General features: G+C 38.6%; 6 protein-coding genes and 1 non-coding gene across 12 annotated transcripts in view; 6 read left to right on the top strand and 1 right to left on the bottom strand.

Annotated features, from left to right (window-relative positions):
* Window positions 1–4287, top strand: part of LOC103720588 (bZIP transcription factor 39-like) — a 5634-nt gene extending 1347 nt beyond the window's left edge. Inside the window, exons 1-2 of the mRNA XM_008810355.4 lie at window positions 1–290; window positions 3610–4287. The exon at window positions 1–290 is cut by the window's left edge and continues 1347 nt beyond it. Of these exons, the coding sequence (XP_008808577.2) occupies window positions 1–290; window positions 3610–4052 (733 nt within the window). The 3' untranslated portion in view covers window positions 4053–4287. The remainder of the gene's footprint in view (window positions 291–3609) is intronic.
* Window positions 4288–7978: 3691 nt separating this feature from the next.
* LOC103720589 (uncharacterized protein Cbei_0202) lies at window positions 7979–46933 on the top strand. Of its 2 annotated transcripts, XM_008810356.3 has the most exons (13): window positions 7980–8363; window positions 12590–12652; window positions 18196–18636; window positions 25094–25165; window positions 35820–35945; window positions 36058–36270; window positions 36787–36834; window positions 41235–41396; window positions 41484–41645; window positions 44889–44982; window positions 45049–45167; window positions 45269–45313; window positions 46554–46933. In XM_008810356.3, exons 1-13 carry the CDS (start codon window positions 8037–8039, stop codon window positions 46788–46790), a joined length of 2109 nt encoding a protein of 702 aa, XP_008808578.2. In that variant the 5' UTR covers window positions 7980–8036; the 3' UTR covers window positions 46791–46933. The 2 variants fall into 2 exon arrangements, with proteins under 2 accessions (XP_008808580.2, XP_008808578.2); XM_008810358.3 differs by lacking the exon at window positions 25094–25165 and having other exon boundaries at window positions 7979–8363.
* An 11109-nt stretch (window positions 46934–58042) lies between these two features.
* LOC103720590 (protein NRT1/ PTR FAMILY 3.1-like) lies at window positions 58043–61486 on the top strand. Of its 2 annotated transcripts, none has more exons than XM_008810360.4 (3): window positions 58043–58325; window positions 59206–59992; window positions 60420–61486. In XM_008810360.4, the coding sequence occupies exons 1-3, from the start codon at window positions 58253–58255 to the stop codon at window positions 61348–61350; spliced, it is 1791 nt and encodes a 596-aa protein (XP_008808582.1). In that variant the 5' UTR covers window positions 58043–58252; the 3' UTR covers window positions 61351–61486. The 2 variants fall into 2 exon arrangements, with proteins under 2 accessions (XP_008808582.1, XP_026665612.1); XM_026809811.2 differs by having other exon boundaries at window positions 58163–58325; window positions 59380–59992.
* Window positions 61487–65571: 4085 nt separating this feature from the next.
* Window positions 65572–65644, bottom strand: TRNAA-UGC. Its single transcript has one exon. It is a non-coding gene; the product is annotated as a tRNA-Ala (tRNA).
* Window positions 65645–65697: 53 nt separating this feature from the next.
* LOC103720591 (translation initiation factor eIF-2B subunit gamma) lies at window positions 65698–84979 on the top strand. The gene is made up of 13 exons (XM_008810361.4): window positions 65698–65842; window positions 65935–66030; window positions 66151–66228; window positions 67990–68070; window positions 68172–68388; window positions 68469–68527; window positions 72813–72862; window positions 72980–73067; window positions 73143–73400; window positions 73508–73600; window positions 74370–74474; window positions 74674–74790; window positions 84536–84979. The coding sequence occupies exons 1-13, from the start codon at window positions 65777–65779 to the stop codon at window positions 84599–84601; spliced, it is 1374 nt and encodes a 457-aa protein (XP_008808583.1). The 5' UTR covers window positions 65698–65776; the 3' UTR covers window positions 84602–84979.
* A 5627-nt stretch (window positions 84980–90606) lies between these two features.
* Window positions 90607–92155, top strand: LOC103720592 (probable carboxylesterase 15). Its single transcript, XM_008810362.4, has one exon. The coding sequence runs from the start codon at window positions 90798–90800 to the stop codon at window positions 91860–91862; it is 1065 nt and encodes a 354-aa protein (XP_008808584.1). The 5' UTR covers window positions 90607–90797; the 3' UTR covers window positions 91863–92155.
* Window positions 92156–97963: 5808 nt separating this feature from the next.
* Window positions 97964–122464, top strand: LOC103720593 (nodulation protein H-like). 4 transcript variants are annotated; one of them, XM_039132623.1, is made up of 8 exons: window positions 97964–98186; window positions 108178–108308; window positions 108552–108667; window positions 108765–108997; window positions 109075–109333; window positions 116955–117134; window positions 121833–121988; window positions 122074–122464. In XM_039132623.1, the coding sequence occupies exons 3-8, from the start codon at window positions 108665–108667 to the stop codon at window positions 122248–122250; spliced, it is 1008 nt and encodes a 335-aa protein (XP_038988551.1). In that variant the 5' UTR covers window positions 97964–98186; window positions 108178–108308; window positions 108552–108664; the 3' UTR covers window positions 122251–122464. The 4 variants fall into 4 exon arrangements, with proteins under 4 accessions (XP_038988551.1, XP_038988541.1, XP_038988550.1 ...); XM_039132613.1 differs by having other exon boundaries at window positions 108178–108335; XM_039132622.1 differs by having other exon boundaries at window positions 108178–108350.
* Window positions 122465–129525: the final 7061 nt, after the last annotated feature.

Genomic DNA, 129525 nt, shown 5'->3' with positions numbered 1-129525 from the left:
TGTTCTTGCTAGTGAGAAGGCCATGGCACAAACAAAATCTATAGACCAGGTGAGGCAATCATCAACTAAAGAAGGTAAAGAGACTGGTCTGGCTATCCCTAATAATGTGGCTTCGGTACTAGCCCTTCCTAAAAGTGGAAGGGAGGTGGATCGACGTTCTAACTATTATAGGGGCTCAGCTGAACATCAGAGAGCACTTGCTTCTGACTCTGAAGATGTATTTGGGGACAATTCAAAGTCAATTCCAGTTGATGGGCCCTTGCAACAATGGTTCCGTGAAGGAATGACCGGTAGGCATGGTAGCTGCTTGTTTGTGCATATGCTTGTCTGGCATTGCTGCATTTGTAAAACTTGTAATGCTTATCCAATTTTCATTTTGTCATCTTTATTTGACACCTAATGATATCTATGCTCATCTGGTCATTAGGCTCTAGAAGCTATTTAGTGAGTCTTTGCAGAAGAAGGATGAATTTTTAGAGGGGATACCTTCGAAGATATGTTTTGAGGCAATACATGGTTAGGTTGTGCTTGCATTCTTGATAATTCTTGCTATACCTTAGCCAGAGTTCTTCTATTATCTTGCCGTTCATGTACAGTCTAGAGACACCAAAATAGGATATTCGCGCATCTGGGGTCCATTTCTTTCATGCTTCTGCAATCATGTATTATGGTTCATGAGAGTTTATCTATGTACTACTCATGAGAGTTTATTTATGTACTAAAGCTGAAGTGATGGTGAACAAGGAGGAAAGGTGGGCTATGTGTAATCTTCTACATCAAGTCCCCAAGGAAGAGAGGGTTGCTTTTATTTCATACGATGAAGCAAATTGAGTCCAAAAATGGTGTTCTCTTGTTAGTTTAGGGTGATGGGAATGACATTTTTTACCCTCTCCCTTATTTATTTTTCTTTTCTTTCTTGGTGGGGTGTTTCTACGGAGGAGTGGGGGTTGGTGTGTGTGTGTGTGTGCGCATACACTTATTCAAGACACTAGAAATAAGCTTTATAGAAGAAAATGCTGAATTATAGTATCACAAAAGTTGAGGATGAGGATTTGCGCATGTGGAGCATCAGAGTTGAGAGATCATCATCCAGTTGGATGATTTTATATAATAACTGAGATATTGACATAGATGATTGAAAGTGTAATTGAATTAATTTTTTGTTGAATGATGTATAATATATGAAGATGATCAATGTAAAATATCTTCCACAGTTGAGAAGACTATCTATGAATTTAGAAGTTGGTGAGTACTTATACCTGAGAAGTGATAAGGATATTTGCTTCCAAATTATAGGTGTCCTTCATTCTTTTTTATTCTTTTGAGAAGTCCATACTCTATTCTTTATGTAAGGTTCCCTTGGTTGTAACTAATGTCTGCATCTTGTATGGAATGGATTGCCTAATGGGAAGTTCAGTTTCATTTTTGATTACACTGCCTTTAGGAGTAAATTTTTTTTATGCTTGAGGACTTACATGATGCTTTGTGATGATGAACAATCATTAGACCATATATACATTGCAATGCCCTTGGTTAACTATTTGTATTTCTGGTTTGGAACCTTTTGGTGGATGCTTCTAGCTTCTTTTGCATATGCAGCAATGATCATCGTCATTTATAATCTTCCTGAAATGAGATTGCAGATTGAGTAAATTAGTTTATGAAGTAGAAGCCATCCCTGAAGGAGGCTGCTAAACCTTAAAATGTGTTGGTAGCTGTACCTCATATGTTTCTAAACTGAATTCTACTATTAATTTTATTTTTTCAATTGGAGTTGAGTGAAGAAATGCTTCTGGGGTAACTACAAGTCTGCCACATCCTCATTTTGGTGTTAGTTTATCCTCAAAAAGAATTGTTGTAAATGTTCTTTGATTAGCCAGTATATACGGATATGGGATACATATACAACATGACATGGATACATTGATACAGCAAATCTTGAAAAAATAGAATACGGCATGCCTTGGACGCCAAATAGAGATATGTTAAAATTCATCTAAAAAGCATAATGGTTTATCATAACATAGTCCATAGTTTATACATCAATGTCCATAAGCACCTTCATTTGGTCGTCATTTAAATCTATAGACCACAATCTATGCTCTATGCAATACAATTGACATTTGACAACCCACTATTAAATGGTCAAGATTCATTGAGAGAGAGAGAGAGAGAAGGTATTTGGCAAGAATCCTACAAATATCGGTATTTGCCAAGTATTTGATGCAGCACATGGTGTGATTCGAAGTATGATTCTTCCTACATTGATATCTTCCTAGGCTATTATAAATGGAAATTTCTAAGTTCCTGGGATATGAGTTTGAGTGTTGGTGTCAACTGGCATTCTCCTAAGAATTGAAATGCAATCCAATTTGTAGGATTTATTTAATTGTATTTGATTATTTTAGACAATATAAGTATTAAAAAAGATAGGTTACAATATTAATGGTTCTTACTTGAGGAGAAGGTTTACATTATTGTTGATGTTGTTTATTCCTGGGAAAAATAGATAGGTTCTGTAAGGTCTTGCTTATAAATTATTGGACAAAGTTTTGTTACTGATTCATAAATTATGAAGTAATGTTCATATTTTCAAATTCCTTCAGGATATGAATATTAGAAGTCAATTATGTAACTGTGCTGTTGATATGCATATGCTGATATTACTTAAGAATATAATCTGTTGAAGTATTTGTTTCCTTAAACCTGTTTGGTACATAAAAGATCCCGAAAATTGGCTGATAAATTGTACTGAGACTTATGTATTATATTTTTAATTATGTGCTTATTGTCAATCTATTCATATAGTTCAAAACTTTATTCATCAATTCTGAAGCTTGATATGTAGTACATTAAAATTCATCATCGATTGAAGAAGATTGAACAAATAATCCTGAACTTGGGCATTTTCATGCTTCCAACTTATTGTGGCCACCTATCTAAATCCATGTAGAGCGTTGTGTTTAAATTATGAAATATGAGTTGCTCAAGTTGTAAATCAATCCATCTAGTTTAGTTGATGCAACATGGCCATAATTAAGCACATGATTGAGCATTGTCTCTGTCTTTGTATTTAGTGTTATCCTGACTCCTTTTTTTGCTGGAGAAATTAAGCATGATCTCACGGAGGCAAATACGTGCATGTGTATTAGTGTTATCATGGCTCCTTTTGTTGGAGGTCTTATATATGATCTCACAGAGGCAAATACATGCATGCAAACAGACATTACAGATAGATGTGTACGTGCCTATGTACAGACATACAGATGCTCGCTTGCAAACGCATGAGCATCCCCAGAGCCATGTTCCCACAACCTTGCCTGCTTCATACACATGCAGACATACATACCATTTCTGTGCCACACATGCTCATGTCCCTGCATGCATGTATGCATGTGCAGGCTTTTATTTTTTTCTGAAAAATATAGTTAATTTTGTAGACTTCATTGCTTTCCCGTGGTCTACGATGTATTTGAAAACCTTGATTGCTTCATGGGGAGATTACCCTTCTGTTGATTATTTTTTTTTAACTAGTATACTGCAGCTCATGTATATCATATTGCAGTAACTTGCCAGAGTTCTTAATGTTGTGACTGTATCTTTTGGCAGGTCCAAATCTAAGTTCCGGCATGTGCACTGAAGTATTCCAGTTTGATACTCCAGGTGGCATAATTCCTGCCACAAAAATTGTTAATACTTCTGTTGCTAATGCTACTGGGAAGCTTCCTCCATCTGCTCATCCAAGGAAGATGAAGAATAGGAGGATAATGTATCCTGAGCCAATTCCACTCACTGGAACTACTCTCAATGGCACGAAACATTTTAGGGGGCATTCTGAAAGCAGCAACTTTCATGATAAGAAATCTGTTACTTCGATGGTGGTCTCTGTGCTGGCTGATCCTAGGGAGGCTGGTGATGGGGATGGCGAAGCCAAGATGTCACCAAAGTCTCTTTCTCGATTCTTTGTTGTTGTGCTTCTGGATAGCGTCAAGTATGTTACTTATTCTTGTGTTCTCCCACTCAAAAGTAGCAGCCCCCATCTTGTGAACTAACTGTTAGGGACAAAGTTATAGCTGGATTATATGAAACTTGTGGTGAGCATCTGATGGGGTTAGTTTAGTATGGTTAATGTCTGATGGGTTGGCTTATCTCTAGAGCTAATACATGTACTTGTCTCATCTAAAACATAGATATGATGATTTTGTTTAATGAGGCAGGGAGATGAATGTATGCTAGAAGTCACCTGATTAAATCTTTTGAAAAGCTTAATTCTCTGTGGTTGAAGTTATTGAGCTGTTGGTTAATGAATATGAAAAATCTGAACAAGGAAAATTTGAATTTATTTTATTTTTTCTGTATTTATCAGTATCAACTTTATCCTATTTTTATAATAAAAAATAATATGTAATTCTATTTGGTTGGAGATTCTGAATGAACCAGAATAGCTTGGATAATTTGGAATAAACGAATAGTTGTTACCTTTTTTCGCAGTTCGAGGTGGGTTAGAGTTATCTCAAAAGCAGAATAAAGTTATTATTTGACCCTCCAAATCGAATATATTTATGTGAGTTAATGTGGTTAAGTGCCTGTTGATCAAAAAATAATTATGCTGCTTATAGGTGAACTAAAATTTGGTATTTTGCTGAATAAATCTCTTGCTTATTACTTATTTGGAATTTATTCGCGAGCCAAAAAAGGCCCTGTTTGGTACTGGCAAGCATGAAGAACGGGAATCGATTGGCTGAATAGAATTGGGAGAGCAGCGCGTAGAGCGGGGAGGGTAAAGAGGGGGCTCAATGTGATACAAACCTTCCACGTTGCAGAATAAGTGAAGGGATAAATCCCAATTCCCTCAATTACTCTTAGTCCCTCAAACACAAATTTGTGGCCAATGGAATAACTCCATTCCCTCTCTAATCTCTCCATTGTTATCACGCTAACTTATGGGATTAGCCCATTCCGGCTCCTAGCACGGATAGTTTTGTGACTTGGAATTAGCTGGAAATCTATTTCTCAGGCTTACTTGATGCTCTATACATAGCTTAGAGGAGTGTTTTTTTTTTTTTTTTTTTTGCATCGGGACAAAAAAAATCCAAATTTCAAAATTTCAAATAGAACTAGCGCGAAACCTCTAAATCTCTTTATCCTCAATTTATATAAGGTGTACTTACCATAACCAACACTCAAGCCATTAGTCAAGTTTAAGGTTGCCGAATAATCTCCATAACCTTTTTTAGAATCCAAAATATGTATGTTTAATTTAAAATGGGTTAACCCTAAATTTTCTTAGCAATCTGATTAGATAATCCAGATTAATCTTCATTCCAATAGGATTTACCCCAAATTCAATTGGTTAGAAGTCTCTAAGCCAATCATTACAAGTAGAATTAACTCCATTAACCTCCAAATCTTTTTTCACCGAGATTCTTAATATCTATCAGCAATGCTATATATGATGATTCATTTAAGTATCTCATGACTGAAGTCTCTACTCAATATGATATTTTACTAGTGGCTTCTTCAATAATGACAAAGTATCACTACTCAAGTCATAAACCTAGACTTGAGTTAATTTAACACATCTAGTTGTCTCTAATAATTAAGAGAAAGATCTAGCAACCCAATCCAAATATAAAAATTCAAATAATTAGAATTCTCTACCAATTTGCATACTCTATAGCCTTAAGAATTTAATCCACCAATAAAAATACACATATGTGCAATATCCAAATATACCGGTCCCAATTATAATCTATATACATATTTAACCTCGAAGAACATTCCTTTATAATACTATAAAAAAATTTTCTTAGCTCACTTCAATACTATGGAAGACCCATGTACAAATTTTACCATAATCATGAGCAGCAAAGCTAAAAGTGCTATCACATCTACACCCGTATCAAGTTTGAACTTCCAAGTTATTTAAACAATATATGAACAAATAAACATGGTATAGTATAATCTACTAATGCGGTATGCCATGGTTAATCATCCTACACTTACTTTAGGTTAAACCTCTCTTATCATGATTAGAGGCATAAAACATCCAAACTTTTTTTATTCATTGTATACCAAATCCAATACATATATTTTATTACAATGCCTAGTGACCTTACACTTAAGAACTAAATTTATTTTTACTATTTTTGTCATATCCTGAGGGATCATAACCTTAAGCTATCATACATTTTTGTTTGAATCTCTAGTGATTTTAAACCAATGTTCTATTTCCAATTCTGTCACGATCCCCAATAATTTTAAATTTAAGCTTTGATACTACTCTGTCACGTCCCGAATCCAACACTCAAATCGGTGATGTAACATGACCGCATACTCCCTAGGGCACAGCTCTAGAAAAATATGCAAGGCCTGAAAATTTATTACAACCTCAATATCATTGAATAATAATAATCTCAATTCATAACAATTAACAAAATCGATATAATTACAAATTTTAATCATCCAACCAATATTAGTGATGGTCTATCTACTCATTCTTTTACTCATAATCCCAACTATAGACAAGTACCAAGCGACCCGTAACTCTAAAAGAAAAAGAGAAGAGGTGATGTGAGCTTTATAGCCCAGTAAAAATCTCTACACATCTATACCAATACGGTAATATAAGTTTGAAAATATCAAAAAATTGTCACACACATCATGAAATATTATATTTATAGTATAATATAATATTTTGATTAGGGTTTCTTGTTTGTTGGAGTTCCTGCAGATTTCTTTTTTCGTGCATTATGATATAAAAGGACACTTCTTGTAATTATATGATTTTATACTGGGTATTTTGGTTTTTAAAAAAATTTTATAAATCTAAATTAGCTTTTCAATGCGTGTGAAAAGTATTTTTTCCAAATAAGCTCATTTTTGGAGCTTCTCTCAAGTAGACATTTTCAGCTTTCTGGCAAAGCTCAAACAACTTTTCAATTTTTTTACCAAACACCCATATTCTTTTCAAAAGTACTTTTAAAGGGTTAGAAAATGTTTTCTGGCCCACCAAAAGCTCTGTCAAATGAGGCCTAAGTCAGAATAGAGAGATAACAATGTGAAAGGGAGATATTTTAGCAGAGTGTGACTCTGTGAGTAATATTACATGTGTTACATCTTGTATACCTGAGGTTCGTCGGGCTACTCCTTTATATACGAAGCTCATTTTGTCATTATCTGACCTGATGTGGCATGCAATGATGAACATATACCAATCGATAGTACAGCCGTGGTGTGGGAGCCAGTCCGCGTGAGCGGCGGACAACGTTGGTAGGGCGCAAGCCATGATACTGCCACTACTGCGGCTGTAAGAGCTGTCGGTTGTTAGGACTGTCGGTTATTAGGACTATCAGTCCTTGTCGATACATGTTGATTATTCTCCTCAATTGATGTTCCTCCTCGGTCATGACCGAAGTCGCCCACCTCGGTTGGTTGGCTACTCGACTGGGATTTAAGTTGTTCACCTCGATTTACGTCCGAGATCAATGAGATTGGTTTAGCCCAAGGTCAAGGTGTCTAATATTTTTTCCATTAGATCCTATTTAAGTCCATCTGTATTTCTTTACTAACAAAATTTCATGAAGAAGGTTTTATTGTTACTTTTGAATGAAATTAATTTTTGACTGCTACAAAATTATTTGCTAACATAATAAACACTCTATGAATTAATGCTTATCTGTAACTGAAATCTACTTGGAGAAGTTAATGAGCTCAACAGCCAGCTTTTTTTTAATATAGTGAGATTAATTTAAGCATTTTTTCTCTTTAACAAAAAAATAGAAACGACGTGGATTATTTTCTTCGGGTCGGTTGGTCGAGCCTGATAGCTAAGAGAAAGATCTAAAATATGCCTATGTCAGACCCTACATGAAGTGCGAAACGGGTAGAATATTTGAACCCGAGGGTTGGGTCACAGTCAACCCGATCCATTTGCGGCATTAGTTCTCACGTACGGTGACAGTGTGACACTACTATTCTCCGTAATATATCGGCGAGCAAAGCTTATCGCCGGCTGCAGCCTCCTCCAAACGGCCATGGCCGTCAAGTGCCCGCTCCTCCCTCTCTACCCTTCGCGGCCGAACGCATGCCCTAGTTTTAACGCTCCGAAACCCTTGTTGTCTCCTCGTAGAAGCCTCGCGATTCGGTGCGCGAAGCGGACCGGGAAGCAGAGGTACCCGTCCGAGAAGAAGAAGCTCCGGATGATGAACGAAACGCTCCTCCAGAACGACATCAAGAACCGCGCCGAGGGGTTCTGGAGGCTCTCCAAGCTCGGCGTCCCCGCCCACAAGGATCCTGGGAAGGACTTCATTGGGGTCTCCCTTCCTCTTCTTGAAGCCATTGCCAAGGTGCTCGAATTCCCGGTAATTCTCGTCCTTCTGGATTCTTTGTATGTATGATGTAAAGGAGTTTAATTGGAAGATGAGAAATCCATTGGCGAATAACTTTTTTGTGTTTTTCTGGTTTATGGTGTTATTTTATGAATTGTTTTTAAAAATTTCAACATAATCTTGTAATAATGCAGAAAATGGATGTATCTGAGGATACTTCAAGTACTCTTCAAAAAATGATCTTGCTAACTCTAATAGAACTTAGTCGAACAGGGGATATCTGGTCTTGTTGGCATTTGAGCACACTAGAACAGCTCTATTATCTTTTATCTGATTGATCTGGAGCTTATGTTTGGATATATACTTTTACTATGTTATTGAAAGCATACATTATACCGTGACGGAGATCAGATTCTCTAAACTTGCACGGACAAGTCATAATTCCATGACCGGAAGGTCAGTAGATAGTCTTGGTCTGAGGAGAAAGGGTAATTTATTATCTTATGCATTTGTGCCCTTTTCAGGTTAAGAGCGCAGTTGTACTGTCTGTAGGCTTTGTTTTTATAAGGCAAGACTACTGCTTCTTACCGCTTTTTGTTTTTGTACCAAAAGATCTGTGACGTGTACCTTTCAATTTATGATATTATTTTTTAAAATGTGCACTTTCTTGATGCACTTGTATCATCTTCCCCCTTCAATGGTAGGAAAGAATTCTGCTATCTCATGATGATTTTTCTGCATGTTTGATGCTCCTAAACAGACAAAAGGTTAATTAGATCAAAAGTTAAGAGATTTGAAGGTCTGGATGATTATGAAACTATGCTTTTCCGAAGTGTCTAACTAGAGTTGGGACATAACATGCAATGATTGAACAAGGAATGCATGATTCTTTTTCGTAGTCTCTAAGTATAACTCACAAACTGAGCATCAGACAGTGGCAAGTCAGGAATTCCCCCAGCTGAAGTTTGCTTAATCTTCAAGCAATTATACAGAAGCCCGGATGTAAATTTACAGTACTTGCATGATGTATTCCGTGTTTCTTAAACCCTTAATCTCTATTTTAAATTTCTGAAATGTTTGAAAAATTTTGGGTCTTGTTGATCCTTTCATGACTCTTTTAATCCATGTTGGTTACTGGCTCAGAAAAAAGTACCAAAAAAAATAGCTTGCAAGTCATCGTATTCTTTGCAATCCCATGGCTGGGATAGGTGACAATCTCCTTTGGTACCACCTAAAATGCTTTTTTCTAGAGTTATATAGATGCATTGGTTTGTGCCTTCTATCACAAAAGCAAAGTAGATGCATTATTTTCCATGGGTAAGCTATACTATCCTTTTGGTCTTCCTATTTTCTAGGGCACTAGGAGAAACAATCTTTATAGACAGGAAGATCCTTTTAGTCTAGTTTGTTATAGGGAAGTGATTGGTTTTGCTTGAGAAAAATGGCTAGTGGAAATAAGTGGCTTTTCCTGTAGGTTCTTTTTTTTTTACTGTCTTGTTTAGTCTTGATGAATTCCAATAATATTTGCTTCTTTTATCAATGATTCTTTTTCTTGTGATAACTTGACCTAATGAAAGCAAGCATTTTCAAAATTTGATCGACAATTAAGTAAACATAAAGCTTTTAACTTTTACCTTTCTTTATTTAAATACGCTTATAATTAAGCTGGTCCTACTAGTCTACTGTCAACTTTTCTATCCTTCATTTTTTATTGTTGGTTTTTTCAAGAATTCTCTTGAATTTTTGTTAATAACAATCTTTTCTGTGATAAGTTACTGTCACATTTCAAAATTGTGATGATATTTCTTCGGATTAAGGATCTTCAATTTCTTGATTTTCTGGTTGCTACCTTCCTTTCCAAATGAGTGATCTCGGGTCCGAACTTGAGTGTCGGTGTATAACCATTGTTTTAAAAAAATGTGCTGGTAGCTGATTGCACCTGTCGACTCAGCTCATGCTTTCTCAGTTCTTGGTTCTCCCATTTTAGACTATGCTTCCTTATTCTTGCATTGAGATTGTTGCTGTGACTTTGTCCTGGTCGACACTTCCCTTTTTAGTTGTCATCTAAGCTGATGGCTTAATCGTGCTTCTACCTTGTTGTTTTGTTCTCTTTTGAAGCACATGACCTTTTAATAAAACCTATCTATTCTGCATGGATTGTTTCTCCTTTCTTAAACATTCTTTCATATATTGTGATCTTCGGTTTCCTGAAATATACAAAGTGTTTGCTTCAAAGTTCAAACATTGTTCATTTCTTCAAAACTGCCACACAATCTCTGTTTATCATCTGTATTATCAGATGCCATTTAGATAATATTTTTGCCAAACCTTTCATAATAATGCTTGAAGTTGGATGCATTATTACCTCTCTCCTTAGTACATTGATTCTGCTGAGTCCTATTACTGAATCTTCATTCTTCAAGTTCTTTGACCAGTTACTGCAGCTCTTTCTTGGAAATCTAATGTACTTTATTGTCTTCCCTCTTCCTCTAGTAAAGAATTTCTTTGTCATTATCTTGAATTAATATTATCATGAATTAATATTATCATGGTCTGGAAGGTGTCCTCAGATCTTCCCTCTCTGTTTCTTTGGAATGGTGCAGTCCATGATGTCGACGTCATTTCTTTTGCTTGATTGAGGCCATGTTTCAAATAGTAATACAAATCAAAAAATGCAAAAGTTTTCCATCATGTCTTAGAGGCTGCATCTTGTAAGGAAGAATATGTATACAACATGCAACATATTTCATATCCAAAGATTCTTGGAAGGCCTTCACTTCTGAGTGTTTCTTAGTAAGACCTTTCCTTCCTTCAATAAATCATTAAATTTTAGCCATCCGAGGTGGAAAAAGTCCCTCCCCCCTCTCCCCCAACAAAGGAAAGGTTACTCACTATTTCCAACACAAGCAAAGGTCTTCCTATAAGTGAGTTCAGTTTTTTTTTTTTTTTTGTGTACAAATAAGTGAGTTTAGTTTTTTTGATTAACTACTAACTGACATTGCTATTTCAAGAATATTCAACTGATGCAAACATAATATCCTGCATGATTTTTTCTTTTACCTTTAACAGCTTGACTTTAGAAAAGAAAGAAAAATCTTAGACTTCAAATCTTTACTCTTGCCCCTTAAATATGTGTAGTTTTATTATAATAATGTAATTAAATACCCACTACATTAATCATCATATAAGATTCTCATTTTTTAAGGCCTAATTGAATAAGCTGCTTAATCAAATAAAGCATGCTTTTGTCATAAATTTATGTACCTCTGTTGGTATGTTATATCACCTTATATTTTTGCATCATTTTTTAAGGCCATTCCAATTTGCATTGTCCAAATCAACACATATAAATATACATGAATCTTCCTGGTCATGCTTTTCAAAACAATTATATGGTTCCATAAGCATTGTTTGGTTTCTGTGCATTTAAATGAAGTAATAACAATTTAAGTAGTTTGAAATGAAGAGTCTATGAATAGACAATTTGTAATTTCAGAAATAAGAGCTAAATGAAATATTTAAAATTGTATCTTACAAAATATGATTTTTGTTATTCTTATGTTCTAGATTGTTATTTCCATGTCTACGAATAACCAAGGTTTTGAGTGCTGCTAGCAGGGGTTGTTCCATGTCTATGACAGAAAACAAAAAAGTTCTTTTGTAATTAATAAAATAATAAAAAAATAGTGGGTGCCATGCTGACCTAATGCTGTACTAGCCTTAAATGGTGGGCCAGCACTTAAACCTTGGGACTAACCAAGTTTTGGAATCTCACAAGTTGCATATTGACCTGTATTGTTCACATACCGGTGCACTATGAGATGTAGTATGCTTCTCATATCTGCTCGTTGTTTGTTGACCTGGACGATACCCCATGCTGGTATGGTTGAATGTGGTGTGCAAGAAGTGGATCAGACACTATGGCACAATCGAGATTTGAGACCTTGGGAGTAACAAGAAAATAAGTGATTATGGAGATACTGCCATCACAAGGTTCACTATGCAAGGTGATTTCAGGAGCATGGTATGTTTGATAGCTGTATGACCCAATTTAACACTTTATATACAGTCATGTAATAAGATAATTTCAATCGGACGGAAACTCCTGTCTATTTGTTGGACTAGAAGCAAAAAGTTTATACCTTGTTTGATCTTTGCAATCTGGTGCGTCGGTAACTCGTCTTTCTGTTGTTTATGTTATGGGGCTTTATCTTATTATGCTGCAAAAACATCTGATGAGCTGATATTTCTTGCGGCAGGTTGCTGCCATGTTACCTCAGGAAGCATTCTCCATTGTTCGGAAGTCTTTTGACGCAAGAAAGGTCAGTTTACTGGATACACACATACACGTATATGCATATATATATATATGCGTGTGCACTCTTTGGTCGATCTTTTCTCTGTTTTTGGGAAGTTCTTTGGTTCAAGAAAGTTAACTTAAAGTTTATAAAATATGATATGTCTTTGTACATATGCTTTTTGGACAACCTTTATCCACTACATTCGCATGTTATGATTTTCAATGGCTGGAAGAATCTGTCCTAACTTGAGCATGCATGAGTGTATATTATATATGATTATGCATTTTGGATAATCTTTATCCATTACATTCACATGTTATTTGAGATGATTTCCAATGGCTCGGAGAATCTCTCCTAACTTGAGCATGCATGAGTGTATATTATGTATGATGGTGTATGATATGTACAAGCAGAACTAGTGGAATAAATCCTGGCACAGACATAGACATCAAATTTGATAAAATAAAAGTATGTGTTTGTGTGAGTGCATGTGCATAATTGTACCATATATTTATCCATGATTTTCATTATCCTAGCTTCTAGTATCTTACTGTCGTGATGAACATTCAATCATTATATTTCTGAGTATATATTGATTTATTGTCATCCATAATGCACACATTCATTCTGGCATACTCCTATAAACTTCGTAGTGTCTAGTTGTAGAGCCCTCCTTTGTTCTTTATAAGGTATTTGGCATGCATCAGTTATGAATTTGCTCGTCTTCTGTTCATCTTGACCGTTGAAGTATCATACTGCCTCTATAGGCCCTTATTTTTGATGGACCTTGCCAACTTAATGTTGCCAAATTTTGGTAAACTGTTGCTAAAGGATTAGGATATTTTGTTGTATGCTTGAACATAAAAATCTCCGCCTTTTCCAATCAATGCGGCATCGACCATATAGCACAATAAGCGAAGGCTTTAACAAATTCTATTATCTTGACACTAACCATCATGAAATTGGTTCCACATTCTTTCCAAAGGAAATTTAGGTAAGAGAAGGTCTACTTTAAATTTTTGGAACCAGTTAGTGGGTAGGGATATTTACCTTATTGGTTGGAGCAAGGGGCAGAGAAACCTGCCATAATTTGGGAGCCAATATGAGGATTTACTCATTCTTAAAATCGAGAGGTTCCTGTTATGAGGATTTCCTCTAGATGCAGAATGTTGGTTACCAACCAGTATTGTACTGTTTTTGTGGAAATTTCATCACATAAACTTAGCAATCCATCTTTATATGGTTAAGATTATTAGAGTTATGATGGGACTCTCTACAACTCAGGGTCTCAGACTCTATCTCTGGCTTTCCATGAAATCTCAAAGAAAGGTCTTAAATAAACTCTTCCAACAATAGACCCTTCCCTAAAACCTAGGAAGAAGAGATGGTGGAGGTTTCTAGTCCATAGAAGACCACCATAGGAGAACACGGGTGTCTTTCTCAAGGCATCAACCCAACAGCCCATGTGACATACTCACAAGCATGCAACTTTTCCCCCCTGGTTTTGAGTTTTCTTCTTATTTTATTATATTTCTTGCCACTTTTATTTTTCCTTGGCTTTCACACTAAAGAGAAGAAGAAAAGGACATGGAAATTTCTTAGTGCTCCTATGAACAGCCGGCTCCTCAGGCTCATAGGTATGCAAGTCTTTTTCTTTTTGCCCTTCCCCTATTTTTGGGGCTTCTGCTAGCTCCTGATATTTCTAGTTGATTTTGTTTTTCTCTACCACATTGACAACAAGAGTTTTCCAAGTAATGGCAAGAAAGTACTGATGACAATGGTACTTGCAATATAATTTTATTATTTATTTATTTTATATATATGTGTTCATTAGTAATTTGTTATATTTCTTTTGATTTCTTTGTCAGTACTTGCACTATATTGCTTAGCTACTGCTTGTTCCCTTTTTGACAAATTTTGGATCTGCCACTATCTCACAAATAAAGCTCACCAAGAAACAATTCTCTAGAATTTTGTGTCTTTAATGAATCTACACAAATGCGGGTACGGTTGCATACATCTGACCCTCTTTAGACCTTATAGTGGCGGGAGTTTTGTGCACGAGATGTCCTTTTTCTTAATGAATCTTCATAAAATTTTAAATAATAACATTTATTATAGGGAGCTCATTTTACCTAAAAGGCTCAAATAAGACCAAATGCCCAACGAAACATAGCCAAAAAACTGAATACCATCCAATAGTGTTTTAAATACTGCCGAAACGAGATAGTACAACCGTCCCTGTATCTATTTCGGGCAGATTACGACACTGGCATGCCCCCAAGTTCTTGAAACATATAAAATTGAGGCATCTTAGTCATGTTTGATCTTACTAGTCGGCACTGACTAGTACCAGTGATACTGACCAGTACAAGCCCCGATTTAGCTAGTATGGGCCGCTTTTGTCTTCGACAAGTGTCTTGTTGTATGATTTATTAAGAGAATTAATTCTTTAACTAATTATTTTTTTAAATATAAACATATTTAGTTGGTCCTCATATGCCAAGTTGCTTGAGCATGTTATAGTTTTACGAGGCTTTAAGTACTTTAAATCACTTTATAGAAAGATTATTAACTAAAATTAGAGTAACACAAATTAAAGATTCAATATTGCACCAGTGGTTGACAACCTTAATGTTTCTCAACGTGATATTCTTTGAAGTAATTCTTTTTGAATTGTATACAACTCAATAATGGAAATATATAATTTTATTAACTTTTGATGATATTTTTACTCGGGTGCTGACCCAATTGCCTAGGCATTTCATATGGGCCTTGATAGGGGTGGGCATTCAGTGGGTTGTGCAACATGTAGTCTAGAGAGAATCTCCCCAACGAAGATGGCCATTCATCCAAAATAAAGGCTAGAAAATGATTGGCAGAAGCAAAACAAGTGAAAAGGTGGTCTCCATGTCCCTTGTTCCATGTAGTGACCAAAGATGGTTTGTTGCCTCTGACTGCTAGATCCTTTGCATCCTTCCTCAACCTTCACTCACCTACAATTGTTGGTTGAATCTTCCATCACACCTTGGAAACATATAAGTCTCTCTACTTCGAGGAAAGAAAAACCTCCGTCCCCTCTACCCTCTTGCTTCTTTTTTGCCTCTACCTTGCCGATTAGATTGCTGGCAACTTATTCTCTGCCCCCTAGCTATTCTCTTTGCTCGCCACAAGAGGAAGAGGCCAATGACAATGGTAGCCATGGATCTTCATCTGCTTCCATGTATTAGTTAGCTCACTAACGACCTCAACCCAGGGCCGGCCCGAGCCTTAGGCGACCGAGGCGGTCGCCTAAGGCCCCGGGCCAATGAAAGGCCCCCGGGAGGTGAAGAGAGAGAGAGAGAGAGAGAGAGAGAGAGAGAGGGTCTGACCGGGACCAAAAGGAAGCAAAGGCCCCATATCGAGTCTTCCCCCTTGATGGAAGGGAGGTGGAGAGTTTCTTGGCCTGCTGAGAGGAAATTTAGGAAGTTGGGGACGGTAGTTTTGTTTTGGATGGAGAGAGAGAGAGAGAGAGAGAGGAGGGCTTTGGTTGGCTTGATACACGCCTGAAGCCACTCTTATCTTTCATCCCTTCTCTTGTTTGGTTTTGGTCTTGGTTTTCCTTCCCTCACATTACTCCTGATCCAGCTGGGCCATCAGGAAGAAAGGGGGATTGGAAATGGACTTCTTGGAGGGTGGAGATTCTTTTAATTTTCTCCTCTCCGTTTCTTCTCCCCTCTTGGGTGGTAGAGAGAGAAGGAGGGAGGGGGTTGAATGGCTGCTGTGCTGTGATGTTGCGGTTGCTGCTTGGGTACTCACTTGAAGGGGAGATGGAGGGATGAGACTTTTATTAATTAGATAGAGTCAATTTCCCATAATGCCCCTACTTTCTCTTATAGAGAAGCTCCTCTCTGGACAAATTCTTTTCTTTACCTTGATCATGAAGTGCCATGGGATGACCTTTTCCTATTCCACTCTTGCTTGACATGATAAACAATATTGCCAAGCATTATCTCAGTTATTTAATCAGTTTTATGGCCCCTTTTTTTTAGGATAATTACTTTCTGCACTTCCATTCAAAAATAATATTAAATTAAAAAGATTTCTTGCCTATTTTTGTTAGATTCATGTATCTTTGTTGAAATAGTGTACTTGATAGCTATCCATTTTCATATCATTTTTTAAATATTTTATATTTATTAAAAAATTTATTATTAAAAAAAAAGGCCTCATTCATTGGATTCGCCTTAGGCCCCCAAATGTATTGGGCCGCCCCTGCCTCAACCCTACCACCCCTAGCCCCCGGTCATTGTTCTATTGCCTCCAGCCATACTTCCGAGGGCAACCCTCCTGCATGTTTCCTAAAATGACACTAGGCCACTTCATCTAGCTCCTCCACCTACTATCTCTCCATCATGTTTCGGGTCTTTCACTCTTAGCTGGTTGTCTTCCAATCCCTAAATTGTGGCATACGAGAATAATAGTGAAGCATTGGAAGGTGTCATGGGAGATTGGACCATTGGCCCGAGGTGAGTAGAGTTCTGGGAAGGAGGCAAAGGATCCAATTGGTAGTTGAAGAGATTTCCCCCTCTTTTGGTGGTTCTTGCAATGGAGAAATGGGGACCTCTTTTCCATTTCTGCAATCACATCTTTATCATGGCTATCTGGCTAGCACGGCCAACTTCTGTTAGGGTCGATTGCAAGCCATGCAGCTCCCAGATTCCGCATCCCCTGAAAGGGGTAAATGCCCAGGACCACCTAGGTGATTTGACAATCTTGTTTTTCCTTCTTTGATCTAATATGCTCAAATCTTTGACTTCTGTTCACATGGTACATTTTGTTACCACAAATCTTAAGGCAGAGTTTGATATATTGCATAATGCTACAAAATTTAAATACTAATTTGCAGGTACCCTGTATATACAGTTTATTAGGCACAGGTTTTTTTGTTGAATAATATGTGAAGACAGTATAAGATAAAAAACATGAAGTTCAAATACACATGGTTCAAGAGAATCTGTAGCAAAAAACTTCTAAGAACTCAGACCAGTATGGACTTGCACTGATGTTTTCGGTCATCAGTTTTTCAGTCATCAGTTTCTATTACAATTAAAAGTATATCAACATGCAGAAAGCGGAAATTTCAGATATAATTTGTTGATTAAATTATGTATTTCCTTTTTAACCCATCTTTCTATAAAAGTTGCTTGAGAGCGACATAGCAGATTCTGTTTCTTCACTAGTTTTCTAGTTGATATGTATGTATTGTGTAACATATTTGGATGAATATAGCCTTTATGTATGACATTGTGCTGGCCTCTATCAGTTATATCTAGACATGTTTCAACTTAGTTAAAAATCATAATCATAATTACACAGCCTTTTCCCAACTAAGTTTCAACTTAGGTAAAGATAGAACTGTCGAACATGACTTAAGGTCCTTCTGCTTATTTGTTTTCATGAAATCCAATTTTCGCACGTATAATAGCCGATGAAAAGGGCCAAGTATCTTTGTTAGCTGTCTGCTGTTGTAGGTTGCACTTTTTATTTGTAACTTGTAACCTACTCTCTTGATGTGTCTGCAGGTGCTGAAGGAACCTCAGTTTGTTTATACTGTGGACATGGATGTAAAGAAACTTCTGAATTTGGAGCCTCGCACATGGGACTTCATCTATCGGTTAGAATCCAAACTGGGGGTCATAGAGTATATGCCCAAGGAAGACATTCCTGCTGATCTGATTCGTATATTACATGATTGTAAACAAATGCACAATGGTTTGAAGCTGGAAGAGAGACAAGACACTCACAGCAAGGATTCTAACAAGCTTCCACTTCTCAAAAGACCAAAAGTTTCAGTCATTGGTAGTGGACCATCAGGCTTGTTTGCTTCCCTTGTGCTTGGGGAACTTGGTGCAGAAGTTACCCTAATAGAAAGGGGTCAAGCAGTCGAACAGAGAGGGCGTGATATTGGTGCTTTAGTTGTTCGGCGAGTTCTACAATCTGAAAGCAATTTTTGCTTTGGGGAGGTATAATCTCGATTCACTTCTGTTTCATCAACGTTATCACCATGGAATATGAAGACCTTGTGGTCCTGATGTGGTTGCATTTTAGTAGTCAGTGATTTGATATGCTGACAATTTGTTGCCAATCCCCTTGCTTTGTCCTTCATCGTCACTTTCAAAGCACTGGCCCATTATTTATAGTTATTGCCAATTGTCATGACAATTAAAAAAATTGTGGTAGCAGCTTAGCTTGTTCAGTTTCAAGAACTATAAGTCTAGGATTTGAAGCATATATTCCATTTAACTAATGTTAAATTCTATCATGAAATAATTATGATGATGACCAATGTTTCATAAATTAGCTGGTATGCAAGCAGTTGAGGTACCTCATAGTGCTTTTGTAGTATGTGGCTGCTTAGGCAGTTCATGTTTAAATATATACATAAAAAATAAAAATTAGGAAGAAATCAATCAAATTCAGAAAATGTAAGTAAGATTACTGATAAGGCAGCAGAGGAGGAGACGAATGGAGGGCTGGGCCACTTGGGCATCCACCATGTGGGTCAATTCACATACTGGTGCAGCCTAGTCCCTTGTGCAGCATATTCATGGGGACATATAGGCATAAGAGGTGGTGTTTGTGGCCACATAAACTGTTTTTTAAAACAGCATTAAACTATTAATGATAATTTTAATTAACAAATGAGGAATGCCAGATGTGGCCCATTTCTACAAAGACCAAAATTTAGCTGATATCATCATGCGAAAAAAGAAAAACCAAATAGTAGATTATCCAATAATCTGATTTTTAATTCATGTAATCATGAAGATATGGATACTAAGACTTGAAATAAGGGCCTCAATTTTGTACCAGAACACTATCAAGCATGGTTTGCCGTACCGGTCCTACCTGGGATTGGTACCGGATCAGCGTGAAATCCGGTATCGGTAGCTTATCATTGGAGAACCGGTATGGGACTGGTACAAACCGGTACGGAACTGGTATGGGATCGGTACGTACTGGTCCGGGCCGCCACCGGTATGCCGACCGGTACCGGTACGACGGACCTTGCTATCAAGCATTTTTAGTAATTACATACTGCTTTTTTTTTTCTGTCTTTAAGTGCCACAAAAATTTTTTTGGTAGTTTTATTTATTTTTTTGCTCGTGGATGAAATATATGTCACCTTCTGCTACCTATGAACATTTTGTGTGTGGACACTTGCTCAACTGCATGCATTGTTAAATTTTTTGGGGGAGTAGAAGTTGGATCTGTTATGACCTAGTTGATCATGTTTAATTGAATTAATAGGTTGAATCAAGATGACTGACGATGAAAAGGAACTTGTATGTCCAATTCGCTAGATACATATGGGTGTCTGTATAAAGAAAGAGGATGTTAGTCTAGAAACATTTTAGTAGCATTAAAGTCTAAATCATAGTGATTCTGAATCAATGATAAGCTTTGTAACTTGAAGATCCACGATGTGACCTATTATATTGGAGTTAGAAGATTCCAAGAAATAGAAGTCATAAGTTTTGGACTCTTCGTAGCTATGCATCAAGTGATCTATTTAACTAGCAAAGAGGCATAGGTACCCTGACCACCGGTAGAGTACAAGATGTAGGACCAAGAATAAACATACAAAATGGTCAAGGTCTGTAGAACCGATATTGGGTGCTGTACTGGTTGGTGACTAGTATGGTGTTGTATTGATTCAATACCATACTGACATATGGTACGCAATGGCATATCGGTTCTGTGCCGGTACACCATTTTTTTTCTAAATTTTTTGTTTTTTTTAATTTTTTATTTTTTTACTGATTTTTTCATCCATTATGGTTGTTATATTTAGGATTTCAATGTTATTTAGTTCGTGGATTTCCTTAGAGAAGTAGCTTGAGAAATGATTGATCAAGAAGTATGATATAAAGTCAATGATTTAGGGAAGTAATATATGTATTCATTACTGTATAATGAATCATGTATATGATTATCTAAATCAAATAAAGTAGCATTACTTAAAAACTTGTCCTTATCTATCACTATCTGTTATTTACAGTGTGTGAACTAATAATTACATTGGGCTTCTCAAGGGAGTTGGAAGGAATTTAGAATTCCATTGTAGGTTGGATCATCGTGGTACAAAATTCGGGGTATTTGCTTCTAATACTTTGATGGTTTCAAATATATTTATGCATTAATGCAAGATTTATTTGATGTCAGGATATAAATGGAATAATTTGATGTTGAGTTGTGCATGAACTAGGCCAATCTAGTTTATTTTCATATGTACAGTTTAGGATCATGGCCTAATTTAGAGGCTTATTAGCTTGGTTCAGGTTCTAGTTTAAATTAATATGTTGGAATAAGGTAAGGTCAATTTTTTGAGACCTCAAAATTTATTAAAGCATTTGAGCTATCTCCAAGAGGAGTGCATATTTTTTTTGGATGCTGAATTGACTTGGTAGTTGGTACGGCATTGGATACAACACATTGAACGTGATCCACAGTTGTAAAATTTGGCTTATCTCCCTCTAAGGAAGAAAGGAAGGGAGAAGAAAAGGAAGAAAAGGAAGAAGAAGAAAAAGGAAACAATGAAAAGAAGCGAGAAGCAAAATAAAGGAAAAAAGGTAGAAAGGAAAGAAAGAAAGGAAGGGAAAAGAAAAGAAAGGAAGGGAAAAGAAAAAGAAACGAAGGAATGAAAGCAGGGAAAGGGAATGAAAAAAGAAGTAAAAATGGAAGAAAAAAGGGTAAGAGGTCCAGAACGGGCCGAGCTGAGCAGAGCCACCGATTCTGCTTGCTTTGGGGTGGTTCAGGTCCCTTACCAATCCAAACCACCGAACTATCCCGGTAACCAACCAATTTGGCTCGGTATGCCTGAACCAGGTGGTTCAGGCTAGTTTGGCTTACCTTCTCTATTTAAAGGAGTTAATGTACTACAATGTAGTGTAGATCACATAATTAAAACTCTGGACTATTGATTTTGATTTAGACATGGTGGAATATACGCAAATCAGATAATGTATCTCTTTGATATGCTTTTAAATCATAAATCAGATCAAGCACTATATTATATTATTAATATTTTCTATTTCCAGACTTCTTGATACGTTAATTTGAAATCTTCAAGTTCTAGGTTTCTATTGCTGTTGTAAATTTTCCATTTACATGTTTTGTCCTTGAATTCCAGAGTATTGCCTTTAGAATTCTGTATTTCAACTTTTTTGACAAAAGAAATACCCTTAAAGTAATTTTAGAATACCTTTAAACTCTCCAAAAAATATTCTCATTTGGAAACAAATTCGTCCCTTCTTCATTTCCTTACTAATCAATCTCTAATTACTAACTCATCTCATCTTTGAGGAAAGCCAAACAGACTATCCATCTATTTTTGATGCCCAATAAACAAGGAAACCAATAAGGAAATATCGGACACAATGTGATCTCCAAATTAGTTGTAATATATTTGTTCAAGGATATTTGTAAGAGAGTGCCCTATAGTCAAGGGCCCCTAATAGAATGTGGATATTTAGAGATTCTGAAATTGAATATAGTGGGCTATAGAGATGATGGCATTAATGGTTATGGAAAGTTAAAATTTTTTTTATTTTAGTTTTTATTGTTTATCCATTTTAAATTTTACTTTGCTTTTTGTTAGCTTCATATTTTGTTTATGCTTTTAAGTTTATTTTGCATTTTTGCATTTAATTTTTTTGTATTACTTTTTATTTTTATTTTCTATTTTATATAAGCATGTTTATTTTCTTTTTTTTTAATATAAGTCATATCCTTTTATTTATTGCACATTGCACATACTGTTTTGCTGGTGCTATATTGAAAAGAGTTTTAAATTAAGGAATATTCTCTTATAGATTTCTTTTATCAACTTTTTGGTTGACAATTATCTTCTATAAAACCTTCTTTTTTTGTGTTTGCCCCTCTCTCTCTAGACAACTCCCTAATTCCGCCGTCCTTTCCTAATTTATGAAAAATTCACAATCCATTTGGCCCCATGGCCGGACTCTCCTCTCTTATTCTCTGCTCTTCATGACCCATGCCTATTTTCTCTCGCCTATTTTCTCTCCCTAATTCTATTTTCTCCTCTTCATCCTTACACAATTGTCCACCGCACTTTTCTTATTTAGAAAATTTAACATACCAACTAAACCCATGGTTCGTTCTAGTCCTTGTCTTGAAATTCAAACACCATAAGGGATGCTCAAACATATCCGCCACTTTTTACTAATTTAGGGAAACATATTGCATCTCTTGCTGGAAACTTTATTTAAATTCAAAAAATGAAAACTTAACCAGATTCTCTCTCCCTCCTCTTTGTTTGTTCCAATTAATTTATTGCAACCTCGCTAGATTAAAAAATTGTAAAATTTTCTGCAATTCTACTATCTTAGCACCAAAACTGCTAGCTTTTCCCGTATGCTGAAATCCTCCTTCCCTCCTTGTTAAAATGACTCTTGCACATGCTCTCCCTTACTTTATAACGAAAACTGCATTCCACATTCCCTGTCTAAAATCTGCTGCTCTCCTATTCATGTTCTCATTTGTTGTTTTTCTGTTTTTTATTTATATTTTCTATTTCAAAATTTCTTATTTCTTTCTATTTTTTCTGTTACTTTATTTTTATTTCCTGTTTATACTTTTTAGTTTCTTTTTTGTCATTTCTCTTATTTATTTAGTACTAGTATTATATTTTTTAGTACATTTATTTTCTAATATATATTTCTTTATGTTATCTCCCCCTAGATTGACTGTCATCTTATTTTTAATTCACATTTTGTACTTGGTCCTTGATTTTGATGGCCTTTTATATTTAATCTCTGGTTCATCTTTTTACAAAGTAGGGATAACTATGAAAAGAGCAAGCCTCTGTGCAAAATGCAGGCCTAACTGTCTAAGGGACTAATGTGAAATATTAATTGTGCATAGACAAAGGTTCGCCATCTCGATACAGAACCCATACTGGTACTATCCTATTATAGTGTTAGTATACGGTATAGTATGGTAAGGTTCAATTTATCGAGTGTTGATTCAGTACCGGTAAGATACGGTACACCTTGTATGGTATAATATCGATCGGTACGGCAAATCTTGGTAAGGCTAAATATAAAATTGCAGTTAAATAAAAGACCCGGTATCAGGTTCTCTTTGTATTAATTGATTTTCTGTTCTAACATTTTCTAATATTTATTTAATTTATTTTTTACTTTATAATAACGTAATTGACTAGTTTATATTCCTCTTTTGTTTTTCAATATTTTTCTCTAACTTGAATTTGCATGTGCTTATTTTCTAGTATGTATATATGTATGTATGTGTGTGTATGTCTTAAGATGGTATTCCATTTGTTCATGTTATGCTTCCTCCTTTTGAGCAATCCTTGCGCGTTCTGCATACTAGTTGCATTTTTAAGCTAATGTAACCTCTTGGAATGTGATCATTCTAGACACACTACTTTTTATTTATCATGACAAGTAGCTAACTCATAACCAAGTTGAGGGTAAGTCTCTAGGTTATTAAGAAAAATCTCAAATTGTATTCACATTACTATTATAATTTCTTCTAAGGGTGGCAATTTCTAACTTGACTCGTTTACCCTACCAGAAATAACCTGCCTAACCTGACCCCTTGGGTTAGCGAGTTGGGGATAGGTTAGCTAATCCTGACCTGCCGACAGGTTGGGACATGTTCTGGTTAGGGCCCCTCAATCTGTCTGGTCATGAAAGGGGGTTATATAATCTATATAATTATTTTTATACATTTATATTTATATATTATGTGATATATGAACCATTGATTGAACTATTGATCCAGTGGCTTAGAACTAAAAGGAGAGATGAAGTGTAGCAAAACTGTCCAAAATCTATGAAAAAAATAAACTACCCGTTTAATATAAAATCCAAAACTAATTGGGCATGGGCCTTAAATGGTTAAGATGGTTGGTTGTGGGTTGGCTATGGGTCAGATTTGGGTCAGGAATTCCTGACCTGCTGGTGGGTCAGGTCGGGTTTGGGTCAGGGTCCTATGGGCTTTGATATATGATGTCAACCCAATGGGGCCTGCTGATTGCCAATCCTAATTTCTTACATGACAAAAGTGTTTTCGCTTCTTTTGGCTAATTTATTAATCATTAAGGATCTTAGGAATAAAATCTGAATTTTATAACTTTCCACATATTCTGTTAAGCTCTGCTCTTTTATTAAGTTATTCTCAGAATTTCTTTTAACTTCTTCTTTCTTTGTAGATCTTTAGTTTTTTTACAGAGTTCTTAATTTCTTCTGGATCACTTTGGAATCGATATGGTATTGTTACTTTATAATTATCACTTTTCAGAGGAGTATCGTTGGGTTCTGTTGAGAAAAATGTAGAAAGTTCTTTTAAAAGAGATGCTGGTGGATTTAATTTAGGTTACTGACAAGGCTATCCTACTGAGATCATTTATGAAGTACTCATTCATAGCAGGGTGGTGCAGGTACATGGAGTGATGGAAAGCTGGTAACAAGAATCGGAAGGAACAGCGACAGTGTTCAGGCTGTGGGATCCAAACCTTACTATGTGATTTTGTTATAAATTTTAGTTTTTGGTATTAGTGAAAGTTCTTTTTATTGTGTTTTCTAGACGTTGTCCTCTTAATTTTAAGTGCAAGTTGAACCATTATTTTCATAAAGCTGATTTATGATATTATTCCATGCCTTAGCAGCAGTCATATCAATGCAGCATATATAGATAACAGTCTTAACTGTTTCTTACTTGTATTCTCATCATTCTTCTAATTGCTTGGAATTTTTAGATACATATCTTGTATAAAGGTCATATACTTTTTAATTTCATTTTTGTGCATTACTTCTGTATCATGATATTGTTTATGTGCCTCTTTTCCTTTCTCAAAGAGATACATGATGCAGCCTAGGGCTGAAAATGGATCGGATATGGGTTGGATATTGGTAATATCCATATCCCTACTTATTCAGCAGATACAAATATGGATATGCATATTAAAAGGATATTAAATATCCACATTTGCTTTTGATGGATAGAGTTACAAATTATAATCATATCCTCATCTTTTCTTGGGGGTTACAGGTATTATTTGGATTTATGTAGGATGCAAATTGGATTTTCGAGCATAACTCGATAAGCACAGCATTTGGTTATAAAATGTAGGCCTATAAATGTTGTTAAAAAATTAGGAGAATGACAAGTACCATGCACAGAGAACTGATTTAATTAATAGCACTCTTCTTGATCATCATAACATGTATGTTCATCCATGTTAATGTTACGCAAGCCCCTATGCCTTGAATAAAAGAAGATGTTTTCTTTTTACTAATATATTAAGTAATCATATGTCCAAAACTGAGAACATACCTTAGTATCTGGATATCATAATCTGAAATCAAGAGAAACTTAATATCCCTATATCTGAATCCAAATCCGAAAGAAAAAAATAAAATTCACATCTGTATCCATATTCAAATAATTTTCTCTCTATCAGAATATGTATCTGAATCTGATTGGATGCAGTTTTTCCATCAGAATCTGACCTGATCCAGATCTGAACTCTATTTTATGGAAGCCATTTTTAACCCTAATGCATCTTCTTAAATTGACAAATGTTTCTTGAAATACTTTTCACCCATAGGTAACTGTTACCCTATTATCTTTGCAGAACATCTATGATAAATGAGAACCTTCATTAATGTCTATAGCATTTATTAGCTTGTTTCTGGTTTGCAGAGCACTTTGCATTGTAACAAGAACTTTACCCAGATTGTGGTTGATTATGGTGCTATAATTTTGTTCTTTCTTTCATGGCACATCTACAAATTTTCTCCTCAGTGATTCAAGATCATTTATTCTGATCATGTTTCATTTATCCTACGTTTAGCAAGTTGATTATGGTTTTATCAATTCGTTCATTCTTTCATGGCAAATCTATAAATTTTCTCCTTGGTGATTCAAGATCATTTTATTCCAATCAAGTCTCATTTATCCTACATTTGGCAACTAGCTAAAGTAATGCGATTGATTATATCAGGCATGATACATTTCTTTTTTGTCGTTGTTGAAGTGCATCTTAACCACAACATCAGAACGGCAGATATAATAGTCTTTGGTTTGGCTTTGATCAGAAAAATCCACATGTTTGAGGAAATTTTTGCTTGATAAGGTGGACCTTTTATATGACATTTTGTGATTGGCTCCCAGTATTGTGATGAATTAAACATTGGACTCTAATGATTTAAGAAATTGGATGATCTCTTAGTAATTTTGAGGACGATGGAGTTTTAAGTATGACTGGCTTTCTGGGGCCTCTATTTTTCTGTCCTTCTATGTCTGTACCCAGTAAACCTATATATGCTGCTAATTTTGACTGCCTACAAGTGGAAGGTGGCATAGTCATTTAAGCCGCCAGTACTCGCATCCTGATTAAATGAAGAGCTATTGCACATATCAAAATCACAAAAGTTCATTATAAAGTCTCATGAAGCAAATGCAATTGATGTAAATCCAGATTAGGGTCTTTAGTACAACAATAATAGTGATAGTCCCAGTTCTTGTTGAAGTTGATGTGGCTCCACGGGCCTTTCCTTTTGGGCAAGGCTGAATCATGTAATTGCTATTACACTGGGGACATTTGGGTACTGATCTTTTATATTATATAGAGGCATGCTGCTGCACATATTTCCTTGATACAATTATGTTTCTTAACACATTGTGAGCTATTATACTATAATCATACTGACTTGAATGTGTTTGATTTTAGTGCCGGTAAAATTTCTAACAGAATAGCAGTAACCATGTTGTTTCATTTAGGATATTTCCAAAGGCATGTGAAATTTGCGTACGGTTGAACCTAGAAGTTGTGAAATGGTTGAAATGCTGTTCTGCTGAATATTTCTATTGGCATCTGTTTAATGTTCTTTCTGTATAAGTTCCATCATTACTGGATGCGTCTTAAGATCAAAAGACATTGAATATTTTCTGTTGCTGGGGGTCCAAACCGAGAACGATTGGCACAGCGGTGTGAACGGGGTTCCCTTGGAATTACTTCGGTTGCGCTCCGCCTTCCGCCGGAAGACCTGCAAGCAAGCCTCGCACCACCACCAGGGTAGTGGGGGCCCTCCGACGATCAAGTCAGGGGAGATCGAAGGAGAAGGAGAAGGAGAGGTAGCAGGTAAGATAATACTCTGGAAAATCTTTCTTCTTCCCTCCCCCTTCCCCCCCCAGCCCCATATATATCAGGCTGGGGGGTTTTTCTGGGGATTGGTCATCGTGTGGCACGATGGGGTTGCCACTGACGTGGCCGTTACAGGGCGTCGTGGGGCAGCGCTGGGTACGGCCATGGCAGGGCGTAGTGGAGCTCCGCTTTGTACGGCTGTTACAGGGAATCGTGGGGCAGCGCCGGATTCGGCCGTTGCAGGGAGTAGTGGAGCAGGGGGCCGCGGCGTGCCTCAGGGGAACAGTCTGTTGTTGTCAAGAGATTGCCGACCCGAGGTCGGATTGCTGGATCAAGGAGCAACCGACTCGGGGTCGGACTGCGGAGCCGAAGATATCCGACCCGAGGTCGGATTGCTGGATCAAGGGGCAACCGACTCGAGGTCGGGCTGCGGAGCCGAAGATATCCGACCCGAGGTCGGATTGCTGGATCAAGGGGCAGCCGTAGTCTTCCTGGGCGCGCGTGCCGGTCACGTGGGGCATGGTGGCTAAGTTCCCCCGTAACAGTAGTCCCCCACTTCCGAGCCTGGAACCAGGAGGGGAACGGGTGAAGGGAGTGACGCTTCGAGATTGCCGCCATCCCTCGGAAAGGCGCGCGCGCTCCGAGCTCCCCGCCTTCTTTATGGCGTATGGCGGTTGTCGCTGATCTGGCAGTCTGCGGATTTCGGCGGACATCCTTCCTTAATGGCGTCGATTCGCCTTTGGGGCGCGAACGATCCTTCGGCAGCCAGGCGTCCTCTGGTGTCACCGAGGCGTCACCCGCCTTTCCGCCTATTTAACCGGGGGCCCTCCCCGTCCGCCTTTCTCTCCACAGGCATCCTCGAGTTTCTCCCTTGTGCTGCTGCCGTTGCTGTCGGACTGTTCGTTCGCTCCTCTTTTTAACTCTTGGTAGCGTCTCGCCGACTCCTGACTCTTGAAGTTCCTCCGGCACTAGGCCAGGCATCCGAGGGTTAGGCCTCAGGAAATTCTTCCGGCGCTAGGCCAGGCATCCGAGGGTTAGGCCTCAGGAAATTCTTCCGGCGCTAGGCCAGGCATCCGAGGGTTAGGCCTCAGGAAATTCTTCCGGCGCTAGGCCAGGCACCCGAGGGTTAGGCCTCAGAAAATTCTTCCGGCGCTAGGCCAGGCACCCGAGGGTTAGGCCTCAGGAAATTCTTCCGGCGCTAGGCCAGGCATCCGAGGGTTAGGCCTCAGGAAATTCTTCCGGCGCTAGGCCAGGCATCCGAGGGTTAGGCCTCAGGAAATTCCGCTCATTGGTCGGCCAAGGCTGGCGCAAGCCGAGGCGACCGGTCGGGGCTTCAGGCTAGTCTGCTCCCGGGATGATCATCGGGTTAGCCTGGCATCCGAGGACTGAGCCTCGGGGAATTCCGCTCGTTGGTCGGCCAAGGCTGGCGCAAGCCGAGGCGACCGGTTGGGGCTTCAGGCTAGTCTGCTCCCGGAATGATCATCGGGTTAGCCTGGCATCCGAGGGCCGAGCCTCGGGGAATTCCGCTCGTTGGTCGGCCAAGGCTGGCGCAAGCCGAGGCGACCGGTCGGGGCTTCAGGCTAGTTTGCTCCCGGGATGATCATCGGGTTAGCCTGGCATCCGAGGACTGAGCCTCGGGGAATTCCGCTCGTTGGTCGGCCAAGGCTGGCGCAAGCCGAGGCGACCGGTCGGGGCTTCAGGCTAGTCTGCTCCCGGGATGATCATCGGGTTAGCCTGGCATCCGAGGACCGAGCCTCGGGGAATTCCGCTCGTTGGTCGGCCAAGGCTGGCGCAAGCCGAGGCGACCGGTCGGGGCTTCAGGCTAGTCTGCTCCCGGGATGATCATCGGGTTAGCCTGGCATCCGAGGGCCGAGCCTCGGGGAATTCCGCTCGTTGGTCGGCCAAGGCTGGCGCAAGCCGAGGCGACCGGTCGGGGCTTCAGGCTAGTCTGCTCCCGGGATGATCATCGGGTTAGCCTGGCATCCGAGGGCCGAGCCTCGGGGAATTCCGCTCGTTGGTCGGCCAAGGCTGGCGCAAGCCGAGGCGACCGGTCGGGGCTTCATGCTAGTCTGCTCCCGGGATGATCATCGGGTTAGCCTGGCATCCGAGGACCGAGCCTCGGGGAATTCCGCTCGTTGGTCGGCCAAGGCTGGCGCAAGCCGAGGCGACCGGTCGGGGCTTCAGGCTAGTCTGCTCCCGGGATGATCATCGGGTTAGCCTGGCATCCGAGGGCCGAGCCTCGGGGAATTTCACTCGTTGGTCGCGCGCCTATCACTTGCCGCTCGACGGGGTTTCTCCGTGGCCAGCTGCGATCGTATTTCTCCTCCTCTCGAAGCGTCGCCTGGGGAACACCAGAAGGCTATTAAATGCTAATTGAGGCGTTACCTGGGAAATCGGATCGGCCAGTTGCTGCTTGCGAGGAGTGCCAGTTAAGCGGCCGCGATACGCGCGTTCTTCGAGGCGGATGCGGCCTGGGCGCGTGCGGAGATACGTGGGCCGTGGGATACACGCCGCCCGGAGTGTCCTGCATGAAGAATGCAATTAAGGAGAACGACGCTTAGGAGGTCGTGGGAGGATACGCCTCGAGAGCCGGAACGGCTCCGGATTCGATGCGCCCGCATTTATTGGAGCCACCCGCATCGGAACGACCGGGGGGCCACAGTTTGGCTATAAATATAAGTGCACGTGCGGTGGAGCCTGCCAAGCCGGAGCTGTTCAGGTTGCCATGGATCGTGGACCTCCTCTCCGGTGCGTGGTCCGATACGCCGAAAGGACGTTCTCGAGTTCTTCGACCCAAGCTTGCCCCGTCCGACCGATTCGCGCCTTAATTCCTTGGAGGATTGTCCGGTTTGTCACCTCGGCCTCACCGTTGGTTTGGGGATGCGACACAGATGTGAACCGATGCTCGATCCCGAACTCCTCGCAGAAGTCACGGAAATGCTTGTTGTCGAACTGTCGACCATTATCCGAGATGAGGACCCGGGGTACCCCAAATCGGACAATGATGTTTTCCTTCACGAACTTCCGGACTTGCGCCTCCGTGATAGTGGCCAGTGGCTCTGCCTCCACCCACTTGGTGAAGTAGTCGATTGCAACAATCAAGAATTTCCGCTGGGCGGAAGCGACGGGGAATGGTCCGAGGATATCCATTCCCCACTGTGCGAAGGGCCAGGGTGCGGTGATTGGTGCCAAGGGGACAGAAGGGACTCTCCGGACGTTGGCGTGGCGCTGGCAGGCGTCGCATTTCCGTACGTGATCCTTTGAGTCCTCCAACAAGATAGGCCAATAATAGCCTTGCCTCATGATCTTGTGCGCCAAGGACCTAGCCCCCGAGTGCGATCCGCAGACGCCCTCATGGACTTCGCCGAGGACGTAGGCCGCCTCCGAGGGGCGGAGGCACCTTAAGAGGGGGGCGGTAAACGAGGTCCGATACAGCCTCCCTTCATAGAGTACGTAGTGGGCGGACTTCCTGACAAGTCGCCGAGCTTGATCTTCGTCTTCAGGGAGGATCCCTTCGGCGAGGTAGGCGACGAGCGGGTCCATCCAAGACGGCTCCGGATCAATCGCCATCACCGCTCCAGCCTCGCCGATGCTCGGGGCATCCAGGGTCTCCAGGTAGATTGCCCTCGACAAGTTGTGCGCCTCTGCGCCCGCCAAGCGGGACAACCTGTCGGCCCTGGCATTTTCGCTTCTGGGGACCTGCTGGATGTCGACACTGCCGAGGTCGGGAATGAGTGCTTGCACCTTCCGGACGTAGTTCTGCATGGTCGGGCTCCGGGCCTCGAACTCCCCACGGACCTGCCCGACCACCAGCTGGGAGTCGGTGAAGACCTTCAAACGCCGGATGCCGAGCTCCCCGGTGAGTTTGAGTCCCGTGACTAGGGCCTCGTACTCCGCCTCGTTGTTGGTCACTGGAAATCCAAACCTCAAGGCATACTCGGCTATCACTCCATCAGGACTGGTAAGGACCAGCCCGGCCCCTCCACCCTCGGGGTTCGACGATCCATCGATGTGAAGCGTCCAGGTCGGGAGGTCGAGGCTGGGCGTTTCCGGTGGACTAGGTTCCGCCTCCTGCACCGTGCACTCAGCGAGGAAGTCCGCGAGCACCTGGGCCTTGATGGCGGGTCGAGGCTGGTAGCGGATGTCGAACTCACCGAGTTCTACTGCCCACTTCACCAGCCGTCCCGCATTCTCGGGGTTGCTGAGGATCTGTCGTAGTGGTTGATCAGTTAAGAGGGTGACGGAATGGGCCTGAAAATAGGGGCGGAGCCTCCTGGTCGCGGTCAGCAGCGCGAAGGCGATCTTTTCAGCCTTCGTATACCGCGTCTCGGCGTCCCGTAGGACCCGGCTGATGTAGTACACAGGCTTCTGGAGCTTTGCCTCTTCCCGAATCAGCACCGCACTGACCGCGGTTGGGGAGACCGCCAGATAGAGGTAGAGCATCTCCCCTTCTTGCGGCTTGGACAGTAGGGGAGGAGACGCCAGGTATTCCTTGAGCTGGTCGAATGCTGCTTGACATTCGGCCGTCCAGAGGAAGTCTTTCGGGCGTTTTAACACCTTGAAGAATGGTTGGCAGCGTTCGGCCGATTTTGCCACAAATCGTCCGAGCGCGGCGACCCTTCCAGCGAGCTCCTGAACTTCCTTTACTTTGGTCGGAGGGGACATACCTTGGATGGCCTTGATTTTGTCCGGGTTGGCTTCGATACCCCGCTGGTTGACAATGAAACCAAGGAACCTCCCGGCCGAAGCGCCAAAGGCGCACTTCGCTGGGTTCAGCTTCATGCGAAACTTCCGTAAGGTGGTGAAAGTCTCCTCCAGATCCACGATGTGCTGGTCTGCCTGGCGGCTCTTCACCAGCATATCGTCCACGTACACCTCCATGTTCCGGCCGATTTGCTCTTTGAAGATTTTGTTGACGAGGCGCTGGTAAGTGGCGCCAGCATTCTTCAGACCGAAGGGCATTACCTTGTAGCAGTACAGCCCCCGGTCCGTTATAAAGGCAGTTTTCTCCTTGTCCTGTGGGGCCATCATTATCTGGTTGTAACCGGAAAAGGCGTCCATGAAAGACAGCAGCTGATATCCGGAAGTCGCGTCGACCAGTTGGTCTATCCGCGGAAGCGGAAAGCTATTCTTAGGGCACGCCTTACATCATAGTTTGCCATAGTGAGGGAGATCACCATGGCGTCATCGTGGGGGGTCTGAACCCCCTTTACATCCTCATCACAAAAGGTGATTACATTGCCGACCCTCTGCCTCTTTGCGACGGCCGCCCCTGACGCCTCCGTCGAGCCCCCTGCGTTCCTCACGGGCCGGGGGCAGCCCCCAGTGATAGTGTGGATCACCCCCGCAACGGGTCGATTCTGCTCCCGAGGCTCCGGAGGAGCCGGGTCGGCCGGACGCGGGTCTGCGGGGGGACGTCGGTCGCTCACATATCGACCGAGACGCCCCTGACGGATGAGAGCCTCGATCTCGTCCCGAAGCTAGAAGCAGTCCTCTGTGTCGTGGCCGTGGTCTCGGTGGTACTCACAGTACGCCCGGGAGGGCCTCTTCCCAGGTATCCTCCGCATCTGTCTCGGGGCCGGGAGGTCCTCCCGCCCCTTGATCTCCATAAGGATCTGGGCCCGGGGAGTCAGGAGAGGGGTGTACCGGTTGAAACGTCGGGGCGGAGAACGAGGGCGTGGGGCGCCGTGGTTCTTCGCCGGCGACGGGCTTCTGCGCCGACGCTGGGGCGTCGGGCTCCTCCTCTGGCGTGCCTCTTTCCGCCTTTTCTTCCCAAGCTTTGGAGGGATCTCGACGGCCTCCTTGCTCCGGTGGGCGGCCGCCTCCTCGGCGTCCGCATACTGGTTCGCCCGGGACAACAGCTCTGGGAAGCTCCGCGGCAGGCGTTTGTCCAGGGAGAAGGTGAGTCTGCCCTTCCGGAAGCCACGCTTCAGGGCTGAAAGAGCTACCTCCTGACTCAGGTTCCGGACCTCCAGCGTAGCCCTGTTGAAGCGGATAAGATAATCCCGCAGGCTTTCTCCCTCGTTTTGCCGGACATCAAAGAGGGAGTCGGAGACCAGTCGCCGCCGGCTACTGACGGCGAAATGAGTGATGAAGAGGCGGGTGAACTGGTCGAAGGACCGGATTGAGTCAGCCTCCAGCCCGGCGAACCACGCCCTCGCCGGGCCACGGAAGGTTGCCGGGAAAGCCTTGCAGAGAAGGGGATCTGATGCTCCGTGGAGGAGCATAAGGGTCCTGAAACTCTCGACGTGATCCCGCGGGTCCGCCGCCCCGTCATAGGGCTCGATCGCCGGCATTTTGAACCCCAGCGGATTCGGGGTCCGCAGGATCCTCGAGGCAAGCGCCGGCTGGGAGGAGATCTCTAAGTCGGCGAAGGAATCTTTGGAATGGCCCTTCAGGACCTGGAGTTGTCGGTGGAGATCGTCCACCCGCCGGTCCAGGGAGCGCGACCGGTGGGTGGAAGACAAGGAGCGGCGAGAGGGGGACCGACTGGAGCGCGGGTTCCTCGAGGACTGGGGGGTCTGGGAACGCGCCCGGGCCCGCCTCTCGTACCCCGCGCAGCTCCGGTGGGAAGGTCCCGGCAGAATGGAGCGTGCTCGAGAATCCTCCTCGCGCCGGCGCTCCTCCCCATGGGAGAGGAAGGAGCGCGGGTTGAGGAGGACAGGCGAACGCTCAGGCAGCGGCGGCTCCTGAGCCCGCTGCGGCGCCCGGGACATCGCACCCTGCAGATTCTGCACCGCCTCCGCGAGGGTGCGAATCTGCTGGGTTAGCTGGTCGAACTGGGCGGCTTCGACCGTCTGAATGGGCGGTGGGGCGGTGGAGTGTTGCTGAGAGTGTGTTGGAGATGCAGCGGCCTCCCGGCCAGAGGCGCGAGAGGCCCCGCGACCGGGAGCATTGGAAGCTCCACGACCACCTCGCCGTGCCATTACGATCGCTCTGAGATCCGGACCCTTCCTCTAGCGCCAATTGTTGCTGGGGGTCCAAACCGAGAACGATTGGCACAGCGGTGTGAACGGGGTTCCCTTGGAATTACTTCGGTTGCGCTCCGCCTTCCGCCGGGAGACCTGCAAGCAAGCCTCGCACCACCACCAGGGTAGTGGGGGCCCTCCGACGATCAAGTCAGGGGAGATCGAAGGAGAAGGAGAAGGAGAGGTAGCAGGTAAGATAATACTCTGGAAAATCTTTCTTCTTCCCTCCCCCTTCCCCCCCCCAGCCCCATATATATCAGGCTGGGGGTTTTTTCTGGGGATTGGTCATCGTGTGGCACGATGGGGTTGCCACTGACGTGGCCGTTACAGGGCGTCGTGGGGCAGTGCTGGGTACGGCCATGGCAGGGCGTAGTGGAGCTCCGCTTTGTACGGCTGTTACAGGGAATCGTGGGGCAGCGCCGGATTCGGCCGTTGCAGGGAGTAGTGGAGCAGGGGGCCGCGGCGTGCCTCAGGGGAACAGTCTGTTGTCAAGAGATTGCCGACCCGAGGTCGGATTGCTGGATCAAGGGGCAACCGACTCGGGGTCGGACTGCGGAGCCGAAGATATCCGACCCGAGGTCGGATTGCTGGATCAAGGGGCAACCGACTCGGGGTCGGGCTGCGGAGCCGAAGATATCCGACCCGAGGTCGGATTGCTGGATCAAGGGGCAGCCGTAGTCTTCCTGGGCGCGCGTGCCGGTCACGTGGGGCATGGTGGCTAAGTTCCCCCGTAACATTTTCCTATTCTGAGGATCTGCATATCAAGCTAATAATTTTATATCTCTACACAAAATGAGCGTCCTACCATGCATCATGAGGTACATCATTGACTTGGGAATGTTGGAAAGAAGAGAGGTGTGTTTTTTTAGAGTCAGGGTGGGGAGGAAAGAGGGGGGTTGGGGCTGGGGGGGGGGGGGGGGGTGGGTGGATGGGAACCGTAACCTGCTCTGATATCTTGTTAACCGTATTTACCCTATAAAATTATATTTGAGAGGCAATAAGGTATAAGCTATTGAGTGAAATTAGTTCATTATTGCAGGTTATGAAAACTTTAGTTCAGTTTGGAGCCCCACCAAACATTTTGGTTGATGGGAAGCCCCACCTGGGAACAAATAGACTGGTTCCGCTGCTGCGCAACTTCCGCCAGCATCTGAAGGAGTTGGGCGTGAGTGGCATTGTCTGCAGTTTGACTGTTTAAAGAATTTTATATCATTATTGAGATTCTCTCAGCATGATGTGCACTGGACTCTTCCATTCATATTTATTTATTTATGCAGGTTGATATAAAGTTTGGGACTAGACTGAATGATCTCATCGTACAAAACAAGCAGGTTTTGGGAGTCAAAGTTTGTGATGCAAGACATGGACCTGGTTATGATGACAAGAAGTTATCATGTGATGCGGTTGTTCTAGCAGTTGGTCACTCAGCTCGTGATGTGTACCCCATGTTGCTTGAACACAATGTAGATTTGGTCCCAAAAAATTTTGCAGTAAGTTTACATATTTTTTATCCATTCCAGTGGTTTGATCGAGTCCATCATCTATCTGCTGATCATATTGTATAACATGTACATCTGAAGAATATGCTCAAGAATGAAATAGTTTCAATATACCTGGAAATGACTGGTAATAATAAATGAAGATGTTGTTCTCCAAAGAGAATATTATATTGGATTTTTTAATTTTAAGATTCTCGTTGTCTTTCTCCTTTTTCCTGGAGACTCATTGTAAATATGTTATAGAGATTAGGTCATGGTTTTTTTGTTCATATTTTTTCCAAATCCGGATTATCTCTTGTAGCAGTGATTATTTTTGAATGGGTTGTGGATACTATGTGCATTCTGCTTGCATGTGGGCTGATATTGGGGATTTAGTTCACTACGACAGAGTGCCTTTATTATCTTTCAGTGGTTTGTCTTTTGTTACTTGTAACGACTAGGAAATTCTTAGTTGCACCCTTTGTATATATTGTTCTGTATGTTTATTGTATATGGCATTCTTAACAGGTTGGCTTACGAATTGAGCATCCACAAGAACTGATAAACAGCATACAGGTAATTTGTTTTGTTGATTTTTCCTTGGAACAAGTCAGTTTCTACATGGCATATATGTGGAGTTTGAGATTGATATTAATGTTACTTCACTTCTGTATTTTACACTCTACAGTCTATGAACTGCAAAATGTGAAACCAAGTCTCAGGTCATAATCCTGACTCCAGAAAGGAAGTAGTACATGCTAGTTTAAAATCTTCTGAATAGCCTCTGCAAGATGATCGAGTTTGTCTTTTCTTTAATGGAAAGACTCTATTAAGAAAAATAGAAAAAAACTGCATATGGTCTTCAGAAAGCAGAAGGGCAGGAAGATATATATGCAGGTATCACTGCCTTGCCATTAGTGAGAATGAGCTCATGACTTTTTTTTTTTGGTTATTCCCCCTCACTCTCTCCAGCATTCAACCTACGCTAGCAATTCTGAATTTCTGAGAATGATTTTTTTCCATTTTTGGTACTCCTATTAAATGATACTTTAAATTTCTATAGAGTGGTGCTCCCTACTCTTATTATAGATCACCAGCTCAAGTCTCTCGTATATTTGCTCTCATTAGAATCAAGATTATACAATTGTTAGTTGCTAAAGGGATTTAGAAGTGAGGCTTTTTGGTGACAACGGGATGAATATGCTCATGGTGATGTTTGAAACATGAAGTTTCTCTTGGAATTAAAGGGTGTTGTAGGCAAGAAACAGGTGGATCACTTTATTGTTGAATTAAACCAATCTATGCTTTTGAATAGTAGAGCAGCGAATCACAATTCTTCTGGGGAAGAAATATTTCTGATGAAGTGGATAAAAGACGGTTATCGGCGTTCCTTGTTATTGGTTATTGACAAATATTAGAAAAATAATAACTCCACTTCCAAAATATCTAGTGCAGATCTTCAATCAATGAGTGAAAATCAAAATTCTTTTATCAATGGGAAATATTAGAAAAGAGAACAGCTTTGCTTCTATAATAGCCAGTGCACATGATGATTGAAGTGAGAGGGCATCAAAATTCTTTTATTAGGAAAAACAAGTGTCGAAAGCAAAACTATTGAACCGAGGTTTATAGTATTGGTGCATATGACCCTATACAGGGCATACTGTACCATACTAATACTCTGTAAGGGGGTTGCCGAACTAACCCATACTTACATTGTACCAACATGGGGTTTGGTACTGAGATAACAAACTTTGGTCAAAACAATTAAATAAGCATGAAATTGAATAGGAGTGATTTCCCAACCATTTTGGATCAGCCCATTTGGTGTAGTTCATATATTTTTCTTAGTCAAAGTCAATCATTATATTTGTTAGATGGTTTATAGCTAGTGCTTAAACTTTAAAAATGTTTTTTTGGTAAATATGTAATGTGATATTTACAATGTCTACAGTTTCTTAATTGTGATTCATGTTGGTGTTCTTAGAGTCTAAAAGAGTAGTTATTCATTGTCCTTTACAAAGTTATGATCATATATTTTCTTTATAAAACCATGTGGTATAGACAGAATTCAATGAAAATTGCTGTTTTTGAGGTTGTATTTTTTTTAAATGCAATGCTGTGTTTCACTTGATATCTCTCTCCTCCAAATTTCTTCTCCTCTATCTCGGTCTCTTGACTCTCTTCTTTCTCTTGTGCTTAAAATAAACTTCTGACATTAATTTGTATCAGAACTTTGGTCCTATCATTGGTCCCTTCTATTCTTATCTTTAAGAAGATATGTCCTTACTAAAATCATCATCCTTAACGACACAAACATGATAAACTTCTAAACATTATAAGTAGTTACTTTATTAGCATGAAGAACACTTGGTTTGAATTGGACAGCTAGATGAAGGATTCAAAGAACAAGTAAATTAGTTCAAGGAGCAAGCAATAAATTTTTGAGGTCCTCTCAGGAAAACTTAGTACAAGGTTGTCTCAGTTTGATGGTTAGGTGCCTAGACAGTAGGCAGTGTCGTCTAGGCACTTGGGTAGCTCAACTATTTAGGTGCTAGGCACTTTTGACATCTCGAAGCAAATTAGTTGTTCTGGAGCTTATGTTGGCATGTAGACTGGTGTTTGGTCGCCTGGGGGATGCTTTTCTTGGATAGGCACTCTACTCATTGATTCATTAAAACAATAATTTTGAATTAATTTTATTTTTAAGTAAACATGTTTTACTTCAAGAGAGCGAAGTTGAGTCCATTTGTACCATTAAACTAAAGTAAATCAAACGAATCATTATTGCATAACTATGCAGTTCATGACCTTACCATTTATTAATATGATGTGTTTTTATGAACTTTATGGCTCCCTATATATGAACATATAAGATTAATTTTTAGTATTTTCTTTTACCCCCACACCTTAACTCTTGGACGTGCTATCTTAGCTTATAACAACTAGAATTTCTAGTGATAAACCATCATGCTTGAAAGTTGTTTATTCAACACAACACTAAGATCAACTTAATGGCAAGGCACTAGTTGAGGAGACAATTGAAGTTAAGAATTCACCTCAAAGGCCCCATCATGGCAAGATTTCATCTTTCAAATTCTCCTCCTAGTTGATGCCTGCCTTCGTTTTCGAAATTCGTATTATTAGAAGACCTAATAATGCTTTTGAACACATCAATCCTTTGAACCCTAGATGTTTAGATGTTAGTATTGGAGAAAAAAGTTTGACTTTTCATGGGAAAAATGAAATCTAAAGCTTTCGACAAGGTTTGCCATATCAACCTGTATCGTACGGTACCATACCGGTAAGGTACCAGATTGGTACTGAGGTTCGATTTGATATATGAGTTGAAGTTGTCTATATCAATTTGAATAGAGCGGATCTGCCCCGTATTGCCCGGTATCACCCAAAAGCAAGGTGTGTACCATACAATACCAACTTGTACTGCTTGGTTTTAGATGGTACCGTGATAGAAAGTGAGAAAACAGAGGTTGGGAGCTATATCGCTATAGGGTACGTACCGTACCATACTGAATATACCGTACAAACAAGTAACGCACCGGTATGGTAACCAATGCCAATATTGCAGATCTTTGCTTTTGAAGATTGGATTTCACACATTGAGCATTTTTTGATTGTTATCAATTTATTGAGGGGCACGAGGCTCAATTTTCTTTAGGCCAAGGTCATGGATTCAGCTCACAATTGATGTGTTTGGAGAAAACTAGTGCTTCAAGCCTGATTCGTTCCCAATGATTATATTCAGTCTTTTGACACACAACTCTACCATCGTGTTTGACAAACTGTGTCAGTTGATGCCTTCACAGAGAAGCTTTATGATCTAGTTGCTCGAGTTGGGACAACATATTGAGAAGAAATGTTTTCTGCTCTCTATCAAACTGCATGTCTTTCATGAGCACTATGCAATGATTTAACCTGATTATGGTGGATATCTATAAGCGCGAACTAGATTTTGGGCGTCTCCTAATTGTAGCATATTGCAATAACAACAATTTGGTGACATGACACAAAAGCTTATGTATGAAATAAAATGAAGGCCTTTAAAGAAAAAGGTATCCTCCATAAGATGTTATCCATTCGGAGCTTTGGGAGTTTAGCTGGGAAGTATGGTCTGCCGTATCGGCCCGTACCAGTCCGGCCCAAGACCGGTACCGGATTCCACACGGATCCGGTACCGGGTGTTTTTTTAGGAGAACCGACCGGTACGTGGTCCGTACCGATCAGTATCAGCCAGTACCGCTTGGTACCGGCATTGTACCAGTGCCGGTTCGCACCGGTACGTCAACTTTTTTTTTTTCAAAACAACCACAGCGCCGCACCGTACCGGGCCGGTATGGACCGGTCCGGCCGGCCACCAGTATGCCGACCGGTACCGGTACGATGGACCTTGCTGGGAAGTATGTAAGATTAGTAGATGCAATGACATAGAGAGGCCAAGATGCTTGATAGTATTTGTAACTCTTATCCTGGTTGGTTATGTTAATCCACTTAAATTTGTCTTCTTCGAAAAAAGTATGTGACATATTTGTTTCATGCTTTCATCTTAGGATCCTAGCTGAGCCTATTTATATGTGTGCTTAGATATGTTTTGATACTGTGCTTTGTAAAAGCTACCTATTATAAACCATGAGTAATTGAAGTACATTTATGTTCAGAATTGACTTAGCTTATTAACCAAGTACTATATTATCTTGGAAATGCTTTGATCCTGTGCCTTGTAAAAGCTACCTATTGTAAACCATAAGGATTAGAAGTACATTTATGTTCAGAACTTAACCCATTAAATAAGCACAATATTATTTTTGAACCAAGCTTGGAGCAACTTTGCATGCTTCTTGTGGATGAGCTTGTGTTTAGGTTTCGTCTCTTGTGTCTGCCTTCTTATGAACTTTATATTCTTATAATTTACTGTGACTATGGGCATGCTAAATTGGTGATATAATGTAAATTACCAGTACTCTGCATTGGCTGCTGAAGTCCATGAGGGACGTGGAAGAATACCTGTTGCTGATTATAAAGTAGTGAAGTATATCAGTGGAGAGAACGATGGGGTCAGTTCTGGTTCAGAGGAAGTAATTCGTAGCTGTTATTCCTTTTGCATGTGTCCTGGTGGGCAGGTATATTTTGTGTGAGAGGTACTCATCTATTTTTGGTAATTGGTTATTAAACAAGATAGGCAGTCTTGTTAAAGTGCATGCTGGCAGGTTGTTTTAACTAGCACAAACCCATCAGAACTTTGCGTCAATGGCATGTCATTTTCCCGCCGCTCATCTAGATGGGCAAATGCAGCACTTGTTGTCACTGTCTCCTCAAATGATTTTGATTCCTTTCGATCTTATGGGGCTCTTGCTGGCGTTGAATTCCAGGTACCTGTGACTTTATGCATTAGTTTCAAATATTCATGCTTCTTCACAAATATATGAAGTTCTATATGCTACAGCTGAAAAATGTTCTGAATGTCATGTATCATTGGAAATTTCATGTAGACTGGAGAGTCATCTTCAAAAAGCACTTTTAAAAGTGATTAATCAAGCATTCTTCAATTATAGAGGATTGGACATCCGATTCTTGCAATAGATGAGTTCATTTTTGTTTGTCATTGTAAAAATAGATGATATCTAAATAAACTATGGGAGGGCACCTTCACATTTTTTCAAAAATTTAATAATATGCATATTGCTAGTTTAAAGAACTACTGTTTCAAACATTGCTAAGGGGACATTGTTATTGATCAGGAATGCATGTGGTCATGCCACCTAGAAATGTTGGATAAGAATATTTCTCAAGAGGCAATTAATCAAAGTGCTGAACTAGTATCAGGATCCGTACTGGTCGACAACTAGTTCAGTATGGTCTGGCATGCGGATTCTGAACCGGCACGTCATTCTTTTTTCAATTTTTTTAAGCTTCAATGTATAGTAATCATTTTTGGGGTTTTTTGAATGGTTTTAAGTGTAATTTGATGTTTCTTGATGTTTTTTAATGTTTATATCATCCCAGTGCACCCTAAAGTGATCTTTTGATATTTTAGAGTGAATTTTCTGCGTTACCGTGGCATTGCTCTAAAATAATGCTACTTTGGGGAGACAAATCTGAAAATCTGTCATTGGATTTGCTAGCCCTAGGCTTTTGCGTTAGCATCAAGCCAAATTTTAAATTTAATTGCATGTATTTAAAGTACAACATATATGTTGACATTTAAGAACTCGTCGAGTGATGATATCTCTCATAGATATCCGGATCATTAACATAATTAGGAGATAGATCATCCTACCTCTCTAATCAAGCAGCATTGTAGTCCTATATGCTTAATCCCATAAGGAATACACTTTGGGTTAAATTGGTCTCGGATCTTTTATTAAAGCTTTGGCTGTGAGAGGTGTCCTCTGGCTAATAATACAACTATGAAGGAGTCCATCCGAATATGGTGACAGTAAAATCCAACATATAAGGTGCTTCGGGCTGCGCAGGATAGTAGACACTGGAACAAGATGCCTCAAACGCACCATACCCATGTCCGTATGGGTCATAGGCTGCCTGCGGCTGCAGGTAATAAGATCCAACATACGGCTTGGAACCTGATACATTTATGGATCCTACTTCATATACGAGATTATCTGCAGCTACATCGTATCCTCCTGAATGACCTCACTTGAATGACAGCCTGGATCTGTGCCTTGTCTTCTGGGGCATATGTCTCCTCTGACTCTCTGAAGTGATAGAAAGATGACTTTGCCACTCGGCGGTCCACCTCTGTCTTCTTCTTAGCAACCATGTCCTTCACTGCTCTAAAATCAGTAAAGTATGTCTTTATTAGCTGTCGAATCTTCTATGGGTATTCTTGGCACATAGATATATCGGTATAACTACCAGTCGGGTGCTACGTTAACTTGATTACCCCTCATTCCTTAAACTTTGTGTTGCATTAGTTGCATCTCTAATAGTACCGACTCGAGAACATTTGTCTATGATCCCAATCAATATCACGCTCTGGATCCTTTTTTCTTGATGGATCTCTTTCTGCGTGTTTATCAAGCATGTCAGTTGATTAATTATTTAAAAATCGTAAAATTTTGTTATGATTAAAATAATATTTTCTACTTCAGAAAATACTTTTGAATTATGTAATACGTAGTACTAATTTTTCATATTATTTTGCACTGATTATATATTTTTAATAATTTTTAAATTAACAAATAATTTTTAAATATAAATATTTCAGAAAATTAATTTGATCTCAGATCCATGTAGAACCCTGCCATGATGCTACATATATTTTTCTAAGCGAATGGGCTTGCATCAAGAGCTACTTATTTTTTAATTTTATTTAAATTTGGGCCTAGGCCACTGTGTGCATGATCGCATCCAAAGTTGAATATATGGATACCATATTTAGGTCGAGAGTAGCTTGCATGCCCTACCGTTATTTTTTGAATTTTATTTTATTTTGTTTATTTTTTATTTTTTAATTTATAAAATTATAGATTTAACGAAAATTAAAAATTTTAGTCTCATTGTATAGATCATCCATAGATTTACAATATATCATGAAATCATGTCAAAATTGGAAATTTTGGCATGACCTCCCTTTATTTTGGAATTTTTTCGGCATTTTTCAATGTTGGAAAAAAAAAGGAGAAGAAATGAGTTAGGGGAGAGCCACCTTATCTTGTTTTGAGTTGGATCCTCCTTTAATAGTCGAAATCATGAGGTTTTTGGTAGAATTTGGGGGGGGGGGGGTGGGGGGGTGGGGGTTGAAAAGAAACAGAAGAATGGTCTGAGAAAGCTCAGGAGGCCTTCTTAGGCCTTTCGATCAAGCGGTTCGGGGGTATTTCTTGAAAAACAGGTATGAACTAATCTGGTTCCACCCCAATTCGGTTCAGTATGGTGAACCAAGTGGTTTGGCTCGGTTCGGCATACCATGCAATTAATAATTTATTACTCAAACAACATAAGTGTGAGACCACTTGTTGGATATGGTTGTGGTTAATCATACATGCCTATCAACAAGGTTAACTATTTAACTAAGGGCCTCTTTGGATGCTCGCATTTACTGTCTATTGGGTAAACCCTAAATATGGTTGCAATAGAAATAATGGGTAAAAATTGGAGAGAAGAAAGTGGTGCTATCAGGGAAGCCACCTTGCACAATCCCAAGGAATATGATGCCAAATTCTGTGCAAAAGGTGATATCCGGCATTCCACTATCTTTTTGATTTCTTGTGCTGGGGTTTCCCCAATCAGAAGAATTCCTTCTCTCCCCACCACTAGCCCCTTCTCTTGTTGGTCATTTATAGGAATTATTCTACATACAATCTGCATGGTCATCCAAACAGGTCCAGCACGTTTAGTAACAAAAATTTAAAACATATATTGTAATTTGTTAATTTGTCTCATCGAATTGAAGTGGTAGTGAGTCATGACAGAATTTCTGTTCCATGTCAAATCTAGACATTATTATTCTACCAGCTTCCTGGATGCTGGTTCAAGTTTAGAGTTTTAAATGAAGGATGCCACTATTTCTTTACGTTTGATCATTTAAGTAAAGGGAGAGCCTGTCACTGTTCTTTGATAAACTTTATTTATTTTGTTCAAATTTTGATGATTAGCGAGAATTTGAAAGAAGAGCAGCATTAATGGGGGGTGGAAATTTTGTTGTCCCTGTACAAGCTGTTACTGATTTTTTGGAGAACAAATTGTCAGGTAATAATTGTTTGTATTCTATATTGCTTCTTCCTAATCTGAAACTAACTTTGATTCTTATCTTAGTTACATCTCTACCACCATCAAGCTACCGCTTGGGAGTTCAGGCCTCAAACCTCCATGAGCTCTTCCCCTCTCACATTACACAAGCTTTCAAGCATGCGATACTAAAGTTCGATAAAGAGGTTTTTTCCTTTGCTTCTCCTTTGATTATTGAACAGGTGGAATTGTTATCTCTCTGCAACATTTGCATTTTCTGATGTTTTGAATTTGTTGATATCTGCAGCTGCCAGGCTTTATCTCCCGGGATGCCCTCCTTCATGGTGTTGAGGTAATATTGTTAAATCTTTCAATTCTCAGTTTTATTTTTTTTATTTCCTTTGCTCAATATCGGGAACTAACTACATTGCTTCTGGAGCCTCTTTTAATTGTATCTTGACTCTTTGTTGTGTGCAAAACTTCCAGATGTTTGCATGGACAGTTTAGTGTGAAGTTTTTCAGTATACCACTTTGTATAAAGAAATGTATTGCAGGACCCAAAACTTGAACTCATCTTGACTTATGTATCAACTGCATTCTCAGTCTTAAATTTCAACTGATAAATTAATATGTAAACTTATAAAATTTTATAAAATGAGAGAAAATTTCCAATTCATAAATTTATATGAACTTATAACATTCATGGAAAATAGTGAAAAAGGATATCATATCTAATGCTTGACTCATCCGAGTTTTCTGGGTCAAGTTAACCAAGTTCATGATGAAATAATCCTGTTAGGCTGCAATATGCAAAACCCAAAATTCGGAACTTGTCTTGTGGCCATTTTGAGTCAACTTGAATACTCAACTGTGTTCTTGCAGCTTGAGTTTCAAATCATATATTAATATGTAGAATTATATAAAGTTGTAAAATAGTAAATGGTGATGAGTCAACTTGACTCATCTGAGTTTTCTGGGTCAAGTTGACCAAGCTCATGATGAAATAATCCTGTTAGGCCACAATGTGCAAAACCCAAAACTCGAACTTGTCTTGTGGCCATGTTGAGTCAACTTGAATACTCAACTGTGTTCTTGCAGCTTGAGTTTCAAATCATATATTAATATGTAGAGTTATATAAAGTTGTAAAATAGTAAATGGTGATGTATCCAATGCTTAGCTCATAGGAGTTTTCCTAATCAAGTTGGCTAAATTGATGACTCGATGAGTCAACTAGTCCAGCAGTTGATTTCTGCACATGCAGTCGGAGGGCAAGTGGGCTCAAATTACGGTTGTCTGAGTTATGCTTCAATATTTATAATTGGTGCATGAAGGTTTAGTTTTCATCATTTCTGTTTTATACAAGAAAGATGAGAGTTTTATAATTCTGCATTTTGCTTGCGTTGAGGAATTTATGCGTTTCCTTGAGACATTATTTCATGCTTCCTTAGCATGAAGAATTTTTGTTCATTGAGCAGAGCCATGTGGACAATCTATTGGAGGCAATTAACTAAACTTTGTTCATACTCTCTCCAATGTCAACATTGGAGCATTTCAAAAGTTTTCTCTGATTCTAAATTCCCCATGTTTGCAGACAAGGACAAGTTCCCCTGTGCAGATCTTACGTCATGCAGATACGTATGAGAGTACATCATTGAAAGGGCTGTATCCAATTGGAGAAGGTGCAGGTTATGCTGGTGGGATCGTCAGTGCTGCTGTTGATGGTATGTATTGTGGTTTTGCTGTAGCCAAAAGTCTCGGTTTATATCAGGGTGATATAGAGTCAATATTGGGTAAAGCTCAGAAAAATACAGGTTTTGTAAAATATTGAGGATGCTTTCGAAGTTTTTGCCTAAATTTGCATGTTTCCCCCCATTTGTATAAGTTCACATTTAAATTTATGAAGCAAAATTTGGTTGCTAAAACATGGTTAAAAAAGGAACCTCGGCATCAATAATGCATAGATATTTTATAGTCCATGTGTTAACATTTTCAAATATTCAAAACAAAGGATAACTTGTCTCGTTATTAGATTTTAGTTCTGATTGTCAGGAAATAAAGTCATTCTGTTGTTGGTAGTCGATAAACTGTAAAGAAAAATTACAAGCTCACGCAACCTATCTATCATGATGAATGTTAGAAAAATTACGCTGACCATTTACTAGAACGCCCTTAAAAAAGAAAATGTCTAATAAGGATTACATAAAGTCAGTTCCAAATGCTTTAGATAAGTCTTCTTGGTTTTGATCTTTTGTCTAAAATGAACAATTTAACAATTTGCAGTGTGCCTGAGCCAATTCCAAATTTCCATAGGTAGTCAGCTCAGCTACTTGGTGGAACTACTTAGATATTCAATGAGTAGCATTATGATCAATTTTCTTGCCAAAGTTTTAATTGATGATGTGCTGCATGTTGGTCCTTACAAACTGTGATTACTTTTAGAAAAAGATCCAGCTTTTCCACTCCAAAAAAAAAAAATGAAAAGAGAATTCAGCTTCTCCCTGGAATGTTAAGCTAACATCTCAGATAGTTGATTGATTAATTTCTCCAAAGGGAATGGTCTAGGAAACGTCCTATGGAAATGGTAATGAGGTTGCCCTCACTGATAGCTACACCTGTTGTTGGATTTGTATCAGATGCATGTGGGGATGAACAAGTTCATGCATACAAACAGGAGATAGGGCACTCTAGCAAATCCTTTTTTTTTTAAGAAAAGAAGTAAAATGCTGGATCTTTCAAGAATAATTTCTTGGCATATATATTCCAAAAAAAAAAAAAAATGTAAACTGAAGTAAAATAATGTGAACTCAAACTACCACCTTTTTCTTTCACCAGAAGAAAAGCGCATGGGTCATCATGACTATTACTCAAAGTGTGGATATATCTTGGATCTTGAGTGATGACAGCAACCTTTACCTATTTTGTTATGTCATTTATTTACCACTATAATCCAGGATCCTTGTGCGTGCTTTCAAGCTCTAATAATGAATTTGCTGCCACACTACCTAAGGCAACTGAAGAATCGTAACTTGTTTTTCATATCAAAAGGGTGATATATTAATTCAACTTTGGCATTTGATTCTGACAATACTTGGAGATGAGAGAAAGGGAGAGCGTATAGTAGCAAGATTCTTGAAATTACTTGTAAATTCTTGATTTTCTCGTTGGTTCAATGATTCTTCGAGTTATTACACCTAAACAAATTAAGAATTACCCTACTCACCATGATTTATTCACAATTGTGCTTGGTTAATTCAGGAAACCTTTGTAATTTGCAAATGAGTGATGATCCATTTGTTTCTGGTGGTGTTGTTTATGCAATTTGTACATTGTTTTGATCTCTGTCATGCTTCATTTTTATGCTCATGAATTTAAGAATCACACTCTTTTTAGTTTTATTATTCTGTTTAGCTTTCAGCTTTTTGAATTCTTTCCAGAGTTGGTGAATCATTGTTTTCCCTTTGGACTTTCAAGTTTCTTTCTTTAATCAAAATATTTCTAAACGTGAAATTTGTGTTTATCTGTTAGAGAAATCTGATAGGAAAATCTTTCTGTTTTCTTTTGTTTCTTTGTTTTGATTATTAAGAAACTCCTTTTCCAAAGGATTAATAATTGCAAGTTCCAAGTCTCTTTTTTCTTGATATAGCAGCTTGCAAGCAAGTCAGTGAACCATCCAGAAAGATGAAAGAAGACTGCAGTTTATTTGGTCATTTAATAAAATTCAGTTTAATATAAAAGAATTCAATCATTAATCCATGTAATCTAACATAATTATTTAACTATCAAGCTATATATCAATTTATACTTTGCGATAAGTCGTCCCTGGTTGTCATTCTCCTAACAATAGGATGGAAGAATGTGCGTCGTGATTTGAGTGAAAGAAACCGAGAGAGATTTATGCTGCAGATTTTTCAAAGGTAGAAATGCATGTCAGATGGCTGCAGTTCTATCAAGTTTTCTTATCCGAGGTGGTGATAGTGCTGGGGCTTATTTTGTTGTTTCCAAAATAATAAATAATAAATATTCTGTCCTTAGCATTCGAAAAAGATATATTAGTCGATCTGAATTTTATTTTATTTTTGAGGTTAGGAGGAGTCACTTTGTACTTATGCCCGACTCAATCATATATGATGGATTCTAATCAGAATCAAATTCATGCTTTTTTTTACTCAAATAGCAAAATATAATATTATCGGATCATTGAACTGTTTGGTAAATTTCTATGCGTTACGCATTCATTCGTTATTTTGTTCTTAACTACTCTGATTCCAGCAAATAGAGACAAAAAAAACTGTAGCACTCGCTCTATCGTTTTATAAAATTAATAAAAAAATTTTAATGATTTTTATATAGAAAAGGTTGTAGGCAATGGACTAGCCTCCCCCAGTTATAACTTTTGTCTCAAATATCACCATTCTTGATCTATCTAAGCTGATAGACATCTCTGGCGCCTTTCAACGAGTTCTGCATGCGCCAAACTCATGTCGCTACAATGATACAAAAATTTTGATGCAAAGGTATTAATAAAATATATCAGTTTGCAGGATTAAGTTATAGTTTCAGTATCCATCAAAACAGCTGGAATCCGTTATACTCAGAGGCAAGCATCTATCGAGTCAGTGTACAAAATAATGACCTGAAGCGACGCCCCAAAAGTTTCATTATCTCCTTCATGTTACATTATTTGATTTTATTTGTCCACCTGCAACCTGTCCATGGTGCAAATAAAATAAAATAAAATAAAATAAAATAAAATAAAATATATGTTTTTTGTTTAAAATTTTATTTTTAGCAGTGCTCTAATAAAATGTAAATTAGTAAAGCAGTTTATTTTGTAAACAGTGAGTAGAGAAAATAGAGCCATTAATAGTTTATTATTGTCCATTATTCTGATTTTAATTAGTTGAAGGTGTTTTGCATGATCATTCTCACTGTTTTTTAATGAAATTGCTGATCTTTTCAATAATGGCCGCCAAACTTATATTTTTTGAAAATATCAAATTAGTCCTTTGCGCTATATTGTGACTAAATAATTCTATACTATATTATACTATACCATATATACGGGAAAAGACTTATAGTAGCAATTAAAGCCGCACCAAAAAAAAGGAAAACTATTAATAAAATTTATACCAATGGTTGGTGAACCATCGCAACAGGTGGCATCACTAAAAGCTCTTGGTGGGTGATGCTCTGAAACCACCTTATAGCGATGGTTTGTAGTCATTAATATAACTTGTTGTGGCGATGGTTTGTAGTCATTAATATAACAATTTTTCTAGCGATGGTCAAGCAGATGCTGATGTTGCGGTTATATGGTGACAGTTACAGCCATTGCTATAAGTTCACTTTGCCGCAATGAGAAAGTTTCCTTCTTTTTTTTTTTTGGCTGAGAAAAAAAGGGAAGAGGGGAGGAAGAGACAAGCCCACTCCCGCGTAGCAGTCCCTACTGAGCCCCCACCCCGTCAGGAGAATGTTCGATGCGGGCAGAAATGACCGTGTATTGGACACCCCGGCCGGTTTTACTCATACCCTCCCCATCCGTGGGCCGGCTCGGTTACCCGACCCGACCCACCGTGTGAGTACGTCACACATAGCACCACCCAGGTTACTAGCCGACCAATAGCACTTCCAGATTCCGTGTCCAGGCGTGAGGTATTCGGTCTCCAAATTTAATCGACGCCTGCGTGTTTCGAACCTGTAACTACTTGGTTGGAAGCAAACGCTCCGTTCTAACTGGGCTACCACCTTGGTGGCAGAAAGCCTCCTTTTAGGTAGGTAGAACAAGGCATCGTGCGTGAAAACTGCTTCATGAGCAATGAAAACTACCAGAGCTAAGACTTTGATTTTCCGATCGTCAAACTTATAGAAGGGTGTCTCCCGAGATTTTAATTACAACACATGATGGTGGGGCGTCAATGCAAATATTGGTCATGCATGAGACATGAAACCCGGCATTTCAGGTGCCAGCAGGCAATCAGGTTGGTGTTTCTTCTTTAGAATGGCGTGTGCAACCTTCTCACCTCGCTTCCTCTTCTTTCCAAGAAGTCAAAAACCTTTCCAGCTAACTGAGAATCTAGTGGGAATGGTGGGAATAGTCAACAATGTTCTGCGTTGATTCAGACGTTTTCAGTAAAGTAGGCCACTTTCATCAATGAATTCCGTGGAGCAACACTAGACTATAACCTTATCCCTGCGCCACCACACAGCCGACAGTGCTCCATTACGTGTCATGCGGGATATGGCCGGGTTCGGATTGTATCTTCTGCAGGTGAGAACGATTGAACTAGTTGGATTATACCATACATACATACATACAAGAATATGTATAGAGAATTAGAGATGTGTTTAGTGCCATGCATTAGTAGATTTTAAATATTTATATAAGACCAAAAAATTTAAATAATATTTTTTTTACTATTTTTTTTGGATGAAGCTCATAACCATTAAAATAATATCAGAGCTGATCTGGCTTATGGCCATATATGGACTAGAAAATACCACAGCATAGATTTATTTGGATTGGTCATGAATTGATTTATTAGTATTTATGATAAAAGTTAAATAAATTTGGATCTTTAGTTTAGTAAAAATATTAAAATTTATGTATATTTAGTACCATGTTGAATATTTAATGAGTAGATTCTAAATATTTATATAAAATTAAAAAAATTAAATAATATTTATCGACAGGCTTTTGGAATGATGTGCTGAGTTGTTACAGAAAAGATGTTTAAAGCGTTTTGAACTTCTTCGTCCAGCTGCACACGTAGTAATTGCTCACAACCTTTTCTATATAAAAATATTTTTTGGTAGATACATTTATGGCGTGGGTCATAGGGTATTTGCTTTCTAGTGATGGTAATCTTCGAGGAGGTGACTGGTTGGGGTGGACTACTATTTGTAGTCCTTAATTCCTATATGATGCATGCCTATGATTGCTCAATAATTAGTTAACATAATCTCAAGCCGAAAGAGCTAAATCAAGGCACAGCAACATAAACTTGACTGTATGTGTTCCTTCATGACTTCAATGACATGGTTCTATGTTTGGTTCTTTCATCATTATGCCCATCCAAGAACAAAACAAAACCCTGTTTCCAAGCTGTGCCTGTTTTTATGACGAACACCGCGTAGCTATGTCAAGAATAACAGCATATGTGGTTTCCAAGTGCTTGAAATACCAGTTCTAGCTTCGTTTCTGTCCAACAATTATATATAGAAGTGATCTTGGGTCTTCTCCAAGCATTGCCATTACAAGAGGTCAAGGGGCTGGCCATGGTAATCCCAGCGGAGGTTGCTGATTTCCATGTCCATGCCTTTCTGCCGACTTGATCATATAAAAATGGTTAGACTGAAGCACACGATACCGCTTGCACACCTCACCCATATTTGTCCTCACATCCTTGAATTCTTGCTTGCCCTTGCCCCACCATGGAAGCATTTTCTCTAGAGGAATCTTTCTTCCATCCACTCATGACCACCACCTTCACTCCCGCATGATGAAGCTTGTCATCAAGGAACATGGAAGCAGTCAGGAGTTCTTTATATGCTGGAACTTGACATAAATATGCTAAATCAAAAGGGTTTTTGATGGGTGGCCAAGATAAACTATGATTCTTGAAGAAATATGGAAGATATAAACATGGCATGCTAGAGGGAAGAGTGTTACGGGCTCACAATATAAAAACTTAAGCCATTGGGATAATAAATTCATGTGGCACTTTTTTTTTATTAGTCAATATGGGAATATGATAATCTCTCCTACTTGATCTTCTGATGTCCTTGTCACAATCATGTAATAGCCCAGCCCTTAGGTTTGTGGGCCGGCCTGAAAAGACCAGGCCCAAGCCTGATGGCACGCCGTAGCCAACCCTTGGGCATGTGGGTTGGCCCCAAAAGGCCAGGCCCAAGCCCGATCGTGCATTGTAGCACGATCCGAGTGGAGGAGAGACTCCAGTGGGAGTTTTCTTCCTCTCCGAATTTTTGGTGAAATCAAAAATATTTGGACAATCCAAGTTCCACTAGAACTCTAGGATTTCGCCTATTTAACTCTTTCTCCTTTGAAAGTCGTCCATAATGAGTCCAACAATCGTCTCCGATCTCGATGATCTTTCTCCGAGTCTCCTCCTTGATTCATCGCCAAAAATGTCACCAAAGTGAGGTGAGTGTCATTTGCCTTTCTCTTCCTTTTCTCAGTTTCTAGCCTTTGCCACGGTGAATCAAGCTAGCAAGTCGCCGAAATTTATCCAAAACAGGGGTACCCTATTTTGGCATCTCTTCCTCCCATGTTCACCACCACCGGCTGCCAAAATAGGCCGAGCTTCGCCACCTCCCTAGAGCTATGAGATCATGTGGCCGTCAATTAGGGAGATCAGCTGTGATCTAGGTCGAGTTCTCCCATGATTCATCTTGTCTTCCTCCCTTCTTTCTTGTGTCAATCGGCCACTGTCGCTAGCAAGGTTGTGGCCAAAGGACCCCCTGGGCACCCACCAGCGGAGTAGGCTGCCTTGGCTGCTGCCACCTTGATTCGAAGAAGAGAGAGAGAGTGGCTCTCCCTTATTTGGGAGAAGAAGATAGTCTTCTCTCTCTTTCTCTCTCCTCTCTTTCTTGATTTTCTCTTCCTTTGTTTCTCTCTCTTCCTATGGTTCTATGGACCCAGTAAGAGGGTTTCAAATATTTTCATTGCGGATCCAAGTTGACCTCAGTAAAAGGTTTTGGACCAGTGTCGCTATGTCTGCCCGTCGCGCTAGCCTTACTCTGATCATTGTCGAGTACCGTTGGACTCTATCATCATTAGTCTTTATAATGTTACCTATACTATGGTCTGATTATTGTTTTATGAGTTGACTGATTTGATTGGCCAAAGCAGACCGACTCGAATCGTCGGTTGCTGCGACCTAGTTGACGTTGTTTGTCCTGCACTCGACTATTGTCAGCTACCATTGGATCCATAATTGATAATCTCTGATCTATTATCTTTTTTTTGATTGGATATATGTTTTTTGATTAGATAAATTGAGTCATTTGGAAAGAAAGAAGCCCAACGAGATTTTATATTCTAGTTTCTGAATTGAAGTAAGGCCCCTAACCCTTTATTTTAATTAAAGAAGGATAGTAAATATAGATAATTAAAATATTAGAACTCTAAAATTAGGTAATTACTTAATAATTGATTCATTGATATGACGAGTGATTGATAAGGGATAAGTTGGTTTTATATTAATATTAAATTGACTGGACATGTTAAGTGTGGATTGCTCAGTCACCAAATATATATATTTATTAGTTTGCACTGCTTAGTTTGCATCGTGAGATTTATTTCGATAAATTTGGTTTGGCATGTGATGATATATTATATATATTTTCAAGTACAAATATATTTGTATAGTTATTATACGTCTCATATATTTAGAATATGATTATATAAATAAAGATATTTTGAATTTGAGAGAAATTCATTGTATAAATGGTAACTGATTTGACAAGAATAATATGTAAATCAGACAAATAAGATTTGATTTGGACTAACACATTCATGGGATGGATAGGCTCTATGAACTTACACATGGGATAGCTACTACGGGCTTAAGCGTGGTATAGCGCATATGGGGTAATGCATGGGGATAGCCTCCATGAGCTTATGCATGAGATAATCTCCACGGGCTTAATCATGATATAGTTCCCATAAACTAATGCATGGGGATAACCTCCACGGGCTGAAGCGTGGTATGGCGCTCATGGGATAATGCATGGGGATTGCCTCCACGGGTTTATACATAGAATTTTGTCAGTCTTGGACTGAGTCATAATCTTGGTTAGTCCAAAGTCGGAAAATAATCAATGAGAAACATAAAAATCAAGTTAATGAGAAATAATTGAAATGATATAAGAAATTGTTGTCGAACAATTGGTTATATTTCAGATATATATATATATATATATATATATATATATATATATATATATATATATATATATATATATATATACACCTTTTTTGATAAAATGATAATTAAGAACTTATTCCGAGTATTGATATGATATTCATTTTATCTGATATTGCTAATTGATTATTTTCTTATTGCTTATGGTGTAGTGGTTCAGAATTCTTACTGGGCTGTAAAGCTCATAACCCCCTTTCTTTTTTTTTCCAGAGTTGTAGGTTACAAGTGGCTTGATACTTTGCTATAGTTGAGATCACATGAGAAAGGGATGAATAAATAGGGCATCACTAATATTGGTTGGATGATTAAATTTTGTAATTTGACCAGTTTTGTTATTTGGTATGAATTAAGATTTCTATTATTTAGTGATATTGAGGTTGTGATAAATTTTCAAGCCTTATATATTCTTTAAGGCTCTGTCCTAAGAAGTATACGGTCGTATCACGTGGCCAACCCGGATGATGAGTTTGGAGCGTGACAAATCCGATCCTGGCTGACCCGGATAATGACTCTGGGGCGTAACAAATCGGATCCTATTCGAGAGAGGAAGACCCACCTATAGCTCGGATTCTACTCAATCCTAATATCCCTCAATAAGGGATGGGTTACTTGACTAATAGAGTTTATGATGCATAATGAAACTGATTCTGATATTATTTATCATGACTCATAGCCTAAAAGCTTAAACTGCTACAAAAAGTACCAGCCAACAAACTCGTGTGGCGTCTTTTCCATTAATTAATGTGAGACTATGGTAAAAGGTGAGCTACGGGATGAAGGTGCTTTAATGTTCTTTGGATTGAGATGGATGTGAATTAATGACATGTCCAAGACCCTAGACTTTTTGCTTAAAAACCGCAGTCCTTTGAGGGCTCGGTTCACATGACAAATAGAGAGCTCCATATGGGCAGATTTGGAGTTGCCAAACAAAAGGCATTCAAAGTCTCTGCACTTGCAACATGTTAGTTTGAAATAACGTGGGGTGGGAGGGAAAGAGAGAAAGTCGGCCTTTTTTATTTTTTTTTATGCAATCACTTCATTGAAGTAGGTGCAAGCATCTGTTGAGTACACAAGAAAAGGAAGAGGCTTGGGTAAGAAGGGACGTTTTTTTCAAAATTTTGGTTTAATAAGACTAGAGCCTACATTTGTTATATGTGACCTAGGAAGGGAACTTTGTAGAATAGGATTAATATTTTGGTTTAATAAGACTAGAGTCTACATTTGTGATATGTGACCTAGGAAGGGAACTTTATAGAATAGTATCAATAATAGAATTGAATCAGCTCTAAGTGTAACAAAAATTTTATAAAGAGTTGCTAATGGTGAAAAAAGAAAAAAAAAATAAAAGATACACAAAAATGACATAAGAAACGAAGTAGGATTGCTCGATCTCAGTTTGTGAAAGATCCCACATCGGCTAGACTCGTCCAAGGCTTGGACATATGAGATGGGTGTCTTCAAATTCTGCAAACGCATTTTGGAAGGAAAACAAAATCGGGGAGGGATGAAACACACTTGTGTGAAGTCCTGGAACCGGACAATATTTAGCAGGGGAGCCCCATGTGTCCCCCCTCATGTGGCCCCCACGTGGGCACTGGGTGCCTCACATGCCCCGCGCAGGTGGGGGCGTGACATTTGGTATCAGAGCCGAGGACGGTTCTTGTTCGATGGTGGAAAGGATGTGAGACCCAATAGTCCCATATCGGAAAGATTCATTTTAGAGCCTGGGCATATGAGGCGGGTGTCTCCAAATTCTATAGACGCGTTTTGGGAGGAAAACAAAACCGATGAGGGGTGAAGGACGCTTGCGTGAAGCCCCAGAACCGAACAATATCTGGCAGGGGAGCTCCGTGTTTCCCCCCTCATGTGGCCCCCACGTGGGCACTGGGTGCCTCACATGCTCCGCGGAGGCGGAGGCGTGACATTTGATAGTCCGAGGATGGATGAATGAAAGATCCCACATCGGCTAGACTTGTCCAGAACCTGTGCATATGAGGCAGGTGTCTCCAAATCTTGCATACGCAAAATCGGAAAGAAGTGAAGGACGCTTGCGTAAAGCCCCGAAATCGGACAATATCTGGCAGGAGAGCCCCGTGTCTCCCCCCTCATGTGGCCCCTACGTGGGCACTAGGTGCCTCATGTGCCCCGCGGAGGCGGGGGCATGACAGTTTGACAATCAGAAATTCTAGATCCGAATCTTAGGTGATACATTCCTAACTAGATTTCCTATCACATGAATACATATTGTTGTGCCGAGAAATAAAGCACAACCCCTTTGATTGCTCAACAAAATGTGCCGATTGTGGCCCCATGATAGGACATTAGGACAGCAAACGATCGGAAAAAAGCGTTAGCTCTTCGTGGATTTCCCACTGCTCTCATAACTCGTAGAAGACCGTGTGGGTCGATGAGATCCATTAAAGTTAGAAATAATTCAACCTTCCAAGCGCGAGGTGCCTTTCAAGACTGTGACTTTTTTCGTTCCTTTGCAGACTTTTAGACTATTAAGTGGCGTCGAGGGAGATCCACGAAAATAGTTTGTCTTTAGTCCTTCACTGATCCGAAGGATAGGTATCTTTTATTTGCTAGTTTAACAGCTCGTTTTTCCGGTAAAAGTTTAACATATTATTATAAAAAGAGTGCAAAGAATTTACTAATTTAGAGCCATATTATTGTAAGGCTGAAAATGGACTCAGTTGTTCATTATTAGCCAAAAAGCGAACTTTGTTTATATTAAAAAATTAGCTTATAAATAAGCTGAAGAAAAATACATTAGGTTTGAGCCAAGATTGTGGTGCATTGACAGAAGAGACTATTTATTTTTTGCTCTCATCCAACCAAAAGAAAAAAGAAAATGGAAGAAGAAAGTTTCTTTTTGAGCCAGGATTACAAGCAATATGTATTTATTTCCTTCTCTTGAACAAAAAACCAAAAAAAGCGAAAAAGTTGATATAATAGACAGCTTTAATACTTGTCTTTTTCCAAGTCGCGCCTGCGCAGCTTTCATACTTGCTTTAGGTATTTATTTTGTGCTCTCCTCCAACCACAAAAAAAAAAAAAAAAGAATTAAGCCGAGCTTGAGCAGCATCATGCTTGGCTTGGCGTGGCTGATACAAGAGACGTATTTATTTCCTGCTCTTGTCCAACCAAGAGAAGGGGAAAAAAAAAAAATTAAGCCGAGCCTGAGAAGCTTAATTCTTGGCTTGGCGTAGTTTGTCTGTAAGTGGATGCTATGTAATTATATATATATATCGTTCCTTCACGTGAAGAAGATAGCGAGAGATCCATTCGCTCGAGGCACATAAATATAATCGCTCCTGTTGGGGAATAGCTCTATCCGCGAGCAATGGCTGAGGGTGGAAAGGAGGAGAAGAAGAAGAGAAAGCAGGGAGGTCTCCGGACCATGCCATTTATACTAGGTAATCTATATGCACTGATAATGCTATTTTAATACCATTATATATTGGACTTGCTATGAATTTCACCAGTTTCTTGGTTTGTTCTGTTTATTTTGGTCTTTTGTTTCTCTGGCTTGTTGAGTTGGATGACAGTTCTGCTGTACTGAGATCTCTTATTTGGATTTTCAATTCCATCAACTTAAGGATCATCTTCTACTAAATTTTTTTTTTTTTTTGTGGGGGGTGGGGGGGGGGGGGGGGGGGGGGGTGATTTTTCTGGTAGTCTGGCTCTAGTTATGTTGGCTTTTTTTGCTGCTTTTCCTGGTATTTTGGGTATCGGATTTGGCTTGTTAGATTTGCATTCCAACTCTAAGGAATTGCAGAGAGATCTAGTGTCTTGATATAAAATTCATTGTCTTCTGATTAGAGTTGATATCTCGGTTGGGAAAAGATTTTCTCAAAAAGAAAAAAAAAACCATCACTATGAATCCTTGGAAAGTAATGTTAAGTATTGTGGCATATTTTACAAATGTTAGGTAGTGTTTGTTCTCTCTTTTTTTTCTTCCCTAAAAAAAAAAAAAAAAAAAAACAAGAAGAAAAGCATTATGTATCATCTGCTCTCCTTTGCCTTTCCACCTGATTGGAGAAATTAGAGACACAGCTTCACTGTCCTGATATCTGTTGATTAGGAGAATTCCACCTCATCTAATTCCAATCAGTAGGCTCATTACATTGTTTGATGAGATTGAATCACCCTACCGAACTACTGAAAAATGGGCCTTTTCTCAGCTTCTACTAATGCTCCCTGGCTGTTACTATTACTTTTTCAATTGGTTCATCATTTAGTATTGCTACATATACTTTCATACATCTTTCCAAGTCTGCTCATGCTTCTCTGCAGCAAATGAATTCTGCGATCGATTCGCCGCCACCGGATTCAATGCCAATATGATCACATACTTAATGCAGCAGCTCCACATGCCCATGGTTCAGGCCTCCAACACCCTTACCAACTTCAATGGCACCTCGAGCTTTACACCGATCATCGGTGCTCTGATCGCCGATTCCTTCGCAGGTCGCTTCTGGACCATAACTGTTGGATCCATCAGCTTCCTGTTTGGAATGATTGGTCTCACCATAGCAGCAGTCCTCCCGGGGCTCCGCCCGCCACCCTGCTCTCCTCCTTACAAACCAACATGCAAACAGGCATCCCCACAGCAGCTCTTGGTCCTCTACATGTCTCTCCTCTTCACATCCATCGGCTCTGGCGGCATCCGGCCTTGCGTCATGGCCTTTGGGGCTGACCAGTTCGACCTTCATCGTCCCCGGCATGCCGCGGGACGAAAGTGGAACTTCTTCAACCTCTACTTCTTTAGCATGGCGTTGGCTTTGCTCTTGGCATTGACAGTGGTGGTGTATGTCCAGGAGAATGTGGGCTGGGGATGGGGCTTCGGCATCCCTGCCATTGCCATGTTCTTCTCTGTGGTGGCCTTTGTGATAGGCTATCCTCTGTACATTAGGCTGAAGCCAGGAGGAAGCCCATTGATCAGGTTGACCCAGGTACTGGTCGCTGCCTTCAGGAAGAGAAAGGTCGTCAAGCCTGGTGATCCTAGTCTCCTCTATGAGAACAACGAGCTGGATGCTGGTATCTCCACCACTGGGAGGCTGCTCCACACCAACCAGCTAGTGTAAGTAAGCCTAACACCATTAGCCTTCCTTTCCTTGTTCAAGATTAACATATCTTATGATCTCATATTTATTGATCTATCTTACATATTATGCAGAAATTTCTGGAAACAAAATTATATACTGTACCAACTATAACTGCATATTTCAAGTGAAGAATATTGATGAACATGCAAAGGATCATGTATAAAATTTGTTAAACGAATGTGAATCCTGCTGTTTTTTTTTTTTTGAAAAGTGCAGGGAAAAAGAAAAAGCAAAATCTTTTCTTCAATGCTGGTTCAGAAAATCTAGTTGTTGATGGCAATATCTTGAAAATCAACCAGAAATTCTTGCAAAAAAAAAGAAGAGAAAAGCAGTTGCTATGTAAAGAATTGTCATCCATCTCTATCATTGCTTAGTTAATTGTAAGCAGTTGCTCGCATGCAGGTTCTTCGATCGAGCTGCCATCATGATGGAGGGTGATATGCTAATTAGCTCAGGCCAGCCAAGGCTTTGGAGAGTATCGACAGTCCACCGAGTCGAGGAGCTTAAATCGATCATTCGGATGATCCCCATTTGGGCTGTCGGAATCCTGCTTGTAGCTGCGAACTCACACAACCACACATTCGCAATTCAACAAGCAAGGTCGATGGACCGCCACCTCACTGCCCGATTCCAAATCCCACCAGCATCCATGAACGTCTTCTCGGCCCTCTCCATGCTTCTCGGCCTAGCTTTCTACGACCGAGTGTTCGTCCCAGTGGCCCGTCGAGTCACCAAGAGGCCTTCAGGGATTACATACCTGCAGCGCATGGGCATTGGTCTGGCCATTGCTATCTTTGCAACTGTGGCTGCAGCTCTCGTTGAGATCAAGCGCAAGGCAGTCGCCTCCGATCACGGGCTGTTAGACAAGCAAAAGGTGACCGTGCCGATCAGTGTCTTCTGGTTGATGCCTCAGTTTGCTATTCATGGCTTGGCTGAAGCCTTCATGTCAGTGGGGCACATGGAGTTTCTCTATGATCAAGCTCCAGAGAGCATGAGAAGCACAGCGGCAGCTCTATACTGGCTTGCTGTATCAATTGGGAACTATATGGGAACTTTGTTGGTGACTCTAGTTCACAACTTTACTGAGAAGAAGGGAGATTGGCTCCAGAACAACATCAATAGGGGGAAGTTGAATGACTATTACTGGCTTATGTCTGGATTACAAGTGCTTAATCTTATATACTATATCGTTTGTGCAAAGTTCTATACTTTTAAGCCGCTGGAAGCGGCGAAGGCTGAAAATCCTTCCAAGGTTGTGGTTGAGGAAGTCAGTGTTCGAGAGACAGAATTCGCCACTGTGGTGACTAGAGATGCCAAGGATGCAGGCAATTAATTTGACACAGTTGTAGGTAGGCATTCTGACCCTCCATGGGCGAACCTTATTGCTGTTGGTGTAACTCTTGTATCTGAATTTTGTCAACATTACAAGGAGAGTAGTAATAAATCTTATTCATCCTGATTTTCTTTCATTGCACAAGATGAAGTGGTGCTGTGACATTTTTGTTTTCTATGTTCTCTAAGCTTAGTTGTTCAAGACCTTACTCTTGGAGCTCCAGTTTGCAAATTAAGCATCATTACCTTTCAGAGGGCCTCGAATTGTCCTTTGAAACGCAGAGTAAACGTTCTATATGTATAATATATTCATAGTATTACAATGCACATTCTAGCTAGGGATGTGACTTCAACCGGGCTTTTGGATTAGATTGATATCTCGCACATAAACAAAATATCGAGCGTACTAGTAGTCAAGTATAACAAAGAACCTATGATACCTACCTTTATATAATTTGTGATTAGCAGGTTTATCTCCTTCATTCTTGTCTGGCTTTTGGCTGAGGGGCTTATTGGGTTTTCATTGCTTTTGCATTCTCAATGCAAAACTTCTTTAGTATCTCTCTTACATATTTGGTTTGGCTGATAAAGAGCTCCTCAGTAGTTTGCTTGATTCACAGCCTAATGAAGAAGTTCAGTTTACCCATCATGCTTATCTTAAATTCACTCTGCATTATCTTAACAAATTCTTCACTCCCTTGGTAGGTCATTAATAGCCAAAGAAGTCTCACCTTCATCTTTCTTGTTATCTTCACCTTCTCTGCTTTTTATCTTCTTTGGTGGGTTCCTTAATTGCTTAACTTTTCTATTCCTTCTTCAAGTAAATCCGCATCATCATCAAGAGAAATTATCTTCTTTGATGGAAGAGGGTTAGTTCCGTCAAAGATAACATAAATGGATTCTTCTACTACTAGTGTTCTCTTATTAAAGACTCTATATGCTTTATTATTAGTTAAATAACCTAGAAAGATGATAGCCTTATCTGATTTGGCATCAAATTCTCCAATGTTATATTATTCAAAATAAAATACTTACAACCAAAAATATAGAATTAGCTTATGTTAGGTTTTCTTTCATTCCATAGTTTATGAGATATTTTCTTTCGTATTGGCCTAATTAGAGCCCTATCCATGATATAACAAGTTGTATTTATAGCTTTAATCTAGAAGTACTTTAGGATGTTGCTCTCACACAACATGTACGAGCCGTGTTTTTTTTTTTTTTTGATACATCGGCGACTCACACTGATCGAGCATGAGTACAACCGATAAAATTAGAAAAGAGAAGTTGATGGAGGGGGTTGTATCTTCAAGAATTCTATTTTTCTTCTCAACAACAAAAGGATCCTTAAAGCAGAAAAATTATGCGAAAAGTTATTTTTTATGCAAAAATTTTCAAACTCATGATTTTCAAAAAAATTTCCATGATCACTCCAGATAAAAATAATTGAAAAATCCTTTTCATTTTGAATTTTCTTATAAAACTTAGAAAAATATGAAAAGCTTCATCTTTGTGTGCCAAAAACAAAACTCAAGTAAATTTTAAAAAATCATCAATAATTAGTAAACTATACTTTTTGCCACCCAAACTAGTTATCCTAGCTAGATCAAAGAGATTCATATGCAAAAGTTCTAATGGTCTAGAAATTGAAACCGTATTTTTAGGTTTGAAAGAAACTATTGTATGCTTCCTTTTTGATAAGCATTACATTTTTTTTTTCAAAAATTATTTTTGAAATCTACAATAAGATCATTTTTAACAAGTTTTAAAATCATATTCATTCTTGCATGAGCAAGTCTCCTATGCCATAACCAACTAGTTTTGTTGTTTTTGAATTTTATGGCCACAAGACATTAACATTTTGAAGAGAAAGATAATCTAAGTCAATAATATAAAAATTTTCTTATTTTTGGCTAGTGAATTTTATCTCATTAACAGTGATACTAGTTACTGTGCAATAAGAAGACTCAAAACTAACTTTAAAATCTTTATCCCATAGTTGGCTAATGCGAAAAAGATTATACTTTAAACCATCTACAAATAAAACGTTTTGAACGCAAGGAGAGAAATTTATACCAGCACATCTAATTCCAATGATCCTTCCTTTGTTCTTATCTTCAAATGTGACATTTCCTCCATCTTTAGCCTTCAAAGAGATGAATTGTGATTTATCTCTGGTCATGCACCTTGAACAACCACTATCTAGACACCATCTCCTCCTTTTGCTCATGGCTACAAGGCATACTTGTAAGAGAAGGTTTAGATCTTTGTTTTAGGTACCCAATTTTTTTTGAGTCCTTTACGGTTAGTTTCTACATTGTGAAGTTCATTTACTTATAGTCCATGGTAGGTAAATCTTTTCTATGGTGCCTTGGAGAATTTTTCATTAAATGATTGACTTGTAACTTCTGTAGTTTGATCGGATTAGAATATGCATGTTTGTTAAATATCATTAGAATCACTTGTAGAGATGGACAAAGCTTCTTTGAGAAAAACTGAGTTTAGGAGAAAACTTTATATTACAAGGTAAGTATGTTAGAGTGTTGAAACTTAAGACTACCACATCGGGGCTATTTCTCTTATTCCGAAATCTTTTTTTTTTAACAAAACATAGAGGAGCCATCTCTCTAAGGGTCGTTTGGTTGGGGCATGTCCATAATCTAATGATTCCTAGACATTTATTTGAAAAAATGATTGTGAAGGAAAATAAATTTTGCCACATTTGGTTAGTAGAAAACTTATTCTGAAAAATAACATTGGAAAAAATTACTATGTTTGGTTAAAGATAATCTTATATAAAAATATTGCCAAACTTTTAATAATATCTTTGAATAAACAATTCAAGTAATAATATTTTTTGTCAGCCCATTTATTGTCTATTATGACGCACTTACATAAACATTGTTAATATTAGCTTTTCCAAATATTAAAATATATTTACATGACTTAATAAATATTTTGAAATTAATTATATATAACAAATAAATTTCTTATTATAAATAAATTTTAGTATGTTTTGGAATACAAGTATATTAATTATTAATAAATACTATGTTAGATTTATTGATAATTAATAAATATTTAATATTTTTTATTAAAAAAATATAGTACTATTATTTATAAATAGTATTAATAAATATATTAATATATTTATAATATATTAATATAATAATATATTATATATTAATATAATAATATATTATATATTAATATTATTAATAGTAATTATATAATACAATTAATGCAATATTAATATAATATAAATGAGGGCATTTATGTCAAAAAATAATATTTTCAAATTACCACCATTCGGTAATTTAGCATGAAAAATAAATCTCATCTTCTTAATGGTATTTGTTTTATCTTCTCTCTTAGAAAAATAGATATAGGACCCACTATTTATTTTACCAGCTCTTATCCATTTTTCGTACTAAATTTGATATGCAATTTATTTTTTCATGATAGATTACACAAACAAGCTCTAAGGATATTTTGAGACTTCTTTTTGTGACAAAATATACATGCATGGATTTATCTTTCTAAAAGGAATAAAAAAAAATCTACTTCAACTGCCATTTCTTTAAGAAAATTTAAAGAAGAAAAAAATTCTCTAAGAGTATTTAAACATAAAAAATTCCTCTAAGTATCAAACTATTTCTCTTTGCATATTTGATATTTGATTCTCTAGTGACAAAACATACCCAAAGAGATGGAGAGAGAAAGAGAGAGAGAGAGAGTGTGCTATCTTTCAGAAAGGAAGAAAAGTAGCTGTATTGGGTGCCATTTCTTTATGAATATTGACTAGCTTGGATGCAAAAGAAAATTGCTTGAAAAACTTATTTTTCTCAAAATTTAGTTTTCTATTTGTTTGTTTCATCAGAAAAAATAATAAATTTGCAACTCTTATGGCTATTTACTAGAAAACCTTTTCACGTTCAAGTATAAATCCTAGTTTTTGTTTCCATTTTTCATAAATTTTCTGACAACCAAATATACCATAAAAGATAGAGGGAAAAAATGAAAAAAATTCTCAAAGAGAAAGATATTTAAAAGAAATTAATAAGTTTGAAAAACATATAACTACATTTTTAAAGAACTTTTCTATTCACATGGAAAACTCCTTGGTTTTGTTTTCATTTTCCATAATTTTTTTCCAACGAAATATGCCATAAAAAAGGAGAAAGAAATAAAAAAACTCTTAACACGCGGTAATGAGGCAACATGGAGATGCAGGGGATCGAACCCTGTACCTCTCGCATGCAAAGCGAGCGCTCTACCATTTGAGCTACATCCCCAGTTTGAAAGTGGTCTCTTGTTATTTTATTTCTTTGTTATGTGAGATTATAGCAATATACTCTTCGCGGCCGCCGGGACGAGCGCTCCCTGGAACCAGGATACCGTCCCGTCGCCGCGGTGAAAGAAACGGGATGGATTTCCAAGTCGTCGTCCTCGCCGGTGGCACTTCCAAGAATCTCGCCCCTCTCGTCTCCAAGGTCCCTCTTCTCCGTTCCCTCTTCTTCTCCTTCGAATCCCTCTCGCCAATCCCCCTTCTCTCTCCGTTAACGTGGTCCTTCTCTAATGGCAGGAGGTCCCTAAGGCGTTGCTCCCGGTCGCCAACCGCCCCGTTCTCTCTTATGTCCTCGAGCTCCTCGAAGCCAGCAACCTCAAAGAGCTCATCGTCGTGCGTCTTTCTCCTCCTCCCGTTTTCCCTTTTCTTGAACTCTTTTTCCCTTTTTCACTCCTCAGAAGATCGAAAGTTTGTGCTTTTAGAGCTTTCAATCAGTTTCTTGGTGCATAACAGGTGGTCGAAGGGGAAGACGCCGCTTTCCGAGTCGGTGGCTGGATATCGGGTGCTTATGTCGACCGCCTTCATGTTGAGGTGAGACCCAGATATTTATTTATTCTCAAGCATCCATCATCCTATGATATCTCTTTCCTGTTTGGCATTGGTGTGTGTTTAAAAATCCTGTAATTACACTTCGGAAGTATACTTGCAGTGAGTATATATTGAAGTTGGAAGTCGTTGCATGTTTGTGATAATGCCTCACTGAAAGATTTGACATGCATTTGAATTGGTGATAGGATGGAGTGGTTTGTTTTTTAAATTTCTGGTGTGCATTGAAGGAATGATAATCAGGTTTCGCCATAATGTCAGTTTGGTCTGGGGGTTATTTGCTTTGTTCATGTGACTGCTTATCCTTAATTTGTTATAAGTGTTTCGAGCATTTGCTATTTATCTTCTTATGCAAGAATAAGGATGGTTTTCCGTATTCTGGAACTGATGGCATTGCTGATCTCTGATCCAAAATTTTGAAGAGACCTATTTCAGACGCTAGTTGGCATCATCTTTTAAAATGAAATCAATGTTGTGAAAAAGGTGGAGTGTTCTATGACAATCATTTGGTCTATTAGGAGCAATGCATGGACTGAAAAAGAAACGACTATTACTTGATTGATGATATTGGCTCTTGTAACAATGTGTTTACAATGGGAACACCTTGCTTTTATGGGTCATAGATCTTCAGTTGAGGATGGCACATTGTATGGTTGCAATACCAGATTTCTTGCAATGCAATGAGATGTTTGGACACGGTGGAAGGGTCACGTGGCATAAAAGAAAAATCATGGTGGATATTTTTGTTACTTTTATGCTTTAAATTTGGATGATATTTGTGTTCCTTTTGCTGTTGCCAAGTTAGAAAGATTCATATATTCATCAAACGTGGATTTGAATTCCAAAAGTTTGTAATTACCTTGAACTCTTACAAATGCACCAATGAAAGAGATAGAAGAGCAATATGGCAGAGCTTAACGAAGGAAGGAGCATGCAGAAGTTAGCAAGGGATGCCACTGAGCAAGAAAGAAAAGGAAAGGGCCAGAAAGTAAAAATCCTACCGAGATCTTTGTGATTAAGGGCGCTAGAGCCAGAAGTGGTGGCTATTGGGTGGAGAATTTCCATCCATTTGCTGTGTTGTTTGCTACCTCAGGTCAAAATTACAAGAGACCCAGTTAGAGATCTGACATACATATTGGGGAGAACTACCACCTTGAACAAACTAGAACCTTCATAGAGAGGAAATCTTGTACAACCGTGTGGAATTGTGGATCAAGATATGACCTATTTAAATTCCAAAGCAGTTAAAAGTGAATCTTGACATTTCTTTTCAACCAAAAAGATAAAGAATAAAAAAGAAAAAGAATGGATCTTGACATGATGTTAACATATTAATTACTAGTGCGCAATTAGTGAAGGCAAATTTTGATTAGAGAAAACTCTACTATGAAATATTAAATTTTAGCTGACAGGTAGGTGTGCCTACCCTTTCAGTTATCCAAATTAAGATCATGAATTTGGCATAAAAATTGTAAAGAGTAGAGATTCTAGATAGAGAGGGATGAGAACCATGTTTCAAGTAGAGAGTTGCATTCATTATTAGGTACAGATATAAGCCAAAGTGCAACCTGAAGGACTTAAGAATTAAAAAGTGAATAATTATCTTGATCAGTTGCTGCAAGTTACTTATTCAAGAGAAACTTTGCATGGACCATATGTACTACAGATGATCTTGTTCTAATTAGCAAAACATGACCTTATCTATCAATTTATTATGATAAAAGCATACTTTATCCTTTTTTGTAGGTGGCTGCAGTCCCTGAGGATGTTGGAACAGCTGGAGCGCTACGTGCTGTGGCACACCACCTTACTGCAAATGATGTTCTGGTAATAATAACCAAGACCCTTCATTGATGCTAAAGGAAAATCATATTGTAGATATGTAGATACAGTATGCTTTGTTGTTAGCAACTTCATTTTCTTTGTAGATTGTGAGTGGAGACCTTGTTTCTGATGTGCCTCCTGGGGCTGTGGCTGCAACTCACAGAAGACATGGTGCAGTTGTAACTACACTTCTATGTTATGCTCCTGTCAGCGGACCTTCAGATACTGGATCTTCTGCAGGAAAAGACAAAGTTAAGAAAAGAAGATACAATATTGTGGGGCTGGATCCCACTAGGCAACTCTTGTTACATATAGCAGCAGGTTTGCTCATTAGGGAGGTCATGCATGTTATTTAATGTAATGCTGTTATTCTTTCTTAGATACTAAGTTTATCCTAACAGGGGCTGAGGTTGATAAAGATATTCGTGTACAGAAGAACATGCTCCGTGCTGTAGGTCAGGTATGAATGTTCACTATTAGATTGGTTATCATGAAACAAGCCATATTTTCTACTTACATTTCACTTTTTGATCTCATGCTACAATTATGATTTGCTGGTTTTGATTTAGGCAGATTAGTCTAAGTTAATTTTTGTTTCATAACATCATTCAGGAACTTGTACAACCTTCTGCTTCCACTTTTATGTCCACAGAAAATTGTTATACCCCATGTACTTACTGAATATGGGAAACACAAAGTTGAAAGTATTGGTTGTCCTGGTAAATCAATAAACAGCTATACAGTACCTCTGTCTTGTGCCATACAATGTACTAGTTGCATGGTCTAGCATTTCTGGCATTGAAAGATATGGGTGTAAGATATACTTCTAGAATCTATACTTGTTTATGTGAACTATTTGTGAACTGTAATTGTTTTGTAATCAAGACATGCAAATTTGGGATTTTGAAGTCATATGTTCAACTCATTTAAACAAATACTGCTCCTAAATCATTTCATCTATGTATTCTGGCACCGGACACGAAGCATTACACATCTGACAAATGCAAGTTATATACTAACCTCAACATGATTGAATTCAATAAACGGTAAGCAATTTGAAAGTTTTAAATCATAATGTACACAACAACTTAAAAAGAAGTGCAGGCTTTAGTTTAGTGAGTAAAATCTGTGGTGATATAGCTCGCTTTTTCCCACATAGCCCTAACATAAATTAAGCATATAATATGAGAAACACAAGATGGACAAGCTCTTATGAATATCACTTGATCATTTGGGTATACACAATCATGCAATAAACCCATGATGCGAGTAGGCCACGAAATTCTCATGTATTATGTTGTACATCCAAGTGCTTTTAGGTGCATGTGATACAATATTGAACTCCATGAGTTCCTCCACACCATGATGGGAGCTACTATGGTCTCATCCATTTTTACAACCAAGGTAATAATGGCTGTGGAACTTGCTTGCTTGGGGCCATTTGGCCCTAGAACTATACTGCATCATAATGGGTTGGGTTTTGGCATATGAGCTAGGGTCTTATGTAGTTTAATAGATGTGGTATTCTTTCATTTTTATTTTGCGGGGCTACTTGTAGTTCTAGGCATAATATTTATTTGTTTTCCTTGTTGTTTTAGGTTTCCAATATATCTTGTAGTGCATCAAGTGGACGTGTTTTGAGTTAGCTTGGGTTTGTCTTATCCTATGGTGTGGGTCCACACCCAATTAAGTCGTCACATGCAAGTCATTGAACAACTTAAGTGACTTGATGATGTGACATTATGAGTTAATGAGATCAAGGAAGCACTAGAAGCAGGGATTACATGGAGTACATTAAAGTGGGAAAACAAGATCGAAGAGCTTAACTTGTTCGGGTTAAATCCTTTGGCCAGCCAATTTTGTAAACCCTCTCGAGGAACTGTATGCTGTGTATCTCTCCCTGCCTCCCTCCTCTCATACAAAGACCTACCCTTTTCCTCTTATTCAATCATACAAATTTGGGATGGGTTGAATAGTTGGATTGGACAGTATTTTCTTCTCATGGTTGCTGCTGCCCAACTTCACCTCTGGAATGCTCCTGAGTACTGTGGTATGTGGATCTGAAGGCCAAGGTTCCTGTGGTTTGTTTGTTTCTCCATGTGGCTTGGAGGGCTCTGCAAGCTCTCTTCCATGAAGTAACTTCGATCCCTGGAGATTTTGTTCCTTCTCTTTGTTCTTCCTCTTCTTAATTCCATGCTGTCTATTCTTGCAGATCATTCCTCTTTTGGCCCATTTTCAGTCGTTTATCATTCTTTCTTCTAGAATAATCTTATACATATAATTCTTGTTTCTTATATTAAAATCCATCTTTCTTTGTATTTTGGTGCTACAATTACTTTATTTTCATATTTCTTATGCCTGGTTTTTCAGTTATTTGTGCTAGACTATGTCTCAATTCTATTATTTTCATTTGATTAAAATATTTCTAGCATGAACAAAAGTAGTTACTATAAATTGCTAATCGCATCTGTCATTTGATTTTAGTTTAGTTTGGGAGTAACTTAGTGCTGTTCAAAGATTTTGAATCCTATTTTCTGAAAATTTGTGTTTTTCAAAACTAAGGGACCAAAAGAATAAGAATATCATTTGAATTGGGATTTGCATCAGATTTTGCATAACTACAAAAAGCACACTGACATCAAAATTTTGTGATGTGTCTATTCCCCTCATAAACGTTAGGATTGCGATCATAGTCAGCACCTAGAATGTTAAATCAAGTTTCCACATAATCTGTCCCATATTCCTACATCCTATAAACTACGCCTGCTGGATAGCCATCGTGTTGCTGATTCTCTATCTTGTACTGGATTGGCTATCCGAAGATCATGACAGCGAATTCTATCATGTAAGATGCTTGAGGCTGTGGAAGATAGTATCCGCTTGAACGCAATGCCTTAGACAAAGGATTTTCATGGGTTATAGCTTGGCTATGTCAAATAAAATCTAGTGTACGAGTCGAATGCAGATACATCTAGGGAGTCTACTCCATGCAGTAGCTTCATGTCTTAAACGACCTCGAGGAATCCGTTTTTTATATGCAATAGTATTCTCGCGGGCTCTACCAGGTTGTTTATTATAGTCGCTATCCTTTGTGGTATGACTTAATTGGAATTCATTGGTGAATCAAAGATCTTGGAATTGTGAGTCATATATAGCTTTGCCATATCCAACGCTACCTTCTCGGCCATCGAACATCACCACTCGAATTGTCATTGTCATTATTACTGATATCGCGAGACAATCTGAGTAACTAGTCATCTAAGCGCTCGCTAGTCTCTAAATCAAAGTGAATATACTCTCATCTATTCTCTCCAATGGAATTATGGTTTTCTTTTCTTTCCCACTCTTACTGACTCGAGGAACTACCTTTTTTCCCTGGATGTGCCTGTTTGCCTAGCTCTGTTGGGTGGTTCGACTGTGCCCACCATCGTGAGTAGATTGGTCCAATGGTGGCCTCTTCTTAATATTTCTCTGTTAAATCTTTGGGAGGTCTCAGATATGGAGCCTTACTATGCTCACCCCAGCCTCAATGGCTACTCGGTTGGATGTGAACATGGCATGTGTCATTCTACCCATTGTTCTGCATTCACTCTAGCCTTCATTGTTATGGACTAGTTGAGAAGGCGATCCTGGCTCATCTAGCTCTAGTTGTTGTTGTTGGCCTTAAGCGAACCAATCATCGGATCTCTATCATCATACATGAAATCAATGTGAAATGGATCATCGTATTTCAGCTCCACTTCCTCTTCATTACACTTCAATTTGAGGTGCAGATTGTAATGGATATATACAAAATCATTCAAGATTAGTGTAGCACCCTACCAGGGATGCTACATATATCTTCTCAACCTATGGGTTTTCACTAATCATCACTTATTTTTTAAATTTATTTAAATTTGAGTCTAGGTTGCTAAGCACATGATCATGCCTAAATTTAAACAAATTGCTATCAATTTGATATAGAAACTAGCATGCATAATTCAAAACATGCTATCAATTTTATAGAAAATTTTTTATCATTATTTTATTTGTCATTATTTTTAATCCAAAAATAATTTTTAATCCAAAAATATATTTTTAATCTAAAATTTTATTTACTCAACGAAAATTATGATTTTAACTACATTATGTAGACCATCCGTAGATCTATATTCTATAGTGTATCATGAAATCTTGCCAAAATCCAATATTTTGGCATGATCTTCCTTCATTTTCTCATTTTGGCTGATTTTTGATATAAAAAACAGAGAGGAGAGGGAAGGGGAGAGGGCCTCTTACTAGTTTTGTGGTTGAATCTGAGCTGAAGTATGTGAAAATCCCCCTTTTTTTCCTTGGTTTATAGGTGGGAGGCCTTCTCTGCCTTCCTCGCAATTATTTAATGGCCAAACCACCCCGAACCTACTGGTTCAAGCCAGGACTGACTTGTTTGGGCTCTGTTCTAAGCTGAGGCCTCATATAGTCCCAGTTCGAGGGTGGTATGTTTAGGTATGCCCACAATCTTGCAGTTTGGGATGGTACGGCCAAAAATGGTTATATTCCTTCTAGTTGTATAATTTTCATTCATTCATTGGGAACTTCTTCTTTTGCTTTATATCAACTCTCCATGTTTTAAAAAAAAGGTTTTCAGGTCAACATTTTGCAGCTTTTGCTTACTTTGTGCACTTTTTAAACTATGAATCTCATAAATTAGAAGATGTATTGTTTTTACCCATTGTTCTGATATTTGTTTATTTGGTTGTGTGTAGTTGGAAATCCGTGCTGATCTCATGGATGCTCATATGTATGCATTCAAGAGGTTAGAATTTTTTTTTTCACATGCATATGGTGTTATTTTCTCCTTCCCCCTTCCTGCTTTCAATTTTTATATATTGATTGTCTTAATTTTGTTTTCTGACAACTAAATGTCTATTAGGTCTGTTCTGCAAGATGTTTTGGATCAGAAGGATGCATTTCATAGTATCAGACAGGATGTATTGCCATATCTTGTCAAGACTCAGCTGGTAAGCTAACTAATATCTGCATGTATTCTTTATGGTTTAAAGTTATCTAAAATTGTTATTATTACTTGAACTCAGAGGTCAGAAATATCGGCCAATGGGTTATATAAAGTAGAAGATAATGCAAACGGCACAGTTTCCTCCCAGAACAACTTAACATGGATGTCTCAACATCGAGAAATTGCCCCATCTGCATTTCAAGCGCTTCTTGCTTTGAGTCCCAGGTCTCCAGAAAATGTTCTGAGAACGCATAAATGCTGTGCTTATATTGCAAGCAAAAGCAAGTATTGTGCTCGTTTGAACTCCATTCAAGCATTTAGTGACATTAATCGTGATGTAAGAATCTTTTGCAACAAGATCTATGGCTTGTTTTTGTGGGTTGTATTTTTCTTTCTTTATTTGGCGCTGTTTACTTGGGAAATGAAATTATTTTTCATGTGTAGGTGGTAGGAGAGGCTAGTCACCTTTCTGGTTATTCTTTCTCTACACAAAACAACATCATTCATCCATCAGCGGAGCTCGGATCTAAAACTACTGTGAGCCAATCTCTTACATCACCTTATAATTGGTCAACTTTTAGCTAATTGACCTGTGTTTAGTTAAGTGGGGATGATATGTGTTTGTTTTTCTTTATAGGGGCACACATCCCCTTTCCTTTCGATAGGAGCAAAGTCCATCTCTCTCTCTCTCTCTCTCTCTCTCTCTCTCTCTCTCTCTCTCTATATATATATATATATATATATATATATATATATATATATATATACACTTATATATATACATATACTTATATATATATACATATACACATCCATATAAATATATGTATGTGCATATGTATATATGTATGTTTGAGCGTGTGTATGTATGTTTGTATGATATGAAGTTTTGTATTGCATATCTGTCTTTCTTTCCCCTTAATATTGCTTTTTTCCATTTGGTTTGTCAATAGTTTTAACATGCGGCACTGCTTAACGCATTACAGATTATAACGATATACATTTTTACTCATTGCATTCTAACTGACTGCTTATTGTATATATACTTATACATATGTACATATACACATCCATATAAATATATGTATGTGCATATATGTATATATGTATGTTTGTGCATGTGTATGTATGTTTGTATGTTATGAAGTTTTGTATTGCATATGTGTCTTTCTTTCCCCTTAATATTGTTTTTTTCTTTTTAGTTTGTCAATAGTTTTAACATGCGGCACTGCTTAACACATTACAGATTATAACAATATACATTATCTTTACTCATTGCATTCTAACTGACTGATTATTGATTTAGGTTGGTCCCCAATGCATGCTTGCAGAAGGTTCACAGTTGGGTGACAAATGTAGTGTGAAGCGATCCATCATTGGGCGCCATTGCAGGATTGGTTCAAATGTAAAGGTAGCATCCATAAACACAAACAAAAAATAAAAAAATTCTTGGGGCAACTTTTATTTTCTTTGTGATTAATAGGAGATAAAAATGATTTATTGAGCTCTGACCTCCTGGATAGTCTTTTTGTTTTGAAAAATTGATTTGAATTAAATTTCTGGCTTTTAGAATTCAATGATATAAATGTTATTCTCTTTTGCTCCTCCAGATTGTAAACTCCGTTGTGATGAATCATGTAACCATTGAAGATGGGTGCCTTGTTCAAGGTTCTGTTATATGCAGTAATGTGCATCTTCAAGAGCGTGTTGTTTTGAAGGATTGTCAGGTGATTTCTGAACCCTCCCCTTTCCTCTCGTCCGCTTAGAACCTCTAGCATGCTTAACTTCTAGAAAATCGAAATGGCTGACCTGGGGATTTGTGTGTATCAATATGAATTTAAGACTATCATTTATGTTGCAATTTGTTATATTGCATTATCTGTTTCACCTCCAGTTTTGGTACCCATGATATCACATTTGAAGTTTTACAATATTTCTTCCTTTTTTTAGGTTCGCATTAACAACAGGAGTGGTTTTAAATTAATGCTTGGAGATTTAATCTTTTAAATCCTTATCTCTACTATAATAACGACAAAAGCTTTTTTGTCCCGAGTTTTTTTTGTAACAAATATGCCCTTTGTAGCTGGTTTTTTCTATTTGAAAAGGCATGATTGATAATGCCATCAATGGAATCATAATGCAAATAATAGAAAGAGAAAAGAAAAAGTAAGACTCCTGATAATTCGACATCTTAGAATCAAAGAAATTGAACTCCAAGAACCATCAGGCCACTTCTATCTTTATCTTTAACAGAAAAATGACAGCCTTCCTTCTCCTCTAAATATATCTATATTTAAAAAACTCACAGAACTTGAATATCCTCTCACATGCATTGCACATGTAAAATGCTAGTCTAATTCAAGGTTTTAAATCCCATTGGATGGGGGCATCAAAGTTTTTCCAAGAAATTGGACACACCATGTCCCAATCTTACTCCCTTGGGATGATCTTTTTAATTTTTATTTTTTTAAACAATTATTTTAGAGATTTTTTACTTTATTTATTTTTTAAATGTATCTGGACTTCAAATAATCTATTTAGGGCACATTAGGTCTGTTTAGTGTACTTTAAGATTGGAAGCTAGGTAAGTATTTTTGCATCTATCTTTTCTTAGTTTTATATATTGTTGTTGCTGAATTTTAACTATAATCTTCCATATACTTTAGAAATTTATAAAAGATAGAATATATATTGATAAAATATAATATATTCTAAGGTTGTACAAATCCACTTGTATTGATATTTCTTTTTATGTTTATTGAATTTTGTTCTTAAATCTCTCTCTCGATTTGGGGCCTCGGTTGATGTCCGTGACCTTGGTATCTTGAAGGAGGTGTAGGTGCAAGTAGATGAAAGTTGCAAAATGAAAAATTATGAAATGGAAGGGCCCGTACAAAAATTGTATAATATAAAAATTTATATAATATTATTTTTTGGGAAGATACAATATATATGTTTGAGGGAAGAAAAGTTAACGCTAGATATTGGGGTTCGAACCATTGTGCATAGATGCGCCAAATTTTAAATCCCATCCTTAAGTCACTCAAGCATAGCATCTATTTCTTTTGAAAAAGTGACTTAACTATTAAAGAATATGAAAGCAAGTATGTTAAGAAAAAGAAAAAGTGTGGTCTCTCTCACCTATTTTGATCTTGCTGCCCCCTAATTTTCTTCCTCCCCTTGCTCCCTTTCACTCTCCCCTTGCTCCCTTTCACTCTCCCGAGCAAAGAAACCTTTCGATCTCTCTACATCTCTTTGGCTCCCCTTCTCCTTCCTCCCATTGTTGTCTTCTTCTCTCACATATAAGTTAAGCACACCTTACACCACTTAAACATATCTTAAAATAGCAAATGTTGATAATGTAACACCCATATTACTTTTATCAGTAGATTCAACGAGGTAGGACGTGATTGTTGCATCGACATCTATTTTGGCACCCAGTGTAATGATTGAGGATCTCACCCAAAAAGGCTAGCTAGAAATTACTCTATGGATCTTTGGCCTTGTATAAGCACCCAAAATCTTCCTAATGCACAATTAATGTGGGACTAAACATGCCAACACGGGTCCTCATATACTCTCCCATTTAGATCTTTGTATTTTTGCCAAGTTTAGGGTCCATTCAGAACCACAAACACATCACAAATACCACGATCGGCTCATAGTCAACCTTAAAAGGGTTGTTTTATAGTGCCTTGTAGTCACATGGGCCATAGGTAGAACTGGAAATGGGCTCAGGCCGGCCCGATGCCCATCCGGCCGGGCCAACTTAGCGTTGGGCTATAGACTAGCCTTGAAAGATTTTGGATCAGATTTGGGCTTAAATGTAGAGCCCATGTGTTTTTCAGACCAGGCTCGATTCTATCATTGGCTCGGCCCTGGACTGGCCGGATGCTGAGCCCGAACAAGACTCGGAATGAATCCTAAACAGTCCTGGATGCAACCCCGTATATTTCCAGCGACTGTAACAGCAGAAGTGGAAGGGAAAACTTTACCTGATGCAATGCAAATTCTGTTAAAAAGTTTCTGCAAGTTATGTTCTAGCTCACCCTCATTCACCCTCATGTTTTGATTCATGATATCAAAAGCTACTTGCATGCATACCAGTTAGACAGTCCTTTGTCAAGAAAGCTTCTTTTGCTTTCCTCACATTGTGATCTAGACCATGTTGAGAAAACTTATGCAGTATCGGTGGCGAAAATTTTCTATTGGTGAATGCTACTTAGCTATAAACACATTAGTTTACAAATTTTGTAGTTCTTGACAGTGTAACTCTTCAATTTGGTGTTGTCTGGGTGTTTTTCTATTAGTGCATCAAAAAATTGTAAGGTGGCCTGCCTTCATGTCTAGTATGAATGATGCTCAGTGAATTTTCATGTTTAAAGCATGCCCCATAAGCAGCTCTCGTCCTGCACCAATATTAGGTGGTTAAATACTTGGAAGAATCAACAAGAGGGAATGTATGACATTCATGTGTGGATTTTAGTTTGTTGTTAGTGGTTGGCTGTACCCCAAAAAACAAAAGCTAAAAGATAATTTATTGGAAGGTTTTTAGTTTGCCCATAGAATGCGCCCCACCCTATTGATGGCTATGTTCGGGCCAGCCTAGTTTTTGCCCCAAATTGGCAATTCGAGCTGGCCCAATTTGGTTTGGGTTAGGCCTGAGCTGGGCTCCAACCTGGATTTTCCAGAAGTTTCGGGCCTAGATTTTCCAAAAAAATTTGGGCCTAAACGCGACCTGAAGCCCGAAAATTTTTTTGGGTTGGGCTTGGGTAGAGGCATGGCCCACCTGGCTTGGCCCATTTCTAGTCCTAGCAATTGGTTAGGTGATAGCATTTGTAATGACCTAAAACTTCATCCAAAAAGGCTAGCTAAAAATTATTTGGGATCCTTGTCTCTAAGGTTTTAAATGCCGCTGTCTTGATTTTCCTAAGAAATGGGACATGCTGCCATCCCGCCCTGTCTCGACACGGGACAAGGGATGTCCCAAGATGTGTCGATTAGGACACTGTGACAATGGCAGGATGGTCTTGTCCTGGCACTCAGGATCAAGGTCTGTTGCACCAATACCGGGATCTGTACTGGTTGCCTAGTGGCATGGTTCAGTACGGTGCTGTGTTGTTCCATGCCAAACCCATTCCAACATAGCAGTGCTGGCAATGGAGGGGGAGAACGAGAGAGGAAAAGAGAGAGGGGGGAGGGAGAGGGAGAGAGGGGGAGAGGGAAGTGGAGGGGTGGGGAGGGTCAGAGGAAGGGCTTCGCCCTCGGTTCCCTTGTTTTGAATGAACAGGGCCTTGGGAGGCTTTTTCTTATTTTGACGTTAAGTGGAGTTGGCCTTTGAAAGAGAGGAACCACGGATTAGGCACTTCCTCTAGCCCTCCCCCTGCCTCTTCCTCTCTCTCCCTCCCTCTCTCTCTCTTTCCCTCTCTCCTTCCTCTCCCCTCTCTCGCTGGTTTCTCAAATCGAGGGGCGGAATCTTGTTGGTCCACCCATGATATAGCTTGATACGTCTCAAATCGGATAGTTCAGGCGGAACGGTGAACCAGGTGGGTCCTATTCAGGGCGGCAAGGTGAACCGAGTAGTTCATGCTTGGGATGATACTTTGTCTCGGTGTAACGCAGGATGTCCTACTAGAACTTGAATCCTTGCTTGGCCTTATATAAGTTTCCAAAGTCTTCTTAGTGCACAACCAATATAAGACTAAATACACGAATGCGCTAGTCCTCGGACCTTGAACACCTAATTTTGCAATTTCTCTTGCTAATATTCCCACAAGAATATAGAGGTAGTCAATCACCTTTCTTGCAACTTGTGCTTGCTTTTTCCCCATTCAGTGTGAAGAATGTTTCTTGTTTGATTTGTTGGGTTGCTCAATTTTTCGATTGCAGTAATCAGATTTAATATGATAATGATTTGATGCAATAAGTAGAGGGAAGAAATGCTCAAGAGAATAAGAACAGATCTAGAAAACAGATTTCTAAATCGTTAATTTGATCCAATGGATAAATCAATCAAATTCACAAGAGATACCCCATCTATTTTTAGGTCGTCTTCTTAACTGGCCAAGGATATGTTAGCTAGTTTGAGTATTTGACAAAAAAAGGGACTCCTTATTCTTACAAGGCACAAATATGAAGGTTGGGAGTTCCATAGAACTAAATACTCTAAGAAATAATCGCAATGACCTTACACCAAGGTTTGGAAACTTAGTTTCAGTTTGGTCTTGTCTGCTGAGTTAGTTTTATTAGTTTCGATGGTTTTATCTTGAGTTTGTTTTGGTCAGAAATAGAAAAAAAAAAACTTATGAAGAAAACCAGAAAATATTTTAGAAAAAAAATAGAACAAGCAAGGACATATATCTCTCTGCTTCAGCATATTGAGCTGCTTGTATTTTTTATATGTTTTTTTTTCTTTTGAGCTGAAAGCATATAAGTATGAACAATTATAGGAATTTTTTGAACAGTGAAATTGTTAAACATTATATCTGTTCAATCGTTCAGAGTGAAATATGAAAATACACATAGAAGGAACTAAATATAGTGATTACCATCATATTAAGTACCAAGTAACAGCATATATATCTATGCAGTATAAAATTAAAACTATAATTCAATACTAATCATTTAAAATCCTATAAGATTTAAGGTGTTATATTGCAAATCCAAACTTAAAACTCGTAAATCCACTCTTCTTGGCATTTGATCTACTCCATGGATGCCTATTCTCCTCTTTTCCTTTAAATAGACTCAACCCAAAATGGTCTTCTACATGTAGGCTAAAATCTAGCAATTGAAGATTATATCTTGTGAAATTACTATTTGAGGAGCCATATTGGGAGGTTGGACGAGAGCAAATAAGTGCACTGCTTTTGCTTGTGGAGCTCTCTGTGACCGCTTCTACTTCACTGTTTCCTGTTCCCTTTTCTTTGGAGCAGCTGATATTGCCTGAGAAAATATGTTCAGGTTTAATGAAACAGCCCGTTGTTGCCTTATTCCCTTTGCACATGCCGATAAGCAGTAAATAATAGAATGAGAAATTATGCATGTATAGATATTCATATCTACCAAACTTAGACATGCAGCTTTGTTCAATTTTCTAAATAATCAATTTTAATTGCTTTATGCTAGTATACAAAAATTTTAAATGAGTAAACATAGTTTCCCTCTATTAATGTATAAAAATATATAGTTACAACTTAGACATCTCTGTTGATTGCTTTTTAATGCAGATGTCACATAACTTCTGGCAATATGTCACACATACTTTTATTATAGATCTATGATTAGACATTAACAACACAAATAATGCTCAAAGTTCATGTAAAAACTAATGGAGGCTTGTTTTTGTTACATTGTAGTTTTTCACGTACTGCTAATATTGTGGGAGCCATATGCACAGGTTATATATTTTGGGATTCCTTGATTTGTAAAGTCTTATGTAAAATGACACTTTTTTCATAATGTGTCCTGTATGTTTGGCCTTCAATTATGGAAAGTAAGCTGAGAAAGATCAACAAGAGTAGTTTAGACTGCCTTGGATAGAAACAAGTCTTTTTAAAATTGTTGGGCATTGTTAAAAATGTGGAAGTAGGGGTCAAACTTGTAGCACTACATGTTGGTCATATCTATGCATATGGCTTCCATAAACATTTGTACATTTCAATACATATCAATACAGAAATGTTACGAATTGTTTTATAGCCTAGAGACATGTATTCCCATGTCCTTATTATTGCTAACACAATACATAACATATATAAAATAGTATGGATAAATTCTTCAAACCTTGCTCTGGTGTCATCCTCTTATAGCAGTGAGACTACAACTTCTCGGTGTTTAACTATTGATGTCTATCACCATTGCCCTTGGGTATCCCGTTTTTGTATACACTTGAATTCTGATGGTACGATTGATATTTGATAGTCTTTTCCCTGGATGCTCCCTTTGGTTCAGCCGTCCACATGCCACATACTAACATCATCAGCACTAGAACACTTGCTGTTAACTTAAGATGGTGCAATACTCTTTTATGAAAAATCCTAATTTCCATAGTTCTCATCCTTGAAACTACTTAAGAGAATCAGTCCTCTAGTGGGAGTCATCATCATCTAGGTAGCTCTGATTGAGAACCTTCAGGCTCTTAGGAATTGGGAGTTTGTTCCTCTTGTTGTGAATGTCACTTATAGATGCACTCATGCAAGTGAGTATTCAAGTTTGAGACCTATTTGGATGGTTTGTTACGCCAGTAAAGTTTATAATTCCTTGAGGGTTTACCTAGGAGTTTGTTGTCAATTGGATGTGATGTTCACCCTAGTGGAGAGAGCCATTATTCACATCATTATAACAATTGCTGCTATTCATGGTTGACTTCTCAAGGACATCAAGGCTCGTTATGGTGATTCTTAAAGAAGCCTAAATGCAGTTCTCACCTAACATTTTCCACTCTCTTGCCACAGTTTGTCATCTTGGTAAAGTGCTTTGGGCATGTTGTCTTCGATGTGAGCTTGGTTGAGAGTGAAGGATGTTATACTTTCTTCACATGATGCCTCCTAAAATGATGTTGTAGTTCTGTTGGTGTTGATAATAAAATTACTTTTGCTGGTTATGCTTCCATCACTGCTTGTTTGATGTAGCATATCCTTTGTTAATTTGAGAAAAGGGTTGGCCTTCTCTATAACTTCTTGTATTGTAGTTGCCTTCATTTCAAGATGTTATAATATCTTGATATTTTTGTTTAAATCCTTATTCGATTTACTGTTTGTTGCTTCTAAGCGTACTGAATACTGTCGTATCATTGGCTGTCTTATTTTTTTTGAACATCGTTTTGTTGAACATCACAAAGTTAGATGGTGAGCCACTTTATTGAGGCTTTTGGCTTGACCAAGTAATCAATTCCCTTTAGTGGGTTTTTGCTTAAATGTTGACAGCCTCCAGTAGGGTAACAAAGGGATAGAAGATGTAAGCGTTGTTGAAAACTTTCCTTGATGAGATAAGGAGCCAAAGATTGGTTTTCTGTATAGCACTAAGGCTGAGGCCTGAGGGCATTGTGGCTGCGCTACAATGGAAGGTCATTTGGCTTTGCCTGCTTTTCTGACATGGGAGGATAATGTAACTTTTATTTTTCTTTATTGTCACATTACCTTCTGGGGAGTGATCCCTATCGAGCAGGGGCGGCCCAATACATTTAGGGGCCTAAGGCGAATCCAATAGATGAGGCCTTTTTTTTAATAATAAAATTTTAAATAAGTATAAAATATTTTTTAAAAATGATATAAAAATAGATAGTAATCAAGTATAATATTCCAATAAAGATACACGAATCTAATAAGAATAGATAAGAAGTCTTTTCAATTTAATATACTTTTTGAATGAAAATATAGAAAAGTAATTAACCTAAGAAAAGAGCCATGAAACTGATTAAATAACTGAGATAATGCTTAATAATACTTTTATTCTGTCAAGTAAGAGTAGAATAGGAAAAGATCATCCTATGGCACTTCATGGTCAAGATAAAGAAATTATGGGAATTATGGTAAAGCAAGAGCAGAATTTGTCCAGGCCTTTTCTAGAAAAGAAAGTAGGGGCATTATGGAAAATTCACTCGATCTAATTAATAAAAATCCCATCCCACCATCTCCCTTTCAAAGTGAGTACCCTTACTTGGTGAGTACCGAAGCAGCTACTGCAGCATCACAGCACAGCAGCCATTCAACACCCCCCCCCTCTTCCCTCCTTTTCTCTCTCTACCCTCCAAGAAGTCCATCTCCAATCCCCCTATCTTTCTTCCCGATGGCCCAGGTGGATCAGGAGTATTGTGAGGGAAGGAAAACCAAGACCAAAACCAAAAAAGAGAAAGGATGAAAGATAAGAGTGGCTTCAGGCGGGTATCAAGCCAACCAAATCCCTCCTCTCTCTCTCTCTCTCTCTCTCTCTCTCTCTCTCTCTCTCTCTCTCTCTCTCTCCACCCAAAACAAAACTACTGTCCCCAACTTCCCAAATTGCTCCTCTGCAGGCCAGAAAACTCTCCACCTCCCTTCCATCAAGGGGGAAGACTCGTAGCCAGCTCCTGTTTCTGTTTTAAAAGGGGCCTTTGCTTCCTTTTGATCACGGTGCCAAAAACTTCCCCCTCTCTCTCTCAATTTCTTTTCTCCCTTCACCTCCCGGGGCCTTCCATTGGCCCGGGACCTTAGGCGACCGCCTCGATCGCCTAAGGCTCGGGCCGGCTCTGCTATCGAGTTACAGTCAGGAGAATTGAATAATTGATACAAAAAGCATCATTAACAGAAGGCTCAAAGGACAAGTCCATCTATGAATATTCATTCTCCCTGATCCATTATCTTAGATGCTTTAATTATGTTGTGAACAATACCAGCATTACTAAAACACTGTTATTAATACAATAGATAATGATCATCAGTCCAACAACAGCCACTAGTATCTATATTCTCATTTCTTCCTTATAGCTTTATGTTGCTAATGATATCACCTTTTAGAGCTTAAGTATGGTATTCCACATAGGTAATGAGCTCTTCCTATTAAAAACTAGTGCTAAGTACTGCACGGATTTGTAATTGTCAGCACAAGTTTAAAAGCTTATAAATGAATTATGGCGCTTGCTCACTACAAAGCATGACAGACCTATTTGTCTCAACTTTTTATCATGCCTAGGGCTCTAAATGTTCTAATGAAGGTTTGATTATGTTTAAGAAATTGAAACCTCTAAAATCATGGAGTTTGGACCAGAAGAAATTTTAAATTGTTTCAACTTTAACCCTCGTATATTTAGGAATCATGTTACAGCTTGAAAGGATGAACCAGAGAAGAAAAAACTTATTAGATAATGGTGATATTAAGGCATTTTGAAGACATTTACCATAGTCATTCACCTAATCCATTTAGTAGATATTTGCAAGTCAAATTGTCCTCTTAGAACTTGATCTTCATGACTATCTTGAAGATTCAATGTAAACTGGCAAGAGCACAGAAATCTGCCTACAAGCTTCTGACCTTCAAGCATTCTTGCATACCCTGCATACCAACCGTGGATGAAGTGAATCATCCACAAACAAGGCATGATAAACATGTGGACAACTGTGAATCCCACCAACTTTGTTGATAATCTTGGCAAATTGTACGAATCCTTGGAAATAATACTGCAGACCGCACATCACACATATGCATGAAAAAAGGACAATAAAAGGCAAGTTACAGTAATGAGAATCCACGTACCACAGTTCCAGCAGATCAATTATAAAAGTTGGACTCTGTTAGTCCAAGCAGAGATACCAATCCACAAATAATTTTTATCCCATGCTTGGAAAACATGGGAAGTGTTTGTTCCTTGCAGCAATCTATGGTGATTGCTTATCACCCTCTGCCATTCTGAGCGTGTCAACCTTGTTACAGAATGTTGTCCTGCTACATATGTTGTCTAATTGCTTATATGTTTTTTCTACTATTTGCTACTGTCAGGTTGGAGCAGGTTATGTTGTTACATCTGGCAGTGAGTACAAGTCAGAGCCCTTGGCAAGAAAGTAGAATTAGCTGTCTTCATAAGTTTTCTACCTGCATAGCTGGTTTTCTTTCTCTGTTGAGAGAAAGTTTCGGCTCTTGTATCAAAATATTTTGAGGTGAAAAGAAAAACAAAGAAAAGAACATCAATTGTTATATGTGGACACCTTCTGCACTTCAAAATTTGTTCTCTCCTTTTTTTCTTTGTACTTCATGTGAGCATCTCAAGATCTAAACTGTACACAGCATATATTTTGCTAGTGTAAAAAATAATTCTTTTCTGTTATTTATATTCAACGTGGAGGAATGCTTGGATTTCTCCATTGTGACTAACAATCAACAAACATATGCATCGGATGGTGTATGTGCTCTGGCCAGATTCATGGTATAATGGGTTTTCAACTATTTTTGAGTGAAGCTTCTCTCATTGTATGCTGTGATAGCTGCATACAGTATAAATCTGTGTTCTGATTGGCTTTGCGATCATATTTCTTCAAGTGCTAGTTACTTGTTCTGATAATTGCAACTTTGTATGGATCGATTTAGGCTTTCGCAGTTTGAAACGTCTGGCATTCCCTATAGATTCCTGTACTTTGAGTGTGTTATTGGTGCGAATGCATTACTTTGTGATCAATGTAAGGAATATTTAAAACTCTCATTGTGTGAAGTACCTGCACCATATTGTTAAATTATACCAAGACAATACTAGTGTATGATAGCATATCAAAATTGCAATCTTCATGGTGTTAGACGTTTCTTTGATTGATTTTTTTGTTTTATCTGCTTGATGCTAATGTTGACCTGAAGTCTGATTGGTGGTCAAAAAAAATCTATGTAACATGTGAAGTGCTTCGTCTTACATCCAAAATAAGGCATCCTATTATTCCCCAACTTGCTAAAGGGGCAACTTTAAGGGTCCTAAAGGTATTTCCCAACAATGGTTTTTCCCCACGTTGGAATGTTGATGGGATAAAAATGGGACAGTCAAAGAAGAGAAAAGCTTCTACGTTTATGTGGTAGCGTACACTGGGATTCCTATTGTAATTGGGAGTTTTGAATAACTTTGCTCATGTTAGATGCTTACAAGCAACAGATTAAAAGTACATTTATTTTATATAAACTAATAAATTATATAAATAAAAAACAAATTAATGGAATATATAAGTGAAAAATGTGGTTTGTTCAAGAGGATATGAAGTTTATACCTAGAAGAGGACTTCAAATTCTCCCAAGTTTGTGCTCAAAATTGGAGAGGCCTGGTTGAAACCACCTTTTTGTTGTATCCTGCAATGGTGGAAGATTGGACAAGGCCCGGATGCAGATTTAATAGCCTTATCTAATCATGCAAAGTTGCTTGATGTATGGATTGCAGATGATTGAACTGGACCTCTCCGGTAATTGGAGAGGATCTGAATTCTTAATAAAATGTATCAATTGAGGATGACAAAAATCATGAACATGAATGATGAGTTTATTGGGAGTTATATGGAAAGATAGGGGTGTGTAAAGTGGTAAGCTCTGGAAAATTTTTGAGTCTTCGTTATGGACAGAGTGGGAATGGAAACTTTGCTCAGGTGGGGTGGAGTTGTCAGTGAATTAAAAGTTGGTAATAGTTTTGGATCATGTTGAGTGGGAGACAAAATGGAAGTCTAGTTTGCGAGTCTTGACAAAATTCGAAAACTCTTTATTGATTGTTGAGGGAAAGAGGGATTTCTCTTTCAGGTTCTGCCATTGTAAACCGACCTATACAGTTTTGTCACTCGAAACCAAAATGCTTCTTTCCTCTTTACTTGGGTATATTTTTTCATAAATGCACTTTAATGTTAATTTTTAACATTGTATGCAGAATTCTTAATATGGATATGTTTTCTAACAATTTTTTAAACTTTGTACTTAGCAGAGAAGCTCTTTGTTTCTACTTCGTTTTGCGTTTAATGAAAATAGTAGCTTTGTTGATGGAATTCTCTCTCTTAATTCCCCCATTTTCGTAAGGATTAGCTTGGTTTTTAGCCAATATTTTATGATTTATGTTCATCACTGCAACAATAGACGAAGTCTTGCCCAGTTGCACAGAAGTCTTTGATGGATGTATGAGAAGTCCAAGTCAAAGTATGAGATAAACTATTCTTGGTCACTTCCATACCAGCGGATGTCGGCTCGAAGCCACTTGACAACTTCTGGGAATCATCTCAAAGAAAGCCCGTTATTCCAATCTTTTTTCAACGTAGACTGAAGTCAATGGTCATGGGTTTCAGATTTCACAAGCAAACGGGAGAAAGAAAAAGAAAATATATCAGAAGCTGGAAGGTAACAAGGACGTGCTTGAACAAAATGTCATATGGCCCAGGCACCAGACAAAAAAATATGGGGCAGATTTTCTATTTTACTATATTTTTTCCGGTACTCATCTCAAAAAAGAAACCTAAAAATCAAAAGCTTCCCTTATTATCTAAGTCGTTTGTCTCGTAATTACAAAAAAAAAAGCACAGCATCTTTTTTCTTCATCATTTTCAAAACGTACATTTTACCGATACACATCAGATAGCCAAGTAATGCACACCAAGCAAATTAATTATCTAACAAATCAATATATATTTCTAGGTAAGTAAATACACAGTTTTCAGAATATGGTATTCACCAGTACATAGTATACAATGAGGTGATATAATTTTGAAAATTAGTTATCTAGTTACCCAATGCACATTTCCAAATAAAATGATACCTAATTTCCGAAATATTATGGTCACTAGTAAACTACATAAATCGGGTGATACATACTCATCGACTTCCTAATGCATACTACAAGCCCTTTTGATACACACCCATCAGTAATATAATATATACATCCAGATAAATCGACACACAATTTTTAGAGTATGCTTTTTATCAATACACACTATATAGTTAGGTAATACACTTCAAGCAAATTAGTCATCTAGCAAGTTAATGCATATATCTAAAAAAATTGATATATAGTTTTCAAAATATGGTATGCATCAGTACTAGTATATAGTTCCAAGCTTTGTCTAATTTGTTAAGTTTGTCTCATCTGGACGTATACTGTGTATTGGTGAATACTATATTGTGAAAACTATGCATCAATTTACCTAGAGTTATGTACTGACATGCTAGATTGTCACACCCCGGATCCAGCACCTTGGTTCGGAACGCAACATGACCGCCACTCCCTAGAGCAGAGCCCTAGAGAATATGTTAGGCCTAAAATTTTATCACCACTTGGATATCTGTGAACCAAAATGATCTCATTTTATAACAGGTAACAAAACTATTCCAATTACAAAATTTAATCTTCCAACTAGTAACAATGATGCTCCATCTAATCATCCCCTCCACCTGTGATTTCAACTATAGCCATGTACTATCCATCCAACCTATAACTCTAAAAAAGAGAAAAAGAAAGGAGGTTGTGAGGTTTACCGCCTAATACAAATCTCAAATTGCTACACTATAAATAATATAAAAATAATCAATTAATAATACTAGATAAATGAATATCGTATCAATAGTAAGAAAAACTCATAAATAACATGCATATAAGTTCTCACTATTATTTTTTTCAAAAAAGCATACACGCACAATTATTCAACAATAATTTCTTTATGTCATGTTATTCGCTTCTTATTAATTTGCTTTTCAGATTTTTTTTATTATTTTTCAGGTTTTAGACTAACCAATATCATAACTCAGTCCAAGACTGATATTATACCATGTTATAGCCCGTGGTGGCTATCCAGCCCGTGTTATAGCCCGTTAGGGCTCTTCGGCCCATGTTATAGCCCGTGGGGGCTTCCCACACATAAGCTCGTGGAGGCTTTCCATGTGTCAACCCATGGGTGCTATGAAGTTGTTAGTCCCAACTATATCTTATCCGTTTGATTTATCTGTTACTCTTATCAAATCAATTATCATATATACAATGAATTTCTCTCAACTTCAAGGTATCTTTGGTTATATAATCATCAACATCTAATACGTATAATAACCACATAAATATATTTGTAATGAAATTTATATACAACCATATTATCATATGCCAAATCGATACAAATCTCACGTTGCAAATCCAGTGATATAAATCAAAATATATTTAGATGGTGATCCAAGTACAGAAATTCCTATCTCTATTGAAGACTAACTAACATAATGATCACTGATCCGCTTTAAGGTCTATGAACTAGGTTACAAAGTACTCCGATTAGAATCTTCTTATGTAGATGACTCTCACTCTATAGAATCAAACTTGATTATTAAAAGAAAGTCAAACAGTGGACTAGTAACCTAGACTGCCTGCTAGCATCCACCAGGAGTCCATCACCCAGTCCCCCGAGGCCCAATCATCACCTATCCGAGTCAACTAGAAAGAGAAAGATACTAAAAGAGAAAAAGAGAAAGAAGGAAGAGAGAAACTAGAAGAGGAGAGAGATGGCCAACTCTCTCTCTCCTCTTTTCACGAACAACCCACCCCTTCCTCTCTTCCTCTTCGCAAATCTAAGGGAGTGATGGCCATGGTGGCCTGCCCCCCACTTAACGGTAGCCACGGCGATTGCATCCCTGACCAACGGCGGCCAGCGGTGACGAAATAAGGAGGATGAAGACCGAAATAATGGTATCATGGTTTCGGCGACTTTTTGGCTATTTGCCGGCTCCAAAAGGCCAAGAACAATGGCTAGAAGCCTAAGAAAGAAAGGGAATAAGGCGAAGAGCTCTCACCTTGGTCCGGCGAGATTCCAGTGGCCCTTTCAAGCGGCAAATTGAGGAGGAGGCTTGGAGAAGAAGAGCTTAAATCGCAGCGATTCTCGGTGATTTGGGTGAAAGAAATCAAAGGAGGAAGAGAGTTAAATAGGCAAAATCCTTGAGTTCGAAACGAACTCGGAATGCCCTCAAGGAGTCGTCGTTTCCATCAGAATCGAAGAGGAAGAAGACTCCCAACCAAGGTCTTCTTCCTCAATCCCCTCACGTGCCGAGCACGCATTGGGTTTGGGCCTGGCCTATTTGAGCCGGCCCACAAACTGGGCGAGTCGAGGTCGGGCTGGGCTGGCTACTCCAAGCCGGCCCATGAGCCCAAAAATCTGGATTATTATATAGATAATTATTTTGCTCAGAGTGCATCACCTAATCATATAGTGTGTATCAATAAAATGCATGTTCTAAAAATAAGAAAGAAAAAAGATGCTGCACTTTTTTTGTTAATCATAAGACTAACGACTCTATTAGTAAAATGAGTCTTTAACTTTTAGATTTCTTCTCTAATGTAGGTATCAGAGAAAATATGGTAAAATTTGATCTATATATATATATATATATATATTTTTTTTTTTTTTTAATGTCTGCCTCTTATGATTTTTGTTTATTGTTCTCTGCCAAACGTATGGTTCGAAACATCCACCACTCTTTGAGGTTGAGAAATTGTATCTTATATCACATACACTGTACGGTGGTGGACTGTACGAATCATACGTCACCATTTTGTAGATTCGATATGTCTTGTCACAAATTGCCATCCTACTTATTTCGTCGCGATTTCGTGTGAGATATAATTTGTCCGTTATGTCGCTTGCTGGAAAGCACCCTCCCACCAAATGTTTAAAAGAAATAAATGACTTCTTAAAAAGTAATATGATATATTGGTAGTGTTCAACGAGAGAGCACGGTGCTGCAGTTGGTGAAAAAAAGCTATAACTTTCCTGGGCAGGACAAGTTTACACCATAAATTACTGAACTTGAAATGTATATGCCCTCTAATTACCAATATAATTTTTTATTATTATTATTTTTGATACATCGGCAATTCATGCTAATCTCGTGTAAGCACCGTCCTCCTGTCATTTCTTAGAAAATTAAATATTGCAGCGGGAGTGCCCGCATAGATTGAAAGTATGTGTTACGTACGGTGGTCTTAGTTCATATTTCACCTACCACATGCCTAATATTAATTCCCATTGTTCACTTGATTTACTTTATCCTGCCCAAACATCAAGTGCTGGCGAGGCTTATTGATCTCACCAAGTTGTGGCTTATCCCAGGGGATAGACGACCCTTTGGTAAACGCTTTCGCTGAAGTCCTACAGAAAATTTCCATGAAAATGCCTGGAAGAAATCCACCCACTCCGCCAGAAACCCCTATAAAACCCACTGCCTACGTTTCAATTCCCTGAAGCCTTAGAAGTTGGAATTATCCATCCATCTCTCAGTCTAGCCCAAGATGGTCGGCCAGGAGAAGAGTAAGCGGGTGGTGGACGAGGTCTCGGGCTGGCTCCGGGTGTTCGACGACGGGTCCGTCGACCGGACCTGGACCGGACCGCCCGAGGCCCTTTTCCTCATGGAACCCGTCCCCTCCCATGACACCCCCCGCGATGGCATCACCCTCCTCGACCTCCCTGGCGACCCCTCCCTCCGCCTCTACCTCCCCGAGCTGCCGCCGGAGCACGGTGGCGACGGGCGGAGGAAAGCGCTTCCCATACTCCTCCAATTCCAAGGCGGAGGCTTCTGCATCTCCCACTTCTCCTGGTTCATGTACCACCAATTCTACTCCCGCCTCGCCCGCGCCGTCCCCGCCATCGTCGTCTCCGTCGATCTCCCTCTCGCTCCCGAGCACCGCCTCCCCGCCGCTATGGACGCTGGCTTCCGCGCACTCCTCCACCTCCGCTCCCTCGCCCAAGCCCCACCGCCGCCGCCGGAGGCGGCGGCTGACCCGGCGGAGCGTCTACGCGCTTGCGCCGACTTCTCCCGGGTGTTCCTCATCGGGGACAGCTCCGGGGGGAACGTGGTGCACGAGGTGGCGGCGCGCGCGGGCCGGCTGGAGGAAGAGCAGGAGGGGTTCTGGTCGCCGCTCAAGGTGGCGGGCGGTATTCCGCTCCACCCGGGGTTCGTCCGGTCGACCCGGAGCCGGTCGGAACTGGAGCTCCCGTCGGACTCGGTTTTCTTCACCCTGGACATGCTGGACAAGTTCCTGGCCCTGGGGCTGCCGGAGGGGGCTACCAAGGACCATCCCTACACGTGCCCGATGGGGGAGGCGGCGCCGCCTCTGGAGGAGCTGAGGCTGCCGCCGTTCCTGGTGGCGGTGGCGGAGAGGGACCTGATCCGCGACACCAATTTGGAGTACTGCGAGGCCATGAGGAGGGCCGGCAAGGACGTGGAGCTGTTGGTGAACAAAGAGGTGAGCCACTCCTTCTACCTCAACAAGGTCGCCGTCGACTTGGACCCCACCACAGCCAAGCGGACGGAGGAGCTCATCCTGGCCATCAAGGACTTTATGGACCGCCACTGATAGCCGCCGGCCGACGGACTCACCGGTGGAATTAAGTTAGTAGAATGAAGTCGTGGTGTAAGAGAGGTTGTGACGGGGGAAAGATATTTTCTTGTTTCCAAATCAACAAACCGCGGGACTGCAAACTATTATAACGACGACGACAATAAAAGTGAACGCTAGCTGCAATATCGCGACCTTGTGTGTTTCTTTCTTTTTAGAAAATAAGTATTCTGTACGAGCCATTTCTGCTCATGTTCGCCATCGCTGCATCGTTCATGGAAAAGCTTGCTCCGTCGATTTTAATTTCTTTATTTTTTTATTAATTTATTTTGTTTACCGAAACTGAGAGGTTTTGGATATTTTAATTTTTTAGAAAATATTAAAATTTTTAAATGAAATTTTGATTACTTGCTTCCTGAAAATATTCGAAACTTTAAAATCTAAAAATGATTACCTTTGCATTTATTGGTGCCCGGTTCTTTCTTATGTTTTTAAAAATTTAAAATTAAAAAACATGCGTCCCTCGTTGCATACTTAAAAATAAATACAATTGCATTTATTGATGTGGGTTTCCTTAATGTCCGGATCGGTCTTGTAAATGACAGGTTGGCCCAGGTTGGCCCCCGCTGAGGGCACATGCATGTTTGGCTCAGCTGGGTGTCAGGCTGTACTCTGTGTAGTACATATGCTTGCATGGCAAGCATATTTTGCCAAACACAATGCATGATTTAAATATATTACAACCTAAGACTCCATCCAAGGCAGTTGGGTTGAAAATATTATCTTAGTCTTATACAAAATAATTAGGTAAAAAATAATATTTTAATTTTTTATTTTATATTAAATATTCAAGAGCTATATAGTGAATAACTAACGTAGGACTAAATAAATATTGTACTGATCCTTACATGCTTTTCTCATTTAAACTTTGGCGTCCTAGTTATACTAACAATTTAAATCTAATTACAAGTACCACGGTTGGTATGTGGTTAGCTCCAATAAATCCGTGCTATAGCATCCTCTAGTCCATATAGATTATAGATTGGGCTCGCTCTAATATCATTTGTGTCAATCCAAGAACTTATCCAAAATAGCTAGTCGGAAAGTATTATATGAGTTCCTTGATCCTATATAAGTATGCAAAATCTATGTAGCGAACAACCAATGTAGAACTAAACACGCATCCGCACAGATCCAGTAAATTCTAATGTGCATATTCGTTGGCCTTTAGCACAATAGATCAAACCTGATACATGCCTTATGGACATGATAATGTATCTTATTATTAATTTTTTGAACTATTATTTTTATGTAATTATCAGCTATTTCTAAGAACCACATCTCCAACAATCTAAAAACGAATTTGGTTTACTTAGAAACTGCTAGTATCTGCATATTTGAATAGCATAAATTTTTTTTTATATTTTATTAAATATTTTCTTCTCTCGAAAAGAGAATTTATTTTTTTTACAAAATTATTTTTAAAGAAATACTTGTTGCTTTCAATTCTGTGTAGAAAACTAGTTTAAATTCTCAAAATAAAATCATGTTACTTGTTCATAAAAATCTATGCAGAAAAATAGTTTTAACACTCAAAATAAAATGTTGCTATTTGCTGCTATGAAATCTGTGCAGAAAATGAGGCCAGATTTTCAAGTTAAAATCTAAATAATTATTGCTTTGACATTTGTACATAATATCTTAATAATAATGCTTAAAATATGCTGCTCTGAAATGAAGAAACATTGCTTTTGTACGGTAAAACATGCCCAAGGAAGCGCTAGCGGACGCAATGACAAAACATTGCATTTGTATAGTGATATAACATAGATGGCCCATGGCTAATTAAGAACCTTGCTGTTCAAAAAGGTGAAAGTTACGTTATCCCATTTGGAGAATTAGTTGGGCAGTAGGAATCGCAATTAAATTGGGTCAGATCAATAAAATATTTATTAACTCTAATCTAATTTATTTATTTGACAGACTAAAATTTTAGATCTGAATTCAGCCTGTTTATTGTATAAGTAACTCGATCCAATCCATATAATCTATTTATTAAATAGGTCAAGTCAAGTTAATCCATTTATTAAACATGTCAAGTCAAGTTAAATAGGTTAGACGGATTAAACAGGCTTTTAACAAATTAAAAAGATTTAAACAGGTTAAGCAAATTATGCGAGTTAGGTTAAATAGGTCCAAAATAGATTAAGTAGGTTTTAAACAGGTTAAATGCATCGGCTTATGATCCGACCCAGTTATTAAAAGGATCAAAACAGGTTAAATAGATCAAAAATCTAAATCTAAATCCAACCTATTTAATAAATAGGTTTAGACGGGTTGATATATTTATGACCCAAGTTTGTATATGTCGACTCCAAATATACTTCAAGCTGGTCATTCGCGAATTAGATTGATGAGTCGAATCAAATTACCATCCCTACTAGGTAGATTTAGTTTAGTAAACTAAATGTTATAACTTCCTTGAGCATTCTACAACTGACCACATGGACATTTTATTGGTCTAAGCACAATAGTCTCCTAAGTGCCAAATTGCCGATAGACTTAGGCTAGATTATGGTGCCAAAAAATTCTCAAACTTGTCGAACAATGCGCCATAACAATTCTGATGTTCAACTATGGCAATCCAGTGTGACTGGTAGCAGTAGTTGAGCGACCATTCTAGCTTTGATCTTCTCTTTTGTCAGTTATATGGCTTATAATTAATCTAATAATTTTTCTCTAATTGCTTCTTTCTTTTTGTAGTGATCCAAGGTCAACTCATTTCTTTTCACCATAACACCGCCGAATTGGGTGAGGGAGCCCCTCGCGGAACGAGTAAGTTAATTTATTCATTACAATTGAGAGTACAGGAGCTGAGGGTGATGCTTCTTAAATAATTTACTATTTCTATCTATTAGTATTTTTATCTTCTCAGAATAATTTTTTTATAGTTTACGAACGCAATGCTTTTGTCCATACATACTCAACTAGTAATCTAGGAAATTTTGGACTAATTTACTCAATGTGTTACGTGCCGTATAGGTGGGAACTTTATTACTTTTTCCTCTCAACAAAGCATGAAAGTTCTTGACATATCTGTCATTATCCCCTTTAGATAAAGCGTATGCGGTAGGTTCCGGCACCATAAAAAAAAAAAAAAAAGAAAAAAAAAAGAAGCTTAGTTGGTAAACGAATCTGCTTGGAAAATCCTTAGGACGTAGACATCAAAGATCCCAACATTACGGAGACGACGCGTTATCTGCATTCTAAGTTTGAATCATCAACCGTGCATGTTTTGCATTGTAGAAAGCTATACAGTTACTCTTGAGAATAGAGAGATGCCTCTCTATCTTCGAGATAAATGACATGAGAAACATGCACTCAAGAGAATCCCAACTCGAACCTAAAGGCAAGTTCACTAGACCTGGAGAGAGCTAGTGGAATTTGTCCTTGCCACTTACATCATTATGCGTGATCTTCCACTGCTTTGCCTAACTAGTCAAAACCTTGCGTATGAGCTATGAAATTATCTTTTCCACGATTGGACTGTTCATTTTTCTTTGTATCTTTGCAATTGAGGCCAACAATTCCATGCTCATGAAGTTATATATACTTATTAATCAACTTTTGACCTTTTGCGTAATATACCTCATTGGGTTTAGCACTTTGGTTTGCTTGTAATTCAAGCTATGGCGTGCATCTCGTGTGCATGAACCTTTTTTCGTAGAGTATTTGCCAACTGACCAAGATCAAGCATATCATGTCTTTTTGCGTCCATCACACCAAAATCCTCAAATTTTGATCCTCCAAAAGTTAAAATTCCTTCCATTGCATCTTGATAGTGGCAGCATTCAATCCATCTCCATTTTTGCGTTCAATCTTTGACCAAACTCTATTCTTAGTTACTCGGATACCACTTTATTATAGTGGACTTAATGCAGGCTAAGACTACAAGCCCTCCAGGTACACCGGTTTTCTGTGCTACACTCATAAGAGATGTGGCCCACATCAATCAATGGAGAAGAACACTATATATAAAATCTAAAACTTGTATTGTTTGAACTTAAACCATGTAAGAACAGTAAAGCCATCAACATTGTGCTTCCAGAAAACAATATCAAGGCTTTAACAATAACAAAGCTATATGACAACTTGGACGTTCGACGCATTGTTTGGACTTGGCATGATTCTCGCACGGCCTCTAAGCAACGGGTACCTCACAAAATATTTTTTAAATCAAATTATTCTTGATTTATAAACTTGAAGTATGGTGTTTTATTGTTTTATTTGCCTCTTTCTAGAATATTGCATGACTCTTAATTGAATGTAGTGATTTCGATATGGATTATATTTGATTAATTTCGATGTCGTATGATTTTATGTATTTTACGATTTAGAACGCTGAATATGAGAAAACAATTTTTGCTTCGAAATAAATTTAGAACGCTGAATATAGTGACCCTTGACTCGCGATCTCGGGTCGAGGGCACGATAGGTATAGTCTCGAATGTCATGATCAATCCATATGTATGGCTACAAAGTTACTGATCTTTGAATATAGCAAGGTGGCCTGTCCTTCATGACAAGATTACTTGCAAGCTTGTGCACATGGTTTGCATATTTATCCCTTCTAGTGTTTTTGTGAGATGGGCTGTTTGTGTTGACCGCTCAGTGTGATGACAAATCTAGATATTAATAAAATGTCTGTCCTTTGCGTAGTAGGAGCTCCATGCCATCACTATTTGACTCGACAATATTATAGGTACGATGTTAACATCAAGTATAGCTGTGAGCAAGTTTTAAGTATCAAGATCTCTCCAATCCTCTATGTAAATCCTATCCAGTTGGATAAATCCTCATAGAATATATGTGACACATATCGCATGGTGTATATAATTGTGTGGATAAAATATAGCGAGGATTTCTCACCTACTCTTGATATTAAATATGTAAATAGCTTTTAGAGCATACCCCACTTCGAACAACACCAAGTATACAAAGTTGCACTGAACCCAACTCCTAAATATTCTTCTTACTATAGCAGGATCTAGAGCATTGACTTGATTTTAGTAAAATTTATGTTCAGCTGAATCAATACTTTATTGCGGTAATATGGGTGAGGTTTGGACGCGTTGCACTGGAATTTTATAGAACTTCAGTTGTGGTCGGATGACTTGACCCTGCAAACAAACTCAAACATGTGCCGAGTTGTCATTTGCCAATTCAATCATATCTCATGTTGGATTACCGCTATCTAATCCACGATGTCACGGGGGAACCATAAATTGGTTCAAGTTAAACAAGCAACCATATGGCTCACTCAGACGCACAAATATAAGTGAATTAAGTATCCTAATCTAAATTCATTGAATCTCAATATGACTTCGTCCTAAGTTGCTTTAATTGTCTTTATATTTGCCCTCAATCAATTGGATTAATTTTCTAGAAAGAGGCTCTACATATGTTACAGTAAAATTTCACATATAAATCAACAAAAATAAAAGAATTTTTTGCATGAATATCCTCATAAATATCGGATTTTGCATGAATACCTTTTCAAATTAATATTTGCACGTATACCTTCGTAAAATACTTATTTTACCATTCTACCATTTTTCTTATTTTTGTTTTCGCATGCATACCCATGCTATCTAATGACGTTAAAAAATTAACGGTTTCAAATCAAAATAACTAAAATATCCTTAATGGGTAGATATGCAAATAGATCACGATTCCGATAGCAGAAGAAGAAAATAGGAACAATAGCGTAATTTTAAAATTTTATTTTATTCTTAATTAATATAAATATGATTTTTTTTAACACCATTAGAACAACCGTTATATTATGGACATTTGTACAATAATAGAGTTTTATGAGGATATACATGTAAATATCAATTTTGGAAGGATATTTATGTAAAAAAATAAAAATTTCTCCTACCACAGGAAGAGCACCGGATCGGTCACTATGCCGCCTGATCGAGAGACGCTCCCAGATTCAACCAAACGAACCCAAATATCACCGCTCCGAAGCTATCCAGCCGAACTAAACGGGCCTTATCGGGCCGTCAGCAAAAGCCTGGCAGGGTTAGCTTTTTAGACAGTCCACGGCTTGTCCTTTCCGGAAGCCCCTCATCTGGATTTCAAAAGCAAGGGGAACGCTAAGAACAGGTCGTACCAAAACAGAAAAATAGTGAAGATTTTGGTGCCCTGTCGTTCCTTCCGCTCCCAATCGGTTCTCTCTTGGATCAACGGCATCTTCTGTCCTCTCTGCTACTCCACACTTAGATCTGTATCTTTCTAAGCTAGAATAATGGTGAATGCTCGTTTGATTGGGATCAGGTAATCCCTTTTCATGTAGATCGAGTCTTTGTTCTTTTTCGCGAAGTTCTTTCGTGAGGTTTAGGCGAAGCTCACGAGGGGTTGGAATGACTGGTTGGAAAATGTTTGAACTGTTTGTTTAGGAGAGTTGACATGTATTGCTCTTGTTATTCTTTTCCTGACAATCCTGGTTCCCGTTTAAATTTATTTCTCGCAAATGGTATTAATCCGCAGTTTTACCATCTCGAGAGTTTAAGTGTAGATATTTTCACTATCTTCTCTAATTCTACCTGATTCTTGCTTTGTCTTGCCATCGACTTATTGTACTTCCTGGAGTTGCTTGAATTTTTGGTTGGAGTTCATTTATAATGTGAGTTAGGTTTTCATTGCTGATGCCTCCTTGTTCATATCAAGGCACTCATTACTATGCAATGACAGTTCGGACACACTACATTTCTCGCTGTCTCTGTGGTTTTACGATTATTTCAATTTTTGATGGCGAGATTTCGGATTGTCAAGGAACAATCTTGTATAGCTGTAGCATTAAATTTTTTTTGCATGTGATAAACTACCCCTGTAGAGGAAATTATGGTTTTTATGTAAGAGAGGATAATGTCAGTTAAGCTAATTGCTTACTAGTTTAGTATTAGTAATTATCATAGAAATCTGATAGCGAGTAGAAATCATTGAAATGTATAAGAATCTTGAAATATTAGATTGATTTTGAAGGTCAAACACCATTATGCATAGAGAATATTTTGGTTCTGTTCCCTAATGTCAAGCTCCTTGAATTTTTTAAGCATTTTTTCCCCCTGCTGTTTTGAGAATGAATGTGAAGAAACCTAAGGTCACTGAGTGCAGAATAGGCTTTACCCAAAGGTCTGGGAACAAAATATAGGCCCATCATCATGTTAGCCTAGATGCACAAATATAATTGATAAATCAATAATTAAATATTTCTAATATTCAAAAATCGTAAATAAGAAGAATAAACTAGCAAATAATTAACTTGACAATAGAATAATAAAATGAAGAAAGAGAGAGAGAGAGGATGGCCTGTGGATTGAAGCACGCTGATGCGTTGTTTCATAAAAGTTTATGCCTCCCACGCACGGGTCTGCAGGCATAGATCTTTTAGAGATACGACGATCCAGTACAGAACCACGTCTTCCCCGTCAGTGCGTCTCCAGGGAAGAAAGAAGAGCACGTTCACACTTGCAGATAGCTCAAAAGAAACTTAGAAAAATTATGAGGAGAAGAATTTTTTTTTTTATTTCTTTTCTCCCCAATGATCCTTAGAGCCCTTTTTATATAGGCTCTTGGAATAGGGAGAAGAAAAATTTTTCATCGTGTTTGAAATGATCCCTAGAGCCCTTTATATAGGCTCAGGCGCGTCAAAAGAAGCACTCTCTCCTTCCGCGGATTGATGACGTGTCTTCTTGTGCTCCTTTGATCTTGCGGCATGTTGCATCTTGGCCGCCCATGCTTCCTTCCTTCTTCGGAGGGCCTTTCCATGCTTTCTCTTGTGCATGGATGTATGACACTTGTCATGGCCTGCTTCCTTTGGGGATCTTTTCATGTTTACTCTCTTGCTTTTGCGTGGATGCTTGCCACTTGGTCGTTGACCAAGTCAAATATTTGGTTTTCAAATTTTAAATTATTTGATTTAATTCAACACATCATTTACCAAGTGCTTTCCTCACACGTAAGTTTAAATCTTCATCCCTCACAACTAAAAATGGAAGAGAAAGAGGATCTAGGGGAGAAAGAAAATGAGAAGCAAAAAGGAAGAGTAGAGGGAACAAAAGACTAAAAAGATGTTGATAAGGACCAAAAACAGGAAGAAGAAGGAAAAGAAGAAAAGGGAAATGGACAAAGGAAAATGATAGAAGGAAACAATAAAATATAAATGTGAAGTGGAAATCAGAGGATATACAAAACTGGAGTTTTAAATAAAAATGGAAAATGAAGAGAGATATAGAAAGGAAAGGTAGACATATGTGGTAACTTTGCAGAGCAAAGTGGTGCCAATCAGATTTTGGACTAGATCTGCACTTATTTTTCAAGTCTGAAATTTGATTGCAACTTAGGGAGGAAAAAAGAAGGCTTGCTTAACTTGATATAGCATGCATTTTCTTTCTGATGTTTCTCACATGTTCTTGTAATGCTTGCTATCTGGGGTAGTATTTACGTATGGAATGCTAACATAGTGACTTATAGCTGTTGAGCTTAAGCATTAGTGGTGCAATATTTAAACCATATGCCCTTTCAAAGATCCGACGCTTGACTATAAACCTTATTCTAGAATAGTCTAAGATGAAATACTCATATGTGAATTTGATATTGTCGAGTCTCATACCACTGTTGTGGGACCAATTGGGATGGTGTGAATATGTGTGGAATGTCCTAGGAAAAATACTTAGATTGTTGAATGGTTTTATGAAATAGGACAGAAGAGGGAATTGTTTTGCCTGTTATAATCAGACAAAAATTCAAATAGACCTGCCATAAGGTTTTGGTGTTGGGAAAGAGTAACAATGTTCTATTTGTTATCGGGGTAGATAGGAGAGCTTGTAGTTCACCTATAGTGAAATCCAGCAAACAGTGCATGTAGATTAATTTCTTCCCAAAAAGAAAACATATGACATAGGAGAAAGCTAATGAAGAAAATCAAATAAAGAATTGATATTAGATTACAAGAGGAAGAGACAATAGAATAGAGAAGGAACAAATAGAGGAGAAGGAGGTTTAGAAGGGACCGAACTGCAGCAATCAGAAATCTCTCATTCCTTCAATAATTTCATGTGAAATACATTTTGAGCCAGCCATAGCAAGCCCTTCTATAATTTTCTAGCACTTGTTTTGCATGTAAGTTAGGACTCTCAGTAGCTAACTAATCAATCTTCAAAAACTTTCCTAAAATGGAAATTCAAAAATCTCACAATATTCTACATAGAAAGATACACTAAACAACCAACAATCGAGTCCTAATGACATAATGGCTTACTCATCCCATTATATACCTAAAGTAGGAGACTCTCACACAATTCTACTTGAAATAGAATTCTAAAACCCACTCTTAAAAGAATACCAAAATGGAAGTTCTGAAAATATAAAAAGGGTCAACTCGTTTTTTGTCTGTGACCAGTAACTCATTCAAGTTACTTATCCTTAGGTAAATTTGCTAACCATCTTAATCAACAACCCAAGAATGTGTTGTTGATTGCAATCTAGGAATATAATAATAAACAATTTCAGATTTGATTTTTGTTTTTTTTCCCAAGATCTGAATTAGATAGGTTGAGAGCTGAAAACAATTTGGACATGGGAAGAAAAGACTGAAAGATCGGCTCTACAATCTTAAATGGTTAATCTTCGACCAGACTAAAGAGGAGATTGAGAGTAACATGGAGAGTTAAGAAAGGAGGATAACAATATTTTAATGCGTAAGAATGGTCTTGGAATTACAAAAGTAACTCTCTATTCAAAGGAAATCATTAAACTCCTTCATGTTTCTTTAAGTGCCCCTAATAGAGGCCAACCGCTTGAGATAGATGAGGAAGAGAAGGGCAGCATGGGAAGCACAGGAGGAGGTCCAACGGGAGAGAGGGAGGCAAGGATGCCCTTCCATTCTCTCTTTTTTCCTTTATTAGCACCGCTAGGTTGTTCATTGGGCCTAATGACTAAAGTGTAGCACATGGTATGGCTTGACTACTTAAAACTTGGTGAAGCACTACGAAAGAGAAAACTTGCCATTCAAACTCTTAGCTCTTGTATCATCTAAACTCATTGATAAATAACCCCCCTTAGAATCCTTACAAAATCAACTCTAAACCCTTAAAAAAAAACAACCAATTAATGACTTTCTTGCAGCCCAAAATCTCCTAGAATTCACCATGACTTAGTTATATTTTATCTTGCTTGCATTGATTCCTCTCAATCAAGAAGGCAGATATGACATGATTACCTTAATCCATTTTTAATTGCCACTTCTAAGCAAATTGACTAAAGACTAAGTTTAAGGAACTCCAAAAATCAACTACTAGAAACAATGCCATATCTTGTTATGATGAAGAAAGTAATTTCATTAGGTTTGAGGTTGGGTTATAAATTTTAAAGGAGGTTACATTGGATTGGGTAATGGACTGAATCATGGGGTGAGAGATTCTTTCCAATTATGTTCATAAATTTTTAAAATATGAAATATTTGTTAAAATTGAATGGATGAGTCAAATTGTAAAGGCATCAGATACAAAATATAGTTTCACCTAAGATATAGAGCATCGGATTGAACCATATGCTTTGGTTGGTTCCGTACCATACCAACTACGAACCTGGATGGTTTCTGGTCTTGATACAAGTTTGTGCCTAAACCGGTGCGAATGGGTTTTTACTGGACCAAACCGCTTGGAGCTACTCGGTTTCGAGTGGTTCGACCTGACAGGGGCCCTTTATCGGTTTGGGGCCTTAATTATTGAGGGAGAAAGGGTTTGACATGCTTTCCCCCCTTCATTTTAGGGCAAGAGGAGAAAGAGAGAGAGAGAGAGTAGAAGGGCGAGCAGGAGGTCTAATCCAAGTAATTGCCTTTTCCTTTTTTCTTTTTCTATTACACCCCATAAATGAGTAAAAATTAAAAAATATGGAAAAATTATGCCAAAATTTTGTATTTTGGCACGATTTCATGATATGTCATAGATCTTAGTCAGATTTACATAAGGATATAGCTTTTTTCATTTTTTTATGCTTATTTTATTTTTAGTTAACAAAAATATAGTTTGGATAAAAAGTTAATAGAAAAAAATAAAGATGTTTGGTTTCAAAAATTAATGTCATGCCAGTTAGGGAGGCGGAATCAGTTAGGGTAGTCTACCTCTTCGAGCCAATTAGGAGAGTCAGAGAGCTTGATCGAGCAAGGGTAAGAAAATGGTGCTTTGGACGTCCACTTAAACAAAGCAAAAAGGGAAAAGAAGGAAGAACCATTGAAGAGAGTAAATGAGGAGCTAGTTCACAGTGACTCTTTAAGACGATCAGGCGATGATGGGTTTGGTGGTCAGGGTGGAGGTTGTAGACAGGAAGGGGGTGGTACACAGTTGCTTTTGCTTACTCCATTCATTGATGAGGCCTACTTTGAGTATGTGACGTAGGATAGGGACCATGGGTATAGGGCTAGAGAGGACAGCATAACATGAAGAAGGAAGGGACCTAGAGGTGGTGGATACGATACCAATATGGCTGATGAGGTGGTGGTTCGAGTATGAATCCCAGACTATTGGAATCCCTCCACTGCTTAGGATCATCCTATACCAGATCATATCCTTCTATGCTGGGTTATGACTCATATGGATACATGCATGGATACATGCCATTTGAATCTTCATATTCTAATGGGTATCATTCTTGCCAGTCTTTGTCAAACTATGGATTAGATATTGCTGAATCCTTTTTGTATTTTTGAGACTGTGCGGGATAGAGTAATAGTATCAGCATGGCTATTTTGTATATATAGGCTACCAAGATCTTGGATGGGCACAATACCAAGACTGGGGTCAAACAAGTCCTAGGGCCCAACCTTGAAAGTGACCTAGATGTATATAAGGGGCATCATTACTTGACTTGGAATTGAATAGATGCATGTATGTTGCATTTTCAATTTTTTAATATAAGTATTTTATGTTTTCAATGTTACACTTAGTTTATTTAAAATGTATTATATAGTGGCACCATTCTTTAGATGTGTAACTTAAAAAAATTAAAGTATATTACATTAAAATATCAAAAATGAACTCATAAGATTTTATTTTCCACTCAAAATTAAATAGAGGAAGCTTAAAATCTTGAAAACTAAAAAATAAAAAACTCTATTTTTCTGGTGTATGGTACTGTTTAGTATAGTTTGACACCGGTATTGTACTGTACTATATTGGTCTCCTACTAGTACGCAATCTAACACCAAGTGCGGACCTTGGTTTCACTATCATAGGCACTTGTCCACAGAAAGAAACATCATTTTCTAGTGATCCAAGATATTTATATATCAATTTAATTATCCTTTTAGGTAGGATATATGGGAAGGAAAAAAGAAATCAGATTGCAAAGGGTTGCAAATATATGGCCTTTTGCCTTTGTTTTTGACTCCATGAATAACAAAATTTCTCTCTTCACTTTTTAAAAGTCAAAAATCCCAATAAGTTACATTTATGTGTTTTTATCTTATTTCTGATAAATAAGTAATTTTTGGACAGCCAAATATTCAAATAAATTATAGAAAATGGACTGCCTCATGTTTTAGTACGTGGACAATGTTTTAAGGGATTGTATGGTCCATAATACAGATCTAGCTCTAATGATTTTAATTGATGTCGATGCAAAGGATAATATCTGAATCATTTGGGGCCATTTCGATCTGGATCATCGACTGTATTTTTTTCAAGAACAACGAGAGGGGGAACAATTGCCAATCACTGTCTTTCATCGTTTGTTTCTTGGGACTGCTGCATCAGATAAGAATAGCGGCAAGTGCTGTGCCTTTATTTTGCCTCATGCTCTAGCCTTTCCCTAAAATAATAGTCTCCTGATGGGTAGGTCAAGCATTGCTCTCCACATTGCATATCTTGAACTTGTCTTTTGAAAATTAGATGGTTGCCACATTGCTCTCACTAGTGCTATTAGGAACCTCTAGAGTAGATTGACACATACTAAATGTCCTTCACAGCTTCTCTTTTGTGAGGTTACTTCTTTCATTTCTTCAAATATAGAGTGCCTAAAACCAGCCACATCGTAATGTATCATTGTTCTAAGTCCTGCTCGATATTTTGATTCCACTTCTTCAGCTTTGTAAACGTCAAATGGATGTATAATCAAAGAACTCTGTATACTTATTTCTAGGTTGTCACAACTGGCCACCTAGGCACAAGGGTGGCCACACTACCTAGGTGCTTGATGCTTTCTTGGTCTTAAGTTTGAGCAATTGCCCAAACACCAATGTTGGCACCTAGTTGCCTAATGCTGCTCTTTGTACTAGGAAGGTGCCTGTTTTTAAAATTGTTAAGCACTCTAAATTTCCAACTGTATTTAGTATTATTATCTTTAAGTGTGTTAAATGAATCTTGGATTGCATGTTTCTCTCTGTGTTTTATCATCTATTTGACTATCTTTATGGACATGCATTTCTTATCTACATGACTTTATTTTGTTCACTAGTTCTCTTTTTGGAGTTTGTGATGGGTTTTCTAAGATATTTTATCGATGCCGGATCATGTTGTGTTGTTCGAAAGCTTTAGATACTCAAAATCATCTAATAAAAAAATTATGTAAGGAAAACTTAAGTAGTTAAGCTGAAGTTTACATTATTGCATAGCTTAAATAGTTATTGACCTTACCATTTATGAATATGATGTGTTTTCTATATGTTTCCTATTGAGAATCATATATTATTGATAATTTGATCATAAAAGATGGTTTTACTAATTTCATTAATCTTGAGGGGTTTTTAACGCTAGGTGCTTGTCTAATCAAGTAGGCATTTTATGTACGTATTTAAGGGGACCATTGCCTAGGGTTGCTTAGGCAGCTTTACAACCTTGATTTATTTAGATTTTTCATTATCATCGTCTTACAACCTTGACTTATTTAGATTTTATATTATCACCCCCTTGATGAAGCTAGTGAAACTTCACAAATAAGTTTTTCTGGTCGTCCGTTAGTCAGAATCTTCTTTGCATGGTAGTTTTCATTACATTTGTACCGCTTTTCTGATTTGCTTGCTGAACCCATTTCTATCACATCGTTGCAACTCTCTTTAATTCTGCCTTAGCATGCTACACCTTTTCTTCTTTAGATAATTAACACCTGGCAAAAAATTGTCCTCCCAATTTTCTGGCAAAGCCAAAATAGCTTCCAAATTTTTTACCAAACACTACTATACCATTCAAAAATACTTTTGGAGGACCAGAAAGTGCTTTCTAGCTCTCTAAAAGCTTTGCCAAAGAGGGCCTTAGTCTAGCTCAACCGAGCCCACCTTCCTTTTTCATTCAACTTTCTATGATAGATTCTCCACAAGCATCTTCACGTGAGAACACGTGTAAGTGCTTGTTTAGTCACGTATCAATTATGCACCGGAAAGATCTTGGTTACCTATACAGGGTCAAGGAATTCAACTCATACCTTTCAGTTAGTCTTTATGGGTGAGGTCTTGGGTTGTTACAGATGGTATCAAAGTGGACATCAGCCATGGCCCATGGCCCATGTGGATTAGGGGATACTCCATTATGGATCCTTTTGGGGCTGGCCTTGGGCCGATCATGGTGTTTCTAAGTAGATTTAGATCCTTAGCCCAGTCAAAAGGCCAAGGCTTAAACCAGGGGATTATTTGAGGACTCGTGAGAGCATGTGTTTCGTCCTACATCGATTATGCATTGGAGAGACTTTGGGTACTTATATAGGATCAAGGAACTCAAATAACACCTTATGTCTTGCCTTTTTGGGTGATGTCTTAGGCCATTGGACTTCATTAGTTAAAAATATAATCATCTACAGTTTAGTTTTTATCAATTGCATTTCTATACTTTGTATGTTAGTAGTCACAACTTTCTCTTGAATTATTGTGTTGATGTATTTACTAGTTTCTATTATTAAATTTGAGGCTATTCTTAAATAAAATGTCATTATTTATTAATACTTGGTTTTGATATACTCAAATTGGATAGAAGTTTGTTTTGATGAGTATTTTGCCTATGCTCATTATTAGCATTATTTTTTAAATACGTTGTTCCTCAAAATTATTCTCATTACTGGTATAATGCATTAGCCCTGCCTGGTTATGCAGCATAATGCATCTATAAATTAGAAACTTCACAAACAACTAAGCTTTTCTGGTCGTTCGTTAGTCAGAATCTTCTATGCAGGGTAGTTTTCATCTTATCCTCTACTATATTTGTACCAATTTTCTGATTTGCTTGCTGAACCCATTTCCTTCACATCTTTGTAGCTCTCTTTAATTCTGCCTTAGCTTGCTGCACCTTTTCTTCTTCAGATAATTAACACCAGGCAACAAAATTGTCACCCTCAGCTTTCTAGCAAAGCCAAAATTGCTTTCAGGTTTTTTACCGAACATTACTATACCATTAAAAATATGCTTTTAGAGGACCAGAAAGTGCTTTTTGGCTCTCCAAAAGTTTTGCCAAATAGGGCCTTAGTCTGGCTCAACCTAGTACCCCTACTTATTCATTCAACTTTTTATGTTAGATTCTCAACAACCATATAGGTTTACACCCGTGCAAGTGTGTGTTTAGTCCCACATCAACTATGCACTGGAGAGATCTTGGATATTTATACTGGGTCAAGGAACCCGACTCATACTATTCAGCTAGTTTTTGTGGGTGGGTCCCGGATTGTTATAGATGGTATCAAAATGGATCCAGCTCATGGCCCATGCGGACTAGGAGATATTGCAGTATGGACCCTTTTGGAGCTGGCCATGGGCCGATCATGGTGTTTCTAATTAGATTTGGGTCCTTAGCCTAGTGAAGATACCAAGCCTTAAATAAGGGGAGTATTTGAGGACTCGTGAGAGCATATATTTAGTCCCACATCGATTATGCTCTAGGAAGATTTTGGGTACTTATATAGGGAACCCAAATAATGCCTTACGTCTTGCCTTTTTGGGTGAGGTCTTAGGTCGTTGGACCTCATTAGTTAAAAACATAATCATCTGCAATATAGATTTTATCAATTGCATTTCTATACTTTGTGTGTTAATAGTCACATCTTCCTCTTGACTTATTGTGGTGTTGGTTATCTATTTACTAGTACATATTATTAAATTTGAGGCTATCCTTCAAATAAAATGTGATTATTTATTAATACCTGGTTTTGATATACTCAAATTGGATACAAGTTTGTTTTGATGAGTATTTTGCCCATGCTCATTATTAACATTATTCTTTAAATACATTGTTCCTCAAAATTATTCTCATTACTGGTCTAATGCGTCAGCCCTGCCCTGGTTGTGCAGTACAATGCTTCTATAAAGCCTATACTGATGAATTTTGAGAAGAGCATCATAGAAGTTGATGGGTTGCCTATAGAACGGAGGACTAGAAGCTGGGTGACATAATTATTCCTCCTTGGTCCCAGAAGAACGTGGTACAAAGATGAACTGCTAACCATCTAGTATGGCTTTCTGAAGTTGAGGCTGCCCTTTAACTAAATGCGATTGTTTTCTAATACTTGGTTCTGATAGACTAAAATTTAGACCATTTTTTTAATGGGTGTCTATCCTCCACTTATTATTAGCATTAAATTTGAGTATACTGTTCCTCAAAATTATTCTTATTACTTGTATAACACGTCAGTCCAGCCTTGGTCATGTATATAATGCATCTACAGAGTCTGCTGATGAATTTCGAGAAGAGCATCGTGGATGTTGATGGATTTCCTAAAAACAGAGGATGAGCAGCTGGATGATGTAATTGTTCCTCCTTGGTCGGAGACAAAAAAACATGGTATGAAGTTGAACTGCTACTAACTGGTGGTTTTCTGATGCAAGTTTTCATCATTACTTCTACTATCTTAATCTTATTGCCAATGACACACTTGCAGAATGGAAATTTGTTTAAAACTTCAAAGTGGTCACCACTTCCACTAAGGGTGGCTCTTGTCCTCTTTGTTACAATATTTGGTGTATATATCTGCTATATCTGTATGAATCAGATAACTGTAGAAAGAACGACACTATTTGCAGCTGAGAAGGCAGAAAGTCATTGTGAAATTCATGACCTTTCACCTGAGGAGATCCCTTTTGTGCATTTTCCACAGCCAAAAACTTATAACAGGTACTTATTTCCATTGTTTTCGTGCTTTATATTATCTTTATGTTTGCATTTTCTAATCCATGCTGCTGGTTGAACAGGGGAGAATGCTCATGCACTCCTGTCCGGTTCTTTGTTATTTTATCTATGCAAAGATCTGGAAGTGGATGGTTTGAAACTTTGCTAAACAGCCATCCCAACATCAGTTCAAATGGGGAGATCTTTTCTATTAGGGAAAGACGAGATAATGTCTCATCTATCCTGAGGACAATAGATACTGTTTATGCCTTAGACTGGTTTAGTAGTGCTGCAAAAAATGAATGTGTGGCTGCAGTTGGATTTAAATGGATGCTGAATCAGGTCTGAATCTTACTCTTCACTTATCTTTCCATGTTTCATGCTCTTTAGAGTTTAGAGTATAACATCTTTAATTGTGTTTAACAAATGTTGCATGATATGCCAGGAAACAGATTTGATTAATTGTTTTTTTGAAGGTATTGATGTTTGTTGTTAAATGATCTCAGTAACAATTTAGTCAAATCCTCTCCTATCATTTGAATCACATATCCTTCTTTTAACAAGAGTAGGTTGCAGGCAGGGAGCTAGGTGGCATCCAAAGCCTTTTGGCTATCTTAGTGATTAGTGATTCATTTTCTTTTCTATATTCATAATGTATTTGGCCAACATGGTTAGAAACCCTTGCCTGAAGGTATGCTAAACATGACTGATATGAACTTAAATGCATGTCCAAAACCAGAACCTTTTACATGGAGGTGTAGTGTGGTTTTATTTCTGTCAGGTAATTTCTTGAAGACTTTGCCTATATTTTTTTTCGGAGACTAAACTTTCCAGCAATTGTCAAATGCTGAAATCTGAACCTACTTGAATCTTGGGGTGTGACAAAAGCTGATATAAATATTTACCATTCTCTAAGAAACCATATCATCGAAAGAGCATAACAAAGAATGAACTATGATCGATAACTTGAAGATAAATATCTACCTACAAACCAAAATAAAATCTTTTATATGCAATAGTATAACCTAAAAGATACAAGCAACTAAGCATGGACTAAGACATTGCCAAACACCACTTCAATAACCGCTAAATCTAAGCGGAACTTCAAAATGTCAAGAGTGTCTCTTTAAATAGATCTACTATGCCTCTCACCAATCACTTTGTGTAAAAGATGATACGAGCCACAGAGATCATCAAGTGAACTTCTACCTTGGAAAGATGATACGAGCTGCAGAGATCAGCAAGTAAACTTCTACCATGGTCAAGGAGTTCAAGCATCGCTTACAAAACAAATGACATTAAAACAAAACACATGATCAAGTTATCATTGGAAAGCTCAAATGGAAATTCACTGAAATTATGTTATAGAGAAATCTCAAAAGCAAAGATATATGGTACTGAAAAGGGTTCAATTAATTCACAAAATCATAAGCTGAATACTTGTTCAAAATAAAGGGCCAAAGAACAGTTGGTATTTTGAAATTCTTGTGTTTCACATAGTTTTGTATTACCTTAGAAAGTTTCACTTATACCTCAAGCCCACAAAAATTCTTGCCGCACACGAGGCCACATAAAATATTTACCAGTTTACTGGATGAGGCCACATTAAGTGATTGAGGTCCTCATATATTGCTTGACCAAGGGTGACATATCCTCATTGATAATTTGAATAAGGCCACATATACCACCTAAGAGGTTTGAAGAAATCCTTATTGATAATTCGAATGAGATTGAATATACAAGTTGGCTAGGTGTCCACATATGTCTTACATGTTTAGTATATTTTCAATTGTGAAACTTCACAAATGCCTTACAGAACATTATATGCTCCAATGAAAGCAAATTGATCTAGGAATTCAAAAAAAGAATGAATTTCAGGTCATAACACATACAAACAACTCTGAAAACATCAATTCAAAATTTCATAGGAGTCCGTAGTTTCCATAATAAAACCAAAACAAAGCTTCAAATTAATATAGTACCGAATTCCCAAAGAAGAATAAATCAAAAATTTTTGCACAACACATGGGTTTCAAAAATGTTTCCAAGTTGATATTGAATTCTAGATACTAGAGTTTGAAAAGTAACCTAGGTTTTAGGTATAATTTTGTGGCTTAAACTTTGAAAATAACACAAAGTTCCAAATAAATATATACTTTGGAAACCAGAAAAGAAACCATGATCTTCGAAAACTGCCGGGGATATTTAACGTTCTAAAGACTATTCTAGGCTTAAAATTAACTTCAAGGTCAAGTACATAAAGTCTAAATCGAAGTTATGATGATTGATACAAGTACTCATAAAAAAGACAGCTTTGAGAAGACTATAGTTTCAGAATTTTCAAAAGGAAAATATAAATGTATGATCGGCTGTAGGATTCAAAAATACAACGCTGAAATCTAAGATGTAGAAGTCACTTATCGTTTAAATCCAATGAAATCCCAAAAAACCTAGCCAAGTTCCCTTTATGCTTCTTCTTCTTCTCTCCTTTCTTCTTTCCCCTCCTTTAGCTAATCCTCCTTGCCTTTATTTACAGTTGGTTAAGCAGGTGGTGCCCATGAGGTCAAGTCATTTACTAAGTGGGTTGCCTAAGTAGGTTGGCTTCCTTAGGTCATATAACTAGGTTAGTTGCATAAGTGGGTGCTAGGTTGATAAACAGATAGACTAAGTTGGCTGGATCTAGGTGTTCAATACACAGACTGCTGTAGAAATGTATTAACAAATAGATAGCCTTATTTACATGTAATAGTATCTACTCTATATATAATGGGAAAGCCTAGCCTTCTTTCCCCTCCTTTAGCTAATCCTCCTTGCCTTTATTTACAGTTGGTTAAGCAGGTGGTGCCCACGAGGTCAAGTCACTTACTAAGTGGGTTGCCTAAGTAGGTCGGCTTTCTTAGGCCATATAACTAGGTTAGTTGCATAAGTGGGTGCTAGGTTAATAAATAGATAGACTAAGTTGACAAGATCTAAGTATTCAATACACAGACTGCTGTAGAAATGTATTAACAAATAGATAGCCTTATTTACATGTAATATTATCTACTCTATATATAATGGGAAAGCCTAGCAATTTAGCACATGTATTAGAATCGGTGTGGTATGATACACCTGTACCGTCCGATTCGGGCCGGTATGATGAACCATGGCTGGGAGTCTAGCGCATGCTACTCTAAAGCCTATGTTATTATCCTTTTCGAAAAAGGGAGGCACTAGCACTTGCACCTGCATTGCATGTGCCGGGGGCTCTAGTTTAAGTAATTGAAATTTACTTAAGATATTACATATAAATAAGGAATTAATTGCCATTCAAATTCAATTAATTCTTAAAACTTCAAATTTCACAAGGATAAATAGTTGATTTTCCAAATTTGAATTTTGGCTCTAAGTCAAAATTTTATCGAAGGTTAGCTGAATCGGTACCAAGACTTGTACCAATCGGCAACTAGTACCATATTGACACATGGTGCACTATGGTGTTTCGGTTCTGAATCAGCATGCCATATTTTTTTTTAGTTTTTTAAGCTTTAATGAATAGTAATCAATTTTTTTTGGTTTTTTGAATGATTTTAAGTGTAATATGATGTTTCTTGATATTTTTTTTGATATTTTTGTCACTGCGGTACACCCTAAATGATGATTCTTGATATTTTGGAGTGATTTTTCTACCTCAATGTGGCATTGCTTTGAAACAATGCTATCTTGGAGAGGCAAAAAAATCTGGTAAATTTGTGTCATTGGATTTGCTGCCTCCAGGTTTTTGCGTTAGTATCAGGCCAAGTTAAAAATGTAAAGAAAAAAACTAGTGATCCTAGTTTTGCATGCTATGAGAAGCAATATTAAATATTTTAAAATCAATTAGTAAGATACAAAATATAAAATGATATAATCAATCATATGTATTTAAAGTACAACATGTGTACCAATATCTAGAATCTTGTTGACTGGCGATATCTTTTGTAGATATCTTGATCATTATCATACTCAGAGGCACAACAACCAATCCTTCTAACCAAGCGGTGTTGTAATTCTATACGCTCATCCTATAAAGAGCGTGCTCTGTGTTATAACCAATCTTTGATCTCTGACTGAAGCTCTGGTTTTGAGAGGTATTTTTTGGCTGATAATACGGCTTCAGAAAGACCTATCCGAACATGCTAGCCACAAAATCCAACCCATAAGGTGCTTCAGACTGCATTAGATAGTATCTACTGGAAGACGATGCCTCAGAACCACCATATTCATATTCGTATAGGTCATAGGCTGCATGTGGCTATAGATAATAGGATCCAGCATATGACTCAAAATTTGATACGTCTATAGATCTTATTCTATGTGTGGGATTATTTGCAGCTGCATCGTGTCCTCCTGAGTGACCTTGAGGTGTCTGTCTTCTATATACAATTGTATCCATGCGGGCTCCTACTTGATCAATCATCTCCTTCCTCATTCTGAGAATGTACATGGTGTTGTGCGCCTGATCGGAAGCATTAACTGACTTTTGGAAGAAAGTCTTTGCATCACAGTATATCAAAAAGTTGATGGTCTGTCTGATAGAACCAGTCCAATCATCACACATCATCGTTAGTCTATATATGTGCCACCTTTTCTGGTACAAGACAATTTACTTTTGTAGCTTCTTGTTGTTAAGAAGCTCGCCATATATGTCCTTCGGTCCTGGAAGATCTGCATTCGAACCAGAAGCCTATATGGAGGAAATGGCAGCCCTATAGTTCGTGTTGTTTGCTACTTTCGTTGGAATGTGGTTGAAGTAGAACCATGATCCAATTGCTTGCTACATCTTTTTTCTTATCCTTCTTTAGTATGCTGTCACCCTTTACTTATTCGAATCTCTACTGGAGAAGTTATACAGATCTACATCATTGATGGTGGCTCCTGATGGAATTCTCTGGAGGATTTCTTCCTACTGCCAGAAGCCTTCAACATAGATGTAATACGGCCACTATCTCTACGAACGACTTTTCTAACTAAGAAGGTGCTTCTGAACTGTAAATCTGCCTTGGTCACAGAACCAAAGCTCGATTTGTAGTGAGGGCCTAAATCAAGCACTATGATTGGCCATCTCATCCTGCTGCCACCGATCATTTAGATTTGTCTGAATGGCAGTCTAGATCTGTGTCTCCTCGTCATCTAGAGCAGGCGTCTACTCTGACTCCTTGGAGTGATAAAAAAGTGGTTTTGCCACTTAATGGTCCAACTCCGCTTTCTTTTTGGCATTTCTCTTTTTTGCTGTTCTGAAATTAGCAAATTGCCTTTTCATCAGCTGCTGGACTTGTTGTGGGTATTTTTGGTACATAGAGCCGTCAGTATAACCACCAACTAGGTGCTGCTTTAATCTGGTTATTCCTCCTTCCTTGAACTCTGTATTGTACCAATTGCTCCTTCAGTGGTGCCGATCCATAAGTATTTGCCTATGTCCTAAATAATATCACACTCTAGGTCTTTTTTAGTCTTTGATGGATCAATTCTTGTAGGTTTATCAAGCACATTAGTTTATTAATTATTTAAAAATAGTAAAAGTTCGTTATGCTGAAAAAGTATATTTTCTACTTTAGAAAATACTTCTAACTTATCAAATACATAGTACTAATTTTTATATTTTTATGTTATTTATATTTTTTAATAATTTTTAATTTAAAAATAGTTTTAAATATTATAATTTCAGAAAAAAATATTTTTTATTTTAGAAAATAGTTCTGAATTATGTAATACGTAGTACCAATTATTTATATTTTTTATATTGATGATATATTTTTAATAATTTTAATTTAAAAATAATTTTTAAATATAAAAATTTTAGAAAATTAATTTGAGCTCCGATTCATGCAGGGTTATCTTACCATGAATGCTGCATATATTTTTTAAGTCCGTGGGCATGAATCAAAGGTTACTTATTTTTTTATTTTTTTCAAAAATTTGGGCTTAAACTACTATGTACATGATCGTATTTAACTTGAATAGATGGATACCAAATTAAGGTCGAAAGTAGCTTGCATGCCCATAAACAAGCTTCTAATTTTACAGTTATTTTTTGGATCTTATTTTTTTTAAATTTTTATCCAAAAATATATTTTTTAATTTTAAAAATTATAGATTTAAAAAAATAAAAATTTTAGTCTTATTTTTTAGATCGTCAATAGATCTACAATGTATCATAAATTCATGCTAAAATCGAAAATTGTGGCATGATCTTCCTTATTTTGGAATTTTCTTGGCATTTTTTGATATTAAAAAAGGGAAGAAATGAGGTAGGGGAGAGCTATCTTACCTTGTTTTGCGTTGGATCCTCCTTCAATTGTCGAAATCACGGAGTTTTTGATGAAATTGGGGGGGTTGAACCCGAAATAATAGGATGGCCCGGGAAGGCCCAAGAGGCCTTCTCAGGTCTCACTATTATTAAAAAAGGAAGGGGGGCGAACTAGTTTGAACTAGTGTGAATTGTTCGGTTCAGAGCAATTCTGGGGTGTTTTCGGAAAATAGGGCTGAATTGTCTCAATTCTGCCCTAGCTCGGTTTAGTACGAGGTGAATTAGGTAGTTCGGCCTGATTCGGCGGACTATGATTTCACCTTTCAAATACTAAGATACTTCTTAAATTTTAAAGTTTCATGAATACTATTATACGTAATCATTACTAAAACCCAAATACTTTGCCAACAAAGTTCTATAAATTAGTCTTTAAAGCAGGTCACCTAAAATGATGTTTAACAACATATATCACTTCAACAAACTAGTTTATTTCCAATTTTGCATAATATATATATATGTATGTTTTTTTTAATAAATTATAAGTTGCTTTATTACAAAAATTATAGTTTGTATACATTCTTTAAGAGAACCCTCAGTTATTGAGTGTTGATAATAATTACAGATTTTGGATTTATAGTTATGCAACCATGGAGAATGCTCATTTAAGAAATATGTCAATAAATAGGCAAATTTCAAAAAAATGATTCAGTTATTTCATGAACTATTTCTAAATAATCATGAGTTATTCAGTAAAAGTTGCTTGTAACTTCATTTATGAAATTTATTATCTTGGTGTAAAGTTTGCAAAATAACTTGTTATGAAAATTTTTGAGAATCTTGAATTGTTTTTTTATAGAGTTTTATCACTAGAGCTATTGGAACAACAGGAATAGGAAAGGCATAAAGGCTTGTAGAGCAAGGATTGTAGAAGCAGTACCGACATGCATCCTGGTCAGCGACCGGTACAGTACGGTACCGGTCCATACTGTACTGAATTGTGATGTACTAGAACCACAGGGAGGGATTCTATGATCGAAGGGATTCTATGATCCATGATACAGATTTGTTTAATGATTAGTTGATTCGGATCGAAGGTTGAGTTTTGGATCGTTTGGGGTCTTTTTGATCTGAATGTAAGTTCTAGATCATGGATCTTAAGATTTTAATACTAATGGGCAAAGTACGCCATCTCGGTACCGTGCCCCGTACCAGTGCCATCCTGTTACTGTGTCGATACGTTTGGTACAGGGGTCGGTTTGGCGTACTGAGTGTCAATATACCCTTTGTACTACATACCGATACCAAATCAGTATGGTACCATACTCCGTACCATCTAGTTTGGTATGGTATTGTACACCTTGGTAACGGCCTTCATGGACCTTTCACCTTTTTCTTGTTATTTTGGGGAATGGAACATTTCCCTATTCATTTTCACAATCTGTATTAAACCTTTGAATTACTTGTTGTAAAAAGAAGAATAAACTCTGTAGGCTCAAGTATTTTATATGCCCGTCTTACATAAATTAACCTCATTTGTATATTTGATTTTGACTTCTTGAGCGTGTTTTGGGTGGTTGGCCAAGCATAATGCATGTTTTTTTATTTATTTAAGTATTATCATGTAGAAATGTTATCTCATAATATCTGATACATACATTATTTGTTTTCTAATGATCTATTGCATTTTTATTACAGGGAGTTCTCCAACATCCCAAAGAAATACTTGACTACTTCAATTTAAACGGTGTTTCTGTGATATTTCTCTTCCGGAGGAATCTCCTGCGTAGGCTCATCTCTGTGCTAGCTAATGATTATGACAGACATGCAAAGCAGTTAAATGGAACTCACAAGTCACATGTCCATTCAAAGGAAGAGGTCACCCCCTCCCCCAGACCCACAAAAACACACACAAGATGTTATTATACGATCCATACTGTTGTGCTGTTTGTGTTTATGTTTTCATCCCATAATTTACCATCTTCACACTAAATGTTCTTGCAAGCTTGAGAGATAATAGTTCATGAAAGAAAACTCTCATGGCCTAATATGTACAAAGATATCATACTATATTATAAACTTCAGAATTTATATGAGCACATAGCTTAGCATTCAAAACTGATTTTATATAAAAACCCTTGAAATATATATATTATGAATAAGTTCTCACGTTTTAGTAAAAAGAAAAATAGTGGACGAAAAGGCATATTCACATGTAACCTCCTCAAAATTAATTTCCTTAGGTCCTTGAGGTGTTTTGCATAAAAAAGTAGTATAACTGGAGTTAAGTAATGAACTTCCCATTTCTATTTGTACCTGCACCTCAACATTCTTGGGTTGTATGTCAACTTGCCTTTCCACCACAGATGGGCACTTTGTGCTGAATAATTAGTTTAAAATGGTGCAATTTGTGTCACTATTGCTATTAGGGGTATACTTTTGGAAGGTCTGTGATTTGACAGGCTCAAGGACAAAGAAGACATCTACCTCTTATTATATCATCAAAGAGAAGGTATAGTGAGCACTGTTCTCATGGAGTTGTAGTAGGATAAATTTTGTCATGATTGTTATTAATAATATTGCATGATGCTTTATTTCACATGGTCAAGATATCAAGAAACTGTGTCGATGTTCATGAATTCAATTTTTGGACACATGTGAGGGGAACTTTTGTTGTTACCTATACATTAAGCAATCCACTGTGTAGAGGTATAAGTGTGACCTTCACCTATATTAAGTATTCAAAATATGGCTGTGTTAACAATTTGCCACAGCTATGGACTTTAGTAATATATAGATTATGATAATAACACAAAAAGGATTATGAATAACTTAGTGAAATATACAGACATAATATTCATAGTCTATTTAAGCTTGCCATGATGAAGACTCTTTGATTTGGTGCTGGTAGTAGTCATTTACCTTGATCTAATATCGTTGCTCAAATGATTTGGTGGTTAAATGAATTTGTTTTATCAAATATTATTTACTTTTCTTGGTAATGGTAGCTAAAACATAATTCAATAATCAAATAGTTACATAACATTGCTTGGCGATCTACTTGTGATAGGTTGTTCTTCGGAGCCTTTATTTGTATTAGCATCTTCTAGATCCAGAGATGGAAAGGGACTTGATGGGACTTTGGCAACTTTTAGGATGTTGAACTTTAGAGTTTAGAACAAGGTTCATTGTACCGGTATTGAGAGACCCTCTTCTCATGCCCATCCGTGATATTACCCAAAATCGGCAAGTGCCGATCAATACAACATGAAACTAGGTGAAACCAGTCAGTGTTACCTAGTATAGGCTGGTTTGCCCCTTGCATGATACTAGTACCTTACCAGTACAATACAATAAGCTTTGGTACTAGACAGTAAAGACTGGTTTGGCAAACCATGGTTTAGAAAGACCTGCCTCTCCCCATGGGATGGAGTGTTTAGGGATTGCTGTAGATATCATGTCTCATGACTCAAAACTTATTCAGATCTTGAGGGGTGGCTATCATAGTCGATCAGAATATTGAACCATCTTTAAAATAGGTTGTGAAATCACTCAGAGCATTCACAAGGTATTGTCTGAAAAGCCATACAATCATATTGACTTCCTTGCTGCGTGTAACTCAAGTCAACTTAACTAAAACTTAGTTTCAATCATTTTTTTTCATGTCCATAGGATGTGACAATAGTTTTATGCTAGGTGTCAACCGACTGCATCCCTTCTCCTTTATTCGGGCTTGGATTGGCCATGTATGAAGTATTATACATAGTTGGAGTTTTCCCTACCGGGTGTAGAAGCCTCCAAAATGTTAGCTCAATGTGTTCTTTATCATTCGATTTGTTGCAAAGGAGTATATGAAGTGATTATCGAGAAGCACTTGCTAAAACCACTTGTATATAGTTTCTTTTGTTTTTCTCCGTTCCTTGCAATGCATCTTTAGTCTAATGAGGTGCCAAGTTGATTAGCAAATATACATCATAAAACATTGTTAATGAAGAAGAAAAGAAAGCCTATGTATAGGTTTTTATCGAAGCTGGTGCTGATGTGTCATGGGGTGAGTGTTTTCTCCTTATCCACACCCCATGTAGTGACCCAACCTGAAAGTCTGGACCAGTCAAGTCCTTCACTGTGCAATATTCCATCTGCATGACCAAGCATGCACCTTTATTTTTCTTGCCTGGCAACCCTGTCAAACCTACCTCCTGCAACATCCCCAAGTGCCTGTAAGAAACTTGACCCATGAGTCAATGGCAACACTTATGCTCATGTCTGTGTCTCAATTGCTGTCCCTAGGACTGCTTTGCAACTAAGCATCTCTATACTATTTCAAGGTCTTGCCTTTTAAGCTTGTATTACTCAGTCTCAAACATCTTTGCATCAGCACTATTACCCCCAGGCAATTATCTATCCACTGTCCTCTAATATTGTATGTCGACAAGCGAAGCTGCCAAGCCAACATGTCCTGTAGGTCTACGAGCCACAGATGGCTGTGCACATCCAAGCCCACCAGGTTTTGGCTATCCAGCCACCCACAAGCACTTATGCCACAGTCTTGGTCTTGCATCCTTGATATTACTCCATACATAGCTGTACCATCCAAAAATGTTGTCCATAGCCTGCTTGCAAACTATTGCACTTTGCTATAGAATTTTTTGTCCAAGTTCATTCATCGAGTAAAATTTCGTCAGCTACAACACCTCCATGCAACCCATTGTCCAAGCCAAATGTGGGTGGTGATTCAATGATGCTTTCACGCGAAGAAAGTAGAATCCTTTCGTGCAAAAGATACAACCCGTTCCACATCTACTATTGCGTGCGTGCTCATTGGGAAGGGAAAAATGTAAACATGTGACTGGCTGAGCTCATGCTCATAGGGATGAAAAAACAGAAGAAGAAAAGGAGCCCCACAAACCTGTCTTCCTCCCTCCATCCCGGCGACGGTGGCTGAGCCAAAGACGACCATCATCAGAAAAAAAAGGTAGGGCTTAACCTCCCTTTTGTTCCTCCTCCCTCCGGTCAACGAGCTGAAGCATCGTCGGAAAAAACGGGGCTGAAGGCATGTCCTGACTAGGATGGCCATATCAGTACATGACCCATCCGGGATGAAGGTGGGATGGTCGGGATAGAGGATGGAAGTGCCTTTCGGGGTTCCACACTCGTTCCACATGCCGTAATCTCACTAGAACGGGATAAGATGTCTGGGACAGCCCCCATCCCACCGGGATTTCAATTCTAGCACCTAATTTTGTTTAGTAGAATTTACATTTTTCTCTCCGAGTCATTATACAGATTTCCATATTTGAGCCTTCTCTTTAAAACAAACTCCTAAAGAACTTAATTCTCAAAAATCAAAAAATTTTTTCTAGGAAAATAATATTTTCTTGATTTTAAAAAGTTATACTTCGCTTCACAATCTTACAAATAGTTGTTTTTGTTATGCTTTATTATTAGATTGCAGAATATCTCTTTTCTGAACATGTTTCAGTATTGTGTTACACATATGTCATCATCTATTGGACAATTCATTTGTGCAACGAAATGTCTTCTTTATGATCTCAGTAAGTTTTTCATGCTAAAGAACTACTAATTTATGTAGTTTATTGACTGCTGGAATACTTCTTTTTCCTTCTTGAGTTGTTTTCTTAAAAATTTATGTTGGATCAAGTATCGCATTTATCTTAAATTTTTGCTAGCATTGGCTTTATCTGGTTGTATCGTTTTCATGTGCTTGTTTTGATTTCTTTTTTCATATTCTTAAAATTGTTTCCATGTTCTTTTTTCATGATTTCTAAATGATAATAGAAGATCCTGATTCATTGACCAAGTAAAAGATGGAAGACCTACACCTCAGTCATAAATTCGAGGAAGCACTGAACTAGCAAATAAAAGTCGATGAGAAGTGGGTACTTCCTATGACATTTGCAGGATCATCAAGTCAATCCTTCTTGTGATCCATTGTTGTGTGCCTCTCTGACTTCAAGAAAAAATTAAAGCATGCTTTATGTTCTTTTCATTTTATTTATGTATTGTTCTTTTTCCTAATTAAGAATTTAGCATTTTTAAATTTGTAAAGTTAATCCATTTGTTAAGAAAATGAATTGCTTGCATCCTTTGACCTTTTACTATCTCATTACTTTTAATTATCTGCTACTGGTAGTGTCTTTTCTATTTTTTCCTGTAGGGACGAGTTTATCGTACATCATCATTGTAGAATAAGAATGATCGAAACAACGATTTATCCTGGACCGAACCATAGGTACAAGGAAGCTTTTCGCGTTAAAAAACTGTTAAATTGGGAATGCTATTTTGTGATATTTATGTAAGCATTTTCCCACTTAAAAAAACAGCATTAAATAAAAAGTTCTTTCCATTTATTTGCTTTCATCATCGGTCAGATGGACTAGTTTTGTGTTCAAGGTACTGTGATGTCTTTTATTTTTTTCCCCCTACATTCAGGACCTTATATGGTGTGTATTTTATATGACATATCATCTTCTCATGGGTTTTGTGAAATATCTTTTCCCAGCCACCTTGTTAACCGCTTAACTTTTTGGTGTATGCTTTAACTGCACATTTCAGGCTGAGATACTTGCACGATTTAAACCCACAATCAATATTGCACTATTGTTATCCAACCTTGGCCATGTTGAGAAGACCATCACAGATTGCTTGCAGCTTTTCAGCAGTACAAGGCACATAATATTATATTATGAGGATATCATCAATAAGCATAATGTAAGCTAGAAACAACCTGCCTACAATAGATTTTCTTTCATTGTTGCTTTTTAACTAACCTTGTTTTACTGCTTTCTCTATGCAGGATTTATCTCATGTACAAGAATTTCTAGGAGTACCTAAGAGAAAGTTAGTAAGTCGTCAAGTTAAAATTCACACAAGACCTCCATCAGCACAAGTCATGAACTGGGAGAATGTGTTCAAAATGCTTAATGGAACGAAGTATGAGCGTTTTCTTCACTATACTGATTATAATAGTTAGTGTTCACATAATTGCTATCCTGGTTTCTCCTCCTGTTAGCCAATACTTGTCACAATTAATCGGGTTAGCTATATTATTTTTTTGTGGATCGATATTACCAACTGTTACAAGTTACAACATTGTGTACTATAAGATTGAATGAAAGCACATATAAAACAAAACACAGTGGATATATTTTAAAGTGAGAAAATTTTGCAAAATTCTTTTATCAAAAGACTTGCCTTTGCTTCTTGTTTGCCAACTTCTACAGTATGCAACTGTCACTTTCATCTGTGAACTAGGATACGCAAAGGAACCGTAAGTTGGCTGTTATATTTTTGAAATATTAATATAAATTTCAGAGTTTATGAGGTCCGAGACTTTTGGTTGTGCCATCTTGGCCTTCTTTCATGGCTAACAGTTGACAGTCCAAACTCCAAAGTGTTACCCATGTATTTTCGGATGAATTCCTTGGACTCATGGTTTGAGAGCATGAACATCATAATCTAGGAGAGTTCTATTCCTTTTATTTTGCAAGAAGACTGTTGCGATCGTAAGGTAAATTTACCAGAGGTTGCGATCACTTATGTCAACTGTACTCACACAGCTAGATAGAAAGTTTGGCAATCTAAGATATGAGTTCGTGAATATCTAATTTGAATGAGATCTTAATAGTTATAGTCAGTTTTATTATCTGAACTTCTGAAGAGGCTAGAATTGGTTTACAAAAATTCTGTTTCAATTGCACTCTGGCAGATGAACATACATCCAAAAATGTAGATGTACCAAGATAGGACTAGAAACATGCATTCTTATAATGGAACACTTATTTATTTTTCTAAATATGTGTCTACATGACTTGGCACGGCTAAAGAGAGCTTATTCTAATTGTTTTCCCTGAACAAGTTCGCTTGGTATATTCGTAGCTATGGTTTCAAATTTGTTTGCATTTGAATTTCATATCCCCTCATACAAATTTTGGTATATAAGTAGGTTTCTAGTTGTTATTTTGAAGCAACAATAGAGAGCCTGCGACACCAGGACTTTTTGGAAGTTGCATTTAGTTCCTGTGAAATTCATCCAATAACATATCTGGATATAATAGTGCATTCTAGGTAATAAAACATAAAGACAGACCTGCTTGTTTATTTGTCCAGTCTCCAATGGTTATAATAGTAGCATAAACTACATCAGCTTTATCTATCATGAAGTGATTCATGGGAAACCAGATCAATGCACTACTAATTTTAATAGTAACTTAGATAATGCTATTTGTATATTGCTTCATTGATGTTACAATGCACCTCTTGGACAGTCTAAAACCAAGACAAACCTTGAAAACCGAGATGCCTTGGGAGCACAATGATGCAACTTGTATGAACTATTAGTTCTTCTGAAAAGGAAAAACCTAAGAGAAATTGAGAACACTAATTGATGCTCCCATGTAAATGGCAGCAGATTATGTCACATTAGAAATTAAGAAAAAAGAGTTAAAAAGTTATCTGTTTCCTTATAATATGCAATCAAGGGTCCTTAATATGAGTTTGTGGTCCTAGGCATTCAAGGGAAGATCTCTTAAGTCTGCAGGTCCAATGGGAGGTGAAGCTTAATTAAGATTAGGTAAGGCAACGTAAGTAAAACTTCACAGTAATCAGATGCCTATGCGTCCAGACATCGAGTGAATTCCTGGAAAATGGTTCATCTTTAAAAGCCATCCTGATATGTTCATTTATAGGGTGGTCTTGTCGTAGGGGTTTGAATGCGTATTACACATGCTACATGTATATGTACAATGCATACCCCGAAGAAATGATGCTCCTCCTGAAGGCAGAGCAAATACAATGCCCGTCAAACTCTTGGTGAGTCATACACTAGTGTGGAGAAGCTTAGAGCTTGTAGACTATGTGATGTGAGAGTGTACCAGTTTTAGAGACTCCCAGTCCATGTTTGTTCTCAAAAAAATTATATGATATTCAAATAGTCTTTTATGTCAAGTTGCTATATTGTTATTGTAGCATGTACTGTTCATGGGTACTATCGGGAATGCGCTACCCAAGAATCGCATGTGGTTGCTAAGCAGAATGTGACAGCTAGGGTGAACCCCAATTCACTATGTGTGAGGATCTTGTTAAATTTAGATTTTGTCTGTTCTTGGTGATAGGTTGTACTAACTTAAACCCGCTTGTTATTGGCTGTTGAATTATATCAAATATTGGGAATTGAACTCATCACTCAAATGGATTCATTAGGAGCAATAGGAACCGCTATGTCTTTTCATTATGAACATTACTGTAAGTAACTCAATTCCAATTGCTTTCTGCTCTTTCAGTGGCATTGAAAAAGAAATCACCTACTACAATTGCAATGGTGCCCTCAAGGTTATCACTCACTATTATTTAAGAAAGCTGTCCATTTAGAGTTGCATACATTGTTGCAAAAAACTTTGTAAGCATGTTACAAAGTACAACCTTATAAATAGAAAAAGTGCATGCTTCACTTTCTCAGGCATATCGAACTTCTCTTTGCAAAGTTTTCTTGCAATCGGTCCTTAGGAAGTCGTGACATTGTTACTGGAAGATGATTGATTCGTTATGACATGATGTGATGATCATCGAGGTTAACAGCAATGAGAGAGATTAATTTCCTTTCTGTCAAATTTCCATGGGTTACTTTTGCAAGATTAGATAGAAAAATAGTTAATATAATGATTAGTGGACTCTTCATGAGTAGCTTCAAAAGCAACAGCATCTTGGTTGTCTTCTTCAAAAAGTAAAGAGTAGTTTCTCAGAAACCTCAAAGGCTTCGGTATTTTAACCTGAAACCAGAAGAAAAGAAGTTCAAGATCCACTGCTACTAGAAGAGCACTTGTTGTTGGTTCATGAGAAAAGGCGAAAGGAGGCTATGAGAATGATTACAGAGCTAATTGCTGATTGGAGTTCTTTTAGAAGCCAGAGTCATGCTTTCTTGATTGATACGTCTTTTTTCGAGTGGAGGGAAAGAAAACATCAAGGCATCTACTTTAAAATATTCATTGATATAAAATGGTTGTGCATTCTCAGATTACTGCACTTGTTGGTATGACTGGGGCAATGCTTTTAGCAGATGGACTTGTGAGTAGGTTGTGTCAAGCTGGGGGGATGTTATGCAAAGCATACCACTGATTGTTTTAACTTATAGGTCTTAACGTAATTCTATCATGTAAATCTCTATAATTGTTTATTACTACAGTTTTATCTTTGTCCTATATGCGTTAAAAATGATAGGTTAGATGTCTTGGCCCAGCCTAATAGTAGCAAGGGCCAGCTTATATGTTACTTGCTAATATATTAGATATATGTTTCTGCTAATAGATTAGCTAGCAATGCTGGTTTGGAGAGGTAAAAGAATTATGGTTGTGCCACAACCAGAAATGCAAGCTCCCACCTATGTAACATTACAGTCCTAATCTTTTCTGTAATGCTTCATTACATATTCACTCGTGGTATCATAGAGGCAAAACAGAAGCCATTTTTGTACCATAAATAACTCCTTTAACATGCAGTAGAATCATACCAGTAAATTAGAATTTAGATACATGAATTTGTACATGCAAACAAAAAGGATGTGGTGCTGCAGAATCCACCACCAACAGCTATCAATACTCACCAACTTCCTGGAGGATAGCTACTCTCGTTGTGTTCTTCCATCGGAAAAAAATAATAAAAAAAAAGAGGTGGGGAGAAGGTTTGGGGGGAGCTACCCATATTGATCTATCAGCTTATTGATAGCAGAAACACCTTTGGTTTATTTAAGCTGGTGTTAGGCCTCTCCAATGGATGAGAGGGAGCAGTCCAACTCTATGGAATAAAGTAGTGTCAGAAGTGCATGAATTGGGAGTTTCTAGATCATTGTCCAATTACATACTTTTGGATACTCGGAATGCATGTCATGAAAAGACTAAAGGGTATTAAACAAAAGGATGGTGTTACAGAGACGCAACAAACCGAAAACACATTCTTCTAAGTTTTTAAATTTTCCATATTAGGTTTGTAAGCTAACGTCTCATCTGAGCTAATCATTCACCACTGGTGGGTTAAGTTTTTTCTTAAACGCAAATGAAACCGAGAGATGTTCCCTACCCTTGCGTAATTGTAATGCCTATCATGTTTTAGTTCTAATCAAAAGTGCTACCTCATATATGCTCTAGAAAAGAATTGAAACATTGTAAGATCAATTTTAAATCAAAAACAAAAAAACATTTTAAGATCAATAGTTACTTTAACCAGAGATAGTCCTCTAGGGGATTATGGAGGAAGAAAGTCTGTAAATGGTATTCTGGTTGGCCCTTCATTTAAACTGAATTCATTGTAAATGTATAGGGTAAGTGCAGATTTTTGTGGTTCTCCAAAACCAAGTTCAGAATACCTAGGTTAAAGGGAACGTTCCATGGTGTTGGAGAAGGAAGGTCTGCAGTGAGTGTATCTTGGCATTTAGAAAAGCTTGGTGCTTGCTTTTGGATCTCAATGATTCTGATTTGACATAAGCTTGATTGTAGCATACGAAGGGGACATGTTTGAAAGGCTTGGCATGGACTTGACACATTCATTTGAGATGCAAAGCTACGCACAAATACTCAAAAGCTAATTTCACATGTAGAGATGTAAATTCTTATTGCAGAATATTAACTCATCCATGTTTCATGCATGCTACAAACTTGTGTCCCAAGATACCTGATAGGTTAATGACATGAAACATCTTGTGCAATAGATCATCCGAGAACCTCAACTCTTAATCTGGTTGACACAAGCACATGTGGGTCGTTTGGGATATGATCTTGAAGTTATCATACCCTAAATCCAGAGCATAACACGGTCATACTGCTAAGGGGTATAGTCCACGATAACACGAAGCCAACAATCATAATCTCAAATAAAAATTGTTAGGGGAAAAACCCTAAGTCATATTGTTAGGGGAAAAACCCTAAGTCATATATCCACAGAGGCGCTCGGCCGAAGAGCGCCGACCGGAAAGCTGCTCGGCCAAAGGATGCCGACCAGGAAGGCGCTCGACTAGAGGGCGTCGACCAGAGCGCGCGCCAAGAGGTGCCCCACCCAAAGCTGCTCGGTTAGAATGTGCCGACCAAAGACAGCGCCAAGGCGCTCTGCTAGAAGGTGCTCGCCTAAAGGGCGCCGACCAGGAGTACTTGAAGCAACCCCGCCACAGGGCGCCCCATTGGGCGACCAGCTCGGCTCGGCACTCTTGCCGAGCCGATGCCTTAACCAAATGTTCAACCTCCGCCTAAAGTCCAAGGGACTGACAACTCCTACGGCTTGCGACCTGCCACTATCTCCAAGCCATCAAGGCATAAGATCTTCGCAGGTATTCGGCACGACCTGCCATTAATGTACGAGACTCTCTCAAGTCTCCGATGCACTCAGTCATTTAATGAACACGGCCCAAGACGATCTCCGGATCACCGAACCATCAGAGCGCATGGCTCTACCTGACCGCCGGTTCATTCGGTAATAAATGCACTTACCATCCACAGACCCCAGGCCCGCTACGGCCGGCGGTTCAACCACTCTAACAGGTCCGATCGACCGTGACAACTCCCTGGTTCCGGTCTGATTCGGCCTTATTTTCCACCACGCCATTAATGGGCCAAATCGTGCCCTATTATTACAGAACAGGACAAACCTCCTGTCACCTCCCAGGTAACCAAATCCTTCTATAAAAGGAAACCTGGGGGGGAAGAGGAAAAGGGACCGAAAGCCCGAGAGAACCCTCCTAGACCGGGTAGAAAGAAGTGAACAACACACACAATTGAGGAAATATATCCTCTTCATCTTCTCCACATACTCTCTCCCTCCCCGCTCTCTCCATACTTGCCCCCTCTGACTTAGGCATCGGAGGGCCGGCGCCGGGGAGCCCGGCCACCGGCTTTTTTGCAGGACAGGACAGGACTGGACGCACCACCCCTCTTCGGACGCTCCCACGCCCCACGATGGAGGACGCAGCCGGCCGGCGCACCGCCGTCCGCCCCCTGTAGCAGCGGAGCTCCTCCTTCCCCGGCTTCGCGGCGGCCCCCGGGTCCAATTTCCAGCAACAGTTGGCGCTAGAGGAAGGGACCGAGTTCGCTACCATGAAGCTAAGAAGCAAAGGGGCTTCCAACGCCTCTCGACGTCCTCCACCAAGCCCAGAATGTTCCGTTCGGAACTCATCACCCCCGGTTGAGCCAGCACCTCAAGTTCGGCCGGAACAATTTGATGCCCTGGTGCAGCAAGTGCAGGCGTTGGCTACCGCCGTTCAAAGCTTGCAACCCAGGGGCATCCCAGCAGCACCGCCTCCCCCGGCTCCAGTTCAACTGGGGCCCCCTACTAGCGGGCTTCCTCTTCGAGGTCAGGACTCTCAAGTCCAGGCCTCCCTTTGGAGAGAGCACCCAGTCAGAGATCACGGAGGCTGGCCACAGCCTTCAGAAGCCGAGTCGGTTCCAGGGCAACCTGCACCCAGAGGAACCGCTGTAGCGATTCTCCAGAATGATGAACTCGACAAGAAGGTCGAAAAGCTGGAGCGCCAAATCCAGGCACTCCACGGGAGAAAATCGGGACGTAACGGCGACTTCGAGTTCAATACGAAGTCGCCCTTCTCCCAGGAGATTGAAGATGAACCGGTTCCCCTCCGGTTCAAAATGCCCCAGGTGGAGCCTTACAACGGCAAGGCTGATCCCTTTGACCACCTGGAGAGTTACCGGGTCTTGATGGCCCTACAAGGAGCCTCGGAAGCCATGATGTGCAAGGCTTTCCCGGCGACACTCCGAGGACCAGCCCGGCTTTGGTTCACCGGGCTGAAGCCAAGTACTGTCTCCTCCTTTGAGCAGCTCGGCAGACAGTTTGCCGGCAATTTCGCCGCTAGCCAGCCCCAGCGGCGGACATCCGACTCCCTCCTCGACATCAAACAAAAGGAGGGAGAGTCCTTCAAGGAATATCTGGACCGGTTCACCGCCGCAACATGGGAAGTCCGGGAGCTTGACCAGTCAATCGCCATGTCGGCGCTGAAGACTGGAGCCCGGTCCTACAGATTCCTCTTCTCGATTGAGAAGAATTTCCCAGCGGACCTCACCGAAATGTTCGCTCGGGCACGGAAGTATGCCAAGGCAGAAGAGGCCGTGGCAGTTAGGCGGGGTGGAACCGAGCAGAATCCCAAGAAGAGGCGCCGCGAGGAACGCGGCCGACCCAGAAGCTCGTCTCCACGACGAGCTAAGAATCCGCCCCGCCCGAAGAGTCCACCTCGGTTGAGAGGACCGCCGCAGCAGAGGTC

The sequence above is a fragment of the Phoenix dactylifera genome, chromosome 1 (assembly GCF_009389715.1).
Source record: "Phoenix dactylifera cultivar Barhee BC4 chromosome 1, palm_55x_up_171113_PBpolish2nd_filt_p, whole genome shotgun sequence".
NCBI lineage: Eukaryota > Viridiplantae > Streptophyta > Magnoliopsida > Arecales > Arecaceae > Phoenix > Phoenix dactylifera.
This window is presented reverse-complemented; position numbering and strand designations above follow the sequence as displayed.

Excerpts from the sequence above, each read along its gene's own strand:
- LOC103720589 (XM_008810356.3), top strand. The coding sequence starts at position 8,037 with ATGGCCGTCAAGTGCCCGCTCCTCCCTCTCTACCCTTCGCGGCCGAAC. Across the intron at positions 41,397-41,483 it reads GCATGTGTCCTGGTGGGCAG|GTTGTTTTAACTAGCACAAA; the intron begins GTATATTTTGTG and ends GCATGCTGGCAG. Across the intron at positions 45,168-45,268 it reads TACTAAAGTTCGATAAAGAG|CTGCCAGGCTTTATCTCCCG; the intron begins GTTTTTTCCTTT and ends TGATATCTGCAG.
- LOC103720590 (XM_008810360.4), top strand. The coding sequence starts at position 58,253 with ATGGCTGAGGGTGGAAAGGAGGAGAAGAAGAAGAGAAAGCAGGGAGGT. Across the intron at positions 58,326-59,205 it reads GACCATGCCATTTATACTAG|CAAATGAATTCTGCGATCGA; the intron begins GTAATCTATATG and ends GCTTCTCTGCAG. Across the intron at positions 59,993-60,419 it reads CTCCACACCAACCAGCTAGT|GTTCTTCGATCGAGCTGCCA; the intron begins GTAAGTAAGCCT and ends GCTCGCATGCAG.
- LOC103720591 (XM_008810361.4), top strand. The coding sequence starts at position 65,777 with ATGGATTTCCAAGTCGTCGTCCTCGCCGGTGGCACTTCCAAGAATCTC. Across the intron at positions 68,528-72,812 it reads TGCTCCGTGCTGTAGGTCAG|TTGGAAATCCGTGCTGATCT; the intron begins GTATGAATGTTC and ends GGTTGTGTGTAG. Across the intron at positions 74,475-74,673 it reads GGATTGGTTCAAATGTAAAG|ATTGTAAACTCCGTTGTGAT; the intron begins GTAGCATCCATA and ends TTGCTCCTCCAG.
- LOC103720592 (XM_008810362.4), top strand. The coding sequence starts at position 90,798 with ATGGTCGGCCAGGAGAAGAGTAAGCGGGTGGTGGACGAGGTCTCGGGC.
- LOC103720593 (XM_039132624.1), top strand. Across the intron at positions 109,334-116,954 it reads TTAAATGGATGCTGAATCAG|GGAGTTCTCCAACATCCCAA; the intron begins GTCTGAATCTTA and ends TTTTTATTACAG. Across the intron at positions 121,989-122,073 it reads ATATCATCAATAAGCATAAT|GATTTATCTCATGTACAAGA; the intron begins GTAAGCTAGAAA and ends TTCTCTATGCAG.